This window comes from Aristolochia californica, unplaced genomic scaffold (assembly GCF_029961685.1).
Source record: "Aristolochia californica isolate CCGP_79_NKW_82.1479 unplaced genomic scaffold, dmAriCali1.0.hap1 SCAF_12, whole genome shotgun sequence".
Taxonomy (NCBI): Eukaryota; Viridiplantae; Streptophyta; class Magnoliopsida; order Piperales; family Aristolochiaceae; genus Aristolochia; species Aristolochia californica.
In genome coordinates, this window is record NW_027181793.1 from 27,654,327 (window position 1) to 27,791,689 (window position 137,363).

The window sequence follows — 137,363 nt, forward strand, 5'->3', positions numbered from 1 at the left end:
AAGGCGGGTGGTGACCATCTTGACGGATTGCTATCCGACGGATCTAGAACCTCCGGTGTTTTTTCTTTTGGTCCTCGTGGTCGTGGGCGGTAAGCCGGTAACGTCTGGACAGAGAGAGATTGGTTTAATTTATTTATTTCTCCACGCAGGCACGCAACACGTGTGCGGAGGGTCATCTCACTGTCAACTCTTGTCCAACGTCAACGGCGTAACGGTAGCTAACTCACGTTCAACCTTGTGGGATTCGGAAACTTTTGCTAAAAACAAGTTTTTTAACTCTCTGATTTTTCTGACCCAGCCAAGTAACAATTTAATTGGGCTTTAATGTTCGGCCCAGTCAAAATTGCTGTCTTTGACGTGGGTCATAATCGGCCCTAAGCTCAAAAAAATTTACTCCGCTTCATCCAATCTTGAGTTAATTTTCAATTTGGAATCAGAAAGCATGATCGTAAACAGTTCTCTGTTGTAAAGCATACATATTTATAACAGGTTTCGTAATGAAAACAAGCTGACCTTAGCTCAGTTGGTAGAGCGGAGGACTGTAGTTGACATCAGGCATCCTTAGGTCGCTGGTTCGAATCCGGCAGGTCGGATTTATTTTCAAAATTTTTGTGTTACAAAAATCCATAAATGACTTAATTCATTCTTTTTGAGACACTAATATTTGACCTAAGCCTTAAAATTTAAAACTAATTTAGAGTCTAACGAGTGAGATAGCTTGAAGCATAAAACCTAAGAACCATCTTCATTTTTTATTTCCGAAACTAAATTAAAATACATTATTAAAATCCATAGTTTTTATTGGTTCATCCCTAATTAGATTTGAACCTTTGTAGTTGGTACCTAAGAGAATGAGTAATTCTTAATCAAATTTATTAAAGAAGGAACTCATAATAGTAATTATAACACATGCATATAACCTCAATGATGGCAATTCATCTTTTTGTTGACTCATATAAATAGTAACCTAACACAAATGTTGAATTTCTTGTAAAGAGAAAAACTTCACTGACTTGATGTAATTTGAGTACAATGAGCCTCTATTTATAATAGAAGAAACATCACAAGAAACTTCTGACTTTCTCCATATCATGATGCCACCATACTAAAATTTGTCAAATACAAATTCACACAGGCCCAGACCGGGTAGCGAGAACATATGTGTAAACGTATTAACTCTACACTCAATTATTTTTTGTACATGTAAGGAGAAGAAATTTAAACTGTTCATGGAGATTAAGAATAGCTTATTTTGAAGGCACCCAAAGAAACATCAGATGCGTTTGGACTGTTGCTGAGAGAGACCGTCTTCTGCATTGGTTACCGTCTTTAGGATCCTTTTTTCTCTTTTCTGAGGTCCTTTATGGTGGTGGGCACACGTCTGTGTCTTTGTGCCAGTGCTGGTCCACCCTGAGATGCTTCTTCCATTGGAGCTGATTCCCAATTGCCTCCTCCGAATAAAGACTGTTGGTAATATTTAACGCCCACGACTAAAATAAAAACTGCAGAAGACTAGTATAATAAGAGCAGGGAAGAGAAGAAAAGACGAGTACACAAGGGGTCAAGAATGAAGATCAACTGACCAGCCCAAATTCGAGCTACGACTGAAGACAAATTCCATATTACAGTAAAAATGGCCGCCGCCGCGGCCTTCTTATGTGTGCATGAATCCCAAGCATCTTGAAAGCGTCCAACCCAGAACCTCACTGCAATTATAATTTTTTGTTGATCTTAATCCTTCGATTTAGTGGGTCTCTGGAACGATAAAAAAATTTTCAGGTTTTAAGGAGCTCGTACCGTATCCTGTCAATTGGGTCGAGTACGTGCAACACAGTTTCGGAACGGTGAAAACCCCAAAAAAGGCTGCACGGAAGGATCCAAATCGATATGTCAATAAACAGTTACTTCTACAGATGGCGCAAAAAGGTTTATTCTGCTGCAAGGAAGGAACTTCTGACAATGCTTGAAACAACTTTTTTGGTTTCGACAAAAGCTTACTCAATTTGGCCATTGTCCAGATGGTAATGGAGCTTCCGCAACGAGCCGAAACGAACAGTAGTATCGCTAGCTGCCATTTTAACTTTTCTCTCATGGTAACGTACCCAAGGTGAAACGAAAAGGAAACAGCAAGAAAGAGAAAAAGAAAAAACTAGTTACCCTCAATGTAGTAGCAGGGTCTCCTGAGAAGAGGCTTCTGAGCTTGAATAGGAGCTCATTGAAGTAAGGAAGAATCAGCTTCGCTACCCAAATCGCCTCTTCTTCACCCACTATGTATTTCTGGCACGAGTCGTCATAATCAACGGCTCCCCTGTTCAAGAAGTTTTCGAAAGGAGAAAAAAACAGAAATCAGAACGAAAGATTTGAAGAAATCTGTTTTCTCTCATATTGGTGAGGTTACCTCAACAGAATGGATTTGTAGAAGAACACTAGTGCAAGGTAGAAAAGGCCAATATAGGAAATTGCAGAAATGAAGCTGCAAATGAATTAGAGGAAGTAATCAGTTGCTCCGTTCTCGGCCAGTTCAAAACGAAGCGACAACTAAAGAGACATTCCTTTGTTATTTTTGAAGTTACTGACCTGAATTTGAGATCTTTAGCAAAGGAAGACGAAATCAAGACAAATGTTCCAAGCCCAAACACTAATGCTGATTTTGGGATGTCCTTCCACATCACCAAATCGACTGTCGGCAAGGAGATTAATTTGAAGTTCATAACAGAATATGATCGCAACGAAGTGAATTGGACCTAAACTTAAAATACCCACCCATGTTTTGCATCCTGTTATGCGTTTCAGTTACGGAAGTGCTCTGGAATATTTCCTCTGCGACTGATACTGAAAAAAAGCCAACGTAAAAAATACCAATTAGGAAGAAGATGATAAATACGAAAATCACAGAGAATTCACCATCGAAGTATCTCAGGATCTTACTCGAAGGCTTTTTTTTAAAATCTGGATCAACTGAAGGATGTTCCATCGCTGATGGTGGTAGTGATTTTCTAATCTTATTAGCACAAATAGGTAACATAGGACTCTGAGGGAGACGCTCATTCCCAAACGGAGATGGTCGTGGCTTCTTATCCTCCTTAACAGTGATAGATACCCTGGGGATCGGAGGAAGACGTTCAATCTCTGGTTGTGGCAGTGGTTTTTCATCCTCGTTTGCAGATATGGGTGATTTGGAGATCTGAGGAAGATGTTCAATCATGGGCGAGGCCACTAGCTTTTGATCTTCCTCTGCAGAAATGGGTAATTCAGAGATCTGAGGAAGCTGTTCAGGCACAGGCTGGGCAACGGGCTCTTGATCATCGTCAGCAGAAATTGGCAGTTTAGAAATTTGAGGGAGAGGTTCAACTACAGGCGGCTCTAGTTGCCGTTGATCCTCGGTTGCAGGACTGAGCAATTTAGGGATTGGAGGAAGACACACCGTCTGCTCTTCCTGTTCAATTTTTCTGGGTTTCTCTTCAGCCACATTCATTTCCTTTATTTCGAAGCTCTCTTTCTCAATCTCTTCCTTCTCTTCGTCTTGTTCCAAACCGTTCACTTCTTCATCTTTGTCATCGGCATCATCTACAACTACATTGCTCGACTTGCCCGGACTCTCATTGCTCAAACTAGGCTTGATTGTCTTGCCTCTACCAACACCGAGCTCCTTATTAGTTCCATCATTAACTCTTCGACAATCCGATCTAGTCTTTCTCAACTGCATTTGAAGTTTATCAGTTTCCGGCTTCCACCTCCTCCTCTTTTCAACAGCGGCATCACTTTTGTTCCGCTTCAACAATCTTCGACCAACTCCTTCTTCTTCCTTCGCCTCGCCTCCATGGAAGACCTTAATTCCCCCTTTCACTTCGTCGAGCTTCATCCGACTCTCCCAAACAGAACCCGTCACAACCCCATTTTTTATCCCTCCTCTTCCTCTACCTACCTGCATTTCTACCTACTCTCCACTCCCCTGAATGCTTGAAACCGAAGACAACAGGGTCGTTACCGAATCTAATGATAGCGCGATTCAGAAACAGAGAATTCCATCAGACGTTTCCCTTTACCATCTCGAAGCTGAGAGAAAAGCGATTATGGCCCATGTGTTATAATCGAAGGAATAAAAAAAGATTACAGGGAGAAGAGAGAGAGGATTGTGGTTACACTTTATCAGACTGCCCTCTTCTCATCTTACTCCTATTAAGTAGAGAATGTAAGAAAAAGAAACGAAAGGAGGCTTAATTTAGATTTCTCAGAAACGAATCACTCGCTTTAGGACGAGAAGCCGAGAAAGATCTCTGAAGAGGGCGACTTTCGTAGAGAGCATCTAGGGGGGGGGGGGGGGGTCATCACTCTGGTCACATGCAGAGAAGAGATGGTTGGTGGGATAGAAGACTGTAACAAGCTCGTTCCTGCGAGAAACTGGTCGGCGTTTTATTGTCAGAGGCGACGGACATGTCTCCGTTGCTAAAGCCAAATGGCCCGCTCCGTATTTCGAAAAGATTTAAAGCGTGGCATGGTCTGAGCCGTCCATAGACGGGCTACCGCACTTGCAAAGTGGGCCGAATGTTTGAGTTCGACGACGGCTAGCGATCAATGCCACCGATTCCGGCCCATTAATAACTACAGGATTCATGAGAAGAATTAATTTGAGCGCATAATGAATCACACGCTTCGAGTTATTAGACTGGCCCACCAACGTATCTTACGCTTGTCGTACATGGGCGTTCTCACATACGGCCACGATTTCTCCATTCTGGAACCACGTGTAGCCTCCACAGGGATCTAATTTTTTAACGATACGTCGTTTTCGGGATTTGCTTTTGTAACGGGGATTGTTGGTATCGGTGGGGGTAAAATAAATAAAAAGCCATGGCCTATAATCAGATGCTGTAGGTGCGGGCCCACGGCACATGGGCGTCAGGAAACGAGAAATTAATCTTCACCCACGCAAAAGACGAGTTTACCCACCGTTTTCTGTATTAATGATGACCATCAAAGAAAAGGATCCCCAAGTGATTAATAACTAAATTGTAAGAGAAGTTAGGTTAGCTAAATATGAAAGAAAATGATTTGTTAACATCAAATGTCAAAGATATGTCATGACTTAGGTTAGAGTAGTTTACTCGAATTCAGAAGGGGACAGATTAGTTGGGGTGGGAGTTTGGATTTGCACCAAGCAAAGAGGGTGACCAAACCATATCAGAATCTCTTTTTTTTTTTTTTTTTCAAAATTAAGATTTAATACATGTTACATATTACATAACACCAACATAACCAGCCTAGGACTGGTTAATACAAGATCAAAGTAACAACTTTTAGGTACATCTAGCTTTTTGAGATCACATTAAAAAACGGTGAACGAGACTTTTTGTCTTCCAATGTGAATGAATTTATTATGTGATCGAAAGACACTGAACTCTGGTTGAATGAGTAGTAAAGCTTAAATGCGAGCAAGAAATAAACGCGGGGGGGAGTAGGGGACTAGGATTTTGTACCGGGTTTTTTAATTCTCTTAAATGATATAAATGGTTAGACCATGTCACTTTTTAAAATTTTACCCATTCCATTGTACTTTTTTGACTGAATTTTTGGTGGTAGATTAAGCGTAATGATTTGAGTTTGCTCTTTAGTTGCATTTATTTACATGCCTTTTTCTTCCTCCAGCTTCTCTACAGAGTCTTACGATTTCCTGGCTCAGTGGAAGCTTGCTTGGTTGAATGAAGACTCGGCAAACTCACAAAGTCAACTCAAACACGCACGAGAGATCACAAACTGAGAGGATAAACTCGCATAGTACTTTTACCGATGCCATAAATTGTCAATATAGAAATTCTCAGGTATCCGATAAGGAACCCAAAATGAAAACAAATACTGATGGCAACCTACAACTGTCATTAAAGAAAAATAATTTGAAGAGAAAACTAACAAGCTGATGGATCCAGCCATTATCCGTTTTTCTTTTCGCATCCCATTTAAGATTTCTACCTTGTACAAGAACTAACATGACCCTAAATTAGTAAGCCAGTTCTCACTAACAACAACAACAACACATTTCCTAGTTCCAGAAGACCCAGACATCCCGTTTATGCATGCAAAATAGTACAATGGATTAACAAAAGATAGCTCCAGTTAATAGAAACAACAATCCATGTCCTTGATATAAGGGGTCATTATCGCTTTGATGGCCTCTCATCACCATCACCATCACTATCATTATCACCATCATCTTCTTCTCCTGACCGCTTCCGCTTTGTTAAGACATCACCCTTTCCTCCACCATCATCATCATCGTCATCATTTTCATCTTCATCATCATCAAACTCCACTTCTTCACCATTCTCTTCACCAGGTTCAAAATCACTTGCATCTTCTTCATCCTCGGCACGACCTACAGGCCGCACCAGGTATTCAGTACCCATATCCTCCTGTACAAAGAAAATATTTATGAGATAAACAGTAAAATCATATTGCAGGAAGAGTAACTGCAAAAAGATGTTCTAGATGACATCCAACAATAACATTACTTAAACATGGTACCTTTTCTTTTTTGTGTACCTATACTTAAACATGGTTCTTTTTCTTTTTTGTGTACCTATACTTAAACATGGTACTTTTTCTTTTTTGTGTACATATACTTAAACATGGTACTTTTTCTTTTTTGTGTACATATACTTAAACATGGTACTTTTTCTTTTTTGTGTACCTATACTTAAACATGGTACTCAACCACAATTAGGTTTGTACATTTATTATTATTAGATCCAGTTAAAGTCAGCCACTTGTTTAGGTGGACAGCATTGATTTGTGGACATCAGAATCCTACACTCTAGATTTCCTGGTTCTTCTTTAAAAAATTAAGATTATTAACAGAATTCTAAGATAAGTGAAGACATAAGAAAAAATATGTAAATAGTGATGCTTCATGAATCAGTAGGGAAAGTGAATTCATGGTTGGAAATTTTAAGATCAATGTCCTCAAATTCCTAGACCAAAAATTGCCAGCAAATCTTGGAATAAGGAAATTGACTACAATTTAGAGCTCCAAAATAGGTCCCACTAATTGGGAAAAACTATATTTGCAGAGGAAAATATTAGTAGGGAAAGTAAATTCATGGTTGGAAATTTTAAGATCCAATGTCATCAAATTCCTAGACCAAAAATTGCCAGCAAATCTTGGAATAAGGAAATTGATTACAATTTAGATCTCCAAAATAGGTCCCACTGATTGGGAAAAACTATATTTGAAGAGGAAAATATTGTTCAGACAGGCTTTTAAGATTGTAGGACCATAGCCATATCATAAACCATAAAAAAAATGAATAATGAATAATGCATACGAGATCAGGAAGGTAAAATATAACTATAAAATCAAGTTTAACAGTGAAAAAAAATTCAAATTAGGAAATTTTGAAAAGAAACAAAAAGGTGAGTTTGTAAAATAAAACACACTCCCATAGGTGAACCAAGTCCATCTAGAGTGAGAAGCCTGGTGAGGTCATTCAAATCAAATCAAGATCCTATGCATGGTGGCTGGTTCCATCATCAGTCAGCAGCAAGACTATTTCTTTTACTGGTAATCTAGGACTATCAGAAATGCAAAACTAAACAAGTTAGTTATACTTTCGTTTATATCAATAATATTGGTTGACCACTAACACAGCCACTCTCTACCAGGTCGATGATTGATTTAGGATCTAAAACATTAGGACACAATATAACTGCTAACCCAACATAGATACTCATACAGCAAAAGGTTACAATCACTGCTTTATTACTTTCCTAAGAAAGGACAATTTAAGGTGAAGTAAGTTGTTGATTATTCACAAAACCCATTCCCTTACATCAGAAAACAGTAACATTAAAAACTTGTTCAAAAGACGGACAAATTAGGAAGAGGACTCTTCATGAATAGAAGACTATTCACAATCTCTAAAGTACAAGAAGACAAAAACCTACAAATGATTTCTTAAAATTAAAAGAAAAAACATTTAAAAAAAATAAAAGAAAAGAAAAATACAAACAAAACAAAAGAAGAAGATGAAGAAAGAAAACCATAAATGTAACAATGGATATGTTAAAATCTGCAGAAAGACAAGCTAGAAAAAGTAATCGCCAAACCACCAATTAAGATATATACCAATTCGCTGTAAGGACATACTCACAAGCACAGTAAAAAATTCAAATAATTATATGGTCAATTTGTTTGACAGTAAACTCCAAACCATCAATTAAGATATATATACGAATTTGCTGTAAGGACTTGAATACTCACAAGCACAAAAAGAATTTAAATAATTATATGGTCTTTTGTTTGACAGTAAAACAAAGTGGTAAAAAAAATATTTAGGAAAAAATATAAATCATATCATTGGCTCTTCTAACAAAAGTAGAAACCAATGAGATACAACAAGCGTGTTGGACTTCATTGCACCACCAGACCATGGTTCCTCAAATTACAACTTGAACCATTTCTTTCTTGGGGCTTATTCCTCATATTTGCAGGACTGGCATTTAACAGTCCCTTTGTATCAAATTCAGCAACCAGGGATTATCATGTTTCACTCAAAAGAAAAAACAATGTTTGGAAACAGAAGCAATGTAAACAGAAGGGGCAAACTAGAAATAAGATGAAAGAAATTTGGATGATTGCTTACCTCTTCTTCCCCATCATCCTCATCATCATCAGTATCATCACCATCATCACCCTCATCATCATCATCTCCACCCTCACCATCTTCATCCTCCCCATCTTCATCATCCTCATCATCATCATCTACAGACTGTATCTGAGGGCCATGAGATGACTGTTCAACACCTTCAATATCATCATCATTATCCTCATCTTCATCATCATCCTCATCTTCCTCACCACTGGCTTCATCATCATCATCATCATCACCACTGCCATCCAATTCTTCTTCTTCATCACTCTTTTTGCCCTTGAAAACCTTAATTTTATGAGCCTTATCAAGAACCATCAGCCCATACCTCTCAAGAAGTGAGTCCCTGACTAACTTATTTAGAATCATACCATCTTTCAAGTACCTGCAACCGATTTTGAAGAAAAGGATACAGTAGCAAGCTAAGTGCTGGGATCATTTTAAAAAAGAAGTTAAGAAACTTTTCTGCTACCCATCGATTCCACCACAATTCTATATTATATATATATATATATATATATATATCAAAGAGAGAGAGAGAGAGAGAGAGAGAGAGAGAGAGAGAGAGAGAGAGTACTTGACAATCATTTTATTGCTGCGATCCTTAAAGCCGATGCTATCACCAAGTTCATTACTGATAGCTACATCCACCTCCTCATCAACACAAGGCAAAATAGACATAGCAGCTACTTTATGATTATGGGTACAGACAATCATCCCATGGCTAAATGCTTCCACAGCAAAATGAGATATCTGTAAAATATTTACAGCTTTCATATTAAGAAAACTCATATTCAAGGAGATGAATAAACTTGTGCATTTGCAATTTTTAAAATAGTACATAATTCACTATCCATGCAGGTGCAGGGATTATTTCTTGCTGAAATCAACAGCTCAACATTGTAAAGATGATCGGTCACATTGGAACACATCACAATCAGGAGCAGACAGAGATGTTAGAGAGTGTTTTACGTAAATAACCAACTTACAAGTTCTTGAAGATTGGCACAAGAGTTTTTGTAGAGAATTTGTAAGCCATAGAACTCCAGGCCATTTAGAATTTCAGAAATTATTTTTCTACTACTCTTAAGTTAGAAAGTTTTAAAAAAATTGTTGGTATTTACCACTTTCAAAAGGCAAAACAGGAAGTGAAAGCTTTACTTTCAAGGGGGGAAGAAGAGGAGGGAGTGGGGGGGAGTAGAAGTAGCAAAGTTAGCTGAAATTGGTCATTACATAATTTCTTTTATTGACAGCCAATCTCAAGCTTCACACTCTTTCCTCTATCAGAATCCAAAGTTCTGTAAGTTTTTTTTTTATTTAAAACCTGAGACTCAGTTGTTTTGTTTGTCAAACCTCACCCGCAAATTCATCATGCTTTTCCTCTTGAGTTGAGTTCCACCTTGTGTGCAAAAGTCATCGGTGACTTTTTTTCCGCTTTAACCCCCCATAGAAACAAAGAAAACGAAGTTGTTTTTTAGCCTTGCCAGGTCCGGAAACCCAGGTAACGTTTTTCTAGTCTCCAACTAAATTGAAATTAAGAATATCTTCCCAAAGGAGAAGGGGTAACCGAATGATAAGATCAAAAGACATCAAAAGCCAAATAGCCTTAGGCCTTCAAGTCTATACCAGTACAAAGAACGCATATTTGAAAAAAATAGCAGACAGAAAATTCTCAAAGGACTCATAATGAAACCCTTCTTATCAGAGCCTTGAGGTGTGCTCTATGTCCATCAAGAGTATTGGAACAAATAAATCCCAAGAACACAAGAATGAAAACAAGTGAATGATAGACTCAGCAAAATGCACAGAAAGCCCTCCAATGGATGCTTTAATGTTAAAAAAACCTAATGCATTTTCCAAGACATAAGTTATGCGATATAAGAATTTATTATAACTCAGAAAAGTCGTTCTGCATTCTGGAAGGGAGTGTAGCAGGGCTGCTTCAATTAAAAAACTCAAGATGATCCTGAAAGAATATTACAGTGGATAGAAGGTCTTAGATGTCCAGGCTTTCTGTTGGATCCATTTTGAAAGAACTGGCATGTCAGAATAGTAGGTGATGCACCTAGGTTGGAGATATTGTGTGCTAACAGCAAAAGATCTCTAATTGAAAGAGAGGCAACAAATTGCTTATTAACAACATTGAGAAGATTAAACTTAAAAGTGTTAGCAAATAGAAAAACCACAAAGAAATATTTTCCAGAGCACAATCCTGCATAAATACGTTGGTCACACACAAGAGTTCAGCCAAGCTTGAACAGTTGTACATACTACAAAGAACATAATGTAAGAGAAAGGAAAAACCTTAAGTATACAACCACTTACGCTAGTTTTTTTCAGTGGAGGAGTCTCCACCCGATTCTGGTCCACCACGTCGAACAAACTCACCTTCCTCTTCCTCCCCGTCAACATTCCGGTGACAGACAAACCCTAAGCAACAAGAAGAAAAAGAAAAGCTGTTGAAAACAAGCTCAGATTAGAGACCAAACCAAAATTCGAGCTCCAATAGTCGATTTGCAAATCTCAGAGACAAACCGGAGGATTCGGCAAAATTTCCTTGTCTCTCTCGAGAGAAGCCCTAGTTCCAAGGTTCATTGCGGCTGGGCTCCGTTGATGCAACTCGGAGCCGGTTTCACCTAGAGTACGGCCAAGAACGCAAGAAAAACAAATGTAGCAAATTTACCGAAATAGTCTTGTCGTGGCTTTTGGATGGATACTAGTGCCTGCACTAATAGCCAATTGCAAGGTAATGGGGTTTTATGTCCTTTCGCTTATTTATTTTGGAGTTGGATTACCAAAATTACATTTATTAGGAACTACATGGATAACTCCGCGCGTCGTCTCTGGAGCCGGCTGGAAGTGAGCTACTTTTTTAGCCGAAGTGTTTTCCGCCTCTTCGGCATTCAGCATTCCGCATTTCGTAGAATCTAACTACGATACGTGAGCCAAAATTCATTCGTGTCGCTATTTTAGTTGAGAAGATAAATAATTTGTTAGACATAAAAAATAGTTGTACCTATTATTACCAATTTTGTAGTTAAATTCAATTTTATTTGCCCTATTTTACTCTTGCTTTCGTTCCCCAATTTGATGTGTATTTTTGGTTTTTTATTTTTATTTTAACATTTAAATGGTAAAATAAGGATAAGGATATAACCAATTTTTAAATATAAATCTCTTAAATTGTGTACTTTGGAGCATAGTGACTAAATGTAGTGTTTCGAAATGCAGTCACATGATTAAATCATTGGAGATAATTATGGTATTGTCACTATTGAAGAAATAAAATTGTTTGATTTAGGTGACATAACAATATTCCCTATCTATTATTTTCAATAAAAAATAATATCTTAAATTAAATAAAGAATTTGATCCATTTCAAAAATAATTATATTTTAATTAAATTTTATTAATGTAGAGATTGTATTGTTTCCCTCAATTGCAAATACTACGTCTACATGACAAATAACATTAGGAAGATCATATATGAAAATTGTTGGAGGAGTATTAGTTCTTAGATTTCTTAAATAAATAAAGAATTTGATCCATTTCAACAAGACAACTATTTATTTCAATTTCCTATATACCTCTGACATATAACAACAGTATCTAAATCCCCTTATTTTTCCAATTCATAACTTCATATCCCCAATATTTTTTATTAAAATGTCTTACATGTATTTATTGCAAATCTTTGTCCATTTTAAGAAATAAAAAGATAAAGTTACCCTTATTAATAGAAATATCATCGAAGGGATTTGAATCCCAATTGCTTGAACATTGCAAGAGGAGCTACCTGTACGAAGTAAGAACAGCTCCTTTCTTTTCAAGCAGGGGATTCTCCACAATCGCAAGCAAAGTGCTAGCCTCGCCACTCCTGGATGGGCCACTCTGCCAAATGGAAACTTGATAGGAGTAAGGACAGCTAACAAAATTTATCTTTAAATACAAAGAGGTGGGAGAGGATAACACCTGTTCATGGCAATAAAAAAGGTAGGAATTCCAGCCCTCCCTACTATTGCACAATGGCGGGGAAAGCTAGGGACCCCCCATCCTACAAAAATGTAATAAGAGATGTCCTTCTTTTGTGGCCAGAAGGGTTAACACCTTCATCATGCAAAAGTTTCACATGGCAGATGTGAGAAGAGGGGCCAATACCCACAACAATGGTATGTAGTTAAAGCCAACTAAATTTAGCATTAAAGGCTTTGTACATAATTTTAATATAACTACATAACAAAATAAACCTAGCAACTAGTGCTTGGTGGGTATATCCTTATCAAATTTAAAGTTTCACTTTTAAAGCCTGACATATTCTATGAAACCTCGTTTAGCCCCTTAAAAGGCCTACTTTTGAGTTCAGTATTCCTTGTCATTTCAACAACACATTTTGCCACTCCAAGAGAAGTCGGTTGTGCCCTTAATTTCAGTTATTTAATCAGCTAGAGCAAGCCCAAGATGCGATTACTACAACGAGGATTGTTCTATCTTAAACTATACAGAATATTCCAAATAATGAAAAGAAATATACACACCTATCTAAGATAGACACAAGAAAAAGGAGAAATGTTCTTTAACTGGACTTTGGAGCCACCGCCACTTGCACACCCCGCCGCTCAAATATACACAAGGAGAGGACACAAGCACATATAAAATGAATAAGATCAACTTTCCTCTACCTATACCTCTACTCATAATTACCGACACAACTTACAACAATGATTAATGGTTAGAGCAAGTACACTGTACAAGGTTGGTCAACAAGATCTGTCCGAACTGCCACTGATCTGCTCAGGTGAACAAGAAAAGCCATACATAAGTAAACAGTAGAACGGGATCTTCAATGACAGAGACACAAAAGGTAGGGAAACTGACCTCATGTAGTACAAGTCCTCACTTCTTCAATATCATGAATTCCCCGAAGCATTAGTATTGGCTACTTAAGAGACGTCAAAATTATTCTCCTATTCTTGTTTCATGACTAGGAGGGATTTTTTTTTTCCTTTCTATCTCCACCAAAAACTCCTTGAGATTTCGTTGTATGCTTAAATTGGGCTTAGTAGTCAGATAATTCATTATTTGGTTTTGCCACTCCTGACGGCTGCGTTAGAGACTTGCTTTGAAGGCTTTTTGGGAGTAGCAACCTTCATTTTCTCATTCTCAGCTTCCTTTTGAGCTTTTTTCTTTTCGAGCGCTAGCTGCTTGCAGTTTTCTTCATGGGCTCGATTGAACATCCTCACAAAGTTCAGGAGTGTAGAAACGACTGCATCGAATATTCAGAAGTAGAACTTGAAATGAACAAGGTGGTAGCTAAGTTCAAATCTTGATGCAAAATAAAAGAAGCTTCTCAGCATTCACAGAAGCAAGGAGAAGAAGCAATTCAAAGATGGCATTAGACGCAGGAAAGGTGTCCAACAATAAGTTCAAGTTATATTACTCATTTAATGTCACTCAACTTTTTTTTTCTTTTTGATAATAATGAGATATGATTATATTAAGAATTTAAAGAGAGCCATAAAGGGAACGAGGATTAATACTACACATCTAATTGAGAATTTCATGCAAAACTTTCAAGGAAAGCACACAAGGACTTCTAATGTCCTCAAGTAGAACCGAACATTAAAAACAAAGAAATGTTTAGTCAAGAAAAACCTTGCTCAAATGGGCAGCGAGCTGGATCTTCTCCAAAATAAACTGCCAGGTCATCTGCATTTCTACCCTGCAGAGAAATAACTTCAAAGGTCATGCCTCAACTCTTTCCAAACAAAAGCAGTCACATAGATTAAGTTTAACTGTAGGAAAATCATGAAAAAACTAAAATAATATGAATTTTTTTATTTTTTATCTTATGTAAGCCAGTAAATAAATATTTTAAAAAATAAATAGATGCATACCACTCCATAGTAGACAGAAGTTAAGGACCTCACTTCGGCTTCAGCAGTGACAAGAAACTCTTTCAATGTCTGACCAAATACACATCAATTGGAAAGGAAAAACTCAGCTGATTAACATAAATTTAGATTTTAAACTTTAAAATGTTTGTTCAAGAATAAATATCGAAGATTCTTACATGACTCTCATGGAAATAAGTCTCATTAGAAGAAGTTGTAGTCAAGGAAGAATTTTAGTATTACTAGAGTTGTTTAATTGTTCAAGAATATTTTTTAAGAGTTGTACTTTGGGTGTTACTGAGATATATGTAATTTAATGTAACTCAAATTCTATAGATTCTCTCTATTATAAATAAAGACCCAGTGTATTCAATTGTCATTAATCAATTAATTATTTTTTTTCTCATGAAATTCAACATGGTATTAGAGCAGGTTCTATGAGTTAACTCAATCAATCCACGAAGACAATGTGTGCCTTTTCTTATCTTGCATCTCTATTAGTTTAGTTTAGTTTTCTTTTCCCATTATTTTACTTTTTTCCCAGTACCTGTTTATTTATTTGGAATTCGCACTATCATAACACATTTTTCAAATTGCAAATTATGTATTAACGGAAAGGTATTTGAGTCTAGTTTCAATGCAAAAAGAATTTTGGCAATTGGAATTTTTTCGACATCTGAAGTAGCAAAAGTCAGGCAATAGAAAAGATTCGAGTGCATTATTTTTTAGACGTTTTATACCATTAAGAACAAAAATTTATATAGAGAATTATATCTCAAAATAAAGTTTTGTGAGTCTATTTTCTAACCTAACAAACCGTTTGTCAATTCGAAGTTTCCATAGAGAGATAAATATTAGAAGAATCAAAGGTCATGCCGGTAAACTGTTGCATGAAAAAATCATAATTTTAAGCCAATATTTTTATTCTCTATTCTAAGTTGTTTATTTTATTTCGCCTAAGTTTCCTATTTGTTTTCAACTCTAGTGTAAGTCTTTACCAGCATGAGTCCCCTTTTTTTTTAATGAAAATGAGAATTTTATTAAAAAGAAGAGGAAAACAAAGAGCTAACGGGGCGCACTCTCGACAAGGAGAGCTTGGAGGGAGGCGCCATGTTTAGCCAAAGAGTCTGCCAACGAGTTAGCAGAGTGAGATACATGAGTCCAAATACAAAAAAGGGAAGAAACTCTGTCCATAATATGATGGTAGGTCAGTCGGTGCCTCCAAGGCAGTTCCACCGCAGAGGAGCACCATCTAATCACAGCCTGGGAGTCACCTTCAATGACTAGGGACCCACCGAGGTGGGCAGTGAAAAAGTTGAGCCCCTAGAGGAGAGCAGAGAGCTCCACCTCAATGGATTCAGCTAACCCCAACGGATCTGCATAGGATAACAGGATAACCCCATATGAAGGTTGAGCCCCTGGAGGAGAGCAGAGGGCTCCGCCTCAATGGATTCAGCTAACCCCAACGGATCTGCATAGGATAAAAGGATAGTCCCATATGAGAATCTCTGAAGACACCTCGTACACCAGCAATACCCGGACATCCATGAGCGCTACCATCAAAATTGAGTTTGATGTCGTAGAGTGGGGGCAGTTTCCAGGCCATGTTGGAAAGAGTGTGGGAGGGAGCAGAGAGGTTGGCTAGGAGGTGCCACTTGTGCAAGAGGGAAGTACCCATGAAGCAAGCAAATTCCTTCAGTGTGATGCCAGGTGGAGATCTGTCCAGTGAGGGAGATGCAAAGTTCTTCGGCGGTTGGGGATTTATGAGCATAGCGTCTCTGATTGTGCTCCTTCCAAATGGCCCATGGCATATGGGTAAGGCAGGATGAGAGAAGAAGTGTTCCAAGCTTAGGAAGCCGAATACCAGGAATGAATTGACTCACAGAAGGTTATTTGGAAGGCAGAATTTGATGTTGACTTTGTTTAGAATGGTGGACCAGACGGTCCAAGCATAGCGGCGATGCAGGAGAAGATGTGAGATGGTTTCATCATTGGAATTACAGAAGGTGCACTGCTGGGTGGCGTGAGAATTCCCTCGTCTTCTCAGGATGTCAGCCGTAAGGATGCTGTCTCTGAGAGCACACCAGAAGAAGAATTTTATCTTCTGGGGAGTGGAGAGGGACAAGGCCATAGTGGTCACATGCGGAGTGGCACTTGTAGACAGCCACCAAGCATGTGATAAGCTGAGGAAACCAAGAATGACCCACTACTTTCAAATGCCACAGGATTCTATCTAAAGTATGTGCCCGAATTCTGATATGTTGGAGTTGGAGAAGGCTGGCCATGAGACTGGATTCGTCATCAGAGAAACCCCTACAGAAATGCATATTCCAGCCCCCAGAATCAGTCCACATCTCAGCTATGGAGGCATTTTTCCTACGCTGATCCGAAGGAGGGGGGCAAAGTGGTGGCAGAGTGGACCCACGCCGACCCAAGAGTGATACCAGGACCGAAGAGAAGCACCATCGCCCAATGCTGGAGCAGTGGGAAGTAGGATCGCCAAAGCGGAGAGAGCCAGTTTCTTCTACAACTAGAAATTCATTAGGAGCAATCCAAAATTAGTTTGCAAGCCATCATCGGCCTCCACATGGCACCCGGATAGGAGTTGAAGAGCCAAAACCATTACAGAAGGAAGGCCACATTCATGTCTCTGGTTGTGCGAATGACCAGGCCACCGTAATGCTTTGGATGGCTGACATCCTTCCAAGATACTAAATGACACTTGAAATCTTCATTACTTCCTCATTAGAGAAAACACCATTTAATGGCATAAATTTGGTTGCAAACCGATACCGGACAGCACAAAAAAGATAAGTAATAGTTGGGGATCCCGGCAGTGCATGACTTTAAGAGAGTAATCCTTCCAGCTTTAGATAAGAGTCGACTTTCTCCAAGTGGCGAGTCTGACCTCCAATCGTTCAATAATCAGAGACCGTAGTAGTTTATTTGGTCGGCAGTTGAATAGAGGTAGGCCCAGGCATATAATGGGGAGAGACCCAATCCCGCAATCGAGAAAGGAGGCCATCTGTCTGAGCTGGTAATAACATGAGTCATTATTACTAGTCTTCTAAGTTGTTTATCCCTTGTTGGAGTCAAGATTGGTCACTCTCAATAATCTATTGGTTTGATGAACGCCTCCTTATTTGGAAGTATGAGTATTGCATTGTGCACCTCCTTCCATCTAAAGTATAAGTGCTATTATTTTGTTTACTTACATCCCTGAGTTCATGTAAAACCTCTCCTCAATTTGTCAATTTTTTTTGTTACTTCAAAACAATTCTTATAGACCCATTACTTACACGAACAAGAGCGCACCTAACATCCAGCATGAGTCAAGTCTTTTTCACCCAAGTGGTGATTTTTCCTGAGGTACCCTTAAATTGTGAGTAGTCACTTTTTCGAGCCTAAAGAATGTCCTTTTTTAGTCTTTCAAATTGAGCAGAATTTTTTTTGTAGACTTTGACATTTTTTTTACTAGTGCATGGAGTTTTTTTTTTTAGACTGACATTTCTTCTCCCATATTTATTTTGTCCAAATTGGGCCTTTATGCTTTTTTTATCCCCAACTAGAGCGGAAGAAATAGAAGAAGTAAAAGAAAAAAGTATTTTATTCCACATGTTATGGTAAATTTTATGTGACCAAAATATCTCAAGGAGAGATCAAATCAGCCAAAAAAGATCAAATACTAATTTTAAAGACCAAGAATCTTTTTCTTTGCAAGCTAAAGTACCAAACTCCAGTTTGAGGGGGAGTGTTGAAGAATAACGATGGAAGTGCTTTAAATGACTCTCATGGAAAGGAGTCTCTTGAGAAGAAGTTGCAGCCAAGGAGGAACTTTATTACTATTTGATTTTTACTTTGTTAGAGTTGCTTAATTGTTGTAGGACTTATCTTTTAAGAGTTGTACTTTGGGTGTATTTAGGATATGGTTAGTTTAATTTAACTCAAATTCTCTGTATTCTCTCTATCATAATAGAAACCCAATGTCCTCAATTGACATCAATCAATGAATTATTTTCTTTATCTAAAATTTCAACAAAGTACATTCTAAAAAAAAATCAACAAAGTTTTAAGTATATAAAAAAAGCATAAAAATATAAACTAAAATGTGCTACATGCATAGACATGAACACATAGGCAAAAGAAAAAAGAAAAATGACCAAAAATAAAAGACCAAAATTCTACGATTGGTTGAGATTAAAAGGTTTGATTCATGGAACATGGCATCTATGTGACCCACTTGCAGGAGCAACTATTGTGGGGTGTTCTTGGGGGTTATACTATCAAATATAATGTTGATGGCTCTATTGAACAGTACAAAGCTCGGTTGGTAGCGAAGGGGTGTACACAAACTTTTGGAGTTGATATCTTTGAGACATTCTCTCTTGTGACCAAACTTACTTCAGTACGTATCTTAATATTTGTGGTTGTTAATAAGGGTTGGCCTCTCTTTTAGCTCTATGTGAAGAATGCTTTTCTATATGGTGATCTACATGAGGAAGTGTATATGGAGCAACCTCCGGGGTATATTGCTTAGGGGGGATAGGAAAGGTATGTAAGCTGCAGAAGGCTATTTATGGACTTAAAAACAGTCCACGGGCCTAGTTTGAAAAGTTTAGTGATGTGGTACTACAGTTTGGGTTCTATAGAAGCCCTTGTGATCATTCTATGTTCCTACTTAAAAGGAAGACTGGTATGATGGTTTTGGTTGTCTATGCGGATGACATTGTGTTATCTGGTGATAATCCTGATGGTATTACAGAAGTTAAACAATATCTGGCCACACATTTTCGGACAAAGGATTTGGGCTCTCTCAAGTACTTCCTTGGCATTGAAGTACGTCATAGTAAGCGAGGTATTGTTCTTTCTCAAAGAAAATATATATTGGATATGTTACAGGAGTATGGTTTATTAGGTGTTAAACCCATAGACACCCCCATGGAAGTTAATCATAATCTACATGACACCCAGGGTCCTACACTCAAGGATAAAACTCAATACCGACAGTTAGTAGATAAACTGATCTATGCTACAGCTACTAGGCTATCTCATTTGTTGTGGGAGTTGTGAGCCAGTTCATGGAAAATTCTAAGAAAGTCCATTTAGAAGTTGCTAAGAGGATTTTGAAATACTTGAAGGGTGCACCTGGAAAAGGTCTTCTGTATACTCAGAATGGGAAAGTTGATGTACTTGGGTATTCTGATGCCGATTATGCTGGGTATAAGATGGATAGACGTTCTACGTTAGGCTACTGTTTTTTTGTTGGAGGCAACCTAGTATGTTGGAAAAGTAAGAAACAAACAATTGTGGCTAGGTCCAATGCAGAGGCCGAGTATCGAGCAATGACTCATACAGTTAGTGAGCTTATGTGGATTAAGTTTGTGCTTCTTGAGTTTGGTTTTACGTTACTTGATCCTATGGTTATAAATTGTGATAACCAGACAACCATTTTTATTGGCAGAAACCCTATATTCCATGAGAGAACAAAACATATAGAAGTTGACTGCCACTTTATTAGAGATGCAGTTATGCAGGGGAAGGTGGTAACTCCTTATGTAAAGTCTTCAAATCAATTAGGAGATATATTTACCAAGCCTTTGGAAAGACCGAGAATATGTATCCATTAGTGACAATATGGGATATCTACTCTCCAACTTGAGGGGGAGTGTTAAAATATAAGTCCAGGGGTATTTTGGTCATTTCCCATATTTTCCACATTACATTTTTTTCTTATAGTATGGATATTAGATAGAGAAAGTCTTATTTTATCTCTAGTTAAATTTTCATTCAATTTAGACATGTATTTTAGGATATATGTAATTTTGAGTTTGAGGGGCATTTTTGTCCTTTTGTAAAATTTTACTTAAACCTTGAATATAAAGAAGCTGGAAGGGCTTTTCTGCCTCCGAAAAAGCTACTCCTCTTCCAGAAATCTTTTTCCTCTTCTATTTTCTCCCCAAATCACATATTTTTTACAAATATTAAAGGTCAAGGAGCAGCGGAAAAAGAGGTTATCCACTTTCTCATCAGCGAACTTTGACTGCATGTAGGTTATCCAAATGTTGGCACACTTACTGAGTTGTTTTAATGTCAGTATCTTCCATTTGGTTGCCCTAAGGGATGAAGTAATTAACCAAGGTGGTGTAGAAATTGTAGAAGAGTATAGAAACCAGACGACTCAGGAGCTCTCTAAGGGAAGAGGCATAGAAAGAGGCAACTATATAGAGGTGTTCGGTACTCGATCCTTTATGCTCTAAGGTATTACTTAGAGATAGAAGTCAAACCACTCATTCTGAACAATGTACTTATCTAAAGAAAGTGTGTATTAGATATCCTGGAAGAATTAAGTTCTTTGAAGTGATTCAACTCCCTAAAAATACTAAATTTAAATTAAGAATAGAGGGTCATGATGTTATTGATGATCCATGTAGATACAAATGATTAGCTGAAAATTAGATCTATCTTACTGTTGCTAAACCTGATATGTCCCTGACCAAGCTGTTTTAAAGAATAATACGGAACCTAAAGAAACACCAAGTTAGTGTTTGTGTTTGTCACATAGACCAAATAGACATCATGAACTCTGTTAAGTTGGGTCCAAGGCCCATCCCAAAATGACTAGCCACCTAGAAAGCCTCTTTCCCAACTCATAAACTCAAGATCTTTGTACTCACTAATCCATGTGGGACTATTCCTTAACACTCCCCCTCACGTGTAGATCATTTTTTTGTGGCTCTACAAGTGGATAATTTAGGAGTAGGTAGTTTACATGTAGGCCCTCTTTTGTGGCTCTACAAGTGGATAATTTAGGCATAGGCCCTCTTTTGTGGCTCTACAAGTAGATAGTTTAGGTGCATGCCCACATATGAGTACCTGCTCTGATACCATGTTAAGTTGGGTCCAAGGCCTATGCCAAAATGACTAGCCAATTTAGGAAACCTCTTTACCAACTAATAAACTCGAGATCTTTGTACTCACTAATCTATGTGCGACTATTCCTTAACACTCCCCCTCACGTGTAGACCCTCTTTTGTGACTCTACAAGTGAATAATTTAGGAGTAGGCAGTTTAGGTGTAGGCCTTCTTTTGTAGCTCTACAAGTAGATAGTTTAGGTGCAGGCCCACATATGAGTACCCGCTCTGATATCATGTTAAGTTGGGTCCAAGGCCCATCCCAAAATGACTAGCCACCTTAGGAAGCCTCTTTCTCAACTAATAAACTCAAGATCTTTGAACTCACTACTCCATGTGGGACTATTCCTTAACAAACTAGTTTTGGAGTTGTTGCATTTTCTACTGTATACTGGGCTAGATCTCTTAAGACAAAAGATCAACTAGTAGATATCGCACCAACATGGAAAAGCAAGAGTAGAGCATTGTCAAGATGCCTACTAGTTTACCATGAGAAAGTGCTGTGGGAAAACCACCAATCTTTTCTCACTCAATTCCTTTTTCTAGTGATTTGCACATTTGCATCAGAACTTTAAACACCTTCATAAGAACTTTAAATACCATCATAAGCTAAATAATCAGGCTGTTTGTCTGTACCATGGAGAAGAAGAGACTAGGAATTTTTCTCAAAAGAAAAAAGGGACAAGGAATTATTTTTTACAGTCAAGTGCAATGTTAGCATTTCCAAACCTGAAGGATCGAGCTAGAACGATTTTCTCTAGTCTAACATAATGACTCCGGTCAAGAACTAAAACCATTCCTCATTTCTAGTAATGGATACTGTCGATCAGTGATATTATGGATCAAACTCAAAGGATGCTCCAGTGCTGATTGAGGAACCATACAAAAATCTGAGAATTTTCAATAACCAAGCGCCACATCCAGAAAATTTTATATGAACATCTGGCACATTTTATATTACCTACCTTCCCAGCTCTTATAAAGTTGGAAAAAGCTTATCAGGATTGTGCTTAATTTCAACGGGAGTCAGAAAAATAAACCAATAAAAGATTACAGAAGTGAATATAGAAAAACCGTATTGGCCAGCAGTGCATTTATTCACATAAACATCATGCATTAGCAACAGTCAGCAATGTCAATCCCAATGACTTTTTGAGGGCTTCTATTTAATGCCAATCCATGGAATTACTTATGGGACCAAGTTTTATCCTTAAGTTTTCACCTTCCTATCCACTGCTAGATTGGATAGCATGAATCAGTGCTGTCCTCTTCGGAGTAGTTGGTTCATGCTTAATTTTGATGGCCGCTCTCAAGAGAATCTATGAATTGCAAACGTGGAGGTCTGGTCAGGAATTTGTAAGGAAATATTTGTTGGGTATTGAAAAATCTGATATTTGGGTGAAAAATAAGAGAAATAAGAGAAGAAGAGCAACAGCTGCTGCCTTGGAGTGTGTGCCACAAAAAGGGTGCCCCCTTTTCTTTTAATCAGGGTTTTAAGTATTTTTTACATAAAAGATAAAAATACCCCTCAAAACATAAACTGACATATCTCCTAAAATACACCTCTAAAATGAATGAAAATTGAACCATAGGCATATGAAGACATTGCCTACCTAACAAACATCATATAAGATAAAAACGCAATATATGAAATGACTAAAATACCCCTAAATTGATATTTTAACACTCCCCCTCAAACTGGAGAGTAGATATCTGATATCCTAACAAAGGTATTTTGGTCATTTTACCACCTCCATAGTTTTCTTTCTATATGTAATCTTGTTCTATGTGTTGAGCTATGTTAGTGGTTAAATTTTCATGTACATAGGATACATAGTTAGAAGATATAAGGAGAATAAGCATTATTGAGTGTATAGAGGCAATTTTGTAATTTTGTCATGAACCTATTATTTAAGAGAGATGGGAGTCGTGTACGATCCCCAATGAACCTCTTTTTGGCTCTTCTCCCTTACTCTCTCTTCTTTTTCTCTATTCCTCTGTCTTCCTCTCAATTTTCTCCCCTTCCACTACCAAAATTCTTACTTTTTACAATATCAAAATAACCCCAGTTAGTCACAAAAAAATACAGGTTCATGTCTTCCCAATGGCTTGGTAAACACATCCCTCGACTGGTATGAAGACTTCATACATTGAGTTACCACTTTTCCTTGTATCACTATATCTCTAATAAAATGGCAATCGACATCTATATATTTACTTCTCTCGTGGAATACAAGTTGCTTGCAATAAAGATGGTCGTTTGATTATCACACTTCATGACCATAGGACCTGGTAACTGGAAACCAAATTCAAGAAGAATAAATTTAATCATATAAGCTCACTAACCTTGTGAGCCATTGTTCAATATTCAACCTCTGCACTAGATCTAGCCACAATTGTCTGTTTTTTACTTTTCCATCTAACCATGTTACCTCCAACAAAACAACAGTAGTCTGATGTAGACCGTCTATCCATCTTACCACCCAACATAATTAGCATCAAAATATCCAAGTACATAAATCTGTCCGTTCTGAATATACAACAGATCTTTTCTAGGTGCACCCATCAAAAACTAAAATCCGTTGAGCAGCTTCTAAATGTGCTTTCTGCGGATTTTCCATGAATTGGCTCACAATTCTCACAACAAATGAAATATTTGGCCTAACAACTATAGCATAAATCAATTTACCTACCAAACGTCGGTATTGAGTTTTGTTCTAAAGAGCAGGACCTTGTGTGTCATGAAGGTTATGGTTGATTTCTACGGGAGTATCTACCGGTTTGGCACCTAACAAACCATACTCCTATTGCATATCTAATATATATTTTCCCTAGGAGAGAACAATACCTTGTTTGCAGCGGGTAACTTCAATGCCAAGAAAGTACTTATGGGGACCCAAATCTTTTGTCTAGAAATATGTGGCCAAGTACTGTTTAACTTCGGTAATGCCTTCAAGATCATCACCAGAGAGTATAATATCATCTTCATAAATCACCAAAATAACTACACCAGTCTTCCTCTTAAGTATGAACATAGAATGGTCATAATGGCTCTGGTGGAACCCAAACTGCATTAGTATAATACTAAATTTCTCAAACCATGCCCTAGGATTCTGTTTAAGTCCACAAATGACCTTTTGTAGCTTACATACCTTCCCTGTGTCCCCTTGAGTAACATACTTGCTCCATATAAACTTCTCCATGTAAATCTCCATATAAAAAGGCATTTTTCACATCAAATTGAAAAAGAGGCCAACCTTTATTAACTGCTACAGAGATTAAGATACGGACCGAAGTAAGTCGGGCTACAAGAGAGAATGTCTCAAACACATCAACACCGAAGGTTGTGTATATCCCTTTGCTACCAATCGGGCCTTATGTCATTCAATAGATCCATCGACATTATATTTTATAGTATAAACCCAACGACACCCCACAATAGTAGCTCCTGCCGAAGGATCACATAGACGCCAAGTTCTCCGAGACAGCAAAGCACTCATCTCATCATCTATAACTCGTTTCCACTCTAGAGAACACAAAACTTCATGCACAAAACGGGGTATAATAGAAGTAGACAAGGGCATAGCAAAGGATTTAAAGGAAGGGGAGAAAAAGTCACGAGAAACATATTTAGAGATAGGATAAGAAGTGCAAGACTGTTTACTTTTCCGCAAACTAATAGGCAAGTCCAAATCTTATAGATCAGAACTTGCAGGCAAAGAAGAAAACGACAGGCATGAGAAGGTAGCTCCGTAGGCTTATCTGTTGGAGACACTATAGCAACATGAAAATGACAACTATAGATGCAAAGAGGTGGAGAGGAACCTGATGGAGCTAGGACATCTAGAACAACAATTGCAACTGGACTATCTAAAGAATCCTCAGAAGAAAAAGGAATCTCACTAGAGGATTCAAAATACGGGGTATGCTCAAAGAAGGTCACATTAGCTGACACATGTCTTTTGGTGAACAAGGTCATAACATATGTACCTTTTTTTGTCAACGAGAGTACCCTTTGATTAACCGAGATGACAACTTATCAATTGAAGCTCCAAATATGTGGACAAAACAAGTACAACCAAAAACACAAGGTACCACATCAAATAGTTTACACTATGGTTTTAAAACTTGGATTGGAAAGGAACTTGAACATTCAAAACAGAGGAGGGCATGTGATTAATTAAGAAACAAGAAGTTAAAACAGCATCCCCCCAAAAAGACTTAAGAACGTTCGTGTGTAGTAATAGTGTCCAAGTAACCTCAATAAGATGTTTGTTTTTTACGTTCAGTTGCCCCATTTTGTTGAGGAATATAAGGACAAGACGTTTAATGGGTAATACCATGGGAAGCACAAAAAGTTGAAAACTTATTATTAATATATTCCATCCCATTATCAGTACGAAACACATGAACACAAGCACCAAATTGATTTTTTATTTCACTAAAAATATTTAGGAATACATCAAAGACTTTGGATTTCTCCAGTAGAAGATACACCAAAATTACTTAAACTAAAATCATTAATAAATGGCATAAAATACTTAAAACCAAATGGACTAGGAATCCTACATGGACCCCAAACATCAAAATGAATTAAATCAAACAATTTGGTGTTACGACTAGAACTAACTGGGAAATTGGATCGATGATGTTTTCCCAGCTGACACGACTCGTAATCAAGTAAGATATCTGCTAGAAATGAAGAAACGACTGACGCAGCTTAACTGGTGATGGATGTCCCAAGCGTAGACGCCATAAGTAGGATGAATCTGTAGTAGGGAGTGTCACAACTCGAGAAACAAATACATCATCTAGCATATAGAGTCCTCCCTTCTCATGTCAAGAACCTATTATCTTCTTCGTCTACAAGTCCTGGAAAACACAGGTAATAGGATGAAAAGTTACCAAACAGTTTAAAAATTTAGTAATGTGACTCACAGACAAGAGATTAACGGGAAACTTGGGAAAAAATAGAATTGAGGATATCCATGGGGTAGTGTGAACAGTACCCTCCCCTTGAATGAGAGAGGTGGACCCATTAGCCAAAGTAACTCTACAATATGAAGAAGATAGATTGATAGACTAAAACAAGGAAGACATAACTGACATGTGGCTAGAGGCTCCTGAATCAATTATTTAGGAGGGAGAGTGGGACACATTCAATGCAATCATACCTATACTCGCCATTGTGGCACTTATTGAGGATGAAAAATGAGTGTCTACTGTCGAAGAAGTAGCAAATGATGCAGTCAATTGGTCTAGTCGTTGTACTAACAGCTGAATTTCTTCATAAGAGCAAGTTTGAGAAGAGTTATGTTGTTCTCTGACTATAGAGTTGGCCTAGGCAGGTTTAACAAATTTCTCCCAATATCTTTCAAAAATATAGTTTGACCTACCACAGTGAACACATTTCCGATCCCTCCCCATCAATCCGACAACAACCATGGGTAGAGAAGGAGCGACCTCTATATCTATTATTACCACCACGAAACTGACCATCATATTTGCCAATAGAGGGCTAGAGGTTACGAGCAACTAATTTGAGAGACTTCCACTTGAATCATTTTTACTCACTTTTGCACCTTCAGCCCAAAGAACCCTTTAAATGCCTGCTCTAGGGTGGTCACATCCTCACTGACCAACAACTGAACTCAAATGACATCATACTCAAAGCCTAAACCATCAAAATACCGAGCCACTTGAATCTGATTTTCTTTTGTATGAATGTCTTCAATATTCATAGTAAATAGATGGAATGTGTTGATTTCCTGTAATACCTCTCTCATCTCAGTGAAGTAATTTGTCACCAATCTACTGCCACGCTTCATGTTAAAGTATCTCACATACAACTCATAGATTCTCAACAAGTTACTTTCCTGAGACAAACCAGATGTTAAGGTAGTCCACATTACCTTAGCAGTACTACAACTCAAAATCTGGTCACTAAATCGTGACTCCATACAGTTAACCAACCGGGTCATCACTAAATCTTATTCAGCCACCTAATCCTCAGCAATAGGTATAGGGGGATCATTTGTTATGTGTTTGGCCATCCTTCTGGCCCTCAAATACATCAAAACTGATTGTGACCAGTTGACATAATTCGATCCATTCAATCGGATCGTAGTTATCTGAATAGGCTGAGAGAATTTCACATCGGAGCCCTCATTGGTCCTTTGGACAGCAACTTGCATGCTGGATTCAACTATTATACACCACAATCTACCACAGCGCAACAATGCATCAACCAATCAAATGGGAACCTTTGCCCCAAAATTCTATACATGTGCAATCAAGTGGGCCCACAATTGAACCAATTAGGACAATCCATAAGTAATCCCAATCAATTTCCAATGAATAACAATCAATTTCAGCAATCAAGACCAGGAATTGAAGAATAAACAACCCAATTGCATGAAAATTGGGTGACGCGTGCAAAATTGATGATGTCACAATCAAGGTAGAGGGAGACACAAGTAGTATTGAAGAAATTCTCAAATTGGGATCATTAAATGACTCAAAACCCCAAATCTTTCGATTAGGAGTAGTAGCCATAAACCAAGGGGCTATGGCGGGTAGAAAAAAGGGAAAAATGAAGTTTTTACCCTACCAATCCAGAAATCTGGGAAAATCTTTCAAAAGGGTTGCTGAAGATTGAGAGAAGAACCATAAAAATGAGAAAAATCTACCAAAAAAGTGTTTAACCTTGCTCTGATACCATGAAAAATCTGATATTTGGGTGAAAAAGAAGAGAAATAAGAGAAGAAGAGCTTGGAGAAGAGCGTAGCTACTGCCCTGGAGTGTGTGCCTCAAAAAGGATGCCCCATTTTCTTTTAATCAGGGTTTTAAGTGATTTTTTACATAAAATATAAAAATATCCCTCAAAACATAAACTTACATATCTCCTTAAATACACCTCTAAAATGAATGAAAATTGAACCATAGGCATATGAACACATTGCTTACCTAACAGACATCATATAAGATAAAAACATAATATATAAAATGACCAAAATACCCCTTTTGATATTTTAACAGGTATGATCTACTTTCTTTGGTCCATGCAATTCCACTGAGGCCCCTCTTGCAAAGGAACAAAGTATATGTTAGTTTTTTCCATTGACCATATCTTTGTGCAAGGAATTTGTTGGTCATCATCAGTTGGATGCAAGAGGATAAAATCACCTCCTTGGTACCTTCTATCAATTTTGAGTAGATTGTGTATAGACTTTGAAAATCCCATAAGGGCACGTTTGTCTAGTACCAACCATCTGGCTGACCCTTGGCTCAGCAGGGAGCTTCCTTATAAAATCTCGTTGTAGGATATTTCATTCCATTACAATATGTGATTTATTGTGTTTTTTGTAAACATTTGACTTTCCCACTTAATGGAGCCTTTTTTCTTTTTCTGAAGATCGTTATTTAACAGCTCAGATCAAAGAGCTTCAGATCGAAGTCTCAAGATGCAAACTAAGATTCGGCATATGAGCCACAACTTGAAAAGACAGATTTAAGAGAATGTGAGTTCGTTGAGATAGAGGACCAAGTAATATATTAAAGACTCGCTTTTCATTGTCTGTGTTTTTACTGCTTCTGAGAAACAGAGGACGTAATACATAATATATTGATACTTCTTGCTTTCCAGAGTATTTCTTCTCTTTGGTTCTAAACTTCAAAGAAACAACTCTTCTCATGTTTTTGTGTACATTAAAATTTAAAGAAAACAAAACACTTACCTTGCGAAAGGTTTCTGAAACAGGACCATCATTTTCAGAAGCCGTCAATTCCTGCTCAACTTTTTCAAGTCCTTTGCTTATGGCTTGCATTTCTTCTGCCAAAGTTTTCAGTTGTATCTGCGGGGCAACCAGTTTTCTTCACTCAGTAAATTGCACATGTAAATCTATAAAAGAATTGAGTTTACCATCTCACTACCTTTGTTGATATTTCCAAGTTAACAAGGTCCTTGTGAAAATCCAATAGTTCTGGTAGTTTTTCTCCAAGAACCTTCGGTTGTCAAAAAGAAGAAATTCGAGAGAAAAGACAAACACATTAAACATGTATATCAAACTTCTACTTGACTAAAATATGGTGACCAAATATCAAGCAACAAATCCAAACACCACAAAGATCAGAAAATACCTTGCAAAGGTAATGCATGAGAGTCATCTTATTGTTACGAGCACGGGTATCCTGAAGTTTAAGAAGGCTGTCCAGCCTAAACCCAATAGCCGAGCCTGCAAATAATAGTGTGAGTTACTATAAACAAACAAGAAAGACAACAGCTATAAGTGTGCTAGGTATCAAGCACTCAAACACACAAAGAAATATACAATCAATATCAACCCTCTTCGATAGATCTTGTGAACTCCATTCAACTATACAAAAGCTTCAAGGATGATAATAATTTGCCTGTAAATTAAGTACCAGATAATATTCTATTTAAAGAATAGGGTCAAACACATCTATATAATTGGCTAAAAAGCATTTAACTAGGGTGCAACCAAAGCCAAAAATTATGTTTTCCCTTGGACTATCACTATTAACTGCAACAAAAAAATATCTAGTCCAGTATAACGTAAATCCCTCAAAACAATTTTAAATTCTTAAAGGGTTCAGTTCCTTCTTCTTTTTCTATTTTTTAATGATTTGATGTTCAATGGACTCTACAGCAGAAAGAAAGACCAGAATAAAAAAATAGCAAGAAGTTCCTCACAAAAAGTACAATAGTAGTTTCTTTTTCCAACAAGGGACAGGTGAAAGTCCATAAATAAGATCTTGCAAAAATTTTTGTCTCAATTAATATAGATACTTCTCGTAGTATATATTTGAGAATTATCTGAACCTTTTCAATTTTGTTCAGTCAAGGGAGAAAATTAGACTCCACCCCACCAATGACCATCCCCTTGCACGACTAGGAACCTGAAAACTCACGAGTTTAAAGTGGAGACATCTTCACCTTTAAGTCAATCTTAGAAACCCAAAAGGCATGGCAAAGCAGAATTATGGCTAAACAGAAAGAATTCATATCGAACAGAATATTCAGTTGCCTACCAAAAATTATTCATTAATAGCTAGCGGTTCTGACAATATATTTAGCTAACAGAGTTGAAAATGCCTTAAGAGTGAGTTGTTATCTGCCATCCTACTTTTCCGTGACAAGAATAAATAACAGGAAGAATGAAGAATGTACAATTTGACTGACAAAATAACAAAATTGAGTTTTCTTAAGAAATACAATACAAAAACTGAAGTGAAATCTGAGCATTTGTAATATCTTCTGTGCTTGACCATGAATAACTACTGAGCAAACAAAGGCGACAGTCAACTTCTGTGCAAGGGGTTCAAGTTCAAAGAATTGCCTCTTATACAAACAAACAACAGCATCAAGTGTATCCATAAAACCAAAATTCAAACTCACCCCTTGCAGTTCCCTGGTTAATGGCATTTCCAAGCGAAAGAATTGTTTGCATGATTCTCTTTAACTTTGCAGACATCCTGATCTGGTATACAAAATGTGGATGATATGAGAGTTTCTCCCTGTTTCATAAAATGACTTAGGGGCAATTTAGGACACACTGGGCAAAAGACAAAAAACCTGCCTCTTCTGCTGCAGAGTTTACTATATTCAGACTATTCCGGAGGTCAGAAACCTGTAATAATAAACATAAAGTGATGATCAAATTGAGTTCACAAGCGAACAAGGAAGAACAAGAAGCAGAACTGGTACTAATTCAATCTCCATTTACCAGTGAACCAAATTGAATCTTAAAAGAGAAGACTCTGAGCTTCGACTCTACTCGGGGCACCTTCATAAGCACTAAAAAGAACTGTAGTAAAACAAGAATATTTAAATGTTAATTTGCAAAGAATTTCGTCAATTGTTGTGCACACGAATATCTTTGAAAGTCAAAGGGATACTCACCTGTTCACATCTACCCAAATTTTCTTTATCACCAGTGTAACCCTAAAAAAAGTACAACTAGAACAATAAGGATATGGCAATAGTAAACACGAGTAATTTCCCTACATATTTTGCTGAATATTTCATCTCCAGTTATTAAGACATTGGGTGTTTTGACGACAAGTGAGTCATGAATTAGAAGCAAGTCAGTTCCAAAAGTTTCTGCAGGCACACCCAGTTTCATTTGAGGCCAAAGATGGGAGTTAGCAAAAATACCCCGGCTCATCAAAGCAGGGCTAGAAAACATATGCTTTCTTAGCCAGGGGATCAACGTTGATAAGGAAACTAATGATCTGAGACACCTCCGTTGGTCTTATTGAATGAGCTTTTGTGCCTCAGGAGGTTAACCATGCTGTGAATTAGGATTTCAAGATAAAAATTTTGGTTTTAAGGAAAAAATACGACCTTATGCAGCACATACTAATTTTTATTGCTTTATACTTTTAATTTGCATAACTTTTCCCTTAAAAATAAACAAACATATTTTCATGTCCCCTTCATGTCCCCCAATGACATTAAGATTATATGGGTTGTCCTGCTCAGAACAACATTCTATAAAGAGACCAAGACGTTGACATCATCTGAATTGAACATCCTTTGCTGGCCAGAGAGGAATTCTCTCACACTGAATAGGGCATTTAAGGGAGGGCCAAGCAACTATAAAAATCATCAAATGAATGTCAATATCTTGGTTCTTTCACATGGGGAATCTCTTCCCCTTGCTGTTGTTGGCTGATGCTTGGTGTATTATTCATTATTTTTATATGAAATTTCCATAGCTTCAAAAAAAAATAAAAAATGCCCAAACCTTTTCCATAGCTAGGGATGGTAGAGGGGCAGGTTTTAGGGATTTTAAAAAACTGAACAGACCCTAAAATGCCACCTCATCCCCACCCTGTCCAGTTCCCACCACCAACCTCAATCCACAGTGGAAGGAAAGAGTGGAGATCCTCCCTCCATTCTATCCACTATACTCATGGAGCTGGGAGGAGATAGAATGGAAGGGATCATGTAGAGAAGCAAGCTGACACTTACTTGGGTCAACTTCACAGGTCCAAGCACAAGAAGAAAACTAGGAATGAACCTCGAAGCACAAAGCATTTAGCGTAACTAATTTTTTGTGGTTATTTGTAACAAAGGGTCAGGACATTTAATACCCTTCATACGTTATTAGGATTAAGGATATTTGGGTCTTTTAGGGTTTCAGAGGAATGTTGGAGAGAGAAGCCATGGGACAATGGGAAAAACCCGGGGGGAAGGGTTCCTCCCTTTGGAACATCCCCAATGGAAGGGTTGGTGCCCATCCCTCCGTGAACCCAGGTAGAATTTTTCAGCTGACCCTGTCCCCTTCCTGCAGCCTTCCTTGGTCAGAGTAGGTGGAAATTTAATGGACTCATCTTTCAAACTGATAACTAAATGAACCTATCTCTGCAAAGGGTATCCTCTCTCCTGCAACACTGGGCTATCTTTAACACCATCTCATCTGAATTCTCTATATTCTACTGAAGATCTCTAATATACTTTCATGGGATCCAATCTTAACATACAATACTTATACATAAATATAAATATACAAAAAGATTTTTTGGCAAAGTGACCTCTTTCTTTTGACTTACTGATTATGCTCAATTCAAGCATAACTAAGGTTTGACCCCTTTTTGAGTGTTAGTCCTCAGTATAGACCTTGGGTGGTTATGATTAAAAAATGTCGTGGATTGGTCCTTTGGCTCAATGGCCACATGAGGGGTTTCTAATGTGAGGTTTTGGATTCAAGTATCAAGGGGAAAATGGATGTAGTTAGTGTGTGTAATCAACACTAAAAAAAAAAAACTTTTTTATAGAGTTTTTTATTGATTATTTATCTAATCTCCATGTTCTAATGCATCATAATGCTTCCAACTCACAATGGCAACCCTTAATATACGACTCTAGGCAGAAATATTTCAAATATGTAACAATTTCACAATTACATATTTCAAAGAAAAAAAATCACAATTACATAACACATCTTTCTGCATTGTGTACTGAAGTTCTATTTATACATCTTCAACATATATTGTGACACCACTTTTACTAAGAGCCATATGCACTTCTGCCAATATCATATATAACCACAGAGTGAACCAAAAAGTTTCCTTGAAGCTGCAAAGCTTGCGAGGATTTCTTTAATTTATGAGAATTTCAATTATATTCATAATGGACAATATAGTTATACATATGTGTACCTTAAGCAGTTCAATCTCCTCTTTGGTTGGACAAAACTTTATAAGGTTATCTACCTGGTCCACATCTAAAACTGCCTCATCCAACGCAAGCACTGAGCTCTGGGAAATGTCCATAAAATGGTGACATCAGAAAATCAAGGTCAACATTCAAAAGGATATTGAAAGAGTAAGAATATGAAGAAAATAACAGGTTTTAAACTATGATTAAGAATTTTTTTGGAATACAACAGTTATTCCATTTCTAAAAAGAATAGAGCCATGATGAAAATGTCAACTGCTATCACGATCATGAAAAAGAAAAAGAGAAATTGGTGAAGAAATGGTAAATTACCATCAGATCAGGCAGTGGCATCTTAACCTTTGTTAGCATGATTTCACAGTTATAAGCACGTCTCAATTCAATCTGCAGATCAAGCAGAGGTAAACTGCACTGAGCACCTTATAAGTTAGTAATTTCACCAACAAGACAGGAAAAGATATATTATTCTAAAGATTAGATACCTCAGTCCCAAAAATTAAATACTCAGTTATGAGGAAAAATCAACTTTAATTCTAGGGCAACTCTTAGGTGCCAGCAATCATAAACATACACATGATGATCACTTAGAAAATCAGGAGGTTTACAAATACCTGTGCTTCTATCTTTTTACATAGCAAGTTGCAGCAAAAAGATAGAGACATCTTGATCCACGTAACATGATAAAAATGGTCTAAATGTTAACTTTTTGAAGGACAAACAAATGTAAGTTACCAGATGGACTTTTTCAGGTTTTCCCCCAACTGAGGCACGCCGACTTGATTTATCACCTTTCCCATGATCAGAGGATGGAACAACAGCTGAGAAAAGATTCTCAAGCTCCTTCATGTCAAACTCAGGAGCCCTGGAAAAGAGCAGTAAGAAAGATAAAAGGTAAATTTTCTACTCCCGAACTCAATTGGACATCATTGCAGACTTCACAGATAAATAAGTTATTATACTTGGACGCTTCATCCTGTTTTTGTGCTTCAGCCCACAAGCTTCCTTGCATAGCTCTTGTCACTTTTACCCAATGCAATGCCTTTAGTGATGACCTCTTTGAAGTTGTTTGTGCCTTTGGACTCGTAAAATTCAAACCCCGTCCCTTTGCACCAAAGTTTGGCGCAAGTGCAGGAGGGGGAGGTCCTGCACTGCTTCCGGCTGCTTTACTCCCAAATGGAGCACCCGGTCCCTTAGAGAATGGTAAAGATCCACTAGGAGCAGGTGGAGGTGGAATTGGTGGTCCACTTGGAGGCCCTTGACTAGGTGGAGCTGGTGGGGCTGGTACAGCAGGCATGGCAGATATACCAGAAGAAGGGACAGATGGTGGTGGGGGGGGAGGTGGAGGAGCTGGACAGGAAAAGGGTGCTGAGGAAACAACCATGGGTGGAGGAAGAGGAGGGGGTGCAGCAATCATTGAAGCAGATGAAGACACCGGGACAATCATCGGGGGAGGAGGAGGAGGTGGAGGAGGGCCAGCCATCTTCTTTGATTTTGAAGCGCATGAAGACAATGAGAACATAATCATAGGAGGAGGTGGTGGCGGAGGAGGGGCAGCCATGTTTGTAGTTGAAGTAGTTGAAGTAGTTGAAGTAGTTGAAGATACTGAGGATATGAACATGGGGGGAGGAGGTGGTGGTGGAGGAGGGGCAGCCATGTTTTTAGTTGAAGTAGTTGAAGATACTGAGGATATGAACATGAGGGGAGGAGGTGGGGGAGCGGGAGGGGGAGGGGGAGGGGGAAGAGAAGAGCCAGCCATCGGTGTGATTGAAGGGGATGAAAACAAGGTAGACATTGTCACAAGGAGGGGTGGTGGTGGTGGAGGGGGAGGGCCTGACATATTTTCTGTAACTGAAGAGGAAGAAGACACTGACGAAACAGTCATGGCAGGAGGAGGGGGAGGAGGGGAAGCAAGAGATGAAGGTGGTGGAATGGAGGTCAAATGTGAGCTGGTTGTTGAAGAAGGAACTGAAGCTAAAACTGGAATTAGAGGAGATGGAGGTAATGGAGGAGGTCCAGCATCTCCTGGTTTTAAAAGTGATTTAGGTTCAGATGAAGATGAGTCCAGTGGAGAATGTTTTACATTTTTTGATGACGGAGAAAGATGTTTGGAATCACTCTCCATGGGATCAATTGAGGAAGGAGCTACTGGTGGTGGGGATGGTGGCATGGATGGAATAAGCATAATAGAGTCTGAAAATTTTGACAGAGCAGCAGATGATTTTGATTGAGGTAATCGCTTATTTGCCAGGTGAGAGACTTCATTAGTTCCAAATGAAACAACGTGGTCTTGAAGTAAAGCTGTAATTCCAAGAGCAGAAGGTGCACTAGGATACCGAGACATGGGCAGAGGTGAACCTTGCAAAGAATTACAATAGGAAGCTGGGTTTGATGAAGATGCTTGTCCAACATGTTGAGCCAATATTTTGGACAGGACAGGAAGTTGAACAGCACCCATCAGTTCTTGATGTTGGACGTCATCAGTTGTTACATCCGATTTTGGGGATGGTTTCACCAAGGAAGAAGGCCACAGAGGAGGTGATGAACTCTTCTTGAAACTAACTCCAGAAGAAAGGGATTTCGGACTTTTTTCAAGTCGATAAGGCGAAGGGGGTGGGCTCCTTCTGCAATTATCTCTCGGTGAATTCTCACAAAGTATATCTTGTTCAAGCAGATCCAAATGCATCCTCTCACGGACGATATTTGCAATTAATTTCTTAGTTTCTTCGAGAGAAACAGCATCCAGCTTATCTTGCAAAGCATTTGATGAAGCCATACGCTGAATTACTGAGAGTGCAGCATCAGCCTTTTGGTCCAGCCAATCTTCAGTGCTGAAGATCTCCTGCACCTTGGAAAATGCTTCCATTGGAAGTCCTTCCTTCTCCTCTCGACCACTCAAATTGACAGTGATCAAAGAGTTAGTGGCATCCATTTCTGATAGAAGGATCTGCATCCAAAGAATAATCGGGAAAAAAAAGTATAAGATAAATGTAGACAAATAAATGAATATAAATATACAATTTTAGAAAGAAAAACGTATATAAAAGTAGCACATACCTCTGCCCTGAAGTCCTTTGGAAATCGATCCTTGGCATTCCAGAGAATGTCAATTTCGTCACGATTAAGTATCAAAATATTGGACCTGATGAAGGCAGTGTTGAACATAACTCGAAAAATCATTTCTCCGTGTTCAAAATCCTCATCCAGATTAATGCACTCTAGAACAACATCACCTTGGATGTGGCAGTGAATATCAAACTTAACTAGTTCACAGTCTGACTGCAACCAAAAACATATCAATTAGGAAGACAAAAAAAATCCACAAGTACACTTAAGATGGATGATATGTGTGTGTGTGTGTGTGTGTGTGTTTCCCTGCAAAAGAAAACATTGAACCCCACCTTTCCACCACCTAAAAAACTCCCCATCTCTGTTGAGTATAATTGAAGGTGTATGCGCCAGATGGTCATTTGACATTCAATTATTACAACTTGGAATGAAGTCATGCAATATGGGTTCAGTATGAGACTTCATAAACAAGCTATTATTTGTCCCAAAACAGTTAACTACTTCAGTATTTTCTTGTCTGCACCAAACTATGAAGTTAGGAAGCCCAAGATGCCTACTATGCACCAACATGAGCAGGAATTAACTAAGTGCGGCTTTTACTTGAGATCTTTATTGTAGGCTGCCAACCATCCCTTCTCCCCAACAAATAAAGTAAAAAAAAAACATTCATGTTTCATTCTTTTCTTCCTTTTTTTTTGGAGAAAAAAGAAGCCCCTAAATCATGCAAGGTGTTCAAATTTCAAAAAGTGGAAACGTGTGAATTACATTCACCTGCTTATAGAGTCGGACACTTTTACTCCCTTTTTCTGTGGAAGAAAGAAGGTTAGGAGTACGATCACTAAGAAAGGGATCCTGTCCATAAATCCTAAAGATTGGTCTGCAGCCTCCTTTGCTATCAAAATTAGGGATCATCCTAAGAATAACACAATCCAAAGTAAGTGCCCGATCCAATGGAGGCCATTCTGAACCCACATTTCTTCTTGAAATATATTGGAGGTATCTCAACTGCGAAGGCAAGGGATTCCATGCAAAGTAAAGCTGCAAAAGCTCCCGTGGGGCCTGCTTGTATATCATGTCTAAAGTTTTCTGTTCTCCTGTATACTGTTTCCTGTAAATCAAAAGCCCAGCCAGCATGAAAGCCAGAACTGACCAACCACCTCGTTCACAATGCATTAGTAGAAGGTTCTGCTGACCTAGAGAGAGCCAGCTCTCGCTTGACCTCAAAAAATGGTGGATCATTTCCATGGTGAGTAATGGGCAATGTTCATAATTCTGAGGATAGTCCATTACAAGCATGTCATACTCAGATAGAATGCTGGAAATCTGGCTTTGCCCTTCCCCCTCTCTGAAATTGAACACCATGAAGGAAGAATCTGGAAACTGCTCACGGAGTTGAGATACAATACTTTCCACATAGATCTTATACTCCTCTTCCAAGACATCGGTAGAAAAGCAGCAATCAAACACTGCACATAAAGAGAGACATTATGTTTTTCCCTTTCCACACTTTTCTTATTAAAAGTCTGAACCAATAAACTGAAGTTAAATCATAAAGATGAAAAGTAAGAAATCACCAAATTGAATGATATGGATCATCCAGTTACCAGAGTCTGGAGAAGCTATAGCAGTTAACTCTTTCTTCTTTTCTTTATTCAGAGAGAAGCAAGAGAGGATACAAAGGACCCTTTTTTCAAAGGACCTATTAAGAAGGAAAATACAAGAAAGAGAAGAAATTCATTTACTAGAGCATGTTTGTAAGAAGTGATATTAAGGATTAACTAAGCTAAGAGCTCTTATTTGAAGAAAGCTGTACACCCGTGTAAGGAAGTAATAGTTGTCTTATTTCCTCATGGTCTTGTGACAACAAAGTGAACTTGTTTACTTTTGCATCCGGTGCTCTGACAAGAAGATAAGACCGTTCAAATTTTCCAGAGAATGTTGCGAAGCTATTACAAACTGCCTTTACAATATAAGTTTATTTTGCACTTATTGTTTCTTCTTTGGTATATGTACTTTTTTCCCGTCCAATACGTCATCCCAACAGCTTAAATAACACATAGATGGTGCGAAAAGAACATAAGCAGGAAACATTAATATGAAAGAAAACCCCAAAGTATCTTTCAAGTTCAGAACAAGAGAACTTCGTTCTATACGAGAATGCCAAGTGAAACGATGCCCTCATTATCTTACTTTTGCCAAAAAAAAAAAAAGGTATCAATTAGTTTCTCAGTTATAAAATTCAGCGCGAAGTGCATGCTAATCTTCACACGTGAATCAATATAACGTAAACAACAGTATTTAAAAAAAAGGCATGAAACAGACGGGAAAAAACGAGGGAAAACAACATTTCTAGCTCTCCTAATAAGAGCAAATTCGGCATTTACAACGGAAAGGCACACCCAAATTTTGAACATTCAACACACTGTAACATACCGTAAACTCTCTCGGAGATTTCAAGAAGTCCATCGGGCGGTTTCCTGTAGAAGAACTTCCGAAACAGAGCCATTTTTCAAGATCTAATCCGGTCCGCCAGGGAACCCTAACACATTGCACGACTCCCGGACAGCTCAGGCTCTTGCCACATTTGGAGCTGAAATAACTTATCCTGGGCGTCGAGAAACGCAAGATCGCATGGAGAAATCGTGAAAACTCATCATTCTGTTCCGTGGAGCAGAGAGTGTAAATTCAGGAACAGAAAAAAGGATTTTGCTGCAACTTTAAGGATCGTTCTTATTTTATTCGTCTTATCTTACTGAAACTTCGCTTTCGATACGAGACAACGTCAACAGGATTCCAACGATCTCAGAAGGTCGAAGATCTTCGGAATCTTAGCTAAATTCCCACGCTGGTCGCCTCCTTTCTCTCTATATAAAACTAGATTCCAATCATTACACACACCCTTTCTCTCTCTTCAGATGACGCGACCTTTGTCTCTCTCTTTTGGTGAAACGACGATGATGTCTGATTTTGAAAATTCCAGAATCCAGATCGCTGCTGTTTGTTTTTGTTTTGTTCTGTTTTAATCAAGTCCCTGATTTGATTATGATGGGTTCCTCCAATCGGCACGTGTGCATGCTTTCGACAAGGAAGACAAAAGGGTGATTTCTTCCCTCAGGGTTACTTCCGTCATTCTGCACTCATCATCTTAATCACCTCAAGGCCGAACCGACATGCCTGTTATACACCTATTTACGTTGTCCGCAGCTAGAGAGAGAGAGCAAACGCGTTCTGGTGCGGGCCGTGCGCGGCCGTGTTGCCGTGTTTAGCAGTTAGCACACGAAAATGCGCACTCGCGTCACTGTTGGAACATGATGGTAGTGATGCGGGTCAAGTGGAACGCAATTTAACTCTGCATTATCATCTCTGATTTAAGATCCGAAAAAGAACAACCTGAACAAAGGCGCAAAATCCTCTAAAGAGGAAAATAAAAAAGACAAGCGAAGCAACGTGACACTTTATTATTGTCTCTTTCTCGTCTTTGTACATAGCGTTATATATTATTGGCTTAGATGGACCACAGTGTTGTGGTCAATGGACCTGGATGAATTTGTTATAGCGAGAGCACGTTCCAGCAAGTAATTTGTTGGAAAAAGGCCGTTCGACATGTATCAAATATCGAACCAAAAACATGTCTGGTCACTAATTTGTTGTCTACATCATAAGCCATAACATGAGCACGAGTACCACCTCTTACTCTATTACCTGAGGGATCCTTGTTCCTAAATTGATCAGAATCACACGTTGGCTACTATTTATACTAATAATCTATTTTTTTAACCCGAAAATTTTTATATAGTGACTCAAATTTGTGATTAAATTTCATTTTTTTAATTATTTCTAGTCCTTTTTTTAGCTTTTGTAGGCGTATTAATTTTATAATAACTATATTTTATAATTGAATAATATAATCTTTTGGGTAGGAGGCATTTCACAACAAACGACCATTAATTTAGGAATAGAGGCTTGAAAATTCTAGAAATGTTTTTTATTTTTTAATAAACTCATAGTTAATTAACTTCATGTTGCTCTAACGCTAATAAATAAATTAATTAATTTAATCAATATTCGAATAATAGTTTATATTAATATACCAAATATAAATAAAATAATATATTATATACCATTTACAACTCCACCGAATTTCTAAAGTGAACTTAGGCGGGAGACAGGTTCCTTAAACTTGCGAGACGAAAATGGCCCACTAGTCTCTCCTAATACTAAAACAACTAATATAAATAATTAGGATCATTATCCTTATCACTCTTGATGTCTCAAACTTTCATTCTCGTGAGTGGGTCAAGTTCCTCTCTGCAACGATCTCTGACCTTGAAGCTGAAATGGTGGAAGCAAGCGGGGCTTTTCTGATGGATTAAGCACAAGGTAATCTTGACTGAGAAGTTCTCAACCCTCTCATGGGGCTGTTTCTCCTTTCTTCTGCCACTTTCTTTCGCATTCTTGTTGACCTATCTAAATCTTGTTCCATCTTTTTTGGCCTGATTAACGCCTTGAAAACCTCTTGTCTTACACGTTCAAAGATGGGTTTTATATATCTATGTATTGATTTTGCTTATCGAATCGATAAGAGGAAAACAAACATTTAATCTTCCTTTTTTCCTCTTTTCCTCCTTTTAGTAACGAATTGAAGCTGAGCCAACTTCAGCCGACGCAGCATTCCACCTCGGAGGAGCCATTTATTAGTAAGATCAAGTTCAAGGCCTGTTACTCTAGGATTTTGCATTTTAATCTATTACTTGCATATACTGGCTAGTTACCTATCACGTTCTGAACTGGTTATATTTTTTGCATAATTAGAAAAAAAATTCTTATTACTGGCTTGGGTTAGTCCGAATGAATTGGTATTGACGCATTCTAACATTGGGAGAGAGAAAATTTTAACGTCTTCAATCAACAATATCCATGGTGACAATCAATATCTACAACGAATACCGATGTCTAAGATAATCTAATTCTGTAGGTGTACGATCAAATTTTATTTTATTTTATTTTAATTATAAAATGGCCAAGTTTTACATTAATGGAATTTGTTATGGAAATTTTGTGTACTAATGACAAACTATCCTAGTTTTGTCTGTACACTAAAGTTTTATGTAAATTTATGTTTTCGTCAAATCAAAGGTTCAAAAATAGATTCTTTTACAATTTTTCTAAAATTTATTTGATTTCTCTTTTTTCAACTTTCTACGTGTAACTTAACTCGATAAATTGCATTTATCTTGTATTTTCCCAACCGATTTCTTTGCTTAAACAAACAAGAAATAAAAATACTCTGCTTTTTCCTCTCTTTCTCTCTCATCTCTATCTCTCACTCTCTCTTCCTAAGAGAGGCTTAGAGACATGGTCAGTATGCTTGGTTCATAATCCTCATGTTCTGTATCGGCCACTGGTGCATATAACAGATAGTTCACTCTTGTTATGACAGTGGGGGTGGGTATATTTTTTTTTACAAAGGGGAATGAATGTCGAGAGGGAATGGATCCTGTTACTCCATTAGAGCATTTGCTCCCAATGGACTCAAATTAGGTACCTTAGACACACATATATTTCAAAATTGTATCATTGAATCTGTTTGACTACCCATCTTGCCTAATTTTAGTAGGCTGCCAAGAGACAAACATAGGTGACACACTGACCTAAGTGTCAATTTTTGTTACCAAACTAATGCTGAGTCCAGTGACATATCAATTATTGGGGTTGAGTGATACCTTATCCAGAATATCTTTTATGTCGTCTATGATGTGTTGAATAATCTCCACTTAAGAATTTTTTATGTTTTTCTATTGTCAAGTTTTCTGCGTTTTGGTTGCCAACAGTTTTAGTTCTTTCAGCATTAATGTGATTTTCATCGTTGGGGTATTGGATTAGTGTTCAATCATTATAGTTATTCTTTAGCATGGAGTGAACTACTACTTTTGTGCGACTTGAAATGGAATACATCAATGAGCGAAATCCAGTTCTACTTTTAGCTTGACCTCACTAATGCATTGTGCTCTGAAGTCCAGTTCTCGTATAAGGAAAATATAATAGGTGATTTAGAATGCTGGAGCAATTTTCACTACACTCTATAAGGTTGAAGTTTGTCCGTGCATGATTTGAGGTCTCTATCATGTCAACTTTTCATACTTCCTGAATAATTTGAGATTTCCTGTTTTGGTTACGTTTCTAATGTTATCTACAATTATACATACCATACATTATATATATATTTCCACTAGTACTCTCAGTTGTTGGCCTCGAAAGTTTCATTGTATTTTTGTTGTTATCTTTGACTTATTTTAGTTCAACTCCAGAAAATTGACACATCTTTAATTTACCTGGCAATACATTTTGTCCATCTTCACAAGTAGCATGTATGGTTGGTTTATAAATTGTGGTCATGGATTAGATATTTAAAAGGATATGTTTGGTTTCTTATTTTCTTTGTCAAAGGCACAGAACTGTGGTGCATCAAGGAAATCTTTAACATTTTTTACTCTGGAGCTCCAGTTACTGATGCTAGATGGAATCCTCTATGAGGTGGCATTAACTGAGTACATGCACAGTTTCTTAGTCAATGGCAATGGGCTTCTGGAGCATCAAGGTAAGCTCTAGTTGGGTCAAGTAAAAACATTGATATGTGGATTAACCTTTCATTGAATGTCCACCTTAGGTGCTTCTGTGGGCTCTGGGTTTCAAGTCTCATTAGTGTCCATGTAATCAGTTCTCTGGATAAAGATAAGTACGTTAAGCCTCACTGGTGTATTGGGTATTGAGTGTGTGTGTGCATGTGTAGGGGCTTCTGTGGGCTCTGGGTTTCAAGTCTCATTAGTGTCCATGTAATCAGTTCTCTAGATAAAGATAAGTACGTTAAGCCTCACTGGTGTATGGGGTATTGAGTGTGTGCATGCATGTGTAGTCAATATTAAAAACAGATTAAATACATTAATATTCTGAAATTGAAGTTTTACATGCTGCTCCCAGTTGGAGCCCTTTGGAAAGTATATTGGAAAGTATAGTTAAGCGACTTCTGTTAACCTCGACAGACATGCTTAGCAGTACAATTAGAATACCATTTGACAGAGCTCATCAATTTGGTTTTGGCAACAATCCCTCCATCAAAAGTGGAACCATCAAAGTGTTCTACTATTTGCTTTTGCAGAAGCACGCTTGAGATAACCTATTCGTAAGACAAGGTTAATTATATTTGCTCACTGAAATGGCTTAGCTACGTCAAACGAGCTTAATTATCAAAATTTCACGAAAATGCAGTTAATTGGTGTGAGGCAATGCTATCCAAACTAAGAGATCTGAAATTTTTTTGTGAATAAACAAAATTTCTACTATTTGGAAATTGATTGTCACTGATCTTTACTAGTGTGCTTTAAATAATGTATGGAAGGGGTTGATTGAAGTCTAGCTCCATCATAATGTTGGAGTCAAAATAGCTGGCTGATTACAAGGACTCTTTTGTGACAATATCTTAGGTTTCTAAGAGCATTCAGGAAAACTGTAAGAGTTTTGTCAGATCAGATTGCAGAAACGCTATAGTTCTTGAGGAGGTGAATGGTCAAATGGGAGGGTCTCTTGTGTGAGGTTTTGTTTTCAATTGTCACTGGGGGTATGAGGTGTAATGTGTGTGTAATTAACATTCGAAAAACAAAAAAGAAGAATAAGTGAAGAATGGAGATGAATTTGTTTATTCCTGATTGAATGAAGGTAGAAGGGGCTGATTCTGCATCCTCCATCCGAGGTTAAGTGTAGCTTTTAAACTTGTGATTGTTATGTTGGTATAAGGGATAACCATTATTGTGCTTGCATGTTCTTGTGGTATATTTCTATTGCTCTGCATGTCTTTTTCTGATCATTTTGTTAAATGCATAGAGTGGCTCCAATAATGAGCTACCATAGTATAGATCAATTATGGCATTTAGATGCAAGGGTGCTTTTTTACATGTTTACTGCTGTCAGAACATTTTTGCTTCAGATCCTGATGGCATGACATATCGAGTGATTCTCATTGATATATTTTTCTGATGTGAGCTATGCATTTATTGTTCGTCAAGATTACTTCTCTTGTTTTACTTGTTACGCCTACTACACTTCATAACTATGAACGTGGTTTCCCTCTTTACCTTTCAAAAGGTCCTCTGGACAACCTCCTCATTACTTGAGTAACGATCATTTATTTTGTTCAGATTCGATGATGAAAGGTGCTGCAGAACCATGCTGCACCTTAAAGACGCGAACATTGACATCTTAGAACCAATTTTTTGTTTTCTCCTACAGTTTGTACATGTTTTTACAAAGGACTAATTGCTATGTTGTATGTAACAGTGGGCCACCAGCAAAGATAAAACTTAAACTTGCAAACTGAGATAGCGAATAGCTAATCTTCCAATGGATAACACTGTGGATGCATTGAGTAATGCATATCAAGAGTTCGTGTCAGCTGCAGCAGGTGTATTAGAAGCTAAGGAGCAGTCTAGGGGGCAGAAAACAACGGTCACTGATGCTGCTCTTGAAAACTTCAAGCAACGTTGGGAGTTGTTTAGGGTTGTTTGTGATCAAGCGGAAGAGTTTGTGGAATCTGTGAAACAACGGATTGGATCAGAATGCCTGGTGGATGAGGCAACTGGTTCTGCTTCAGCAAAGCGAGGACAGACTAATCCTGGGCTTCCTCCAATAAGTGCGGTTAAACTGGAGCAGATGAGTAAAGCAGTCCGTTGGCTTGTCATAGAACTCCAACAAGGGAGTGGAACAGCCAATGCAACTGCACACTCCCAATCGTTTGCTCCTTTTGACGCCAGATTCTCTGAAGATGGGGCGCAGTAAGTATCTGATGTCTATCTTGTAACTCAGTCGTTACGAATAGTTTGTTCTATGTCTATTTGGTAAGAAGTTACAGCTTTTATTAGCCAGCAAATAACAAGAAAGTGCTGACCACATCTGTTGGTCTGAGCAAAAGTTTGTACATTTGGAGTGCCTCTTCTATGTATATAAATTGTTCTGTCGATAGTGCGCCTTAGTTAAAAAAAAAAGTAAAACTGGTTTATTAGAAGATTAACTGTGAGTTTTTCTTTAGTACATCCGTCGTCGCTGCTCAATAAATTGGCCACCGACATTCGAACCGACTCATTTTGGTCAGTCAACAAATGCAAGCTCACTCATTTTTATATTGTTTTCTATAAGACTATAAACTACTATTCCCGGAGACAGCAGCAGCTACCCACTTTGGCACTTTGCGAAGGTCATCAACCGAATGGTCTCTTTTAAGGGAATTGAGTTGTCTGCTTTGAATTCAACTCGAGAGCTTAATTTCACAAGCTAACTCGTTCAGACTTTCGAGAGTTGAAATCTTGTCTGGTCCCTCTATAATCATAAAAGAATAATGAATTAAACCGATTTAAGGGCCTCAGTCACTGTTGTTGATTGGTGCAAAATATAGACCATAGTGTGTGTAACTTTCAAATTGGAATTTATATCTTTCGCGTTATAGAACCTAGTTAATGTCTTGTTTAAGTTGTTATTAAACTAGTACAGTGTTCTTGGATAATATGAAACGTGATATTGGGCTAGCTAGTTCAAGTGTCTCATACTCCTCAACACTACAATGCGTATGCGCATTGAGCTCCAGGCTCACAAGTCATAACAGTGCTACATCAAGCTAAATCCGGGAAAAAAGGGTAAAAAAACAAAGAGATCCAAGGAACGCATTTCTGCGTTCGTAATCATGTAATCGAATAAGTGGAGAGAATCCCAGTTCAGTTCCCTTCGTTCCACCTCAACGTATCGTCTCGGGGACAACAGAGGACGAGTACCAGAAGCACGCGCCGCCAATTCACCGTGCAGCTACCATCGCCTGAATATCTTTCGATCCGAGATGAAGGATGAAGAGCTACCCACGACGACGAAGAAGGATTCGAGCGATGGTGGAGCTCTCTCCGGAAAAGGAGGCTACAAATTCTGGGCTTTCGGGGCCATTCTTCTTCTCGCCTTCTGGTCTATGTTCGCTAGCACAGTCTCTCTTAAGTGGTCGGCCGGAAACCTAAATCAGCTAACCGATGACATTGATGCTCATTTACATGACGATCTGGACGTCCTTGTAAGCGCTGCCTGTTTCTTATTTACATTCCTGGTGTCGATTGGTTGTTGTGACCGGATCTTTTTAAGCCGGTTTGTTTGTGTTCGGGGTGGCAGGAAATTGAGGAGAGGGAAAAGGTGGTGAAGCAGATGTGGGAAGTGTATACTCACAGTCATCGGATCAGGCTGCCGAGGTTCTGGCAGGAGGCTTTCGAGGCTGCGTATGAGCAGCTGGAGAGCGATGCTCTTGGGGTTCGAGCGGCAGCCATCTCAGAGATCGCCAAGATGTCAATGCGGACGATAGATCTCGAGCCGCCGCCAAGACAACAAGTGGTATGTCGCCTCTAATTACTTCTTTTAGTCTTTTGCTCTTCATCATTTCGCATCCTGGCGCTTTTATGAGGTTTTTCCGTTGTCATTGCTGAATTAACTTTCCCACACAGAGTGCCTAACAAGGAACAACCTCAATTATGCAGCTATATTTGTACACGTTTCATTGTTGATTTGCTCCAGTTGCCAGCATCTTAGTAGCTTTGATTTTCATCACATAAGGGAGATAATTCTTGGGCTTAGTTAACTCACTCACATCTGTTTTGAAGGCAATATGAGTCCCCTATATTTCTTTACTTATTTAAACTTCCAAGACTAATTTGTCAGTCTTCTAGGAACACACTTCAAATGCAAATCTGGCCACCAGACTTTTGCTTCACAGACTACCGTTTCGATTTTAGTGATTGCTACATGGCGGTAGAAACGCATCCAGGAGAATTCACAAGATGCTCTGTTGCATATGTATCTATCATATCTTGAAAAATGATTGTGCACAAGACACTGATTTGATAATTGAGTAACTTTTATAGAATTTAGAGGCGATTTTCTCATCTTTCTCTCTTTTTGATTTTTCGTTTATCTTTCCTTTTATTTTTTGCTATATTCTAAGAGCACTTTTTTTATAGTCTACGTATTGGTTAGTACGATTTTGAAGCCTTTTGTGTTTACACAAATATAATATAACTTAAAAGAGTTCCGTCTTTAACTTGTAGAACTTTGTGTTTGAATTACAAATCCTGTCTACCTGCTTTGAGCTAACTGCTTCAGGTTGATAGGCATGTCCCTTATGTATTGACATTGATCATCAATTTCACTAAAACTGCTTCAGGCGACCCGCCGGAGTAGTAAACTTACTGACAGCTTATTTGGTTTCTCATTAGTAACAAATGAGAGAGTTCTCAGTTAAACCCATGCAATCAGTGTTGGGCTTTTTGGTTTCAGGAAAACTTCTTTACTTGATCCATACTGGTTAAGACTTTAATGTATAGACCTACTATCTGGAAGACCTTCTGATCATGCAGTTAATAAGCTCTTGTTGAAATTTCTGCTTTGTTCTAGAAAGTAGGTAGTCCTAATTCATTGGTAAATGCCACTGTTTGTTGGCCTCAAAACATCTCAAATTTTTTTACTTCTTGGTGATTGTTTCATTAGATGTCATGTTTTCTTCACTATATTGATGCAAGTTAAAAATACACTTCTGATGCATTGGACCGAGAGTAACAGAATTTTTCTTGTTCCTTCATCTCTTCTGTCCCTTCTTTTGAAAATTGCCCAAAAGATTACTCTGCACTTGACAAAATCTAAAGATCAAGAGACCCAATTTTGGAACAGCTCCATGGAACCTGCAAAATTTGATGACTGCAAGTGAAATCTCACTAATCTGCAAGGGTCCGTGTTTTGAACAGCTCTCCAAAGCCTGCTTGGTTCTGATTGAACCTTAGCATGCAACATGCTTGTGGTTTACTCTTGTTTTGTGTGGTTTATGCCCATAGTATATAATTATATATTGTATAAATAGACTTTTATTAGATATTACTTATTGTAGCTGTTCTAGTTGGTTTGCTCGATTAAATGTTGCCTTGTCACCTATTTCCAGAACACAAAGGGCAACGGAGATGGAAGGCAAGAAGGTACCCTCAGCTGAGCAGCAATGAACAGCAATGCCAGGCCTCAGTCATGTATATCTTGTACTGCTAATGGTGTGCTCATCAAATTTCGTGTGCTAAGCTTGCAAGTCTTTTCACTGGATGTATTTTTTTGTATTACCTCGAAAACACACCATTCCACTGGTTCTTCTTTCTGAGCTCAACGTGTTTAGCCATGGCAATATATAAGCTTGCATTTGCTATTGCTGTTTGTCTGAGTTTAACCATTTATTAACTCTTACCTTTGAGGTTAACGGGAGAAGAGAAGAACAATCTATTGGAGGGAGGTTCTCTTGGACCTCTTATAATCAGTTTATTTGAAATTAGAAGAGAAAATACGGTTCTAAATGCTAGTTAAGTGCATAAAAATATGAAAAAGTGATGAGTCTACTTTTCTCTAAGGAGAGGGGAAGCGAGGGGCGGGATGTTGGGTTAAGTCTTTCAAGTTGAAAGGGGTTTAGTTTACAAGTGCAATCAACATTCAGAAGAAAAAAATATGTTTATAACAAAAAAGGGGAACGAGCTCAAGTGATTTTGTAGCACCCGGGACCAAGCCTCATTAAAAACAATTCACCAAGTTTCAGTGAACACGAACGAAACCATCAACAAGCCAATAGGTCCAACCCACCTCACCAGTACATCAGGGACTACGTACAAATGCACAACTATGTACAAGAACTTACCTTATTTCCTTTCCTCCATGGTCTATCAGCTTGTACTTCAATTCACTCTGTAGAAGCTTATTTCTAGAAGTCTTATAAATACATTTCGTTTAAGCTGTGTTTTTCTTCTTCTTCTTTTGGTATTTAAAAATACACCTGGTTCAAAAAGTAAAGCTTGTAGGTCTCTCATCCTCTTCTAAAGGTAAACCTTTTTTTTAAATGGTTTCTCTGCGTCTATTTAACATTCCCTTCTCTCCTTCCTGATACAATGATATCAAAGATGACTTGGTTTTGGGGTGGGATTTGCGGACCAGGTAAATCTTCATGTCTTAGAAGACCATCTTTATGAATGATCCACAGACATTCACAGGACCATTCATAGAGGTGGGTCTTAGGGGGATGAAGAATTGCTATTTCAGCAACAGCAAATCCTTGCTTCTTGGTTTTTCTCTTGGATATACCCATTCTCCAGAACAAAGTCAAGGGGATAAGAAAGTTGCAATGCTTGTTCTCTCATTTTTTTTCTCCACTCATGCTCTGTTTCAGGCCAAGCCAGCTTTTTTCCAAGCTAAGAGAGAGAACACTTTCAACATTCATCTCCACATAGAGTTCTCAGTAACCAAGCACAATAAGACAAAGAGAATATCGATACAAAAGAAACGCTGAACATAAGGAAAAAAATTGATAAATAGGAGAACTTAGGATTGAAAGAAAAAACCCTACATACATCAGATCTCAAAAGGGAAAAAAAGTGGACAGGGAATGAACGAAGAGAAGCCATGTGAAATGAAAGTCGATTACCTTTTAGGACAAAATTGTTTCTGCTATTATTTCAATCCACAATGAACGGTTGGACATGTCAACTACCTTCACAATCTATTCCGATTTCATCTTCTGCTGGGTCCTGTTGATCTATCTCCAAGACCTTCAAGGATTTATCAGTTTCCGAAATTCTGCATTCCCCAGCTTGAACACTAGAAGAAGAACTACTGATCGTTTCAGCTTTAGGAAATGCAACACGACATGATGAGACCACAGCTGCAGGAAAAGCCTTCTCCGGAGGGATAGCTGGAGTGTAATTAGGTGATAGAAGATCGTCCCAGTTCTCCAAATGCTCCTTGTATACTTTACGAAGAGTAACCTCAGTCAAGCCCGTTACTTTGCAAATCTCAGCCTGGGTTTTGTGTTTGTCTTCTAATTGACAGGCCAAATATATTGCAGCTGCAGAAATACTTATTGGGTTGCTTCGCGTGCAGAAGCACTTGTTGATTACAACTTCTCCAATGTGTGCCGCAAGATCCTGAGAAATCAAGCCATTTAGGAAATGAAAAAGTCGTTTTTTTCATCTATGGGCTTCTTCAGTTTTTAAGAAGCGAGAAATTAATGCAAAACATACCCGAGCAGATTCATTGAGTTGTAGTAGATTGCAGAACCGGGGCATGTAAACTGATATTGAATTTCTATTGACGGGCTGGCTTAGTTTCAGAGCTTCGCCAAGAATCTTGATGTACTTCCCGATTTCCTTCTGGGGAAGGTTGGCAGCAGTGGAGATTTCCTAGTGCATAATAGTTGGTTAATTAACAATTCGAGTGAAGATAATGAATGCTGAGGAAGGATGTATCACCAATTGGAGACATGCAGCAGATCATCCTAAAAAAATAGTAATCCAACTTCGAAATTTCGGAAGAAAAATGAGTTTTAAAAAAAGAACACTTCAATGGTACAAGTAAGAGAAATTCCATGAGCTCTTTTCGCAAGAATAAGGTGTAGAGCACAACAAATTATAGCTCCAGTTCAGGTAAGCCCTACCTGTAGCGTCCTGGGTTCCTGTGCTTCCCTTATCGCGTGCAAGAGCGCGGCCGTGGCAAGTGCCTCCACATTGCGACTCCTCAAACTGGTGGTGGTCGAGCAGTCACGGAATAGCTGGAAGGCGTGATCCAAAATGTCGCGATCCAACCTGAGAATGGAACCCACCTCGAGAATCAGGATGTAGGCTCGGAGGCTATCGACGACAACAGGAGGAGATGAAGTATCGGTGGGGGGGATAGAAGAAGAGAAGGAAGAAGAATCAAGCAGGACTCGCTCCAGTTCGGCAAGGTGTCCGGAGAAGGAGAAAGCAGAGCGAGCGGCGACAGGGGGGGCTCCAGGGACCAGGTGGAGAAGGCGGTGATGAAACCGGTGGGGTAGAATGGGTCCTCATCGTCGACGTCGTGGCTCTGTGGGCTCACTGCGGAGGCGGAGAGGTCAGGGGTGACGAGACAGAGAGGGGGTCTTGGGCTCGGATGTAGAAGAGATCATGGGTTAGGGTCTGACGCTCTTCAACTACACGGCCGCATGAGCAGCATTCCGTCACCGACCTTCCCGACGCCGTCGTCGCACATCGACCCCGACCCTCCGGGCAGTACGGACAGTGCAGCGGACACATCAGTGCCCCGTCGGCCGGCGGCATCCTTGCTGGTGTCAACTGTTTGCAATGAGACATTCCTTTTGATCCTGAACTCCAACATGGGGCTCATGCCCATCTCTACAAGCAAACGAAAACCACCTTTGTGATTAGACATTCCTTTGATCCTGAACTCCAAAATGGGGCTGAGGCCCATCTTTACATCCAGATTTCTCTATTCTAACTAGTAACTTCATTAGCTTTAGCTACGATTATAATTTACAACTCACATGTAGAAAAACAAGATACAGTTGATGCCGCATATCCGATTCTGTTATCTGTATCAATGAAATGAATGTGAAGAGTAAGAGCTCGGAGATGCTTCTGCAATTCACACAATTGCAAAGCAAGGTGGCTCAGTCGGCAATTTAAAATTTTAGGTTCGAGGCTCAGGCAATTTAAAATTTTAGGTTCGACGCTGAGTTCGAACCAAATAGAGCCCTTCTAACTGAGTTTGAACTCGAGCCAGATTCGAGTTCTAACTTACATTTAAAATTAAAAAAATAAAAATAAAATAATATTGTGATAAACTTAATACTATCGAACTACAAACTATCACAAATGAGTCTAAGATTTTACAATAGAGTATACTCATAATATTATTAGAAGATGAGAAACCCAAAGAGTTAAATGATAAATCGTTTTTGAGGTTTAAAGTAAATAAGATTAACTATCAACCAAAGGGAACTGACGAGAGCAATAAGAGTAAAATCTATTTTCTTCAAAAAATTTATGTTAACGAGTCAATTCACGAGCTAACAAGCTGAATTTGAAAAATCTCGAGTTTGACTTGTTATACTTACGAATCTTATTTCAAGTTTGAGCTTAAGTAAAAATTGAACTGAGCCAAACTTTTTTCAAGCCGATCTCGAACAATTTGCAAACTGATTTACCTTGGTGCCACCCTTAAGTGTGAGTAGGTAGCTTCGAAGACTCCAATCGAGCTCACAGAGTCGATCACATTATGGTAGCAGCTTCTAGGCTTACTTAGACTTCTCATGCTAAAATCCACAAATGTTGGGGTTCTTTACGGGCTCAACAAATTTTACAACTGATTTTAGTTGATCTAACTTTAACCGCTAATTGGAATTTATTTAGTTGTCACGCCTACTTATGGTTTGCAGTATGAAAAAATATATTTCATTCACATTATTGGTTAAAATATTTTATTTTCTAAATTAAGATTAATAAGTGCAAACATCTTCACATCTATAGATTCTAATCAACCTGCTCTGTAATTCTCTCTCAATTTTTTTTCAAAAAAACTTTTAAAAATTAATTTCTATTTACAATTTTATACCATTAAAAAAATTCTTTTGACCCGAACCCTCTTAAGAACAAGAGAGCAAGGGTCCTCATCCTCTTCCACTATAAATAAATAAGCAAGAATACCCTCCGACCCACACCCTCTTCCAAAAAAGAGTGTACAAGGGTGCCTTTCTTAACATTTCACTTCAAGTCTTTTTGCCACTATGTTTCCTCTATTTGGGAGAGAAAGAGAGACACCGGTCTATTAGTGGCATTGAGCTGAGTCAAGTTTGAACCTGTTTATGTTTGAGTTTAGTTTGATCTAAATACTTTGTGCTCGGGCTCAACTTCGAGCTTAAAATTGAAATTAAACTCGAACCCAAAAAATTTAAACCTCAAGCCGAGTTCGATCTCCAACGCCAACCTACATTTAAAATTATAAAAATAAAATAAATAATAAAAAAATAAAAAAAATATTGTGATGAAACTAGTACAATTGAACTGCAAACTATCAAAAAGGAATTTAAGACTTTTCAATGAAGCATACTAATGTTCAATAATCAGTTTAATAGACCTAAAAGAAAAATCAAACACCTCCATCAATAGTGTTTATCTATTGGCAAATAACATTATTAGATTTTGAGGGACTCAAAAGGGTTAAACAATCGATCATTTTTAAAGTTTGAGGTAAATAAGAGTAACTATCAACCAACTAAAGAGAGAATTGACGAGAGCAACAAGTCGACTCATGAGCTAACAAGTCGAACTTGGTTTATTATATTTAATGAGTCTTGTTTTAAGTTTGAATTCGAACCGAGCTCAAGTAAAAACTGAATTGAGTTGAACTTTTTTCGAGCGAGTTGGACGAGTTTATGATCTAGTTTGGCTTGGTGCTATCCCTTCACCTGTCCTTTTAAAAAAACAATAAATTCGATGAAGTTTATTCATGAGGAAAAAAATATTTCGGGGGATTAAACATTTTTGTTTCAAAATGTGGCGATGAAGAACAAATTCTTTATTTCAGTTTTATGTTTTTTATTCATAAATGTTAAAAAAGGAGATAGCTTTTTGTAGATTAAGTGAATTCCCTACCAACTTTCCATAAGAACCGATACATGTTATAGACTTTTATAAAGAAGTGAAGTAGTCCCACAACTTTTCTTATATTAGAACCCAAGCATCATGGAGCTACACCTAACCACTAAACCCAAGTACCACATGTAACAAAAATATGGTTCCATACGCTTCATTTCTCTCTTTTCATATGTTACACATTTATCACAAACATTTTATGTGGCACAAAAGAAAGCCGTGTAGTGGTTAGGTCGAGGAAGATTGGATTTAAGCTCTCCATGTCTATCAGTGGCTCACAAACGCACCCATCAAAATCATGGTTAGATTTTAAAGAATATTCCGATGTGAACCTCAGTTTTCGCTTTCCGACGTGAACAGGACAAAGTTCCATGGCGGCAATTTAATCCTAGCCCAACCATTGATCATTTATCTCAATTACTGAATCTGTTTCCCTCCTATGATGTTACGCTTTAGACGTGTGTTGAATATTTACGGTCCGCTTCCCGCTGTCGCGAAACTCGCCACCGGCTGAGGGCCGAGGCAGAGGCAGCGAGAAAGGCATACGGACGGACGGACGGACGGGTGTGGAGTGTGGACCTGTGGTCACTCTATCCACTAGCACGCGGCTGCCTCAGCACAGCTTGCATGGATTATTGTTAATTGAAGGGTATATATTGGTCACAAGCAGGAAGGCTTGCCCACTTGCTTCAGGGTGGGGGAATTTTGAACTGGAACCTGTGGGATTTCTGCTCTTCGAAAATGGCCTGCAGGATTGCAGATTCCAGTCTCCTTTTCTTGGTAATTTTATCTTATTGCGGTGCCTGGCACCGTTCTCTGGTGGATTCTTATTGTTTTTTTTTTCTTTTCTTAATCATCTTTTCTCCTCTTCAGCTTCCCCGCCAAAGGGGAGTACGTAGCAGTAGTTCTTCGGTCAGTAACTCTACAGGTATGTTTAAAGATGGTTTCTATAGTCTGCAAAAGTTCGGCTTGAATTGCATTTTAAGTGGGGAATCATGGATAGACTTGTGAATTCATGGAGTTCTGGCTGTAAACTTTTTGTAATTAATAACAGTAAATGCATGTAGTTCCTTGTAGCTGAGCACAGTGAACCCGTGGAAGTTGGATTGTTGAGGCTTTCTTCTCCGTTTGAGATAATGTTACTCGCTGTGGATAGAAATCAGTAAATTTTTTTATTGAACTCTAGCGAGGTGGAAGTTTTACCTACTTGAGAACAATCAACACAGTACAAAAAATGAGGATTTGTGGCTTTCTGTTTCCGCTTTTCTTTTTCTTTTCTGGCTCTGTCTTTTAACAGTGATTCTCAATTCATGACAATTCTACCTTTGCGGACAGGCATATGCTATCTAACATGTCAAAGTCGTCAACACTTTGAAGGGAAAAGAATTAGGACGAGTACTCATCAATGCATATCTCGCAAGAGGATCAGTCTAAGAGCAAAGGCTGTACCAATCCCAGCTGAACATGCTTTGCAAGATAGTGAAGATGGAAGAAAACGAATGTGTGAAAATTATGGCTTTACTCAAATTGGAGAGCCAGTTCCAGAAAATGTTACACTAAGGGATATCATTGATACACTACCTAGAGAGGTGTGCTAAAGTAATTTTAGAAAAGACAAGAAAAAAGATTCATCAGAATTTATGTGGCTCGATATCTTATCTCTGTTATCTAATGCATTTTTTTCCCACCTTTATAAGGTGCTTGAAATAAACGACCACAAGGCTTGGAAATCAGTTTTGATTTCTGTTTCTTCATATGCATTGGGAATCTTTATGATTTCAAAAGCCCCTTGGTACTTGCTCCCTCTGGCTTGGGTATGGACTGGCACTGCAATCACGGGGGTTAGTGTTAAACTGTTTATTTGGCAATTTATTTTTTCTGGATTAACTGACAAAATTGCCTGTGTCCTGTTTGGCTTGCCTGACTTTCTTTTGGCTAGTTTTTTGTGATAGGCCATGATTGTGCCCACAAATCATTTTCAAAGAACAAACTAGTTGAAGATATCGTTGGAACTCTAGCTTTTTTGCCACTTATATACCCTTACGAGCCTTGGCGCTTTAAGCATGACAGACATCATGCAAAGACAAACATGTAAGTAGATTCATCCTTTTCCTATTATTAGCTTACGTTTGCAAGAGTATATATATTTGTTAGTTTCAAACATGTGCAGTTATTAATTCCATACAGATTATGGTAATATTGGTGTAATCTAGACTATTTTTGTACTTTTTGCTGCTTGTCCATTTTGAAAATTTGTATAACAGTTCTGATTGTTACCCTTTCACATTCATTTTGCCTCATGCTTCCATTAGCTTCCTGCTACTGGGCATTTGTGACACAAATGTCTCTTACTGTTTTGTCTGTTAGTATTCTTTTGGGGTCTTTAGTGTTTTTTATGCTCTAAACATTTGTCTGGCCATTCTGATTAGGAAAGTTCCCTAACTAGGCATGATAGAGTAACTGGTCCAACTGGTTTCATTTGTTGGGTCTTTTGGTTGTTGGGAAATGATGCATTATCATTGACATTAAAATTTCCTGAGTTCTGGGTAGGCAGGATGAACTTGTGTTCTTTTTGTAACTTAAATTGTCAGATAGAAGCTTCAAACAATGCTCTGCTTGAGTTTGGAGGCAATCATCGTTTGGAAAGTGTGGAGAAGGAAGGCGAATGAGAAGTTTTTTTAAGATCGGAAAGCTTTAAGGAGAAAAAAATTTATGGTCTTAAGTCTAGAATTTTTTTCCATAATTAAATTAATCAATTAGAGTTTTTCAATTTTAAGTTCTTTTTTTTTATCCTGAAGTTTCTTGAGGATTTGTTGCACAATAAGTACCACACGGATAAGTTAAAATAAGTTAACTTGTAAGTTAATAACTTAAAAGAATATTTTTAGATAAAAAAAAGTGCCATATGGATATTTACCTAAATAGTGCTCTCTCTTTGTATTAGGTTGTCTGAAGACACTGCTTGGCATCCAGTCTGGAAAGATGAATTTGAGTCAATCCCTGCTCTGCGCAAGGCAATCATATTGGGATATGGGCTATTTCGTCCTTGGATGTCTATAGCTCATTGGTATGATATTGCTCTCTCTCTCTCTCTCTCGTATATGCAATTTTTCAAGGCTGCTGATAATTTTTGTTTCTGGAACTTGTAATTTTCTCTACTTCCATGGCCTAGTCATTAAGCGCTTACTATTATCTAATCCCCGATAGGTTAATGTGGCATTTTGATCTGAAAAAGTTCAGACCAAATGAGATTAAAAGGGTGAAGATTAGCTTGGCATGTGTCTTTGCATTCATGGCAATTGGATGGCCATTGATTATCTATAAGACGGGGATAATTGGATGGTTAAAGTATTGGCTAATGCCATGGCTGGGCTATCACTTTTGGGTAAAAATCTCTTTAATTTATGTTTTTCAGATGAAATTATTTGGCTGCCTGATTAAAATATGTTATTTCTTTATATTTCCACACCAATTTTATTTTGATATTTTTTTATCTTTGTAAATTTTGACTTATATATGCATTTTAGATGAGCACATTCACAATGGTTCACCATACCGCACCTCATATTCCTTTTAAAACTTCAGAAGAATGGAATGCAGCTCAGGCCCAGCTAGGTGGCACTGTTCACTGCAGTTATCCTCGTTGGTAATCTATTTCTTCTAGTATTTTCCAATTTCTTTACACAGGATTGTGTTGCCAATTCCTTTTAGAGAGTTATCTGGAGATAACTCGATGTAACTAATATAGCTAGTTAATTTTTACTTAGGCTGCTCAAAGTTCACCAGCTAGTGCCCTGTTAATCCTCTTATGTCCTTTAAAGTTTGGGCTTGAGTGGAAAAAAAGCCTAAATTTTAGACTTAATTAAAAGTTATCCCATGAAATTGCAAGACTTCTTCTTCTGATACTCAATTTGTTTACTTAGGAACACTGACCTTCTGCCTGTCTCTTACCTAACAAATTTCTTGAAAAGTTCTCTACCATTCTGAAATAATAAGACTATTCTCCTGCTTAGCTACATGTTTTTTCTTTTTCCTTATTTACAGGATAGAGATACTCTGTCATGATATCAATGTGCATATACCTCACCATATATCTTCTCGAATACCAAGCTACAACCTTCCTGCGGCCCATAAGTCACTTCAACAGCATTGGGGCAAGGTAAGTCCTCATTAGCCTTATTATAGATGTGTTGAATGTGATTTTCAGAGAGAACTCCTCTATGATGGAGTTTTTTCAGCCCGCTTAGACTTTGGGCTGGCCTGGTGAAGTCAGACAGTCATGGGTCACTAACGCTATTTTCGAGCAAGTGTAGCTCAATTTTCTTGTCCACGATGAGATCACTTCATCTCCAGAAAGCCAGATCTCAACTGAAAGCAATAAGCCTATCAAGTTGTGTTGTTACCTAGCCTGGCTTTGCTCAAAAGCACTGAACAAGCCCTGCCAATTTCTAGAGTTATTAAAGTGTACTTTATCTGTCCTAAAGATCTGATGCTTAAGTACCTTTGTTTTCTAATGGGTTTTGAAAACCAACAGTACCTTAATGAAGCCAACTGGAATTGGCGACTGATGAAGATGATTATGACGACTTGCCACATTTACAACAAGGAGCAGAACTTTGTTGCCTTTGATGAAATTGCTCCGGAGGAATCTCAATCTATTGCGTTTCTGAAGAAAGTTATGCCTGATTATGCATGATCTCGTTGCCTTATTTCATAGAGTGTGTCATTTAAAAAGTCTTTTTTTTTTTAAATAGTGCTATTTAGAAAGTCATTTGATTCTCAATATTTTTTATTTTATTCTCATAGTTTTGCTCAGGGACATTCTCATCGAATGGGTAAAAGACAAATCACTACATAACAGTTCCAAGGTTAAAAAATGATTTTAATGTACTGTTATATATTTCCTGCAAGAATGTTACCCTTTACCATAATATGAATCAATGGAAGCCTCAATGATGGGGCATCCACATCTTACTTCAATTGTTATTGACGCCATCAACTGCACCAACCAGATAGTTGCCATTGAATCTTCTATCTATTTCCTTCACTTGTGTATCACCTTTTTGTTTTCCTTGGTGTGATCGCCAAAAGGACAACATTGATCAATAGAAACTAACCATCAGGATGCAGTTTTAGCCCAGATGCCTTGATGCGGTGCTGAACCTGAACACCGTTGGTGCAGTTGATGGCGGATTTGGTGATTCTGTGGGGGTGGGTGTCTTGGTTAGAGGTTAAATTATGCTTTGCATATGTGACCACTCTACTCGTTCCTCTGAGCTTATACAGTACTATAATGAAGTATTTGCAGGAATGTGGCGTAGATTATGGAGACTGGATAGTCTAAATTCATTAGAAAATTCACCTGCTGAATAATGAATCCCTGTCGCCACCAGGTTCACCACAGGAATCTTTCTCATAAACGATTTATTTATCCTGGAAACAGCTTCTTTCATGTTCTAGACCTCAACAACCATGAACTCAAGTTGACGAGACAAGATAACGTAACTGGTAATAAGCGTTAATTATTATTTGGCCACATGAGGTCTTCCTCCGTAGGAGAAAATATAATGAGAGAACAAACCCTTGACACCGAGTTTTATGACTCTTCAACGTCTGCTCGTCATTACAGCAATAAAGTAACTTTGACTTTCGACTCAGGGATCCATTAATGGCAGCTTAACATTCACGTTTCATCGATTGCAGGGAGCAGGGTTCCACCTAAAGTTCGAAAGCGAACCTGGACCTGATTATGGGAAAGCTTGTCTTTGAATGTTAGCCATCGTGGGCTCGAGTATCTTTGCTTTAGAAAGAAAAAGTGAAAGTTAAACTGCTCAATTCTGAGAGGAGGAAAAAGAAGTAAAGAACAGCTCATATTTTCAGTCTAATCCCCTGACAAAAAAGAAAAAAAAGAAAAGAAAGGGTGTTTTAGAAAGCGATTGTTTCTCTCGGTTCTCAAATACCATTAACTTGAATTAGTCTTCTTTTAAACTATACTTTCTGGCACAAGTTAAGTGAAGCAGGAGGCAGATCATGAAACACTGATCAGTCCTCATTTCTCTTTCTTTTAGAGGTGAGAAGTTTACACTCGATGGGATACAAAAAACAATCCTTTTACACACCAAAAATATTGGAGAATCTGCTGAAGGACTAACTGATAGGACCAGGAGGTGTCTCCCATACATCAAAGACATTCTCTTCACTGTGAAGAGCGAAAAGCCTGTCTCCCCCGATTGAGAAATCACAAATTGAACCTCCGTAGCTTCTCTTCAACCTTGATGTCAGTACCCAATCTGGACAGCAGAACACAGAGATACTATCGTTCATTGATGAGAATAGCTGTCCTCTGTGCATTGCCAGTTTGGGGTTGCACATTTCATCTGGTAATCTCCCTTTCATCAGCAGACTCCTTGAGCTCCATCTGACACTTCCGCCATTGCTTCTCCAGTCCATGAAACCCAAGTCATAATACTGACTCACCACGCAAATTGAACTCGATTCCTCCATGGCAATAGCGTCGAGGACGCGCTTCTCATCCAGAGTGTGAGGGATCCCATAATCGGACCAACACCAGGCCATACTTTTGTCTCTGAAGTCTAGTAAACTAATGTAACAGTGGTCCTTCTTCGGAAACAGTGTAGCAACCATCAAACAGTTGGACCCATGAAGCCATTGAAGCTTGTCAGCTTCACCCAGAGACCAACCGGGAGACTCGTAGAAGAAATCAATCTGTTTACCAGTGATCTGGTCCCAGACGCCGATCCCGTATTCATTACTCCTTCCTTTACAACTAGCAAATATCTTGTAATCTGAACTAAAACTCAAAGCTCCGGCAGTGAAACTCTTGGATTGGTCATCATGGGTTACCTGAAATTTGTGTCTAAGCTCCCCTGTAGATGAGTTGAACACGGCCATCCCACCATCTCCACGGCCCAACCTTTCACAGGCGGTAACCACAATGTTATCCGAATCGATGTAGCCAACATCGTTAATTCTCTGATAATTCAGATTAATTGGAGGATGTTCCTCGAGCAACCAGTCGTAAACATGAACCATACTGCCATGAGCAACGCAACACCCACCATCAGGTCCCGCTCGAATTGCGGTGCCGTCGCCTGGGGCGCGCCCGTTCACGCACCCAGATGACGCGAGGCGGTTTCCGTCGAACGAACCCCATTTTGACGCCCGGACATGGTCAAGCAGGCCGTAGAAGGAGGCCTCCATGTAGAGTTGTTTCTCGGGTACGTGTGGGGGAATGTGGAGATCGCCTGTGCGGAGGAGATCGAGAAGAATGGCGAAGCACGAAGGATTTCGATCAATGAAGTACTCTTCAGGTCCGTCGGACTTTATGTTCCAGTCGTCGTCTAACAGGGCGCCTAACATAGAATGGCGACCAGCATTGGCGAGGGTCGTCGAAGTGGTTTCGAAGATCTTGCCACCAACATTGAATCGGACACGGTCTCTGGGGATTTGCATTCCCGGATCAAGGAAGAAACCCAAAATTGAACAAGACGTGTTAGAACAGCAGAAGTGAGAATCACGACGAACTACACGAACAGTACCGATCCCAGACTCCGATTCCTAACTGTGACAAAATTGAATGGGCGGCTGAAGCATAATTCGAAGATGTGGAATTTAAATTTGGTGAGGCTCAATTCAAACGCAAAGAGGAATGAAATAAAAAATCAAACCAAGGAGGAAGAGCGACCGCAGAAAGATCGCACAATCGATTGAAACGCTAAAAAATGGTTTGCCATACGCTGGAAAAGACCCAAAGCGATTTTCACGCGGGGAATCAGAAACAGAGATATTTATTCAAGAGGCAGGAAACAATAGGAAATTCCAAGCAATCTCAAAGAACCAAATTACAAGAATTGCTGGAGAACCTAACCGAAATGAAAGAAACCTTGACCTGGATGTCGACAAAGAACAAAAACGAGAGATGGGTTTTTCATTAGAAGAAGAGATTTATACTGGAAACAATTGTCGGACGCCGGCTGGATTCTCTATTTTATCTTCCCTGTTTTGATGTCTCTGTTTCTCCTTCGCTTCCCCGGTCGTATCTTTTTTGTCGTCTCACATTGAAGTTTGAAACCACTTTATTTATTGGCTCCAAGAGGCAGTTGAAAGAGTCTCTCCAACGTCAGCTCCTGCTGGAGACTCTTTCTCTTTGGATTTGGGCAAGGTTATACAATAATAACTGTCAATTATTATACTTGCCCGGAGGATTAGTTAAGACCAAATTCATTAACAAAGTCGTTGGTGCAGATAAATCATATAATTATCTCTAGTTTAGTTAGTCGCCCTTAGTGGAACGATTCATCTTACTGCTTTCATGGAAATTTTGATCTGACCCGGCAACCCAGAAAATTACTTTTGAACATCTTACATGAATTACGTAACCGTTATCTATTATATTATCAAGAGTCTGGAAGCTTTCTTATCCAAAGATCTGACTCAACCTCCCTCCTTCAGTCCTTTTCTGGGCAGTGTTCAGAAGGGGTGTCTTAGATGGAAGGGAGTGGGGATCGACATCATGTGCTCTGGGACCTCTTTAAATCCTTGTCGAAAGCGCTCAGATGTTTCTCTTTTCGCTTTTCAGAAAGACCGAGGCAGCCCGCCGGTTCGCGCAGCTCGCGATCAAGGAGGAATTCAGTTTTCTACTATTGGAGCTTCTTTCCATCCCCAAATTGACTGGGAAGACGAGCTACCTTAGTCCATGAAAAATATATGAATCTTCTTACATTAATTTATGTGGGAAAAGCTCATCCGTTGGGCTCGATAAGCGAGCGGATTGATTGCTCAACGTGTCTCCTCCCATAGAAAAGAGTGGCTAATGAAATTAATTCAGAGTGGAAGTTACAAGGATTGTGAACCAGAGGTGGATGGAAAGGATAAATACGACCCCTTTAAGACGTGTTAAATTAATAGGACTATTCGGACGAAAACAGAGAGAGAGAGAGAGACAGAGAGAGAGAGAGAGAGAGTACTGGGTGCCTTCGGTTCTGAACAGGAGCATCTCGGAGGACGACAAAAGCAAGAAACTGTGAGACACTGCAGGCTCGCAGCGGCCGATCCAGTTTAAACGCGCAAAGTTCAATTTAATTTACTCTCGTTTATTTTATTTATTTTGATTTTTAATTAATTTAATCATCTGGGAGTGGCCCAGGGCCCTGGGTACCTCTCTGTTCATCCGACACGTTTTAGAGGATGAAAGGCCTATTTGGTGGGCTTTAAGTAGTCCAACCAGCGGGCTTCCTCTCCCAGTTGGGAATTTTTAAAATCCAAGAACAGAAAAAACAAACGCCCAAACCACTCCTAGATAGACTGGACCCAGATTGGACACGAGCTCCGACTTTGGCGTTTTAAATGAGTATACGGATTAAATATTAAATAATATTAAATCTATAATTATTTATCACAATTCAAAGTATTTGATTTGATTTTTAATCTATAATTATCTCATAACAAAGTATTGTAACACTGCTATAAAATAATATACTAATTATTTTTTATAGTGGGATATTCAATTATATACTGTTATAATCTTATATTATGCACTATTTTATTAGAATTTATATTAAAATAATTGAGTCGCATTATCAGTAATTTTATCTATCATTGGTGTCGCGGTTCCCGGCCGCCGTTGAATCTTGACTGAATTTTGAAGGCCTTCCCTCCCATCATACTGGTACTTGATAACTAATTGTCGCGTTTCAGTATCCTCTTTACTTCAAATATGGCCGGGGCGGCTCCATGCCCGTCACGGCGTTGACTCCTACAATTACCTGAACGCCCTCACCTGACAATAAACCTCGGATCAAGTTGATTCTACTCGTCCAGTTTTTTCTTCACCAATTCTGTTCCTACTTAGTGAAGTAAATAGAAAATCTTATTCCCGTCAAAACGGGTCGAGTAGGGTCCAAATTCACCGGAAACCCAACCCATGCCGACCCCGTGTTCCTTACCAACCACATAAACTGTCAAGCAACTCCAGGTTCCTACGGCAATAGTGCAGGGGTAGTTTCGACAAATCCAACTTCATATCTAATGAATGACGTCCGGACGAAGGCAACGAAAAACGCATGGCTGACTTGGGAACCGAGAGTGGCACAGCTGATATTTCTGCTCAAAATTGGAGTCGCATTGACAACCACCGCTCTTTAAATGGAATGCATGGCTGGCTGTCTCCTGTACTCGCTTGATTGACTCTTCACTGCAACATTTCATCTTCTTTCTTCGGAAGCGAAAATTTGAATGGATATCGAGCTCTCTGTTCAGCAAGAAGCTGCCACTAATGGTTAGTAGTCGTCTACTCTTACCTCGCTCCTACTTTGAACCCGTCTTTTAACTCACCCTGATTTTAGTGGTGGTTGCTGTAGTTGTAGTCGTTTCTCCGCATTGCTGTCGAAATTTCGTGGTCTTTGTTAATCTTCGTTCTTTTGTGTCTTTCGGAGGTTTGTTTCTGATATTGCTCGGGTCACTCCGCTGCATCCTCGTGGAGTTTTAGACAGAAGAACTGTTTATGCGGTTATATTTCGACAATTGTGCGTTCTTCTCTGTCGACATGTTTCTCTTTGGGATCCGACCTTGCATGAGATCACAAATTCGGAACCTGAGATCGGCAAGGCCGTTCAGAGAATTTCAGCTTTTAATTTCGTCCCTTTGATAAAAAATTCGGTTTTCCTCGCAAATTACAAGAAAGATGGATTGGGCCTTTGCGTAATGTCAAACTGCTGAACTTTTGAACAATCTTACCACTAGATCCCTCTTCTTTTTTCCATTTTTAAGTTTGCTGGTTGATGGAGGATCGTTTCTTAGAATATTGATTACCCAGAGGACGATTCTTCCACTCCAGGGAATGAATATAAGTTTTCATCATCGTTTGGTACTCTTTGAGAAATTTGCAAAACTTTGTAGTGGTTATGCTATCATTCACGAAATCTTTCTAGTTTCGAATCATTTTTACCCTTACTTATGTAAGGGCCTTGTCATCTGAACCAGTTGCTTTAACAATTACTCTATTTTCGTAACAGTCAAAACTCAGTTTTCGATTCTGCTAGATAAGCCTATGTCTTCAGGATTCAGGAATTTATCTTTATTTTTTCCCTTCTTGACATACATAGCTTTTCATGAAACTGCTAATATAGATGTTATAAAATTTTCTATATGGCTTTCCATTTTCTTACAACTTTCCTATATATTTTTTTGCAGATAAAATTTTTAGGTCACTCGAGTCCCCTAAATTTTCAACTTGTTATGTTTCTCACTGTTAAAGATAATTTTAGTTTTTCATGAAACTGCTAATATAGATGTTATAAAATTTTCTATATGGCTTTCCATTTTGTTACAACTTTCCTATTGTTGCAGATAAAAATTTTAGGCCACTCAGAGTCGCCTTTTGCATTTCCGTGACTGCAAATTTCCAACTTGTTATGTTTCTCACTGTTAAAGATAATTTTTTTTATTTCGTATTTCAGTTGTTTATTCAATTGACTTGCTAGATATCATTAGGTTCGTTCTTCTTCCTTATGTTATAGTTTTCTTTAGGTTATTCTTTAGTACTAGATATGGGAAAGTGTCTGTGGATTATCCTCTCTGTGAATCAGTAAGTTCTTGGCTTCTACTCATTGTCGTCTTGTTTCATTTGCTTGGACGTGACCCTCAACTATATACTTGCACACTATGTTGTGCTTTTGTTGTGCTGAAGGAAATTAAAAGCATTTGTTCATGCATTATTTATTCTGCTTCTGTTTTCTTCATGTCTTTTATTTAACTGCATATTCTCTTCAATGTTAACTACAGAACAAATTCCTCTGTTTCTCCAGTCTTCTGAAGTTTATTACTGCTTCCTTGCAATTGCCCCTTCCATCTGATTTTGGCAGGTGTTTGTTTGTTTTCTACAGATTCCTCTATTCTCTAGGTCTTCTTAATTTCTGAGCTTTATGTCTTGAGACCTAGATGAAAATAAACTATGTTGTAATTGTTTTGTTTTCTTTTTCTTTTTCTTTTTCTGAAGAGAATCTGCAAAGATATACTCTAAAGTAACTGAAATTAGCTGATATGAAAGAAATCCCCTTTAAGACCTCAATGGTCATGTGATTTTTCTCCATCCTTTATCAGACTTGTAACATTTGGCTGAAGGGTTGTGTGCGAGAGAATTACTACAAATTTATCCCCATCCCTCCTCTTTGAGAATGATTTTGTTTTCTGTACACTTCAAGTAGCAATTTTTAAAACAATGATGTCAAATGCCGCTACTTCAAGTAGAAATTTATAACATAGAACTAACTCACTTTGGGCTTCAACTCTTTAGTTACAATGCTTTTATAGTTCTAGCACAGAAGTAATTGGACAAAATTTGCACCTTGAAAATGAAATACTTAGTAATGTTATAACGTCACTCTTGATGGCATTTATTCTTCCAGGGCCAGTGTCAGGGATGCCAAGACCTCAGCGTTCATTGAGGAACCTCATTTCCAAAATAAAATCAAAAGCACGGGAAATATACAGAAGCAAGCCATTGTCCTACCAGGTGCTGCTCTTTGTAAGTGCTGTCTCCATGCTAGTAGGATCTTCTGCCTCAAGCCTCCTATCCCGTCTCTATTTTTCTAACGGAGGCACTAGCAAATGGATCATTTCATGGGTTGCAGTTGCAGGCTGGCCTCTTTCTGCCGTAATTTTGCTTCCTTTTTATTTTACCAGACAAATCTCGCCAAAACCTCTAACCTTCAAACTCCTCCTTTCCTACATAGTACTTGGTTTCCTTACTGCTGCCGATAATCTCTTGTTCGCATGGGCATATGCATATCTTTCCGCCTCCACTGCTTCATTAATTTCTTCCTCTTCCCTTATTTTTTCATCCTTGTTTGGATACATCATTGTCAAAAACAAAATTTTCACCTCCACTCTAAATGCCATTGTGGTCATCACAGCTGCTGTTGTTATAATTGCACTAGATTCAAATTCTGATCGTTATGGAAACATCAGTCATAGCCAGTACATACTGGGATTCGTCTTGGACATACTGGGTTCTGCACTACATGGCCTAATCTTTGCGCTCTCTGAACTAGTTTTCATAAAGTTGTTAGGGAAGAGATCCTTTCACGTTGTATTGGAGCAGCAAGTGGCAGTTTCTTTTATTGCTTTTCTTTTTACTACTATTGGGGTCATAATACAAAAAGATTTCCAGGCAATGAAATCAGAAGCTAGTAGGTTCAAGCATGGAGAAGGTTCATATTACATGGTCATAGTATGGGGTGCAATTACCTTTCAATTGGGTATGTTAGGAGGCACAGCTATTCTTTTCTTGGCTTCAACTATGTTGGCCGGCGTTCTCAATGCAGTCCGAGTGCCTCTTACTAGTATCGCTGCTGTGATCTTATTTCATGACCCAATCAATGGCTTCAAGATCCTCTCCTTACTTCTTACTGTTTGGGGATTTGGATCTTATATCTATGGACATTCTTATGTCAGAAAACCCACTGACAATGTATCAGGTATTCCTGTTTCATTGCAAGATAAGTAATTAGAATTCTATGAGAGTTAGCACTTCACCCTATGTGATCTCAATAATTTGTACACCCAGAAATGAATGAAAGCAGGCTTTAGGACGTATCTTCAAAAACTATTACATGTGCAAGTTTTGCATCTTACTTGATCCCTATATCTCTTGGGCAAATTGTTTCCTCGACTCCTTCAAGCCTATATTACTCCGGTTTGCTTAGCTGAGGTGTTTATGCTGATCGAGTTAAGACAAATGGTTGTGAACAACTCGCAAGGAAATCAATGAAAGACTCCAAACAGCTTATTATGTAGAGACAAACGCAGTCTGCAAAATGTTGTACTTGTCTCTGTTGCCCAATATGGAAAACTCAGTATGTATTTCTCCCGATCAAAATATATCCACTCTCAAATAGAACCAAATGTAATAACAAATTTATAACAAGAACTGAATTTGTAGAATGAATCTTCTTTGTCAACATTTCATTTATTACGAAATAAAAATATAAGGGACTGCAAATTCTGCTAAAAGCAATAATCAAACTCGTACCCAAATCTAAAACTGGTTCAGTCAAGGCGACAAAGGAGGTAATCGACCTCAACTATCTTTGTAAATGGAATAACCCAATCTTCATAAAGTCGAGAAACCACTGAAGGATTAACCTTGCACTTTCCCACATTCATCTTCATATTAAGGGTCACATCTTGCCCAAACACCATGGCTTTCTCTGCCACCCTTCTTTTCACCATTTCCTCAACCTCCTTGAACGTTAGTAGTTTCATCAAAGCCTTTCTATCCTAAACAAGTAAATAAATAATCAATAATCAAACGAGAAAATTGAAATCACCTCCCCATTCAGTATACAATCCGAAATAAACATGAAATGAGAAAATACGAGACCTCAGCACGAATGGCAGCCCCATACTCTTCGGAGGCCTCTCTGTATTTAACTTCTGCAACATACATTCCGTAGTGGATTCTTCTGGAGAGAGCCTGTTCATAGAAAATATTTTCTCCTGACAGGTGAGAGAAGAGAGACATCAAATGACAAGATTAACATATTTTATGGGTTCCCAAATTTTCACCTGCAAACATGCGAGATCACAGGCTGCTGCTGATGCATAATTTCCATCTTCTCCCATGCCAGCAAACAATGGAAGCAGCTCATTGATATACATTTCCAAAATGGTCTTGTTCATGTTAATGGTGGCAGCTGCAGGATGCAACACCTACGAGTTGAACTTGTAAAGAAATAATGTGACATTCAAGTGAAAATAGAGATGGAACAGTCTGAATATTCACCTGTGGGTAGTTTTCTGGAGGTACGAGTGGCAATGGTAAGCCATCTGGGAAGAAAGGGTGCTCCTCTGGATTTTCATATCGTCCAATCTGCAGAATGTTTCTCTTGTTAATTTGTATTAATCTTTTGTATTAAATAATAACGCCAGGCTAAGATCAAGAAGACAAGAAAGTCGAAGTCGAGACTGCAATATAATCACACCTTCATCAGACCGAAAAAGACTTCAACCTTGATGAACAAAAACAGAGCAAAACAAACACATCGAGAAGACATAATCCCAAAACAGAATCATTCTAATAAGAAGCATATAAGGTCACCGGTGTCAAAACGACGGAAAGATGAAACGCAAGTAGCAGAACCGATTTTTAGCGATAAAAAATAAAAAATAAAGCAACATAAATGGCTCCCAAGCCGAGACTTGGAGAACATAATAAGATTTAAATTGGTATATACGAAAGAAAGACGAAGCACCTGTTAAGAGAAATGACATACACGAGTTGAATAGAGGTCCCAAAACACACCTCAAGATTTTTTAATGACTGCACTACAAGATCCATTTTCATTTCAATTGATCACGTCGGTATGGATTGTGTTGACGATATTAAAGAGAAGAAGAAACTAATAACCACTCTGTATTTCATTGATGAAGAGACAAGTACTTATAGTTTTACAACAAGTTCCGTAGCATGTATAACTCTTCAGCTACGTGATGTAGCTGGACACAAATTACAGGTTGCATTTATCTTTATCTAGTATCTTGATCATCTCCGTTATCCTTTATCTCTATCATGCCCCCTCAAGATGGAGCTCCGAAAGGAGAGTCCAATTTTGGTCACCAAGAAGAGGAAGCGTGGTCGTGGAAGCGATTTGGTGAGAGCATAAACCAATTGATCACTAGAGGAGACACGAGTAACCCGAAGAATGCCACTCTGAACTTGTTCGCGAATGAAGTGGTAATCCAAAACAATATGTTTCATGCAAGAGTGAAATAATGGATTGGAACACAGATTTATAGTACCGATATTGTGACAATAAAGCACCGGTTGTTGAGGAAGAAAAACACCCAATTTAGTGAGAAGAGAGCAGATCCACCGGATTTCAGCTGCATTGGTTGCAACATATCGATATTCAACCTTTGTAAATGAGCGAGCCACAATCCGTTGCTTCTTAAAATTCCAAGAGATAGGATTACGACCTAGGTAAACAAGATAGGCACCTGTGAAAGTGAAATCATCTTTGTTTCTTACCCAATCAACATTAGAGAATGCATGGAGAGACAAAAGAGATTGTCGGTATAGTATAATACCATGCTCCAGAGTCCCACAAAGATAGCACAACAATCGTTTGCGGCATCCTAATAGTCAGTAGTAGGGCAATGCATAAACTAAGATAACTTATTCACCACATAAGCAATATCAAGACAAGTAAGAGACAAGTATTGCAAACAACCAACAACAGTCCGATATTCAGATGGATCAAATAGTGTCATGTCAGACTGATGTGTGAGTATAGATGACGTGGCAAGAAGGGTCGGTACAAGTTTTGCATTTGTCATGTATGTGCGAGCAAATAGATCAAAGATATACGGGCATTGGGATAGATTTAATCCTTGAGAACGAGGAACAACTTTAATGCCAAGAATGTAAGTCAAGGAGTCAAGATCCTTGAGTGAAAATCTCTTAGCAAAAAGGTGGATGAATGTTGTCAGAGTTTGATCATTGTCTCCTGTAATAATTGTTAAGGAATAGTCCCACATAGTGAGTACAAAGATTTTGAGTTTATTAGTTGGGAAAGAGGTTTCTTAAGTTGACAGTCATTTTGGGATAGGCCTTGGACCCAACTTCACATGGTATCAGAGCGGGTACTCATATGTGGGCCTACACCTAAACTATCCACTTGTAGAGCCACAAAAGAGGGCTTACACCTAAACTATCTACTTGTAGAGCCACAAAAAAAAGGCATATACCTAAACTACCCACATGTAGAGCTACAAAAGAGGGCCTACACCTAAATTATCAACTTGTAGAGCCATAAAAGAGGGCCTACACCTAAAATTATCCACTTGTAGAACCACAAAAAGAGGGCCTACATCTAAATTATCCACTTATAGAGCAACAAAAGAGGGCCTACAAGTGAGGGGGAGTGTTAAGAAATAGTTCCACATGGATTAGTGAGTATAAAGATCTTGAGTTTATTAGTTGGGAAAGAGGTTTCCTAAGTTGGCTAGTCATTTTGGGATGGGCCTTGGACCCAACTTCACAATAATAATGTCATCCACATAGACGAGAATATACAGCACAACAATACTTATGTGAGAGATAAATAGAGAGGAGTTTGCATGAGAGTTGGTGAAGCCAGAGGCGATGAGAAACTGGTGCGACTCATGATACCAAGCACGAGGAGCTTGCTTGAGACCGTAGATAGCCTTGCGAAGTTTGCAGACATGATGGGGATGATCACGATCAATAAAGCCTGGTGGTTGTGCCATAAAAACATCTTCAGATAGGGTACCTGGGAGAAACGCATTATTGACATCAAGTTGTTGATGCGACCAACCACAATTTACTGCAAGACACAAAACAAAGTGAATAGTGGTAGGATTGACAACAGACTAAAGGTTTCATGATAATCAACCCTAGGGTGTTGGTGAAACCCTTTGGCAACTAGGCTAGCCTTCTACCTGTCAATAGAGCCATCAGAGAGATATTTAGTATGAAAAATCCATTTGCAGTTAACCCGATTCTGCGAGGGATCCGAGGGATCTAATTTTCATGTCCTATTCCGAACAAGAGCATCATACTCATTAGATATATCCTGAGGTCATTTGGGATCGGTGAGAGTTTGAGTCCTGGTTGTTGGTTCACGATTGGCAGACGAACGAAGCTTTGCTTTGAGGTTTAATTTTTGGATGGGTTTGTAAATATTGTTCTTGGATCTAGTAACAATAACACAGGAAGGGGAGGAAGTAGATAGGGATGATGGTTGTGGGTCAGTCAATGAGGGAGGTGAGTGAGTGGTGAGGTGATGGAGTGGAGTTTGGTGTTTGTATGGGGTTAGTGCGAGGTCTTGAATGGAACTTGCAAAGGGTGCAAGGATCGAAGCAATGGTTGATGTGCCAATAGCCAAAGTAAGGACACAGAGGAACATCAGTGGAAAGTGTGTCAGAGGAAGGACGGTCAAGGGGAGACTGAAGCGTATTGAAGGGGAAATACTCTCAACGAATTTAACATGACGTGAAGCATAAAGACGAGAGATAGTGGGTAAGACATAGATAGGCACTTTGAGTGGTAAAGTACCCAAGAAAGATAAAAGGAGAAGAATGTAGAGTGAGTTTGTGGGAAGAGTATGGCTTGAGGAACGGATAACAGAGACAACCAAAACTTCAGAGTTTAAAATAGTTAGGAGGAGTGCCAAAGAGTTTGGCATATGGTGAAAGAAGATTAAACGTGGGAATAGGTAGACGGTTGATGAGATAGACAGTAGTGGAGAAAGCATATGACCAATAAAATAGTGGTATGGATACAAGAGAAAGAAGAGACAAACCTGTTTCGACAATGTGACGATGTCGTCGTTCGGAATACCCAATTCAAGTGTAAATGGAGGAGACGTGAGATGAGAAATACCATTGGTAGCCAAAAAAGAGGACATTGCCTTATATTCCCCTCCACTATAAGAATAGACTGTTTTAATCTGTTTACCAAAGAAGTTTTCAACAAGAAATTTAAACCAAAAAAATGTATCAAAACGTGATTTTTGTTTGAGAGGATAAAACCAGACATACTTTGTAAAGTGATCGACAAAAATAACATAGTATTTGAAACATCAATAGAATAAATAGGAGAGGTCCAAACATCTGAGAAAATAATGTCAAGAGGGGAAGAAGAGACAAGAGTGGAGTGGGAAAATGTAATTTGTGACTCTTATTGCATTGACAAAGGTTGCAATTGAAAGTAAAATTCAAAGGATGCCATAAATTTAACCAAAAAAGTAGAGACAATGTGCCTTAGAATTGGAAAGGATATATGACCTAAACGATGATGTCATGCAGACGAAGTAGTCTTGATACTGGAAAAGACTATTAACGGTGAAGACTGGGCGGAGGATGACGGCCACTCGAACATTCAACCCTGCAAAAGTGTTGTCCCCGTGCAAAGATCCTTCACAAGAAAAGAAATATGTCAAAATTCAATGGAAGTATGATCAGATTGATAGAACTGAGAGATAAAAATGAAATTCTTTAGCATGGTAGAAACACGAAGAATATTATTTAAGGAAAAAGTGTGAGAGGGTGTAGAGAGAAATTTGGAACCGATATGTGTAAAAAGGGAACCCGTGCCATCACCAATCACAATGTCATTAGTGTCGTCATAAGGAGTGTGATCAAAGAGATTACTCAAGTCGGATATACCATGGTGCGATGCATCACTATCTAGGAGCCAGGTAGAATCAATAGAAGAGGTGGCGGTTGTAGGATATGATTGCAATTGGCATTGTGCCGAAGGGTGTGGTTGCAATTGATTTGGGCAAGGAGCTGGCGGTGGTGACAATTGTGGATACATCTGACGAAAAAAAGGGCATTGTGGAACAGTGTCCTTGTGCATGATACCACTGGAAATGTCCAAAGTAGGTCTGGGGTTGGGGTTGACCATCAACCATGAGTACAAACTTGGATGACAAAAAAAGAATAAGTTCCGGTTGAAGAGTTGGAAGACTGTCGAAGTATTTTTTTTCTTCACACGTGTGGCTCACACGAATGGCGTGCTTTAGCTTCTTCTTTGAGTCCTCGAACTCTAATTAATCGAATCTCAGACCAAGGTCTACGACAGGGAGGAAGGAGGCAGCGGCGACGGCTGTTGCGTTGGACGGCCCCTCAGGGTCCGACGACAGTGGTGGCGAGCCTGCAGTAGCGGTTGTGGTGGCTTTCCTCTGCTCGGTAACGACAGAGAGGATGTTGATTGTCGGCAACGACTCGTAAGTGGCACGTACACCGGATCGGTGGTGAAGGAGTGGTCGCTAGAGACTTTAGTTGACATTGGTGATGAGTAATAGAGAAGCGAAAGAAACAATCGGCTCGGTGTTACCTGGTTTATGTCGACAAAGACGTCAATGAAGAGAGAATTTTCCAGAGAGGTTCCAGCAAGTAGCAACGGCTGCAGCTTTCGGATGTGCCGCCAAAATTGAGAGAGGAACTGTGAAGAGCCGATATTGGTCGAGGGGCTGCGGTCATCATCGGCGATTTCCACTTCTAGAGCCTCATTACAACGAGAGGGAGAGAAACGACGATAGAGAGGATCGTCTAGCTCCATTCTGATACCATGTTGACGATATTAAAGAGAAGAAGAAACTAATAATCACTATGTATTTCATTGATGAAGAGACAAGTATTTATAGCTTTACAACAAGTTCCATCTCTTCAGTTGAGTGACGTAGCTGGATACAAAGTACAGGTTGAGTTTATCTTTATCTGGTATCTGGATCATCTCAGTCATCCTTTATCTCTATCAAATGGGACAAACCCCCAAAAACTCATCCAAAAAAACGACCTGGAAAAAAAAAATCTAAAACATTCACTCATTCTAAAAAAAAATTCATACTCACCTTTGCTTGGAGGACCTCAGTTTCCTTGACAAAATATTCCAGCATGGATCCCGAGAAGCCCGGGACTTTCAAGGACTCGTCGTACATCGCAAAATTAAGTGGAAATTTCGACCGCTCGATAAGAGTAAACACGATGGTATCTTCCATGCGAATCAAAGCCTCCCTAACGGAAACAATAGAAATGGGACTTGCGTTCGAAGAATCAGTGGATTCCATATTGAACCTGCTATCACAAGCAAGGAAATTGAAAACCCATATAATCAAAGATATATATCCAGAAAACCCATAAACTGAAGAAAGAGATAAAAGCTTCAAAAAGAGAGGAACGAGAAAGACCGTGCGGAAGAGGTCTTTCTCGGGGCCAGAAACCAAAACAGAAACCAGAAGGAAGCTTGCTTCGTAGCTTTAGATAGATTAAAGTATCAAAAAATTTTACAGGAAGGAAAGCATTAAGCAAAAGCATGCTTATCCTGAACTTACTTTCGTGCTGAATAGGCTTGCGAATCGCGAAACGTGAAGAGAAGACAAACAGAAGTTGAGTGGAAGCCGGAAGGAAGACCAGGGAAATAGAATGGGGAAGAGTAAGCCGCAAGTATGTATTTCAAGTTGCCCGAGCGAGATCGTTCCCCAATGGCGCGTCTTGAACTTTACCTGATGGACGGCATGGCATGACACCGCATGACATGATTGGCTAAAAATTACATGAGTCGTGACTGAAAAGGGCTCTTGTCGACCATTTCGGCTTAAATGTGCTTTCTCACTCCCCGTTCCTCCCGCGTTGACAAAAGCGCTAACTTTGCTCTCTCCCGTCTGGCTTTTTCATATGTGACCTGATGTTAAATACTCTGTTATCCCTTCTCAATAGCAAAGTTGTTCAAAGAAGATTTTCAAATTTACAGACTTAAAATTTGGAGAACAAAATATAAAATCATTAATCAGACTGGTTCCAGTCCGGATCAGAACAGAAGAGATATGGAAATGAGTCAAAACCCAACTGAACCATTGTTGATTTGGTAGATTCAAACTATTAAAGAGCCGACTAACTTCATCAATACTCGATTCAATCTATTACTTCCATTAATGTAAGACTTGTAATATGTATCTACTAGATTCATAGAACAAATCATACGCCAACCTTACGTGTTGCAATAAAACTTTTTATAAAGTAATTTTATATGCTACAAAGCAAGGCAACTAGCAGAATATAAATACATTATGAGTTACATTTATTGCCCAAAACTAGATAATCGACTTGGATCAACTGATAACCACGATCTGAAATGTGCAAACTATGTTTCCCTGGCAGTTGGTCCTGTCCAATTGATTATCAATTATTACACAGAAAATGTGTTGGAAGGCAAGAGACTGGAAACGGTATTTTCACATAAAGGCAAACATATCTCCCAAAGCATTCGTCAATATAAGTGAGAGCCTTAGAAAGAATACATATTTGACGATCATCCTGATGAGTGTGACACACCTGATTAACTCAACACCTTGGGCTACAAACCACCCAATTTACCACGGATCAACAGTTTTCTTCTTTCCCACTCGAAACCTACTTTTAGATAGACAAGATTGGATAAAGTATTTCCATTAACAATGACATCAATTTTTGGGGCCAATGTCCTTCAGAGCACAGATCTGCTCTTCACCCATAGCAGACATCACAGTCACAACAAGATCTTTCCCTTCCTCAAAACCAGATTTAATCTGCAAAAGATGAAAACCAAACAATCCAGATTATTCTACTCTCATCAAATGAGACTTTCCTACCCCAAGTTCTACATGGCAGATAATCCTTATATCCAGTCCGGTCAAGGGGTCAATGGCTACAGATTTATTAAGTTATTCTAGGCCTTAGCCCACGTACGTTGTCTTGAGTCTTAACCTCGCTACTATGCATAATACCAGAGCAATAGCTGCAAGTCTCCATTAAATTCTTAATGACCCTTCCCCTCTTCACCTCTCCTCCCCCAGGCAAAAAAAATACACAAATAAAAAAAGACCCAGTCGACTCAAAAATTCAACAAAGGGCCACAGGGTTCAGCGCTAACCTGAGTCAGCAGACTCTCATCAGTAGGAAGCCTCAGATCATCCTTGGTGTTGCCATTTTCAGTCAAAAGACTAACCTGCAATAAAATGCAACTTAGCTTCGTCAGCTCTAAAGCAAAACTAGGTACATATTTTCACTTGCTACAATTTTTTTTTAAATGACAATTACTACAGTTGCAACTTACAAAACCATCCTCAGAGATATCAATAAGCTGATAATCAGTACGGTTAACATGAGGAACCTGGAATCAAACATGCAAAGTTATTTAGTTAGGGCATATCCACAACAATTAAGGATGGAGTGCGTGCAAACTAGAACACATTTAATAGTAGATCTTGAACAACTCACATCACAGTTGTGGGATGAGGGCACAATATCTTCGAGCTTCTTGCCATTGAAAATGTCAATAGCCACAAAGTGACATTTGGCATGACCATGTTTCCCAGTTTTCGAGGTGGAGACTTCAACAACCTACTTTTCAAAAAGAGTAAACAAGAGGAAAGTTGTTAGATATATATTAACTACAAAAGAGAGATCAGCGATGATGTGTAAGGCATTTAATGCCATTCAGACCATAAGAAAAGATATAAGAACACTAGTATATTGGTCCCTATACACCATTCAGGAGCAAGGGGGGAATTTCAATGGTCATGAAAATTTTGAAGCAAAAACTATAGTGGAAAAGGAAAGAAATGGAGAAAAAAATTCAAATTTATGCTTCCTAACGAAATATTCCTACTCTACAATAATGAAATAAAACTACCAAACAGTTTGATCAGTTGATACAGAAGGGAAGCTACAGTGGTTGGATCCAAAGAACAGAGAAAGCAACCAAGAGCAACAAACACAAGAAGTAAGTTCCAGCATAAAGCAATGAGTATCTCGAAAACTAAGGATTACTAAACACAGAGAATTTAGAGATTCTATGGTATCCTATTTGCATTTTTTTATTGGCAACTCTCTTTGTAAAATCTATTTTGTGAAAGCAACTTTAACCCACAAAATACCAAGTAATCAAGCAATATGAAGACCAACAATCATTTCTAACATAATTAACACATCAGGATTATATGAAATAAGTATAGACAACTTTATTTGACAGTGAAGCCTGCTTGGGATAGTGCAGACAATTTTTATTTTTCTTTACCTAGGATAGTGTGGACAGATGTTGATTTAAGTTTGTGTAAATATCATCACGTGCATGTTTGAAACCATGACAAGTAAAAGATCACTTTCTGAGAGTAAGTTCTTATTACCGTGGGCAAGAGATTCAACTAAGAAAAGCAAAACTCAATTGCAGAAACAAGCTCAAAATACACAAGAAACTGCTGTGTATGGTTAATATTTTTATTCATTATCTTAAATACCATAATATAATGGAGCTCACAAATGAAAGATCAGAATGGACATGGCCTCCTATATCCAGCCCCAACATAGGTGGAAGAAAGAACTTGCCATTATGATAAGATTTACCCTAGTCCATCACGTGTTTAAAACATCTGTACAGGGAAAAGGGAACCATCATTTACAAGCTGGCTTTTAAACTGAACAATTTTAGTTAAATTTCAAATCATCAAGCTAGTAAGATGCTCGAAATTTATCGCTCACTAGAATAATTTTCCAGCTCTGGATGACATCATTAGTTGATATCCCTTTAATATGATAAAGGAGTTGATACTTAATATTTGATTATTTTAATGATGTCATCCAGAGCTGGAAAATTATTCTAGTGAGCGATAAATTTGCCTCTAAATTCTCCTGTAATCGTATGTATGTTCCAAGATCAGCCAACTTTTCAGCTGACTCTCTTGCTAAACAGGGGGTGTTCCTCCAATCCATCGTTCTAAGGGAAATCCTCCTCCTAAATTTTGTTTCTCTTGTCCCAACCTTCAAATAAAATTTCACCTTCTCAAAAAAGAAAAAACCTAAAACATTTGCAAAAGTACAATGAAAACTCAGCATAAAGTTTCATTAATATAAACTTCATATAGACCCCCAAGTTTCATTAATTAAAACTTCATATACATCCCGAAGGACTATTTAGTACTGTCAATAAATTAGAAAAGGAGAGACATAACAAAATAAAAGAGAAAACCACAGCTGTATTTTTCCGAATGTTGATTACACATATACAATACACCTTATTTCCTAGTGAGACTTGAACTCAATACCTCATATGAAAAACCCTACTGGGCAACATTGAGCTGAAAACCCAATCCACAAATACCATTATATTTTACAACTATTTATAATGCTTTTGGTGGTTATATTGATTATCAAGATATAAATCTTAACCAAAATATTAGGAAAGAGATTTCCACTTTGGATAACAGAAGATGAATATATAGGACAAGGAGAGTACAGTCTTCAATCTTTCAGAAGTGGAGAAAAAAAAGTAAGCCACTGAGATCACAAATTTTGTCCATTTATTCCAGTCAGATTTCTAGTTTCTTATCTCTCCCTTCCATGCATCTTTATTTTCCTATTTCCTGCATGATCTTAGTCCACCGATAGTATCAAATAGTGTTATCCTAATGACTGCATTAAGCAATATTAACAAGGCCAGTGAGGTGCCAAGAATAGAAAAAAGCACCTTAAGAATAAAGACCATATTTATTCATAAAGAACAAAGGTTGTGCAGGTATGGTTTCATTAATCATTATAGTAAGATATTACTCTATGCAAATATAGGTCAAGCAATATAGAGATGGCCAATCAAAAGAAATTTATCAACACTAAAATGCATACTTAAGAAGCTGTTTGTGCCACTGTAGGAAAATAAAATGACAGGAAAATTATTTTTTCCTATACCAATTTTTCATTGGAAAATGATCCTACTAGAAAAAATTCTGTTTAACCAGTTTTTTTTATTTTATGCTGCCATGGGAAACGACGTGAAAATTAACAGTAGTGCTTACACTAAAAATACAGAGAAACGTATTATAAATAACAAAAGAAAAGGTGGAAGTAAGAAAGCTTAGAAATCAAAGACTAGTTTAATACTTATTTTCCCTATTGAACAATAGAAAACTTATTTTTCTATCCACTTCGACTTTTTGATGGTCAAGAGGAACTGGAGCGTAAATTTTTCCATCTCCTCAAAGGAGCACAAAAGACAAAAAAAATTCAATCAAACTAAAATCTTTCACTTATACTTCTCTTCCCATGGCACAAAGACACCTTGGGAGAACAGCACTCCTAATTAAGACTTCCAAGTATCAAACCAGGCGCATCAATTGCACTTAGTTTACATGATAAAGCTACTTAGACAGGTAATCATTATGTTGTTTGCAGGGTTAGTTGTTTAAGGTACTCTTATGTTCTTGAAGCCTCTCACACATATATCGTATCATGTGTTGTATGGTAGCACATTTCTTTTGAAATAAACTTCTAACATGCGGTAATACATACACTAAAAGTAAAGTTGGGACAGGACATTACATAATGAACTATCGCAAGCTCAATCGTTCTTTTCCTTTTAAGATTCTATTGTTCGTTAGATACACTAATATCAGTTAAACTCATGGGTTCGAGTATAACAGATTCCAAAGACGTATCTCTACGACAGAGGGATATACGAATCTAACGTTGAAGCAACGTTAAATTTTCCGTAAGGTAGGAATAGAACCCGTTCTTACCACGTTGAAATATAGATACCAAGCAACGTGAGCAGAAAACGTCAGAAAATTTCACGAGAATGAAGATCTTGACGGAACGATGACCGTAAAGAGAAACAAGCCAAATGAATCGCACATCAACGAACAAACGACACAAGGAAATGTCAATGAAAACTACTACTAAATCAAGCAGGCAAAAAATGGACGCCAATTAACTCCAATCAGCCACTCGGAAAGAAAAAAATATAATCGCTGCCCGGTCATATCACAAATTAAACCTGTAAAATAGCGTATTAGGTACAAAGTTATAAATAGCGTATTAGATTTACATCCATCGGAACCTATAAATGAATGGTAGGAAAAGCAAAAGAAAAAAAATCGAAAGCTTGGCATGAAAATCATATATTAAGAGTCACCTTGCAGGGCCTCGCTTTGATGACGATATAGCCGTTCTTCCTTATAGCGCCAGCCTGCTGGGGATAAGTCTTCGAGGCTCCGGCATCAGCCTTGGACTCGAAGTGGTGCTCCTCATCGGACATTTTCTCCCCCAAATAACAAAAATGACAACAGTAACTAGGTCGAGTACCCCCTCGATGCCAGAAGGTCTACCAGAGCCACTTTATCGCACCAGGGCATCTATATAGGTATCTCCGATTGCAGTAGGACAAATCTCGCTAGGGTTTCCCTGCTTTCGACTAACATAAGATTAATGCCATGGAGCAAGGACCATCGGATGACCGATTCGGCGGGCCTGCCTGGACGGTTATGATCTCGCTTGGAGAAACAGTGAGAGAGAAGGAAATGAGCATCGGATGCCCAAGGCCCCTAATCCCTGTCTGTTTTGTTTTTAGATGGATTCTATTAGCTCTATAGTTACATGGGGTTAGGTGTAATCTATATTCATAAAAAAAAATTATGGAATACATGAAATTAAAAAATAATATTGATAATCCTGAAAAAATTATTATTATTATTATTATTATTTTTTAATACCCTCAAAAGCATGTGATTACACAGACTAAATTGAATATACAGTGAAGGCAATTTTATGCACCGACGCTATTGGAGTTTCGGAGGTTGGGGTGAGACCCTATATCAAAGCATCCGATTCATTTCCTTATCTATAACAACTTTGCAGCAAAAGATCCAAACCGTGCTGGTTGACTCTGCGCTGCCGCCATCCGAGGGTCCTCGCGTCATGACATTGACTGGAGGATCGGAGGGAAACTACACAAAAATTCACTCGTCAGTCTCACATAGAGCTTCCGTAGTCTTTTCTGGTAACTGACGGGCATTGTTGGAAATTTTCGTTAGAAGCAAATGTCGGATGAGGAGCACCACTTCGAGTCTAAGGCTGACGCTGGAGCCTCGAAGACTTATCCCCAGCAGGGAGGCACCATAAGGAAGAATGGATACATCGTTACCAAAGGAAGGCCTTGCAAGGTGATATAAATTATAAACACTACATATGAAAATGGTTCACTTCGTTAGATGATTCTGTCGGTTGGTACTTTTTCGTTCAATTGATGTAAATTATTGCGTTTCTCATTATTTTCCAAAACACAGACTCCGGTCTATTTTCGTTTTCGTATTTTTCCTAGTTTTGGTGCTACTGCTGATCAGCTGATTGATTTTGTCTCAGTGGGTGGAGGGGCCAAATTTTATGTGTAGATTGATTGTAGCTGTCGTTGTTCTATTCTCTGCTTAGTCATCAATGTTAATGCTCTAAGTTTACTATTTCCATTTTGCTATGTAGTCTTCAATTATTTCGTGTCTAATTTTTAGTGATCAGGTTCTTATTCTTCTTTTTGAAAAACCAAAATAGTCAATAAATAGATGTGTAAATTCCAAAGATGATGAAGAAGACGGTGGAATTACAGAGAGAAGAAGAGGGAGAGCGAGGACTGTTTTTTTTGTTGTTGTTGCTCTGATGACTGTGCTTATAGGTGTATGTATCTATAGGTACATGTGTCTGTCTCTACATAAAATTTGTTTTTATGTTCACAGATTTCGATTGATTGAGAGAAAGAGAGAGAGAGAGAGAGAGAGAGAGAGAATCCAACCTGTACTGTTCACCTGCAAGGTTGTAACAACTTTATGTCCTAAAAGATGACTATCATCCCAGATCTGGTTGGTAGATGTTGTGGTGCTTGTTTCAGACATTCTTGGTGCATTTTGATTGCTTTTGCAAATAGAATGCGGGCAACTACAACGAAACATGACTGGCTGAAAGGTGACCATGACCATGATAAAGGTATGCCTTAGGGAGAAAATCAATTAAAAGGATAAGCACCTGAAAGTGGTACACTGGAAAAGGATTTGGCGTGTCAGTTTATTTTGACCGTGCTGATTTAGTACTGATATTGTTACTCTAGAGACTGCCTGGACTGGAAGTAGTTTTGAATGTTTTTTCGAGCATGTGAAGGTTCTCGTTGGTGAAGCTAAAATTTAAGAGTTCTGCTGAAGTGGCAAAAAGTAGCCTGTTTTAGCAGAACGATCAGCTTCAGAATTAGGCTTCTGCAGGATACGTGACCAAGAAACATGAAGAGAACTGGTTGTCACCCTTTTTGGGCTAAGGGTAAATTAGTGATCCCCAAGGGGCACAATGAGAGAGGTGGATGCATTCCAAATGGACTCTTAACCACTCCACCATAACTGGAAGACCAGGGTTTGCCAAGAGAGCTTCTATCAAAGTTGATCTTGAGAGTGGCATCCAGCGAAGGAGACCAAGAGGTCAGACTGTGGACAGAATTTGAGCCATACTCCAGTTTTCTTGAACAATGGCTGCTGTCAGTTTGTTGAACTCCATTGTTCACTTAATTCATTGTAGAACCGCATGCACCATCCTTTCAGTAACGCCACCAATCAAGCTGCACTTATATGAGAAGGTTCACCAAGGAACAGCTGCAATAGTCATTCAGCAAAGAAGAATGCCCAACTTAGGGAGGGGGAGAGAATGAGAACTTGATATGAAACTGGAGAGAGTTTCTTGAAAGCATACTGAAATGTCTAAGGAAGGAATGCTATACCACCACGGGCAAACCAGCAAGGGTGGAATATTCAATCAATTCCAGCCCAGCATTAAAGAACTTACAACTTGGATTTGAGGGGTTCATATGTCTATGCTGCAGTTGGCCGCAAGTCAGGATGCACTCTTTCAGCTACTGCCATAAGAGGGCTTGAACATCTGCTAAACAGATTTAAGGTTGTCAAGGTCTAACCTGTGAATCATTGGGAATTCAGCCAATAGAAGCTGGCTGCCAAGCTATCTATCACACGAAAAGTTTAGTCCAGAACCAGACTTGATTGCAAACATCACCTAACCCGAGAATTTCTCAATCTTTGAGTTAATTGCCTTCCAACAGCGGGACAAACTGGAAGCTCTAACAACCGAGGCAGCAGGTTGGTAGAATGGATCTGATATTTAGAACAAACAATTTACTGCCACAAACTATGACCCTCCAAGCTAAATCTCCAGATCCATTTCATGTGGACAGCTTCATTCAAAACATGGACCCTTTGCAGCCCCAAACCCCTTTGCCCATTGGCCATACTGATAGGAACCCTAAAATTCTCAAAAAAATCAAGGAAGATGGAAGAAGAAGCAAGAGGAGAGGTGGCACACATGTGGACCCATGCACATGCATGGGGGCATAGGAGTTCAAGGGCAAAAGTGAAAATGAGGTTCGAAGTCAATAGTAGAAATGAGAGTTTTACCTTCCTTTTTTTTTATGGATTCCTAGAATTTCTACTTTCTTTTGTTAAAAAATCTCTAGAAGATAAGATTGTAATTGATTTGAAGTTTCCTAGATTCTCTCCTTATGATTTTGTAATTTTCCCTTAATTGATATAATTAGTGAGCCTAATTAATTGAGGATTTTTCCTAAATATGTAATGGAAAAAGTATAAATAAGGGTCTTGGTTGAAGGAAATAGGCAAATGTGCCACTTTACATCCCATAATATTAACCATATGTTTGGTTGCCAATGTGGAGATATTAATACCAATTAAGGTGGGTTTCTGCCAATTAACCCTTTGACCAGAATGAAGCTCATGAATCACTAAAAGGGCTGTCACAGAAGCAGATCGTGTCATCTGTCAACGAGAAGAAAGGGCAGTGAAGAGGAGTTCCGTGGGATGCCTTAGAGAGCCAGGTACTACTTGCAGAATTCACAAAAATTTATTGAGAGCTACAACCTAAATTGAAGAGCAAGGGAGAGCTAGAGCCAAACACCATCCATTCGTTTCATGATGCTCCTCATTTTTCTGATGTTATTTAATAGCCAACGAATTTTTTATGCTTTGACTTTATTCATCACTATGAGATTTCGAGTTACCTTGTAGGTAAGTTTGCTCCATGCAAATGGCAAACTGGAGTATCTACTTCCAAGTGATGTCCTTATGATGCACAATATGACTGACGCTTAGCAGATGTTCCTTTCCCTAGGGCTGACTTTCTTCGCAGTCTTATGGTTAAGGTGTGCTGGGCATAATAACATGGAAGCTGAGAGTGTGAATTGAGAAAGACTATGACTGCTAGCTGGTTATGTTCTTTGCTTAAGAGTGTTAAGAAATAAAGGGAGAGAAGACTCTTACCTATTTTTATGATTGCCCTGAAGTGGACCACTATGTGGACTACCTTGTCTCAAGTGAGTGACAGTGGTGTAGCTTTTGCTTACTATGTTCACAGATTAATGAGGAAGTGCTGGAACCTATCACTACATATTCTCTTTCTAAATCCTTGGGCTCAAATTCTTTGTTATTTTTGTTCGCTTGAACTTTCTTTTCATTTTCCCCATCAGCTTTGAGTTCAATTTGTTTATGCAAGCTTCCTCTGAACCATTATGAGCTGTTTGGAATGGTCTGCATTCTGTGGTTTTTAGCCTACTTGGACTGAAGTAGTTAGTCTTGTTTTGGATAGAGATGGCGTCTACAGTGCATGAGTGCGAAGCTTTCGAAATTTGCTCTTTCCTAATCTTTTACTTTTTGTTTTTAAGAATAGAATCTGGGCTGTTTGTTTGAGTTTTTTTGGATGCAATGTGGGAGCAATGGAAAAAATGTTACTGTATTGCAATCCTTCAAGATTCATCAATTCTACTAGTACTAACATTGAAATACCCCTTGTTGTACTACTACCATCAAAGCCTGAAGTATCCCTTGTTGTAGAACTTATAAGAACCAGGGCCAGATTTTGACTAAGCTGAGTTGGGTCGGGAGTTGGACTTTCCCGTTCTGTTTTGGGCAGTCCCCTCCCGCCTCTATTTTGGCTCTGGACTCAGGTTTTGAAGAACCTGGGTCGGATCCTAATTCTGGGCTGGAAAACCTTGCCAAGAACTGTGCCAATGTTCTGACTATTAAACTTGTGACATTCATTTCTTTTTCTTTCAATTTTTAAAGCACTTTTTTGTCAGTGAAGTTCTATTCACCAGACTTATTGCCCTGAACATCAGGTTGTTGAGGTTTCCACTTCAAAAACTGGGAAGCATGGTCATGCCAAGTGTCACTTTGTGGGGATTGATATTTTTAATGGCAAGAAGCTTGAAGATATTGTGCCTTCGTCTCACAACTTTGATGTAAGCTGTTTTACAGTCCCTTATTGAACTTTTAATACGTTTTCTCTCTCAAATTAAGCTTATTGATGGCTTTTGACTAATTGCAACCTGCATTGTTGGATACCGGTTCCTCATGTAAATCGTACTGACTATCAGCTTAGTGATATATGCGAAGATGGTTTTGTAAGTTCATGTTCTTGTATTAAAAATAACTCAGCATGGATTTCTAGGGAGTGAGCAAAACTGAGTTGTAGGTGAGTCTTTTGACTGAAAATGGTAACACTAAGGATGATCTGAAGCTTCTCACTGATGAGAATCTGCTGAGCCAGGTTAGTGCCCATCTCTGAATTTTCATCTTTGCAGACCAGTCACTGGCTTGGCTTTGAAATCACTACTTGAGTGCTATTTACTTGATTATTTGCAAAGCTGTCTGAGATAGAAAGCTGCTCCTGTTGACTTTTTCTCTGTGCAGATTAAATCCAGTTTCGAGGAAGGAAAAGATCTTGTGGTGTCGGTCATGTTGCTTTGCAGTGACAAGGTTGCATTCCCCCACTAACAGAGTAAATAGCCGATGTGAAAGGGTGCCATTCACTGCAAACCGTGACGGGATCAAGTTGTCTCAAGATATCCGAGACCAAAGAATCCCGTCTTAAGATGTGGCTCTTTTTCCTAAACCTAACTCTCTTGAGGAATGAGAAAAACTTTTGTTTTTTCAATCTGATTGACAGTATGACGACATCTCCCTTTCGAGGAATATTTTGAAGTTGAATCTTGCATTTGAAGAAGATAAGTGAACAAAGATTGGTTTTGCCAGTAAGTTTTGTTTAGACCAGCTTTGTATAGCTCCAGCAGTTTTTGATTGATAATGATAGTTCTCTTAAAAAGAAAAAAGTCTATTTAATTGCTTGTTTTACCTGTTCGCTTACCTTTGCGATGTACGTTAATAACAATCTGGGAAAACCATACCCCAAATGACTTTCTCAGAAGTCGTTATTTGAATCTCCTGAGATGAAAATGTCTTGCAAAGTTAACCCCTTCAACCTGTACCAGCAATTGTAGAATTTAAGTGGTATCATGTTCTTTTTTAGAACGTTGAAGAACCAATTACCAAGCCCCGTTTGTAGTCCTATAAACAGGACTGACATACTGATATTTTGGATCTAAACACATATAAGAATCTGAAAATAAAAGGATTTGGATCTACAATTGGAATAATGAGGTGCAGATCCAATAAATATCTGGATCTGGAACTTCACAATAAGCTCTCCCAAAACTTTCCCTTTTATTTTCACTCACTCTTGCCATCCGTTTAAACCATGGTTTCTGGAATATGTTTTCTCTGCCAACCATCACCATCTTTCTCTGTTCTTTTCTATTCTTCATCCAATCTTTCTCCCTATGTTATTTTCCCTTCATCAAATGTCAGTTCGTACACTGAACGTAAACATGCTCCAGCAGCAACTAATTGTCTACATTGTTATTTAGGCTTAAGTCTTATAGCTGGAAAGTGGAAACCGACCCGCAATGAGACATTAGGGATTGGTTTTCGGAGTAAACAGTAATTGTTGAAGGTTTTTTTCTTTTTATCTTCCTATCAGTATTTAGAATTTCCTTCTTCCTCCTTGTTGGCTCTCCCTCTGATACCATTCTGGAGATCGGACAACCGACTCCGGATAATTCCTCAGATATCAGGATTCGGGACCATATTTAATCCATTTAAATATCCTAACCACTTATCAATCTTAGTTTGAATAGATTTACTCACGAAATACGTTCGAAAAACACAAGATTCGTAGAATTAGTAGTTCGATTCTAGACACCTGCAAATCAGGACCGCATTTAATCCTTGAAATCCTGTCGCCACGCCGGACGTGATGTTGCAAACAGCTCAGATGAATGCAATTTGGGGTGGAAGAAATCCAAATAGAAGAACTAAAGGCCGATGTATGCCCGTCCAGCATTTTCTTTTACTTTCAAGACGTGTATAAAGATAGAATTAAGGCCAGTCTTTATACCAAAAATAAATAACGGGGCTGGAAGCCAAACATGTTACTAGAGAAGAAATTCCGCATTTTTTTCTGGGGTGAAGCTGACAGTATCTCAACCAGAGAGACGCAGTCAGAGCTTTGAAAAGAATACACATAGTCTCTATAGTGACCATTGATTAACTTGGTCAACTCCAAGCTTTGGGCCACAAATACGCCCAATTCTTTCACGGTCGACAGCTTTTTCTTCCTCACTTCATAACAGATCCACTCGAAACTACCAATCGTCTTCAAAGGTTCGTATATAGTAGCAGTGGCAACAAGAAACTAAAACCCAGGTAAGGCTAGCAGAAAGAAGAATATGATTTTATAGCTAGACAGGTCGTCTCTGTTGATACCAACTTTAGTTTTTGGGCCCGATGTCCTTCAGAGCACAGATCTGCTCTTCACCCATAGCAGACATGACCGTCACCACAAGATCTTTCCCTTCCTCAAAACCGGCTTTAATCTGCATCAGACAAAAAAAAATCAATTCTATCTCAGCCTAGAGTTTGTATAGCAAGTATTCCAGATAATAGCATTGAAACAGTGACCTTAAAGCCAAGCCAGTGGGCACATAATTATTTTCAGGTCTGCATACTTGAAAATCCACATATGGGGCACTAACCTGGCTCAGCAGATTATCGTCAGTGGGGAGTCTCAGATCATCCTTAGTGTTACCATTTTCAGTCAAAAGACTCACCTGCACAAAATGCAACTCAGCTTCACTCACCCCAAAGAAAATCATGTTCAGTTTTTCAAGTTAAAAAAGTATAAACTTACGAAACCATCTTCGGAGATATCAATAAGCTGATAGTCAGTACGATTAACATGTGGAACCTGACACCAAATAATGCAGGTTGCAATTATTCAAAAGCCCATCATAAATTTACAAAACTTGAGAAACAGTACGTACTATAACAGTCAATATGACCATCTGTAAACAGCTTACATCGCAATTGTGAGATGAAGGCACAATATCTTCAAGCTTCTTGTTATTAAAAATATCAATCGCCACAAAGTGGCATTTGGCATGGCCATGTTTCCCAGTTTTTGAGGTGGACACTTCAACCACCTATTTCCACACAGTTATACAATGTTAATAAAAAATCAAAGCAAGTGAAACTTTACAATCAATGAAGAACATGCCAGAATGAACACCTTGCAAATAAAAAGTAAATATGCAATAGTCACAGTTTGAAAGTGCCTTGTGGCAAAAATACACGCAGCGAGTACTGGAAGTAAGCACTTAAAACAAGTTTTTTTTTTTTTTTACTATTATTCTTTTTTAACCTAACAAAACTGATCATGCAATCAGGGTGTATCAACTACCAACAAATGCTACTTGCTTCCCTAAAAAAGGACTGATGATAAAAAGAGAAAACGTGTAGGCTACTTAGAAGAACAGTTCCATTCAGGAGAAGTAGAAAGACAATAATAACCTCAAGAATTAATACAAATAAACAGTAAAATTCATCGCACGTAAGGGACATGACTTGTTATATAAATGCTCACATTGTAAACACACTCTCATTCAACAAGACACTCTTAAACTATGGGTTAACTTTCACAATCAGCTCATACAAGAAAATAAATAAATAAAAAATGAAGCTTAGATATGATGCCAATATGGATAACTCACACAATTAAAACAATTCATGCATAATTTTATGCAATATATGGTGTTTCTTATCCCCAATATCAGCACACTAAAACAGTATCGACACACCAAACAATGAGAATGAGGACTACTAGTAGAGACAGTGGATAAAAACTAGGAGTTCACACTGCATTAGGCCAGTATTCATTCAGCACCAGAGTGAATTCCACGGCAGACTTTTGCTTCAAGAAAATAACATGATGAAAATTCAGTATTTTTAATATATGGTATGTGGAACTATCCTAGGTTCTCTTAAATTCTTCAGTGAGAATGGGAGATTTCAAGCAAAGCCCATGACTACAGAAGGATCAATATCTTGCCAATGACTACATATATTTGACAGTGGACATCCAAATATCTGGAACTCTGGAACTTCAAAATTATCTGACTTTGCAAAAAATGTCCATAGGAAACTAGGGGAATTCATCAAATTTCACTAATATAAAGCCATTCTTAATTATTAAATGCCTTTGATTAGTGATTTCTAAGTTATTTAAAACACCATGTTACTGTCCTTAATGCAATAATTTTCGGTTAATATGCTCATTTAATAACAAGCTAACAGTCAAAGGAAGGACCACTGAAAGAGCAGGGTCAGATTGGCATGCTTAGGTCCATCTGGTAGACATATGCAGGAAGTCTTCTTCCAATGGAAAAGGAGAAAAATAGTTACTGAATGAAGTAAAGAGTGAAGTTCGAATTTTCTTTGTCATGTGCAGAGGAAGGAGCAAAGATCTAAACAAGTCTACAGTAATAAATTTCTGTACTCGGGAATTAAATTTGAGACAATTACAATGAAGTGTGAGAAGGGTGAGGAAAAGGACATGCACATGAAAGTTGCATGACACCTTGCTCCCTCTATATATAGTTAGAGCCCTTCTGGAAACACAAGTATCATCCTTTGAGATACCAAAAAACCAGACAAACAAATACCAGATACCTACATAACAAACTTTGATCAGGAAGTATTTGAAATAGGACAGATATCAGCTAAGTCGAACCATCAAAACAGTATATGAAAATATCTAGCTTAGACGTCGTAATATTTCCAGAAACTATAACACCTGCTATCTTTAGTCACGGATAAAAATTTGAGAACCGCGGGACACCTCTCTCTAGGCACGTGAGCTGAAAAGTAAGCTCTCTGTCTCTATTCAGAAGCAATACATTTCTGCCCACCATCATCTTCGAAATTGCTATATCGTCCAGAAAACATAAGATAGTTTACATTACACCAAAGTAGACCACATTTTCTTTATTACTTAGGAGCAATTTCTAGATGCATACAGCGAGATTGATATGAATCATATGACGGCAACCTTTTCCAACAGATCCATACTCAATAATGTAAAAAATCAAAAGAAGGCAATGCAAATCATCCACAGGTTAAGATGTATGAAGGAGCTCTAGGATCCAGGCATAAATAATAAAAACCACCTTGCAGGGCCTCGCTTTGATGACGATATAACCGTTCTTCCTTATGGCTCCGGCCTGCTGCGGATAAGTCTTCGAGGCTCCGGCATCGGCCTTAGACTCAAAGTGATGCTCCTCATCCGACATTTTCGCCCTCAAACGAAAATCACGACAGTTTCACCTTTCTTACCAGAAGGCCTACGACTCTTTTAACTCCACATTCTCTACCGAGACACTATTATATATCCCCGGTGGGTTTCTTTGACGAGCATCTCCCACTAGGGTTTTTCGTTCTTCAACTAACCCTGGTTAATGCCCGTGATCGGGACCGTCAGATGAGCGATGCGTAGAGTTTACCCGACCGTGAGGATCTTCTGCTTAAAAGTCGCTGAGAGATCGAAACGTGGGCTTCGGATGCTTCGACATGTTTGACTTAAAGTGGGGCTCACAACATTTCTGAAATGATTTGCGCGTGCGGTTTTCCTGAAAAGTTTCAGTACAATGCACCTGAACAAATATCTTGTGAGAGAGGAATGGAGTGGAGTGGAGTGTGCGGGAGAGGCGAAACTAAAACCAGAGAATGACGGGCTCTAAGCGGGCTCCACCGTGAATATTTTCTTATTTCTCTAGAAATTCGAAGCGTTCTTTGGGCTGGTGGTTTATTTCCCCTAAAACAGAACAATGCAACAAGCCCATTAACCTCCCAAGTTATAATTATATTTATTAATAAAAAAAATTTTATTTTTTTATTGTATTTATTATTATTATATTACTAATTTAATAATGATAATTAAGATTTTGTTAAAATAAGAATTTGATTAAGTACCTAGACATTATAAAAGTTAATATTTTTGTTTTAGTATTTTATATATTATAATTAATTAAATTAATAATTTAATTGTAACTCGTAATTATTGTATTAGTTTAGACTTAAACTATAGTCTATCTTAATTTATTAATAAAATACCCTACTTAATATTTATTATGTTAATATATTTTAATATTATATTAATTTACTTATTATAAAAGTAACCATATTTATAAAAAATATTATTTATAGATATATTATAAAAATAACAATTCTATTGTTTCCACTACATTTTCCATTTTGGGTATTAACACAAGAAAATACATCGACCACACTAACAGACAATGTAATTCACTTTCAATTTCACTTTTCTGGGGGTCGTCCTAAAGCGAGAAGTAGTTTAGAAAGAAATTTGATCAAAAGAATTTTTTTGCTGAAACTCAATAATTATGTAAATATGAATGTGATGGATGTTTAGGATTCAAATTAGATTCCCACCATGATATTAGTTAATAAAAATGAAACATGCCCCCAAGTCCAAAGACAAAGGAACGTGGGAACCATGAAAAGCCGCACCTTACCCAACTCTGACTAGAACAAAATCCAGCCTCGGTAGGCTTTGCCTGTTTAAAATTTTGCGATGTCCTAATCGAAGTTGAAAGATGCTGGAGCATCTGCTGCATTTAATTTATGATCAATTTTCTATTAAAACAAAGCAGAATCGGCCGAGGTTTACGTCCGTTCAGAGCACTCCGCGCATGTCAGAACATACAAGTCCCCAAGTCACCTAAGCGGAGGAGATTTCAGTTCAGGTAAGTTGTGCTAAATAAATTAACGTGACTCAGGGAAACAATGGGGGGAAGTTCAGAATGCAAGGCTGTCTTCTTCAGTCAATCAAAGATAATGAAAGCCTGAAACTGCCCCACTTTGTCAATTAAAGTCAAGGTTGTTGAGCGGTTTTTTCAATAGAAAAGCTGAACGGAATCATCTTTTTGCCGAGATCTTGGAATATTAGGAGTGGAATTGACCCATATTTGATTTAGAGAGGTTTCCTCTCCACTATGCTTTTTTGGGTCTTTCTCGTAATGAGATGTGTGAACATAAGACTGTCAGTCTCTGTACAAACGAAAAAAGAAATCTTCTTCCCTGCAATCATACGAATGAAGCATTTTAATTTGTTTTTTCTTGCTAAAATTCAGTGGAAGAACCCCACTTGGTTGGATACGACAAAAGTTCAACGTTAACAGGAGAAGCATAAGGGTTTCAGAGTGGGGGTTGGCCGCTGTCATGTTTCCCATCAACTGTTTGCTAAATTGACTAAACCAATTCAAAAATGCGAGTAGTTATCCACTCTGCATGATGCAAGGTCCAACCAAACACACCTTGGCCTAGTTTTCTTCTGCATCCGGTGTATAGTTTGAACACGAAAGGGAAATCAAAGAAAGAAGAAATGAAAAACAATCAACCCACGCTGCTCAATTAAGAAAACTCTTGCCTTTCATAAACTGCCGCATTGTAGTCACCATATCCACTAGGAAAGAAACAGGAAGCAACCCAAAGCAACACCGGAAGGAGAGTAGCTCCACATGTCAAGCCATATTAGTTGTCTCCAGCGACAGGTAGGTGAGACCAATACACTTGAGCAAGACTAATGAAGGCTATAGTGAAATTTCTTCTTCTGTTGAAAGACAGTCAATCAAAACAATATGGAATAACCCTGAGGCTCCTATCCCAATTTGGCGTTAAAATTAAGGAACAATGAAAAAACAAACACAGATGGGCGAAAGTTGAACAATTCATGAGAGCTAGAAATTTTGCTTACATGACAAAAATGGGATGAATATCCCATAGACTTATTCGCACCTGGAGTGAGGGATGTGGGGAATGGCTAAACTAAAACAGAGAATGCTCAAGGATGATTCCAATGACTTTGGAACATTTTAATGGTTCTTAGGAGCATGAGTTGTGATTACATCTCCATTCACCATGTTCTCCAGTCAGGAAGAAAATAAATAAAAAAAAGAGAAGGCAAAATTTCAATCAAGAACTTGCGCCAGACAAAAACGAGCTTTTAAAATTCTAACAGCAGCAGACCTGAGTATAAAAGCATGTCATCAGAATTTCTTCCACTGATATGCGGATTCCCAGTAAAATGAAGACATCAACCTGATATAGATGCTCACTTCCACTGTACACTTTTCAACTTCAGTGATGAGGGCGCTCACTGGTGCAAAATGAATTGAAAGACCAAAGAGACCTCAGTCTCATGTTTATTAGCTATCTTCAGTGACTAGGTCCTGGCTCCATATCTTTCAACAACCCCACTATTTGCTGCATGTCAGGCCTTTTGGAAGGTAAATCAGCTGTACACAAGTAGCCAATTCTTAACGCTTCCACCATTTGTGTTTCTGACCCAATGTCACGAATCTTGGGGTCAATAGCTCTTGAAGCTTGGTTCTTTCTTACTAGTCCTCTAACCCAACTTACCAAATTTGATTCACTTTCACCCGGGTATTCGTCTTCTAATGGTTTCTTCCCAGTAAGTAGTTCAAACAAGACAACCCCAAAGCCATACACATCAGATTTTGATGTTGCTACTGCTGCTTCGTTTGCTTGAGATAACTCGGGAGGAGTATAACCTGGTGACCCTCTAGTGAGCTCATCAGCTAGACTACTTCCAAATATCTTTGCCAAACCAAAATCAGATAACCTAGGCTCCATTGCAGGACCCAGATAAACACTACTAGCCTTAACATCACGATGGATTATCTGAGGAAAGCATCCATGGTGCAGAAAAGCCAAAGAACGAGCTGTTCCCAGTGCTACTTTGTGTCTGAATGCCCATGTTGTTAGGCTTTCGGCTGACAAGATATTCTGAACTTTACTTTCACCTTCTTCCCATGTATCAGTGCTCCAATCTTCAGTTCGTGGAACCCCCAGTGGTAAGTCATGAAGCAAGTTTTGCAAGTTCCCATTCTCCATATACTCGTAGATGGCAATTCGTTGATCCCCTGCTAAACAATAACCAATAAGAGGAACAAGGTTTGGGTGCTTGATTCGACCCAGATATTCAAGTTCTTTAGCAGCTCCTTGATCACTCATGGTGGAACCATGAACCAAAACTTTAACAGCTATATGAGTTCCACCAGGTAGAAAGCCTCTATAAACAGGTCCAAACCTCCCTTCAGCCAAAAGGGTCCCTCGATCAAAATTCGACGTCACTGATAGGAGATCCGCAAATGTGAAATTCAGTAGCGGCTTATCAAATATTACCACATGGACTGAGGTTGCAGTTCTGACATCTGCAACCCAAGTCGTAGAATCAGTTTGAAATGAGAAAGGGCCCGAAACATTTGGGTCTTCTTTAAAGGAGAGCCGCTTAACTGTCCATGGTCTACTTTTTCTTCGACAAGCAAATACTAAACCAATCAAACCCAGTGTAACACAGAAAAGAGAAAGCGTTATAGCCAATGCAAGCTCGAGTCTTTTACTTCTGTGTTTCTTTTTCTTGAAGAGATCAACATCTGCGGCAATTGGGCAATTATCTTGTGACCCAAAAAATGTGGACTTGAGGATTTCCGGTGAGAAATTTGAAGCACAAAGGCTGAGATTATTGTAAGAAAAGTTGAATTTCTCCATTCCAGATAATCTTTGAAGCAGAAGAGAAGGGATTTCACCAGTGAGATTGTTTTGTGAGAGATCAATAATTTGAAGATTACTGATACCTGCTCCATCGGAAATATGACCAGACAGGTGATTTTGTGACAGGTCTAGTGTTTTTAAGTTTCCAAGTTGTAAAAATAGGTCACTAGGAATTGGTCCAATGAGACTGGTCGTTGAAAGGTTGAGGTATTCGAGATGCAAAAGCTTCTCCAACTGTGGGAATTTCTGGCGGGAGAATCGGTTGTGAGCAAGATTTAGATGTTTAAGAGATTGAGCTTGCATCAGGTCATCAAATAACTTCCCACTGAGTTGATTTTGCGATAAATCAAGGAAAACCAAACTAGACCAGTCTAAGCTTGAACTGAAATGTACCTGAGAGACGTGCCCTTGAAATTGGTTCTGACTCAAATCTATAATTTCCAGTGGCTTTTGAAACAGGCTATTCACAGCACCCTCGAACAGATTGCCTGAGAGATTTAAATAAGTTAAAGACTTGAGACCGGGTAAATCAGATACACCTCCGTGAAACTCGTTCCTCGCCAGATTTAAAAATCTCAACTCTGGAAAAGCAGCTCCAAGATTCTTTGGAACATTTCCATTAAGCTGATTTGATGAAACATCAAGAGAGACAAGAGAATTGCAATTCAGAATTCCATCCGGCAGATTTCCGTTAAAATCGTTTCTACTGAGATTGACGAATTGCAAGGCCGACAGGGTGCTGATGGATTCGGGTATTCTGCCAGAGAAAAGATTGCTGGACAGGTCTAAGTGTTCCAACTTCCCAAAATTGCCTATATTGCTGAGAAGGGACCCATTAATCAGATTGCGGGAGAGATTTAGGCTCATAAGACTGGGACCAAGACTCCAAAAATCTGATGACAGACCAGTTATTCTGTTGTGGCTAAGGTCCAAAGACTGGAGCTTGGTTAGCTTCCCAATGGTGTTATCAGGTATCGAACCAGAGAGTCCCAAACCAGAGAGGACCAGAGCGTTAACATTTTGCCGACTCCTATCACAAAAAACTCCCTTCCACGAACAGATTGGAGATGTGAAGTTGTAGTCTGAAGAACTGAAGCCCATTTGCAGTAAAAAGTCTGAGACAAAGAACTCGTCTGTATTGGGCTCTTGAGAAACAAAAGTTCTGAAGCACAGAGAGAGGATGAGAAAATAACCAAACAAACCGATGCCCATTTGAGAAGAAATCCTGAAAAGCTACGAAAAAAATGAAATCTGTTAGGGAAATTTGCAAACCCATACACTACTGTACTTGTAAAATCTTTCGTTGTCTGCAGTCTCATGAGGTCGACGGCCACCACCGAACAAAATAGTGCGGGGTCGTCAACATAGGAGTCTTTTTGGCCGGTACGCACCTGAAAAAGCAGTCTTTCTGCAACTCCTGCGAGTCCAACACACAGATTACTGTTTCTGAATCTTTCGCTGAAGCCTTCTGTGCTCTCCTGGCGTCGATGAATCAAATTTCCATGCAACTGGTATTAAACTTAAAACCACGATTCATGGATAAGTGGTTTTAGCTAAGCCCGGAAAAGCAGTTCCTCGGTTTTGAAACAGAAGATGTACCTCAGGACTGCCTTCCCAGGTACAAATATGAACAAGGACAGCCCGAATGGAGTCCTTTTGTCTCTTTGAAGCAGAGAAGCACCATTTATTCTTCAGCATAAACAAGCTACTTCCTTCGCCACGAGAGGGGGGGTTGGAACAAGGTTCAGACGGCAAAATCTCTCGTTTGGTGAATCGATCAGACGATTTGGTGGAATTTAATGGTTGTTTTTTACCATTTTACTACAGATGGGACATGTCTGAATCCATCCATGGATGGATGCCGAAAACACCCACCACTTCTGAGTAAGTCACCAAAAAAAGTCAAATCTGAGGACCTGTAGAAAGCTATATTTGCCAAAACATCTAATTATTAAATAAATTGCCAAAAAAAAACAGAGAGATCCAGACTTGTTTCCTTCCATTTCTCGGCCAAAAGGCCAAATAAAGCAGTTCTTAAATTTCCAAGCCGTTGCGGAGTCTTCAAAAAGAAACCCAGACACTGCAAAACGATTAAACGACTGCTGACAGACGAAAATCAGCGCATATTGTGTAATGAAATTAAAATTTCATTAGTCTTTTATAAGAACTTGACCCGATCAGGGGATGCTTGCCCCTCTGGCTCGAATCGAACCGAAATTGGACGTGCAATTCGACCAATATTTTAAAAAATTCTCACAACTTAATTATGAGTATCTTAAAAGTAGACAAAAAAAAAAAAAAAACTGTTCACTGTTAGGTGTCGAGAACAGAAGTGTATTGCATTGAATGAAAGATGGTGGTGGAAGCAATGAGAGAGGGTGGGAAACAGAGTGAAACTTTTAATGATTTTCATTGATTGAGGAGAGGTGGAGTGAAGAGGACTCAAACCCACTTTAATTTATCTTTAATTTATCACAAGTGTGTGGAAACATGATTTGTTTTCATGATCACACCGCTTCAGGAAGGATAATGCCGCAAGCAATCTTTAAATCCTCAAAACAAATTGAAAGAAAAGTAATTTTGTGTTTAAGCATCCTTGATCAGGAAAGTGTTCTATTTTCGTAGAATCGATCATGAAACGTTTTCTTTTTCAGTTATAGTAAATCTGGCCTCACCTGCAAGAACATCTTTGGCCTCTTTACAAACTAAAGCTCTGGTATTATATTGCCTTACAGTTGCAGGTGAAGTAGCCATGAGAATCCACTGAGGAAAGAGAGAGTCTTGCCGTACAATATCTGAGTTAAAAAAAAAACTGGGTTGAGAAATAAATAAGTTAATTGCAAGCTGAGATTGTTTGAATTGGATGAGAGCCAGCCATGAAGATTACGTGGTTGGTTCACATGATCTGAATCTCCTGAATGACATTCGCCTTCTGTGTTTGCACATACGATCCTTTGTCCTTGGCAGTAGACTTTCACTGTTATTCTTCACTGTTGGCCGCATTGAAGGGATTCTACTGGAAAGCTGTTCACCTTAAATCCAGCTAGTCCACATGGAGGATTCTTTTTTTTAAAAAAAAAAAAAAACCTTACCGCGCTCTCTGTATCCTTTCCTCTCGTCTTCCCTTCTCGCTGAAATAATTCTTGTTCTACAGTTTAATGGATGCTCTGTTTAAAATTTAAACAATTTTTTTTTTAAGAAGTTCATGTGCTTATGGTTCTTCAGTTGTTATTTACTTATTTTTTGGCTGTTATTTCGTGTTTCTCGTTCAGTTACCCTCCTCGAGCAGGGAAAGAAACCAACTCATTCAGCACCGATGCACCAGCCGCCATTGTTGAATGCTTCCAGCGGGGATACAGAATGAGGATTGCGATTTAAGGTTTGAACTGTCGGCAATTTCTTAAAGATGTGATCCACATTTATGAGTTTAGTTTTCCAATTCTGTTAGATTTACCAGATATTCTTTCTCATTTGCTCTCTTTTCGTCTCGCGATCCTTTTTTCGGCCATCGGAGTGGCATTGGTTTCTGGAATTCATAAAGATTAACATTAAATAGCGCTTAGCGCGAAGGAGCGCGTCCCTCCCGAGGGGAAACCGTTGTACTTTAGACGAACCACTTTCCAAATCTTTGCTCTTGCTTGTTTAGTATCCGACAATCTACTCCTCATGCGCGCGTTCAAGTAAAAGCCTTTACGGATCTTTCTTTTCGGAAGTGACAGCCATTAACTACTTTTATTAAATACGTAAGTTATTACAGCCAAATATGACCAGAAAGATAATTCCAACTCTCCTCAATCGCATTTACAGAAGCTCCCACTTTTTCTTTTTCTTTTTTGGCTGGAAATTTTTCCCAGTTTGCTCCAGAAGATAAAATTTTGTTTATAATTTTAACAACCCATTTAACAATCTTCAGTTCAGAATCTATGAAATCTTCGTGAGTTTATTTAACTAAAATTATTACGTTAAGACCAGAGAAGCCACTTAGGGGGGTTAGTCCACAATGAAGTGGGAATGAAGTGAAAAATTGAATTGAAGTGAGATGAATTGCTTCCACTTCAATTCATGTTTGGGTGTTAGTACATACGAGTTCAAGTGGCTGAAAAACATATTCCAGTGTTAGTGCCCCTAAATGAAAAATATGATATAAAAAAGAGAATAAATAACATTTTATAATATACTTAAATAGAATATATACCTAAACATATAATTAACAAAAATAAACGTGATTACTACACTTATAAGTGATTTAACGTGTAGTATTAGAATATATTAATATCCTAATTAATGAAAAATTATATTATATTACTTAATGATTATAATTTATTATAAATTATAACAATAATTATGGTTTAATTAATTATAACAATTGGATAATTAAACTAATTAATGATTACAGTTCATTATAAATTAATATACTAATTACGTGTAACTAGAATAAATTATTTTTAAAAAAAAAAATTAATAACATAAGTGAATATAATAAATAAATAAATTATTCTGTAATAACATAAGATATAGTTTAACATTAAAACTCATTATTTTAATAAAAATAAATAAATGCATAATAAATAAATAAATATATTAATTTATCAATAACATAATATATATTTTAAATATTATTATTTAATAATATATTAACAAAAAATAAAAATTAATAGTTTAATTAATTGGATAATTAAACCGACGATGTTTAATTTTTCCTAACTTAGGAAAAATTAAATATCGTCTTCGTCTTCCTCTGCGGCGATCTTGGCAACGGTGACGGCAGTGGGCAACAGCGACGGAGGCGACACTCCGACGGTAGGCCGAGAGGGAGAAAATAGGGAGGCCGAGAGAGAAGAGAAGCCAGGAGGCTGAGGGGCTCTGCGACGGAGGTCGAGAGAGGGAGGAAGGAAGGCCGACGGGGGGGGGGGGGGTGGTGGGCGCGGAAAGAGAGGGAGGCCGAGGGGCTTTGCGACAGAGCCTCCCGTGCTCTGCGACGGAGGTGGGGGCAGAGGGAGGACGGCCGACGGGGGTGGGGGTAGAGGGAAGAAAAAAATCGCGGAGGAGGGGGGGGGGAGAGAGGGAGGCCAAGGGGGCTCTGCGTCTGGAGAGGCTGACGAGAAGGGGGAGGGGAAGAAGCAACGCGCGTAGCGCGTGGATAGTAGATGATTTACAAAATAGGTAAGAAACAGTTTTTCCCCGTTTTTGCCTGAGCGAATGAAATGGTGTTATCTCACTTCAATTAAAGTCATTCTAGACTAATGCCATAAATGGGATGAACTAAGTAATACGGGGGTAATTCATTCCACTTCATTGTGGACTAACCCCCCCTTATGAGCAGAATCCTCCCTTTCATTGCATCCGCAGTGGGCTGTCCGGCTGTTGTGGCCTCCAGAAACTGAAATTTCCAGTCTCCGAGCAGTATTATTGCATATTTAATCCAAGTAGCATTACCGATGCTGGGCGTTTGTGGATTCTTTAAGCGCAGGGCTCGAATGCTGAGGTATGGAAAACGGTTCTCTGGTTCAACCTTGGTTGAGGTTTATGAGACCACTTTCAGTTTCAAAATCTCAATCGTTCTCGTGTTCTGTACCCGTGAGCTCATGGGTCCGTCTTGTACTCTGACGAAGAGTTCGGAGCCATTTACAGATCACTACTGAAAACAACCGAGAAGCAAATAATTTCTTTTTGGTTTTTTCCAGGGAAATGATTCTGCAGCTCTGTGCAACGACCACTCCCATTTGACAAGCGTCCAGAGAGATGAGGTAATGGCCATTTGAATCAGGGAAGTGGGTAGAAAAGGCCAACGGAGGTCAGAAACAACTCGCAGACACGGAGGAATAGAACTAGTTCGTTTGACTGGAGTTAACTGAGTCGGTAAAATATTCTAAGTGGTTCTCAACGTTTCACTCAGATATGACAGTCCGTTGAGCTATAAAAAACCGAAATCGTTTGGAACAGAGAAGAGTCACAACACCGGTATGGGTGGACGGAATCGGAAAGAATACCTTTTTATGGAAGAGCAAAGACGCTGGTAGCTATTAGGATCCGATAAATGAAGAGATTGTATTTTATCTGTTATCTAATGCCCATTATGTATTTGGTCCAACAAGTGAGGGTAGGGCCCAAGGCCCAAAGGAGTTGGGCCCTGAGACCTCCTTCATTGTCCCTAAATGGTAACTTGCGCCCGTGAGCTGGAGAAAGATTTTTCTCTAGCATACATGCTCTTAAAGAGGTATCACTATCAGGTAAACTATTTAAGAATATTCTTAAAAGATACTGAAAAGCAAAGGATACGTGTCTCACGTGAAGCACTGACATTTGGAAAATAAATCGGTAAAGATTGGAGTGTCGTGTCATCTTCTGGTCAATCCACGCCATCGCCCTATAAATTATACTTTTTACAAATTCTATATCTTAAAAAACTAATTATTTTAGTGTTATTTATTCTCCAAGTGGCCGTCTTCATTGATGACTCAACTCTTCGGCCGTACACTCAACGTAAATCCTCACCCAGGTCAACTTTTTTCTTGGTTTTCCATCTTCGGCCTGTATTTTGAATATCACAGAGATTCACAATGCCAAATACTTTCTAAATATATTCTTGAAAATATTTTCCATCGAAATCATTTACTCAGGAAAAAAATGCCGAGAATGTGGGTCCTACCGCGAATGTGATCCGGATGCTTGTCTGCTATGTCGTCTTATTCGAAGATTCCTGGAATTAATAAAAATACTAAACTACCCATAATTTGTTCAAAAAATTGCTCCAACCGCTGCACATACTCCTTTGAGAACGATATTAAGAGCTTAAATAGGTCAATTTCTTGAAAAAAGAGGTATCATTTGGTAAAATCGCATCTCTTTGGAAGCTCTGATGCTGACGGAACCACAACGGGTCGCAACCGGGCGTCAGTTCTTCTGGTGAAGAACTCTTCGAGCGATACCAGCTTATAATTATTCTCCATTCTCTTCCTTCTTCTTCCTCTTTCCTCTAATTTGTTTTCTCTTCCGCATTCTGAATCTCGTAAAACCGCGATTCTATAATGGGATCCAGCGCAGGTACGTCGATCGTGTTTTCTTATTTCGCAGGTTTTCTTTTTCCCTTGCGCCGACCAGTAGTACTTGCACTTTGTTAAGTCGGTTTACACTTTGCGGTGACCCTGTGTGTCCAGATCATTTACTGGTGGACGTCAATGAGATTGAGTCGATTTCAGGGCCGAAATTTCGGGTGCGAGATCTGTCGAAGCAGGCAGATTCGGGGACGCTGATACTGTCGGCGGTGAGAGTGGATATACCGAAAGGGCGGGTGGTGGGGGTGATCGGACCCAGCGGCAGCGGAAAATCGACGTTCCTGAGAGCGTTGAACCGGCTGTGGGAGCCTGCTCCCGGTTCGGTTTACATGGACGGTGTGGATATCTGTGAGATGGACGTGGTGAGCTTACGCCGAAAAGTGGGCATGCTCTTTCAGCTCCCGGCGCTTTTCGAAGGTACGGCTTTCGGTCCTGCGGTTGTCCCTTTGTCATTTCTTAAGCTTAATTACTCAAGTTCACTAACACGTTTTGTGAAATCTTTACTATTCAGAAAATTTCTTACAATCATGCATGTTTATTTAATTCTTAAATAATTTATAAAATAATTTTAATAGAAGAAAAAATCTTTTTTCGCAAGCATAAAAGGGTTAATTTTGAAGGATTTAAAAAAATATCATCTTACATAAAAAATTATATAATTTTTTTGTAAAAAATTTTTTGTAAAACTTTTCAGAAAATAGGAAGCCATTAACAGTCCTGAAAATATATTTATATTAGAAATGACTTTTCAACAATTTTTCGAAAAATTCAAACTGGCTCAGAATATTTTAAGAGTTGCCGATCATGGAAGATTGCCTGACTGCAGCCAACAAAGTTAAGTGTCCGTATACAGCCTCCAAGCTGCCGATCAACGATGATATTTTTTTACACGAATCATTCCCTGCCGGGACCTTTCTATGCCTACAATTAGGAAAAGCTATAGAAAAAAACGAAATCGACCACGATGTTGACTTTGTTTTTAAGTGGATTCTTATAATCTGAAGGGGTGATCGACGCCGTCGTTTCTGATACGCAGTTGCAATTATATGATTATTATTTTGTTGAATCATGTTCTGGATGCGTTTCTAGGCACGGTTGCAGATAACGTGAGGTACGGTCCGCTGCTGAGGGGAACAAAGCTTACAGACGCAGAGGTTGCGAAGCTGCTCGCCATGGCCGACCTTGACGCTTCTTTGGCTGCCAAGAAAGGCAACGAACTCTCTGTAGGTCAGGCGCAGAGAGTAGCCCTCGCCAGAACGCTGGCCAACGAACCCGAGGTAAGAAAAGAGAACAAGAGAAAATGGTTGATTAGTATATGTTTGAAAGAGTGAACGAGCGAGACTTTATTGGTTTCATTTGTAGGTGTTGCTGCTGGATGAACCAACGAGCGCCTTGGATCCGATCTCCACGCAAAACATAGAGGATGCAATCATTAAGCTGAAGAACACGCACGGGCTGACGACTATTATGGTGTCTCATAGTGTTAAGCAGATTCAGAGGATTGCCGACATTGTGTGCCTTCTCGTCGATGGTAAGATCGTCGAGATTCGGAAACCGAATGAGCTCTCAGAAGCTAAGCATCCCATGGCGTTAAGGTTTCTTGAGCTTAGTTCTTAACTGTATTCTTACTTGTAAGTTGCCGGGTGGTGGTTTCCTGATTCCCTTTTGAGTGGATTACTACAAAACGAAACCATACTTGTCCATCGCCCTAATGTCTGAACAGTCAAACGACCAAACAGGAGCACCGGACCCGTAACCTAACTCTGTTGAACCAGACTTCGTTTGACCTAACTCCCTCATCGGTTTGAGTTTAGATCTGCTGGACGTGTTTGGGCCGGTGCCTAAGATGATTGATGTGACTGATCTACCTTGAGAGATGGGTTTTATTTATATATACTCTTCAAATGATTAGAGGAGACCAGCCTAGTTAATATACACAATCTCTATGGTTCAGTTATGGGATTTTTTGTGGTGTTATTCAAAAGAGTAAGAACCGAATCAAATCAATTGATATACTTGAAACTAAGACTAAACTAGATCATACATTTGGTTCTTATAGTTTTTACTATACCTAAAGATACTCACCTACCAATATGTTTTATAAAGTTTGCATCTTCTTTTCTTTCTTTATACATTTCTATCTTCTTTTTATGTATTGTATTTTTTTAGGATTTTTACCTTTTATATATTATTTTTAAATAAATTATATTTCTTATATTCACTTTACCATTTAACCTTTTCTTATGCTCTTTTTTAATGACTAAAATATCTCCTCTTTAGCCTCAACCTCTTCTTATTTGTCGGTAACATAGTACAAGGTTAACCCTAATACAACAACACTTAGAAATTTTAACTTATTATCTTACTGATCTTTAACATAGTATTATCACATCTAGGGGTGGTATTGATCCGAGCCAATCTACATGTTTTTGAGTTTTACTTGATCTGAATACTTTGAACTCGAGTTTGAGTCGAAATTAAAATTGGAATTGAGTTCGAGTCCAAAATTTTTAATTGAGTTTGAGCACGAGGTCGAGCCGGGTTTGAGATCCAAGCTAGATTTAAAATTTTGTATACAATATATATCAAATAAATTATAAATAAAATTATATATAAATTATACACAAAATTATGCATGACCTATGCATAAAATTGTACATAAATATTGTACACAAAATATGTTTAAAATTGTCCATCACTCTTCTTTGTGAGTTGGAAGGACAGGTGATAGTCCGGGTCTAGTTACCCCGGCATCCCTTGCGGCCCGTCCACACACACGTCTGCGACAAATCGGTGAACACTAGCAACCTCGACAGGCCGAAGTCTCAACAAAACGGCTCTCTAGGATAATCTCGAAGACCCACATATCTCTCATTTGCATATTTCAAAAGAAATCAGAACTTTGGATAAGGAAACGACTTAGCTCACGAACTGAACTGTCGCTTATTCGAGTTTGATTAGTTTACTTAAATGAATCCAAAACCGATATCAAACTCAATTCATGATAGGATTTATTCAAACCAAACTGAATCGACTCTAAGCCAAGCCTTGACCTATTCACGAACCGGATCGGTTCGATGCCTCCCCTAGTCATATGAATTTATATGTAGTATTAGGTTAGTCCTTAACATAGTTTTATGTTACATTACTTTAACTTAATTTAACACTAGTCTTTAACATACTAAAATGTTAGTTTATTTGTTAGGGTTAGCTAGATTGAAATGGGGGTATTCTAATCATTCTAGAAAATGGATAAATAAATTATCAAAAACCGTTATATAATCATTAAAAAATCCTTTTTTTAAGTGGTTTGAAAGGTCTGAAATTGGCTTTACATTATTGACCCCTTTTACTAACTAGGTCAATTCAGGCTGATCGAATTAACAACCGGGGAGGGTTAATCTGACCACAACCTACCCCTGTAACCCTGATCGTAGATTTCAACAATGGTTTTATTATAATCTTCTTTTGTCCCATCCAGAATTCGATCTTAAATACAGAAAGAAAGTGGATCGAAGCATTTCCACGAAGTTCAAAGTTAACTGAAAACAACTTCTAAAATTAATTTTGAAATATTTGTTTAGGAATTCCAATTTCTAAATTTGGGTAATAGTAAACAAATATAAAGAGATTCGTGAGGGGAATCACTTGCTCCTTATTATAAGATCTAGCACATCGATGATACCACCAAATTCGTACTTAACTCAGTCCTTCAGATGCTTAATACGACAAGTGAAATCGAATCTTCGCCTCTTTGTCGCATTAAGAATGTTTAGCCCTTCGCCTCTTTGTCTTATCTGCTTTAAGTTTAAACAATTGTGAAATTAAAGAATTAAGTCATGGTGCTCCTTTTCATTTTCTCTCAGTATCCTGGCTCGACTTTGGCTTATCTGCTGTTGTAGTTATCGTCACTCTTCTTTAACCCCTAAAAAAATTGAGTCCTTTAAGCAGTATTTTAAGAATAATAGTAGAGCAAGGTTGATGAAGATTGAAGAATCCACCACCTGGTTTTAGTCAATCCATCCAATATAGAGGCACATAACAAAAAGATATAGTAATTTTTTACATTTATTACTTATAGTAATATAATCCATTAAATATGGCTAGTATGATCATTGTTAATTTTAATAAATACAAATTAAAAAAATAAACATAAATTTAGGGGCTACATATGAGCTTAATTTTTTAGAGAGTGAAGAAATGAGAAAAGGGATCTCCTTTTTGTTCAACTTGAGCTATCTTTTTGCACCTAAAGAAAACAATCATATTGTGGTTTTGAGTCATATGATATTGTTACAATTTTTTTTTTACATATTTATTTACCTATTTAACCAATCAGTAGCAAATAAGTAATCGTTTTAGGTCTTTTGAAGTATAAGATCACACATATTCACTTCTAACAAACTGAAACAGTTTAGGCATGGAACGTTAAAAGCATATGAAGCAACAAAAGAACTCACAAAACTGCCTTGAGTCCACTTGATTCTAGAGCGAAAACTAAGGCAACTACCTATCTGAGGATGAAACTCTAAACAGTCCAACTAATCATGTTAGTCCTCTGCACAAGAAAGAATCACTATCGTTTGCAAGTCCAAATGTGATCAGGAACGAGGAGAAAAGGGAGGAAGGAGAGAATGATATGTCTTCTTTTGAGGCGTGTGATTAACTGAAATGAAGGATGAAATGGATACTAGTGGGATTTCCTTGCATCGAAACCAGATGGTGACCAGCAGTCCTGTAGCTGAGTGCCCTGGCTTCAAATCCATTTCAACCTGGTGAATTGTCCACTGCGTGCTCTCTAGTTCCTGCAGACTAGATTTAGTAGATTGGCCTTAACAGTTTTTTGTTTATAGCATTTAGGAGGAGGCGTGTAAATGAAGGGACCTTTACACTGTCCTGATCAACTCCTTGGTACTCATGTAGACGTGTAGCCTATTCCAAGGTGAAAACAGCATTTTATTGGTATACCATATTTGTAGAAAATGCCTAAGCCTCCAAAACTGAAAGTTGACAACTAAGTCACCACGAAAAAGCAGATGGGGCCTTTAGCTTAATGGCCACATGTAGCAGTTTCCAGTGTGAGGCTTCAGGTTCAAGTCTCACAGGGGTATGGAGATCAACATTTAAAATTAAACCACATTAAGAGAAGCTAATCTCGCAGTCAAAGTTATCCAGCATACCGAGTTCTCTAATGATTAATTAAATTTATTTGATAGTTGCTTGAACAGTAACAAATATAAAGAAAAAATGGAATATAGGAACTAAGACAGGAAGAGACCTGAAACATGTAAACTAAAAGAAAAAAGAAAAAGGTCAGGAGGTAGCCACTCCCTAATCCTTAATAAGACTTCAGTCAGTAATACAGAAATTATGTTAGTACTTCCGATCTTGAAAACCGAAGGAAGTATATATTTTGTTTTCCATCAATCTCAAGGTTCATGGTCATCTCCCACCTTATAAAGGCACAACAGACAAGAAAACTTCACCTAGCTGACCATGACATTCTTGAGACAAGAATCTGATGATGATAAATAACTTAGTACCATAAAGTTTGTCAAAAATTACATGCATAATATACAAGTGAGCAGAACAAACCTCAACTTCGCATTCATTGTTCCACATATTTTGCACAGTCAGGTCTTCCTCAATTCATCCTATTCATCAACAAAGAAACGGAAATCAAGAATGGTACAAAAGAGAGAATTTAAAATTTCTTTTATTTATATCAATCTTGAAAATTTACACAATTAAACTGGATGGACAAGTGGCAAGCATATATATTGATGCTGGTGTTGCAGGTTAAAATCCCTGACAAGCATAATGAGCACGCCTAATATTTGCTCCTAACAAGAGGAAAATAGAACACAGTACCGTAAAAAATTATGCTGAATATTGATCCTCCCAGATTGCTGCCTCTTCCCTTCCAATCTCCACAATAATTAATTTGACTCAAGAAAAGAAGGCATACCGTGAGGAGCTACTTCTACATATAACCGGAAGTGACTGGTGATTAGAGTGACTTTCTTTATTGACCAAAAAAGGAACAGATCAAAGAAAAATAGCGCTTAAGTATGATAGCTATTAAATAATCATAAAAAACCATTTGATTAAGAATCTCAAGTGATATAGTAACAAAATTAGATTAATTATACAGTTCATCCACAGAATCACAAATGGAACAGAATCATTCCATCACATATTAGAGGAGGCACCATCAAAACAGTAAAAGGCGTTCAAAGTGAAACAGCAAAAGTGGGAACATAATGAAGGGCCGCTAAAATGCATATGGTAGTTACAATTTCTGCTCTTTCCTTACTTTTAACTACAGAGTCCTTTAAGGAATTATATACACATGTAAAGTGATACAATCCTAAAGCATTCTTACAAACATGTAGTCTGTTGAGCTCCTCTTTTAACATGGTCGTGCTAATTCCATTCCAATTCATTAATTTACATGTAGTGCTTATTCTAGACTTAAATCTGAAATAAAGATCATTTTTTTTATGTTTCTTAGTGAATGAGTATATCCTGAAAATAATAAATCAAACCTTTCTGGAAGTCGAGCACCTGTAGATTGAGTTAGGGAATAAGTTTCACAGGGAAAAAAAAAGGAAGAAAATACTGGTATCAGTTATACAGTTCATGTTGTGGAAAGGCACAACCAACTTGCTTCTTAGAACTACCCATTTCATCCATAGAAAATGCATCAGCCAGCAATCAGGTGAGCATCAAACAGAGCACTGACCAACAACCTACAACTATAAAATCAAACGAGCTACAAGACTGGTGCAGCCAGTAGCTTTTGAAACTGTCACCAAGAACTTACATTTTAAGCAGTAATGACCACCAACCTACAACTATAAAATCAAATGAAATCAGACTGGTGCAAAAACACAAACAGCACAAACAATGAACAAGGCTTTATAAAATTATGTACTGCAGTAAAGGTTATTTCTATATCACTTAATTAAGAAGTTGTAAGTATAGAAACATACCACAGATGAGATCTGCTGAAACCGAATTCGCCATAAATAACTGGCTGTGATCCCAAGGAATGCGTTTGGAACACCACAGACTCCTGGATCGGCAACACCAGAAGTGTAGACATTGTTGATTAAACCTACCAGGCCATTACTACAACTCATGGAATTAGAGCTCAAAGCAAAGCTAGCACTAGTGCTTGTACTATCAAAAGAGTTCCTTAATAGACTGCCCATTTTCTCTATGTTCTCCTCATTAATTTCTCCATCTTTAAAAATGAGAGGCAGTCTCAACTTTTGAACAGCCTTGGCAACTACTAATCGTTGTTCAAGAGATTCAAAACCTGAGATTATCAAAATGATCAATGCACTAATTACAAAAATTAGATTGCTCTGTAGACACTTCTGCATGAACTTGAAACATGAATAAGATGCACTCTAACAAAGAACAAGCAAGACAATCCACAAGCAATGAATATGTAAAAGGCAGGGAGACCATAACAAACAAATAGAAAATATTGATAATAGTTGCCAGGAGTGGTCCAGACAGACTTTCATAAAGGTTATTGACATTAAAACTAACGAAAAGAAAATGCCTTCAATTTACAGCATTTGGAAGCTGATAATTGCAAAACTGTGGAGATACTTTTAAGCCAAACAGTGGGTAAAGGCCCTGAAAGTTTGCATCTCCAACAGACATTGATTGTTGGTACTCTTCTACCATTGCAATTGATTCGGCATAAGTAGTCTGAAAGGCAAGATGAACATTTAAGAGGAGAAAGCAGAAAAAACATTTCAAAAAAAATCTTTGTGAATATACATGTTCCAAATCAATATAATGAAACTCAATGCCAGAAGTAATCTTACCATGCCTTCTAAATAGCGCAATCTCTCTGTTGACATCTCCTCTCTGGCCTGCAAGACAAGTCAATATAACCTTAAAATCTTTACAAAATTCAGAAAGGAATTGTAAAAAAGACAATCCACGTACTGCTTGAAAAGGTCATAGTATGTGGATTTGGAGACCATGGAATCATCTGGAGCAACCCAATGACGTTCAAGTTGTTCAATCAGCTGTACTATGTCAGGAGAAAGATTTTGTGCTTGATTTCCCTTTGCCATTAGACTTTCAATTGAGAAGAACGAGGAACGTCTTAGGCTTCAGAAAAATAATAGGAATCAACATGCAAGTCTAAGATTTTTGAAATAGTAGGAAATAGAGGAACATAGCCTCTTGGAACATTTTTGCCATCAGATTTGGGCTTTTTATTCATAAAAAAAATTGCAGGAAATGACGGGCATTTTTTCTCTAACTCAGTTCTTCATAACTTAGATGCTTTAGCTTGATATAAATGATTTTTTGTTCATTAGGTCATCATCCGTGATTCCTTGTCTGCAGGTGATGGAGGACGCCTAGCAGATAAAAGATCTTTTAATTGTCACAACTACAAGGAAGTCACCGGTTTATGCAGCAGTTTCAGAAACAGGAAAAAAGAAAAAATCTCTACTGCACTTACTTAGTAGTTCCAGTTGAAGCTCGATCAGCTTATCTAAACCACGATAGCAGTATTCACAGTAGCGAGTTCATTGTCCGGAGAGCGACATTACCTAAAGCGAAAGGGATCGCCAACTATTCCTCGAAACCTCGAGAGTTCATTGCCTTAATTGAACAATATATAACTTTCAAGAGACATGAAAAATAGATGTAGCTGCTTCAGCCTTAACTTTAGTGAGATGATAGCCAGATATCAAAAGCAGTACTACCTGGCAACAGAAAAGACGTTGACGCAGACTAATAGCATGGTTGATGGACGTGCAACCGAAGAAGAACAGGAGGTTGTTCGTGCGATTATACCAGAGAAGTTCTTTGAGAGAATTCAAATATCAAAATGCCACCTCTTTCTGGCGGGGTCGAACAATGTTTCGTAGCTTCTAACATCATTCTCAATCGGATTGGTCAATTCCCAAAGATCGCATTACCGAACCCGGTTCAATTGGGTAATTAGAGTTGAACCTGTATCATATGCATTGTATTTAAAATAGATAGATTTATTTTTTATCTTTTTTACTAACCAACTACTCATGGGTAAGTGCTAGCCAAGTCAATGGCTAAATAAATAGGTAACTAATGTTAAAAAAATATAAAATCATAATAGAATTATAAATAAACATGTAAATAACCAAGTATTTATTATTTAATTAAATCAATTTAACTATACTTTTATAAGTTAAGATAATTATATAATAATTTTTATACTAGAGTTTTCAGACTAATCGAATCAATTCGTGACTTGATTGAATTGACTTGAATCGGGGGAGAGTGGATTGTATTAGGGTCCAACTTGGCCATTTTTGCTAATGTGCTTGCAAATCATGATCCTGTTAGACATGATGTCTAATAGTAATAAAATAAACATAATAAAAATAGATATAAATTCATCCATAATTCTCCTTATCATGAGAGCCATACATATATTATAGAATTGAAATAACAAGAATAAAGAAAGCATATCTTTCATCTTGAAGAATATAAATGAAATTTAAAGTACACAAGATAACCTTTGATAATTCGTTTACAAGTGATAAACTTGCTCCTGTTCAGCCAAACTAGGTGTGCAAATAGCCTTAGCCTCACTTGTAAGACCATAAAGGAATTTATAAAATTTCAAAGGGTGTGACACTAATGACTATTCAGAAAGAAACATCCCCTTAGGAAAGATACATCTCCTCGTGCCCAAGGGATGTGTCCAGTCAATGTACCCAATGAATCTACCTCTATAGAGGGATGTGCTGGCTATTATTCCCTATACTGAACATCCAATGACAAAACATCTAGAAATAGGCCCTATGCCACTAAAATTATGATAATTTTATTTTATAAATAATATATTTGAAACTATAATTCCAACGTATCCAACTCAAGCAACCTAACTTAGGTTTTTATTTGCTAAAACATTTCTTAAGCCGATTGAAAAAAAATCCTAGTTTTACATTTACATGGGCATGGGTTTTTGGAAAATAAGACGTCCATGGCTCCTCTTAAGGTTTGTTTGCAATCCTCTTGGAAACAGATTGTTATTTGCTTTTCAATGGGATTCCAAAGACACTCAGGAGTTGACTGAAGTGAATATGAATTTGTAACGGTTCATGGAAGTGATTGTAATTACACAAAAACTAATCTAGCTTAATCAAGCATTGTCGAATAACCTGGAGAATTCATTCAGTACGTTGTTTGATCCATTTAGCACCGCAGTAATCCACAAGATCTAAGACCCATCGGATCTTGTCTACAGACTGTGATTGAAACAGATATTTCAAATACAAAATGCTTTCCTTCAGTTTATCCTTGTTCTACGGATAATTTCCCCTGTTTCACTATCGTACATGCCTAAATAATATAATGGAAATTAATTAATTAAAGAAATACTTAGTCTTATAATAGTACCATCAAGAATGAGACAGCGTGTTCCAAGCTCAAATATTCTAATAAAATAAACCAAGGCATCGGAATATGCTCATATATTCCAGGATCAATGAAGGTTTAACGCGACAAAGCTGATGTGAATGAAAAGCTGATGTGGGCCCCTTATCACGTGTCAAACAAAAGCTAGCACTAAACGTGGTTGTGGCAAGGAACTCTGGCTGCTTTTCGTGTCCCAGGAGACGCTGCCGGCCCCTCCAGGCCTGTCACAGTTTTAGCGACGTTAGGTCATTATTTGTCTGTAGTTTGGTTTTGATAACAAAGACTTAGCTTTCAAGGAGACAGTAAGGGCGAATTAGAATCATTTGTGTGAAGGATAAATTTTTATTCACCTTATATGATTAGATAGGGCCCACCCCTTCTTGCTTTATGAATTAAGAGACCCACGAATTCTAACCCAGTAATGCTTAAGTAGTAAATGACGTTATTTATTTCAATTACTTCAGTTTTTTTTATGGAAGGGGTGCACAAGAAATACTAACCGAAGACTATGAGGGGACTGTTACATGTAATTTTGGATATCTCTAAATAAGGGTAGCACAAAGCCAAACCCGCTCGTAAACGGTTCGAGCTTGGCTCATTTAGTTTTTATTTGAGTTTAGCTCGAGCTCAAACTTAAAATAATGTTCCTTAAGTATAACAAGCCAAACTCGAGATTTTTCAAGTTTGGTTTGTTAGTTGGTGAGTTGATTTATTAGCATAATTTTTTTTTACATAAATACCCTTTACTCTAGTTTCTCTCATTAATTTCCTCTTTAGTTTATTGATAGTTACTCTTATTTACTTCAAACCTCAAAGACGATCGATAGTTCGGTTATTTTGAGTCCTTCAACATCTAATGTTATTGTTTGTTAATGGAATAAACACTACTGATTGAGATATTTGTTTTTTTTTCTAAGTCCACTAAGCTGGTAATATATTAGTATGCACCATTACAAAATCTTAGACTTTTTTGTGATAGCTTTCAGCTAAATGGTACTAAATTCATTAAAATATTTTTTATAATTTTATATGTTGGTTGGAGCTCGAGCCTAACTCAAGCTCAAACTCAAACTCGATTAAAATTTTTGGGTTCAAACTCGAGCTCAAATTGTTCAGATCAAGTCAAACTCGAACATATACAAATTCAAGTTTGGCTCAGCTCGATGCCACCCCTTTACCTCCATATAGCTTTTTTTGGTCCATCTGCAACCTTTTTCAGTCTTTTGGAATGATGGTGATACATTTGGGCAGACTAATTTTGTTTTAGTAAATCAGATATATCTACTTTGATACTATTGTTGAATTGAACCTAATTTAGAAATATGTTTTATTTATTAAAAAATTATTTTATTAAAAATTATTTCAATTTAATAAAATTATATAAAGTCGTACTACCAAACAAATAACCAACAAAATTAAAATTTTAATATTATTTTGATTTTCAACATTCATCAAATTCTTGTTTGTCTTCACTGCCATTTATTTGTTGCTACCAAGGCTTCTTTTCAATAATTTCATTTAAAATGATGTTCTTCCTAACTTTTCTATGCATCCCTATCAACATTCAAAAACATAAAAGAAAATAAATTAACTCAAAGTGTTGTAGGCCGGGTTTAAATTTTCCCTAATTAATTCGTTTTATGTAAAAAAGTGAATTAACAATTCAAAAAAGAGGAGGTGCAGAAATTAATAGCCAAAAAAGTTGGCGAAATTTCATCTAAAGAATAAAAAAAAAAACGCTAATCACCACCTCCACCCGTTAAGCCGCCGCCCTTCTAGAAGACATAAAATAGATGGATTAGTGTTTTTCCCCTGAATATAGCTATTAATTATGCTAATTGGTGGTAATTAAAATTAGCCTTATTTTTTCATTGGATCTACTCGTTGGTGCACCATACCAACTTGACCATGGTGAAAGTGCGATTTATGAATCTAAATAAAAGAGGAAGATTCTTCAATTATAATTAGGATAAGACTTTAATGGAATTAGCTTTTTATATTTTAATTTCATATTTTCTTTGTGCATTTGACATTATTTTGAAAAATAAAATAAAAATTAAAATCTACCCATTAGAAGGCTCCGACTCATGTTTGAACTTTTTATTAATTAGAAAAGTAAGTCAATTTTCTGTAATAATATTATATTATGTTTACTATAATACATTATCTCTATTTTATTATAATTATAAAATATAAATAAAAATTATATTATTATTAGAATTTTAAACTATAAAATATTAAATAAATATTAAAATTACTCTAAATAATTTAGTAAAAAATAATAATTAAAATAAAAATAGATGAACAAGTCTGTCTATTTTAAATCATCTGGCTTACCTAATTGTTTAATAGTCCAGATCTTCACCAGCTGGTCCATTTCCTACCAGACAACATACTAGTTGCGGCTAAGCGAACCAGATTGGCTTCAGTGAAGCTAAGAAGCGGAATTCCGGGTCGATCCAAGAGGAAAATGTGAAAAGCCCACTAACCGTGACCGTTAATATTGGTCAGAGTCTGCTTGTAACAACCGTAGTCTGTCAAAGTGCCAGCGGCAGTTGTTCTGAAATAAGAGAAAAAACAACAACACGAGACACTGTCCATTTGGACCACCATTCGACGCGTCCCGCTTACCAAAAAAGGGTCCCAGTACCCCTACGTCTTGGAAGGACAGTTTCGTCAGTTCACTATCTAATTATGCTGCGAACAATAGTCAGTCTTATATCAAGTACTCCCTGTCTAATCATGAAATGACGGTTCTATCCGCGTAACTTCCGGAAAGACATTAGGGTGTCGTTTCCGCAAAACCCAAGAAGGTAAGGACCAAATCCCAATTTTGAACCATATCCTTGCTTCGTGCTTCCCACTTCCCGACAAATTATTAATTTATAAATAACCTTTTATCAGAGTTAAAATAATTAATTTTACTAAAAAAGAAATTACTGACTTTAAACCTTAAATTACTCACTGCGTCGAACCCGATTTTACGGCTTTTTAATTTTACCGCAACCCCCCTCACTCATTCTGTCTTTCTGTTATGTAGCATGCGTTTTGCAGTCTCTCTTCGCTGGCCACGTGACCTTTTCCCTCACCGAATCTCGCCGGAGATCGTATACACCAACCTAGAATATATACACGCATTACTTATATTTTTCGAGAAAATAAAGACGAAATTAAGGAAAACCCTTTATTTAGACAATGAACAACTGAATCGGAAAATAGGCCGTTAATTCTCGCCGCGAATTGGTCGCGTTCTGTTCGCGACGCCAAAAAAAGGAAAATCAACGCTTATTTGTCGGGGGACAAAAGTTTGTCCGTGTGGGGCAACGTTTGCCTACCCGAAGTGGGGTCCATTGCCACCCCACCTCAACTTTCTTCTCCGCTACTTTTATTCTCGGCATGGCCGGTGGCCGCCCTCCTTTCTCAGAAGGAAATTAAGGGAAGCCATTCGACAACAAAATTGTCTTAGATTAAAAAAGAAAAAAAACTAATTACCATAACTTGTATGTGTGTAATTAGTTGCGGAATTTTGGTTTTCACCTGAAGCAGTGAAGATGCAGTGACGGAGGCGTCGAGCGTGAGAGGTTGAAAGTAAAACTTTTTTCCCTGGTTTTGTAATTCTTTTCATTTATTTTGTAATTTTGTTGGCGCTTTGGAGATTGTGGATTCATTTAAAGGAATGGGGAAAAAACAATGAAGGTACAGTTTTGATCTGGCTCTGGGGCCTTTCCTTGCGGTAGTGATAAGCACGCCTGGCGCTCGTCATCGTCATCATTCCCCCACCATCTGCTTTTTTCTTTTTCTTTTTTAACTATCTTTCTCTCTCCTCTTCTCGTTCACTCTCTTCCTCTGGAATAGAAGGTCCTTTTTTTCTGTTTTTAAGTTTTTCTAACCTTTTGGCACCTTTTCTTGCTCCTCGCCTCAAGTGTCGATTCATCTTAGGGTTTTTTTTTTTTTCGTTATTGGCTCCTTTCTTTGAGTAGATTCCAGCCTCCGATGGTCGGCGCCGCCTGATTCAGGTAAACTCAATTGTTAATGAGTTATTCGTCATGACGTGTTTCCCATTTGGTTTTTGAAATATAGTTGAATTCTTCAGTTTGGGTTGATGGTAGAAGAAGCTCTTGCCTTCAAGGAACAGGTTGGAAGCAAGTGCTTGATTCGAAGTCTGAGAGGGGATTTAGAGAAACCGAAACTCTTTTTTTGTGCTTATTTCTCTTTTTTTTTTTTTTTTGTGTTTTCTTTGTGCTTTACCCAATTTTGGTTGAGTTAAGATGAAGCAGCCAGTGTTCGTACGCAAGGTGGAGGAAGAATTTAGTTAGCAACATGAAACTCTTTGGAAATATTAGTTTTGATTTGTCCCGGACAATTTTTTTGTTGTTTGATTTGGAATGATGTATCGGGATTTCTTTTTATTACGATATATTTTATAGATTTAGTTCTAAAGTCCTTGAAAATTAACTTTAATTTATTAATTCTTGTTTGATCTTATATGTGTTGTTTTGTATTAATTGCTTGTGTTCTAATTCTGACGTTAACTTGTAACAGGCTTTCAATCCGTCTCTTTGATTATGGGATTTTTCTTTTTTCTTTTACTCAAATGACATCTTTCTGTATTTGCTACTTGTTTCAATCATTTTTGCGTATTTGATCAACTTCTGATGTGTAATGTAGGAAAAGTTTCTCCCTTTCTCCTCCTCTTTGTTTCTTTTCTTTTTATCTAATAATATTACAATCATTTGACAAAAGATCTGAATGTAGCTCTTTCTCCAGCATGGGTGAGATTGTTGTCATTCTTGGTTGGGAGACCGTGAATGCAGTTGTTTGCTTTATGTAAGACATCCAGCAGTTTTTGTGCATGTTTTTGGATTAACATATTATTAAGATGAGATTGAACGGGCCATACCTATTTTAATGTCTCATGTTATTTGCTTTGATGGCAAACTTGTTTTCATCATGCATTGGAGAACACTCAAAGAAAAAATAAATTATGATGATGCCCTGAATTAGCTACATTAACAATAACAGGTTTTCATCTGTCTATTTTGGTGCTTGGCACATTGAAACCTGCTCATCCTTACTCTACTGCCACTTTCAGATCTGCCTGACACATTGATCCTCTTTGAAAACTGTTTAGATTGGGTGAAATGGGTAGAATGTCGCTTAAAAACTGTTTTCTTGTTCTTCTTGCTGTTTCCGTATGAAGGCACCATTGTAGTTGCAAGTCAGTTCTTGGTGTCTTGTGATTGTGTCAGCTTGTATTTTGTCCAAGAAGTTCTGTACTTTCATTCATTTAATCTGGTTTCTGTGATGTCTAGTATCTCATTTAGATTGTCTGATAAGTTCCCTATCAGTACAATCAGAGAATGCATAATCAATTTTCTTCCATTTGCATTTGAAAGGTTCTGATCCTTTATGCAGATTCTAGAATTTGAGCTCTTAGTCTACTGGTTTGATGATGTGTAAAGGTTGGATTGCAGGACATCTTTGCTTCTACATTCAAGCCACAGAAAGCAGAAAGAACTACAAAGTCTCAGAGCACTATGGCTGTTTCTATGAGGGATTTGGATCCTGCTTTTCAGGGTGCTGGACAGAAAGGGTATCCATTATGTCTTGAATTCATTTAGTATATATCAATCATGGGAGATTTCCTTTTGCTGCAGTTTCAGGATTATAAGTTACTGCATCTGCTTCAAGGAGGCTGTACTATCAGAAGCCAATATTTGCAATCTTCTGTTGGCTTCTAGTAGTTGCTCAGATTACTTCTCTTCAGTTTTTATATGTATATACTGAACTGGAAACTGGTGGTGGGCTTCTAAATTGTATTTCATATATTTTGCATAGCCTATTCCAACCAATTTTAGGTATTCATGCAAGGTTGTTCAAATGCAATTTGAAATAATTATATTTAAAAACTTGGTGTCAAGTTGCCGTGTCTGGCATCTTAGTTCTATGAAGGGTAAAGTTGAACAAATCCTTGTCTTTTTAGGTGTTTTGGAGTTTTTGACATGTAGGCAATACTATCTAAGTGCTCATTTTATTTTCCTTGTTTTCCTCATCAATTGAATTAAAACTCTTGATCTATAACAATTTGACAGTGGCATGGAGATATGGCGCATTGAAAACTTTCGTCCTGTGCCTGTCCCAAAGTCTTCTTATGGGAAGTTCTTCACAGGAGATTCCTACATCATCTTAAAGGTACATAGAACAAATTGATACGTGGAAAATTTCCCCTTGTAACAACATTGCTTAGTTTACAAGTTTCATGGTTTGATCTTTTATAACCTATAACGTGGAACTTTCCAGCTGAGTAAGAATTGTCCTCTGGTGTGCTATGTGACTCATTCGTGCTTTTGAAGTAAAGTGGGATGAGAAACAAACTCTTTGTTACATGGTTTAATTTGGTGGAAAAATTATGTCTTGAGGTCCTTATATTGTTTTATTAGGAGTTTGACTTCATATGTTTGCTCCTATTAACAATTCACTTCCCTTTTTCCCTTCTTTATTAATTATTTTATCTTTTCTTTTAGTTTGATGAGATTATCTCCATCTGAAAGAGTATTTTCATCTGTAAGGAAGGCCCACACATGTGAAGTTGGGTCCAAGGCCCATCCCAAAATGACTAGCCAACTTAGGAAGCCTTTTTCCCAACTAATAAACTCAAGGTCTTTGTACTCACTTATCCATGTGGGACTATTCCTTTTTTTTTAAATGAATGTGAGACTATTCCTTAACTCACCCCCTCACGTGTAAGCACTTTTTTGTGGCTCTACAAGTGGATAATTTGGGTGGAGGCCCACATATGTGTATCTACTCTGATACTATATGAAGTTGGGTCCAAGGTCCATCCCAAAATGACTAGCCAACTTAGGAAGCCTCTTTCCCAACTAATAAACTCAAGATCTTTGTACTCGCTAATACATGTGGGACTATTCTTTAACACTCCCCTTCACATGTAGACCCTCTTTTTGTGGCTCTACATGTGGATAATTTGGGTAGAGGCCCACCTATGAGTACCTGCTTTGATATCATGTTGATTTTCAGGACTCCATGGATTTAGCTCATGGAGAACAGGAGAGATGACATGTTGGGAGAAAACAGGAGGAAGAGAAGGGTTATGGACTTGTGTCTTAACCCTCCCCCGAGGTTCAATTTATAGATGAATAAGATTACAATATTACAATAATACCCTTAAAACGTAAAACTAATTGCATCAACACCATCTTTATGAGATGATTCTTTATTTACTATCATGCCATCACTTGTGGGTCTGTGGGTTTGAGCCCTTCTTCCACCTCTCTTGGATGTGTGGGCCTTCCTTGGTCTTATGGGCTTGAGCCCATCTTCCACACACTTAGACATGTGAGCTTTCCTTGGTCGTGTGGGCTTGGGCCCATCTTCCAACACATTTCATTAGATACAATTTGGTTTATCACTGTTTTCTGTGATGCAGACAACTGCCTTGAAGAGTGGTGCCTTTCGTCATGATATACACTATTGGCTTGGTAAGGATACAAGTCAGGTGAGTCAGACCTTTCCTCATTCATTCAGCTTCATTTTTTTTCTGGGCATACTCTTGTTTTCCAGTTCCCTGGCCTCTTTTGTTGGTAATCTGTATTTGTTACTGTTACTTGGTCCTTTTTCATTGCTGACATCTGTTTATTGGTTGAAATAAATAGGATGAAGCTGGTACAGCAGCCATCAAGACTGTTGAACTGGATGCAGCACTTGGAGGTCGTGCCGTTCAATACAGGGAGGTACAGGGCCATGAAATGGAAAAGTTTCTTTCTTATTTCAAACCATGTATCATACCCCTGGAAGGAGGTGCTGCCTCTGGGTTCAAGCATCCTGATATCGAGGAGTATCAAAACCGCTTATATGTGTGTAAAGGAAAACATGTTGTTCATGTAAAGGAGGCAAGTCAAGAGCTCATTTAATTATGTTTATGCATTCTTTTTCTGTTGGATTTTTTGTATCTAAATCTCTTTGATGCCATTTGCTTGTTCAAATAGGTATCATTTGCTCGATCATCCTTAAATCATGACGACATATTCATCTTGGATACAAAGTCTAAAATTTTTCAGTTCAATGGATCCAACTCATCCGTTCAAGAGAGGGCTAAAGCTCTAGAAGTTGTCCAATACATTAAGGATACTTACCATGATGGCAAATGTGAGATAGCTGTAATTGGTAAGTTTGCTTTTATGTCTTCTGTGACTAATAAAGTAACTGAACAAGCTCCCAGGATTTAGTTCTCCTTATCTGTAATTCCTACAGAGGATGGAAGATTGATGGCTGACGCTGAGACTGGAGAATTCTGGAGTTTCTTTGGTGGCTTTGCTCCCCTTCCTAGAAAGGCAGCCACAGAGGATGATAGGAGCTCTGATTCCTTATCTGCAAAACTTCTCAGGTAGATTTCCATATATTTTTATTCTTTTCTGTATGTTTGTTTCTTCAAGATCTTAGAATGATGTTAACATTTTTTTTTAATTTCTTATTTTATCATTTAAGTGTTGAGAAAGGGCAGGCAGTGCCAGTCCTTGCAGATTCCTTGACAAGAGAGTTACTACAGACAAACAAATGCTACTTGCTGGACTGTGGGATTGAAGTGTTTGTGTGGATGGGTAGAAATACATCTCTTGATGAGAGAAAGAGTGCAAGCGCAGCTGCAGAAGTAATACTCCTTGTACTGGCTTAGTTTTTTATGCTAATCATATAAATTGGAACTTATTTTTCATATCATGTACAATCCTGACTTGGCTGCAGGACTTAGTTCGTGGGTCTGACCGACCAAAAGCTCACATAATTAGAGTTATTGAAGGATTTGAAACAGTGATGTTCCGATCCAAATTTGAAGCATGGCCTCAAACTACTGAGGTAACTGTCTCAGAAGATGGTAGGGGCAAAGTTGCAGGTCAGTAGTGGAACTTCGACGGGCACTCTTATTTTCTCTTTTTTTTTTTTTCAAATAAATGCAAAAATATGTCTAGTCCTTTAATGTTAAAACTGGTTTACCTTGCTTTTTAGCACTTCTAAAACGTCAAGGAATCAATGTCAAAGGCCTCCTAAAAGCTGCTCCACCAAAAGAAGAGCCTCAACCATATATTGATTGCACCGGCAACTTGCAGGTGGTTTGGTGATTCTTCTTGGCCCCTCTTTCTAACTACGAATGTCTCATAGATTCTTAGACCAATTTTGAGTTCAAATTGATCAAGTTTTTTCACTATATGTGCTACTAGGTTAATTAGATCCATATAATTGACTAAGCAAACGATCCATAAGTTTTCTTTTCTGAATAGTGGTATTTAAGGATGTCAATGGACTTCCTTACAGATTGTATGGCCGCACACCCTTGTGCTGTTATAATTATTACTGATAGAATTGCTGATGAGAGGATCTTTTGTCCCTCCTTAATGTTTGAGGAGTCTCTCCACTCCCCCAATCTCTTAGGCTTGTGGTTCTGCCTTTGCCTCCTTTTATGTTAATTATTCATTACTTCATTAATGGAAAGCTATAACCAAAAAAAGAAAGAGAAAAAGAAAAATGATAGCCATAGCCATCATTTGGTGTGGGAGTTCTTTATGGTGATTTTCTCTCTTTTGTGTATAATTTCAACTCTTATATTATCAAATGTTCATATGTTTTATGTTAATCCTCTTTCTTACCACAATTTCAAAACTGAATCACAGGTCTGGCGAGTAAATGGCAAAGAAAAGACACTGATTCCATCTTCTGAGCAGACAAAGTTCTACAGTGGGGATTGTTATATTTTCGAGTACACATATCCTGGAGAGGATAAGGAGGAATACCTGGTTGGAACTTGGTTTGGGAAGCATAGTGTTGAGGTGAAAGACGTATTTTCAGTTCCTAATCATTATTTTACAAATTTGGTAGTTTGGGTCTGTAAAATTGTCAATCTGTGATTGCCTGTAGAAAATTGATCTTAATCTACATGATTTGAAGTTTAATTTGTTACACCTCCTACCTATTATGGATTTTGTTGCTCAAGATTAACTACCTGAACATCTGTGACTTAATACAGACTGAAAGGAATGCGGCAATCTCATTGGCAAGCCAGATGGTTGAATCCTTAAAATCGCAGCCAGTTCAGGTGATTCATATACTTGTGTTAGCCTTCCTTTAAATTGACGATCATACTCTCAGATCTTTGTTTTTTATTTTACTGTCTCATATGATACATTGACAGGCTCGTATCTTTGAAGGCAAGGAGCCAATTCAGTTCTTCTCAATCTTTCAAAGCTTTATAGTATTTAGGGTATGTCCTCATCTATCTTTTTTCCTGTTTTATTTATTTTTTCTGTACTCAGAAAAATCAAAATCATACTTTTTTTCCTTGAAAATAATGAAAATCAAAGCATAAGTACAATGTACGAAATATGAAAGAGTTTATGCAAGAGTAGGAGGCTGTATCTATGAAAGATACAAGCGTCTTTAGAAAACTTGGTGTTCTGATGCCCATGCCAAGGAAGTCTTTTTTAGGCTAGATGTTAATGTAGATCTTTTACTTGGTTCTTTTTCGTGGATGCTTGAACCTGACTGGTCTGAAACTACAATAGGGTGGTGTTAGTTCTGGTTATAAGAATTACATTGCAGAGAAGGAAATTCCAGACGACACATATACTGAAGATGCTCTTGCACTGTTTAGAGTACAAGGGTCGGGGCCTGATAATATGCAAGCTATTCAAGTTGAGCCGGTATGTTATATATGCTAACTAATGTTTTGGTTTCATTGTAAATGATCTTTTCTTTGTATGAAACACCAGTACATCCTCAAACTTTATGTTTTTTGTTCTGTTGTCGTAGGTGTCGTCATCTTTGAACTCTTCATATTGCTACATATTTCATAATGGGTCAACAGTTTTTACATGGTCTGGAGGTCTTACTACCCCTGAAGATCAAGAACTTGTTGAAAGACAATTAGATCTCATAAAGGTTTGCACTTTTCAGTTATAACCTGTTTCAGTCTCATGAGGTTCCAGGTTCCACTTGTCAACATGCTTACAGCTGAATCCATATTAAAACTTTCCTCTTTTTCTGGGTTGTTTCCTTCTTTCAGCCAAATGTACAACCAAAACCTCAAAAGGAGGGTGCAGAATCTGAACAGTTTTGGGATTTACTTGGAGGCAAACGTGAATACCCAAGCCAGAAGCTTGGGAAAGATGGAGAGAGTGATCCTCACCTTTTCTCTTGCACATTCCTAGGTTTGAAGCAGTCTTCAAAATTTCTTCATTTTTCATGTTTATTTATTGTACTCTGGATTTATTTATGGGTCTCTGATGTAATTGTTTTTCTGTGTTATGTTTACCGATTTGCAGGCAATGATTTGAAGGTACTTCGGAAAATACCAAACTCTTTCTCCATATTATCTTTATTAGCCTTTTATCTGATGTGATTGAAATACATTTTGATGTTATCATCCACTTTCTTTTTTATGTTTGCTTTGGCAGGTGACTGAGATATTTAACTTCAGCCAGGATGATTTGATGACTGAAGATATCTTTCTTTTGGATACCCACTCCGAGATATTTGTTTGGATTGGCCAGCAGGTGGGACCCAAGGGAAGAATGCAAGCTTTAACCATTGGGGAGGTGTGTATAGAGTTTTGTCTTAATTCTTGAGGAATAGTTTTTTCTCTCTAATTCCTTGGTTAGGCTCATTTATTCTTGGTTTTATTCAATAGAAATTTTTGCAACGTGATTTTCTTCTGGAAAAGTTATCCCAAGAAACTCCAATATTCGTTGTCATGGAAGGCAGTGAGCCACAGTTCTTTACACGCTTTTTCACATGGGACTCTGTGAAATCAACAGTAAGTGGTGATCATATAAATTTTGACACCTGGTTGTGTTTGTTTTAGTTTTCTCCTGTATGTATTTAAATGAGGATAATGAGAACAATTAATTTCAGTGTAGACATTCAGACTGCAGTTTGCATGCAAAATGCTTGTCCATACCACCCAAGACTACAACTAGGAATACTTCTCATGTTCTTTATATGTGTCACAGATGCATGGGAACTCGTTTCAGAGGAAGCTTGCTATTGTAAAAAATGGAGTAACGCCAAAGATGGATGTATGTGAATCAACTGCTTTGATTCTTCTCTTCGACTTTTATTTTTATTTTTTATGTCTGTTCACATTTTTAAAAATAAAGTGAATCCATTATAGTTCAGTGACAAGCAAGATAAACTGTCTTATGATTTCAGAAACCCAAACGACGAACACCTGTGTCATATGGGGGCAGATCTTCTGTGCCGGACAAATCTCAAAGGTCCCGTAGCATGTCCATTAGTCCTGATCGAGTTCGTGTGCGAGGGAGGTCTCCTGCTTTCAATGCTCTTGCTGCAACTTTTGAGAGTCCAAACAGAAACCTTTCTACTCCACCTCCAGTTGTCCGGAAGCTGTACCCCAAATCTGTCACTCCTGATTCTGAAAAACTGGCCCAACGTTCTGCAGCCATAGCAGCCCTTACTGCTAATTTTGAAGGGTCACAGGGAAATAATATACCACGTTATAGTAAAGGTATTTACACTGGCTGTAACTTAAAGGCTAAAACATGATGTTTCTTTCAATGATAATTGAAGTTCACTGTTTATTACTGAAGGGAGCCTTGAAATCCCAAAGTCAAAGCCAGAGGTAGTCCCCCAACAGAACAACTCTAATTCTATGAGCAGTAGAATTGAAGCTCTCACCATACAAGAAGATGTGAAAGAGGGTGAGGCTGAAGATGAAGAAGGGCTCCCAATATTTCCATATGAACGTCTCAAAGTAACATCGAGCGACCCTGTTACGGAGATTGATGTGACCAAGCGAGAGGTATATGTACTCAATATACAGTTTTCTGTAGAATGAACAGTAGGATGGTATTTATTCTCTTGTGCGCCTTTGTATAAATTTGTCTCTATTTCGGTGTAACGATTGGCTTTCACCTGCTTCATGCAGACTTATCTATCTTTGCAAGAATTTCGAGAGAAATTTGGCATGACAAAGGATGCTTTTTACAAGCAGCCAAAATGGAAGCAGAATAAGCTTAAAATGGCTCTCGAGTTGTTCTGAGTCTATCATATGTTTCTAGTTCCTCCGCGGGTCCCTACTAGACGGATGCTTGCAGTTAACGAAACAGGCTTGCATTCTGTATGTATTTCTGCATTTGCCTTTACTCGCTATATTTTCTTCAAATAATGTGCTGTTAGTTCAATGTTTCCTGTAGAAAATATTTAATGTTCTTTCATGCAGAGGGACCCAACAAACAGAGACGTGAAGAGGGACAGCATCAGTGCCTTTTTAGCTGCTTCTGCTCCCAAAGAATGCCACTGGACCATTGAGGACTTCTGTGCCACTAGGCTCTCCTTTTTTCTCTCCCTCCCCTTTCCATGTTTGTTATGTTCAGGTTTTCTAGTTTGGCATTTATTTACAGTCGCAGGTTGGTTGTGAGCTTGCATTTTTATTTTTTTTCTTAATTTTTTCATTTAACAATTGTTTTTGTCAGAGAGATTGAAAGGGTTTTGCTGCAGACGGTAGATTGTTTCATGTATGTGAGGGATGCAAAGTGTGTACAGCAAGAATGTAAAAGCGTTGGTGCGAAAACCAGCCAACTCCTTATTGTTTCAGTAATAAATCTGATTCTTTTTTTCCCCTTCTCTTGTTTACGTTCTCTGGGGTTTTAAAGGATTTTCAGGTAAAGGTAAAAGTGGGATGGATCCACTATTTTAAGGTTAGCATGTTCTATTCGAGGTTCTATGAGAAAACTATCCAGGGTTTTTCCAGAACCTCGAGGGTCCGACTTTGACCTGCTTTATATGTATGTGATATATACTAACACATCAGCTTTTAATTTATTATTTTCCAGATAGGAAGTTCATTCTTCTCTCTTCCTTTACAATCAACATATAGCATGATATATCTCTTCTACTTGCTTTAACGTGCTTTTTGAGATTTCCAGAGCTGACGGACGGACAGTATGGTCTATCTATTGTTAGGTTAATGTTTCACTCTACTCGAACAATGATATTTGAAGATTAGTCTTATCAAATTATAAAAGCAAAGTAACTTAAAAAGGTTAACATGTAAAGAATCCTACGAACAAGATAGGCCAAATACAAGCTGTGCCCATGTGAACGGGTCACACAATTTCATGTTGTTCCATACGTGATACGACTAATCGTATTCTAGATAGCTCCATAAAATAAGAAATTTAAATATATTTTTCATCAGCTGCGAACGGTGCAAAAGGAGCGATTGCTTTACTGGCCGTCGAAAGCTAAGATGTATGGGGATGGCATGTGGTGCAAAACCCAGCAAACTAGAGTTATGTTGTGTGGATTCGGAATAAGATTTAAGGAAAAAATGCATCCATCAACAAAGTCATCAGTCAAGCATCCGGGGGTCTTCCTAGGCATGGATAAATAGTCCCTCCAAAACTGAATAGCAAGCTGTCTCTCGTGTTTGGTTTTTCAATCATCCATATTTTTCATGTATTCCTTGGAAAGTTTAGTCTCCATGATCAACTCCTGCTCTCTAATGAGAGAGTAACCCGACTCAAGTAATGCCTCCACAGTTTGCTATAAACACATCAGTCACCTAGTAAGTCCTTCCAAAAACAACTTTGTTTTATGAAACAAATGAAGATCGATCTAGTGCATTTAGACTTCGGTACCTCTGTTTCTTACCTTCGGTGGAATGAAAGTTGGAAGTTCGTTATTTTTCCTTCGTTTGAGAAGAGTGTTCCCAAGATTTTCATAACCACCAATGTCGCTTATCCACTACCAGATTACAATAAAGCAGAATTAGTAACTGCATTAAACGGTCAGGACCAACTTTCCACCAAACATAGTGAGTCAAAAATGGAAGAGACCTTCTAAATTCATGATGGAGATTTTATGGAAGACAAACTTCATGGGAACACTAATACAAAAAAAGGAAGAAGCATTTCAGAGCTCTTACTTTCAATTATACCTGTTGTTGGAAAGTCGAACAATGGAAACTATGAAGTTAAAGCCTTTTCCTATTTCGTTCTTTCTTAACAGGCTTCTGAAATTCTTTGATAAATTTACGAAAAGGTTCATTTTTAATAAGATAGTTTAGTCCTAGAAACAAATCAATTCAATAAGTAGGTGTCATTTTATTTTATTTTCATTTTTTTTTGTTTTCTTTACATAATAGAAAGAAAGAGGCACTATAAAACACATTGTCTGACTCTTCCCAATACCCAACCCCTCGCTACCTGGAAGCACAAGAAGCAACCATTGGCACAATGTATGACCTCTCATAAGCAAATTATATATGGTAAAATATTATTAGCTATCAATTTCTGCAGATTGGCAGAAAATCTGTCTCAGAAAGAACAGAAGCAATAGAATTTCAGACATCCAATGTTGGAATACCTCTGAAATAGATCGATCATAAGTCCGGGACCGAAGAGCTCCATAAAAATCCAAGGCTACAAGAATAGATTCCCACTCATAAATGCAGAACTTTAAAATAAAAGATAAAAAAAAAGAGCTAAGAATAAAGAGTAAATTGTAAAGAAATCTAACTGAATTAAAACAAACCTTGGTTGGGAAATGAGTCCACAATGGTCTCAACTTGTTCTTTTGTTATCCCATCTTTCTCATACATCCTCTGAACAATGTTAACAATATCCTCTCGATTGGGTTGCCTGTTTCATATCGTAATGTCTCAAAAAATGAGAAAATGAATCTCTTCTCCAGCTAATAGAAACATGAAAAATATAAAGTCTTTAATCAATTCTGAAACCAGTGCAATCAGCTCGTAGCTTTATGGCCCAAGTACAGAATCGTAATAAAAATTAAATAACAAAAGGAAGGTGGGAAAGAGAGAGAGAGAGATGTGCTGTGCTATAACAAAAATTTTAATGGTTTTTATAAAATAAATGAGTATACAACCTAAAATTTCCACATACCAATAGAATTTTTCCATCCTTCCATCACGAATCAAGGGAGCATAGAGTGTTGAAAAATCATTTCCAGTAAAAATGATTGGTATTCGATGTGTAATATCTGATTCTCTCCAATTCTGACCAATGCTCACTCGTGTTGGATTATCTGCTAAGTTCATCAGAGTTCCAACAACAATCTGATTGTTGACTGTCATTTGAGTATTCCCTAAAAGAGCAATAGAGAAATGTTTAGAGAAATAACTTATTGTATACAACCATGAACTTTGGAAACTCACCAAATCTCCCCAATCCCGCATCAATATCATTAATCATTAAGCAACTCATCTTTCCCTGCCAAAACACATTGCCGCAGCATTGAATCATAATGAAAAATCAATAATAAAATTCATATAATTTGTAATTCCTGATGAATACTCAACAGTGTAACATCTGATTAGGAAAAGCAGCTCAGAAAAAAGTTAGAACTTACATAGAAGAACAATAAGGTGGATATATGGATTTATTTATTGCAGTAAAAAAAATAAACCTTTACACATACAGATAAAGCAATAGAAGATAAAAAATTTGATTTATTATCTTTGTCATTGACTCCAGTAAAAAACACAGCAACTCATTTCAATAGCTTTCTCCAAATCATTGCAACCAACAGGAAAGCATAAGCATGTAAAAAAATTATCAATTTTACAACAGTACTCAAAGTTTCACGACTAAAAATCAAACTATAGATCTAGAACCGTCATTATGTATGCAAGACTGATAGCACACTCACTCAAACTGTAGATACCAGGTTCCTAACAAAGACAAGCAAAGATCGCATATATGAAAGTTACACCGGACAGACAGTTTCACGGACAAGATACAGTGGAAAAATCTAACCTGAACCAAGGAGGGAAATTTTATAGACCTTTCGAAGTACAAACTCAATCACTAAAGCACAACAAGCCTAGACATACGTATTTCAACAGTGAGAGTGAGGAGGCTTCTAACTTGGTTCTGGACCACTTGTGAGGCTGTTCTATATCGTTCACGTATGAGTTTTCCAGGTTCTCCTGAAAAATATAAAACAGTAGCAATCCAAGAGGATGAGCGGAATGATAATAAGATTTAATCAGGTTCATATATGAACAAGCCCAAGCAGTCAAGCTTCAATCAAATCATATATTACAAATACTACATAAGTTTGAGATGGAGTGAAGCATGGAATTGAATACAAAAGAAAATGCCAAAGGCATAAAGGATATCTGTGTACAGTTTCAATAAGCAACTCATGGACAGAAAATTTGCAGATTTACCTGCTCTCTCTGATTCCAACTCCCCGGCAGACAAAATAATTGGCTCAATTCCCATGGCTCGAAAAATAAGTTCAGTCTGAAATGTTTTTCCTTGTCCTTTGCCTCCCCAAATGCCTGAAAGACCAAACAATAGTTCACAAAAGAAAGATTCAGAATCTTATAACATTAGCATTAATGCAAAGAACGCAGAGCCTATGCCATTCACAAGATGGCTTGGGGGTCTTACTGCCAATTTTGGCTTTTGATAGAAATTAATACGAAGAAAATAGTTTATCAGAGTAACACTCCATGTCCTGTTCAAGTGAGGGCTCAGAAAAGGCAAAGGAAAATGATTCGCAACCTTTTCAGGAATTTACACCTGAGCTTCTCTTTTTTTTTTTTTTTGTGAATGGTGGGGAAACATTTTTAAATGCAAACCGTATAAAAAGAAGCCAGAAATCCCCACATAAGCACTCACACTTTCAAGCACAAGGGAAAGAAAGGAACAGAAAGTCGATTTGGTAACCAAGCAAATGACTGAAGGAAATTAATAAAACTAGAAATATCCATAAAGCAGGTTTACCTAGAATTAAAGGAACTTTGGTGTTGAGAAGGTGAACAATATAGTTCTTTACGATGTGGCATACTGAAAATACAAAATCACAATCAAGTGAGAGAATATCAAAAGGTCACAAATTTAACCTGCATATTTAGATATCTCTCTGTCGTTTATGATCCGTCAGGACAAGGTATGCATATAGTTCAAATGCTACTGTTTTTGTCAAGACGGATGATAATGTATTTTGAGAAAAACATACACTTTTGGGCAACCTGATAGAACAGAAAAAATAAAAGGTTAGAGAGAAAGAAGAAGGCCATTCTTAGAGTCCATCACTTCCCTTGCTGTACCTCACTGAATATTTACTCTATGCTTCAACATTTTTCAGAACTTACCAATTTTATCCTGCAAAATAAATGAAAACCGCATTTCAAGAATAGACAGTAACAAAAGTAAAACTTGGTCGCAGCTTATCATCTGTAGTACTTCAGATGCATTTGAAAAAGAAAGGGGGAACTAATAGACCACATGACATGGTTATAAAAGCAATCTTCATAAAAAAAAAGAACAAATAAAGAAATTATATTCGAAAAAGGTAACAACCGAAAAATATGAACATGATTAAACAACACAACCTGGACAAAATCGAGAATGAGATAAAACATGGAAAGAAAAGCGTTGAAGCTATTCACCATAAAAAGCGGAGCTATGTAATAATCTCCCTGGAGGTACTCGAATGTCCTGGTCACCTTCTGCCGGTAATCAAAGACGAAATCCGCTACGGAAAAGAAGAAAAACAAAAAGGAAAAAGACAAACTCTGAATTCTCAATTCAATCTCCGTCTTCTAACTGTCCAAACACATAATAGTGAACGGATCTCATACTTACCATCCTTCCCAAGGAAGTTTCCGACAAAGAGGTCATCGATCACACCTTGCTTCGCTCCAACCGCGATGTTCATATTATCAGCCTCTGCTCCCAACCTGTACAGATAATCCTTCCCTTCGGAGTCTTTCGACTCCCAAGAAGACTGCTCGGAAATTCTCTTTGATGACGTCTGATTGTCCTTACCATCCTCGAGTCCAGGATCCTGCGGAACCTGACGAGAGGACAGACCAATCCGAGTCGAAATTCTTTGATTAGGCACGGGAGAAAACCTTTGCCTGCAATTGAGAAAGGATCGACGGCGCAAGAGGAGATCACTGCTGCAATTGCAGAGAGCCATCCGGGAGGAAGTGTGGGAATGATTTGGCGCCACAAGCTGGTGCGAGGCTTTAACCAGCATATCCGTTTGAATGAAAAGTAGAGTTCGCTTCGCCTAGTCTAGTCCACTTGTCGTAACAAGTAGACGTGGCAAAACAATTACTTCGGTGCCATGGTCAGTTGCACAAACGTTTAAACGCTTGCTTGAGTCGTGCCGGCCTTTAGAACCTGCCTCCCAGAATCCTTCCTCACATTTTTTTTATTATTTTCAAAAGAATAAGATTAAAATATTGAAATAATAAATAAAAACTTAGGTAAATGTCCCAGTTTTATGTACCTTCTAGTGCTCGGCAGTTTTATATACCCAAAGGCTAATCCCAATAGAAAATATTAAACTAATCCTAAAGGCTTAGAGCTGTAGCACCTCTTTGAGTTGTGGTTTATATTATCCATAAGACCCTAAGATCAAGAGGAGGAGACAGCATTTAGACACACCGGGTGATCTGAGCTCGGCCTACACCGGGTCCGAGTTGGATTCTGTGCCTGAGTGGCTAAACCCTGAAATGAGTAAAGTTCCCCTGACTGGATTGAAGGAAAGAAAATGAGAATTTACTAAAAATAGTTAATAAATTAATATAATTATCGAATTCTTGTTTTCACTAATTATTTTCGGAAATAATAATAATAATAAAATTCTTTTTTTTATTTTTTTTCTTTTCATTGGGTTCCAAAATAGAGGGAAACATTTCTCGCCTTCTACCCGTCTTCTCCGTTGACTACGTCAACCTTAATTCAAGTTTTGAATTCTTTGGTTCGATTTGAAGTTCTCCCACAAGACGTCGGTACCATTCCTGTAGCTTGCGTTCATCTCTCCTTCTTTCTTTACCATTGGTTTTCTCCTAATTTCATTCTCCTTTCAACTGCCATCAAGAGGGATTTTCTCTGTCCTCCTATACATTCTCCCCTGTGTCTCCTGTCCCTGTCGATTTCTCATTGCTGAAGGTTGAGATGCAGGGACGAGAGATTCATTGATTCTGTCAGGTTATACTTCAATTTCAAGTTTCAGTTGTGTTCATTTTGAGATTCTTGTGGTTCATTGTTTCAATTTTTTTATTTGAGAGCAACGATCTTAGGTACTTTGATTGTCATTTTTCTGGATTAGTTATTATCTGTCTGATTTCAAGAATGAAATTTTTGCACTGGATAATCATTGTCAAAGGTCAAGTAATTGATTTCCTCACAAAAACTAGAAGCAGCTGGTTTTTTTCTTCATTGTACAGAAGGAATTAATGAATAGATTCTTGTGGGTTCTCCATTAGAATTATACCCAACTGAAACCTGGATTGTCTGAAAAGAGAAGGACCTTGAAATTACAGTAGAATGTTTTCTAACTAGCAGGAGGTTTTGACATCGATGCACCTGTAGAAAACTCCCTCGCTGAATCGATTAAATAGGTTACTCTTCATTTTGCTATTAGTTCCAATGTAATTTTTCTGTTGTCCATAGAAGATTATGATGAGCATTTTCTCAAATACCAGAATTCTCATTATCGAATTTTACAATAAATTTTGATCCCTGATCATCCTTAAATTTTTTGCTTCCATTTAAGATACTTATATTTGGTACTAAAACTACTAGTAGGGCATGGCTGCGAGGACAAAGGACAGTGCTCATGGAAAGGAGAAGGCCGCCAGTTTATCCCATTCACAAGTTGTGGATATATCCCATGGGAAGAGAACTCCCAAACCATCAATTGCAGTCTCTCCAGACAAAGGCAGTTCTTTACTAGCAGAGAAACCAAAGCCAAACTATCTCAAACCCACAATAAGCTCAGGTCATGAAGCTTGTAAGTATGTCAAGAAACAAACTTCAGAATCTCAAGCCCCAAAGCGGCTGGTCCACAAATCATCCCTCGATAAACCACATTCTTCAACGTCACAACCTCAAAAAACTCAGGTTTTGGTAGGCTTCAGGGAGAAGCCTACCAAAATTTCATCTCCAACAACTAAAACTGCCACTTACGTAAGAGCCTTCTTGGATAAAGAGACCTCTTCTTCAAAAACGGTCTCAGATAAGGCAACAAAAACAGTTAGAAATGGAAAAACTCAGCCATCTACAAAGCCAAAGATCATTAAAAGGGAATCATGTTTCCCGAGGAAAAGAGAAAATAAGACACCTTCAACAGTAACAACTGCCCATCAGGAGACTGAAAAACCACCTAGCATATGTGATGAGCAGGAAGAAAAAGAAACAGAGAATGTGGAAGTACAAGGCTTCAAAGTGGAGGATGAATCAGTAGAATATGAGCCAGAAACTCCAGAAAATGAAAATGCTGGAGCACTTGAGTTTGTAACCACATTGGAAGAACATTCAGAACACAGCAAAACAGAAGTTGAAGGCCTAAAAGATAACGAAATCGATGAAGATAACCGGGATAAACAGAATGGTGAACAACGTACCACTGATCAACATGACGACGGCCACAACACCAGAAATTCTGAAGAAAATGGCATTGTAGATGAGGAACAACCACAAAAGAATGAAGATGAGGAACCAAAATCTAGTGAAGAAAATAAGGTAACCATGGACACTCAAGAGGAACAGACCGTTCACAATTCTGAAAAAGCTAAAGAGGTCACCGATAAGGAATACGAGAACGAAGGAATTGAGAAAATCACTTTCAAGGAAAGAGAAGTGGGAGAAATGGCCGAGGTCACTAATCCAATGCCGGACAGTACCTCGCCGAAGAAAAATGAAGAAAAAGTGAAGAAAGACTCTCCCGATTATAATGACGTGATCGAAGAAACAGCGAGTAAACCCGTGGAAAAGAGGAAAAACAGGGTTTTGGCCCTGGCTGGTGCCTTTGAAACTGCTATTAATTTGCATGAATCAACTGTTAAGGGCTCTAAGGGAAGAGAGTGAGTACATCATCGACGTAGTGATTTTAGCATAGATTTCTAGATTTATTTCTTCCTCTGTGACAATGAGTGAATTGTGTATAAGTTTCAATTTCTTTCTTGTTCTGAAATAAATACCAGTTGAAAGTTACGACATTAATTATGTATCTTGAATAAACAGTTCACCACCCAAGAAAAAACTTCTACTGCTTATGCAAGTAGATAGTTGGGATAAGACCAGATCAGGAACCTAATAGAATGAGAGAAACAGATCTCCTGATAAGAGAAAAAAGAATAGACAAATTAAAAGGGGAAAGATAGCCGCTTCAAAATTAGATTGCATTTAGCTTTCCTGTATTGGTAGCAATGAATCCTGCCTTGAAAATTATGAATTGTATATAGATGTCAAGTTCTCTATTGTTCTTCTGCTAAAAAGAAAAATCAGTATTCATCAAGGAATCACAGCAGATGATGAGCCGTTTGTTCAAGAGAGAATGAAATTTAAATGTCAATTTTCAGCCATAGTCTAGTCACCTGTTAGATCAGCATCTCGAAAAAACAGGGAAGAGTCCCTGGCTATATGATTCGGTTAATTTCGAAAGACCTTTGAGAAGGAAAAAAAAAATCAATCCGAAGCAGAAATAAAAAAGTGAGAAAATAAAATATGGCTGCTTCAAATTTGAAGGGAGCTCTGAGGAAAATCACTCCCACCAATCGTGTAGCAGCTTGCTCTTGGCACTGTGCAAAAGGTGGCTTGCCATTAAATAACAAAACCCCTGTTCGTAAGAAGAGCCGTCGCAACATCAAACATTTACCTAAAATAAAAAAACATGACTTCAAATCTGAAAAATGATGTCTTCTGAGAGAAATACTCCCGGTTAAGAAAATGAGAAAAAAAAAAATCAAAAGATTAAATATGAAATGTATCCAGGGATTGTGGCATGAACCAACAGATGAAATTCAAGCAATCTTCGACTGGATAATGAATCTTGGCTCCAAGCGGCAGACATGGTTGCCAACGAAAGGCAAATGCTGTTGACTCGAATATGGAGCCTTGTACAGATCGAACACATCTCCATAGCAGAGAATCAACATAAAATGAGAAAGGGAAAGGCTAAGAAGAAAGAAAACCGAGACAGAGAGACCCAAATCACTGCGATTCCAACCCTAATGAGGGTTCCTTTCGGCGCGGATGAGTGCAGAGCCAGAGATAGATCTAGGGTTTGCTTAAAAAGACAGCGTAGAGGAAGCGAGGAAGAGTTCCGGAGCGTCGATCTACTCATAAAGCTTACGTGGAGTTTTTTCATTGGGCAGTTTCTGGGTCGCAGCAACCCCGATGATACTGAGTATATATATTTTTTTTACTAGAGACAAAAAAATTCATTTTTGTTGCTACGTTATTCAATTTATGATTAGGACTTGACGTCCTCCAAATCAATTTGAATTTGGAGAGGGGCATTAAAGGTTGTGGGATGAACTTTGATTAAGCTTTGAGGGCATGAATTAATTCGGCATTATCTTATTTTGAGTTAAAAGATATTAATTTGATTTGATCGAGACAACTTATCTTAACCTAAATCCCTCTGATTTTGAGTATCCAAATATAGTGATGGGAAGAGTTGGGTCAAGTTTTGCATAATACAAATCTACCCTACCACTCTCATTTAAACCCATGACACTTGACAGGTTCAATTGTCAAACTTGTCCAGCCATGCCAACTCATTTCTAAATTATGTCCCCACCTTGGTTTTCATCTTTCCAACTTTATAGTTATAAAATTTAAAAATAAGATTTATGTAATATTGTTATAATCCTATAATTTTATGACATGAAAAAAGTTATAATACAATTTAATATGAATTTTTATTAAATGAAGAATTATTTATAATAAAATAATGTATATTATATATTTTAAAATATATATATTAATTCATAGTACCATTATTTGTTAGCTAAAATAATGATATTTGTAAGAGTTCACACTAATTATTTCAATAGTTTTATTTTATTCCAAAAATAAATAAAATAAGTATGACTTTTATTTAAAAATATGTATAGATAATTATGTAGTAGATAACATGATTATCTAAAATAATATATAATATAATAAAAATATACATTATTAAATAAAAAAAATAAAAAACATTTGGGTTGTGTTATGAAAAAGCAAGAACATGAGGAAGTTCAAACTCTTTCAATTCAAATGTGCCAAGATGCTCTCCCCATCTCCCTCCTCCCCCCGGTTGTTGTCACGGGCTAAAGACAAAAAAAAATTCTTAGACAGTGGTTTCCAACCTCTTAGGGGTCTTTTAGTGTCTTTTTTTTTAAGAAATATTGGAAAGACATATCTAGTAAAAATACGTTTATAAGGACTATTAGTGCCTTATGATTCTTGAAAATATTTTTTTAGCTGAAAAATTATTTCTAAGAAAATCATATAAATTTATAGGTAAGATTTTCTAGCCAAGATGACACAAAAAACTATATAAAAATTATTTAATAAGTATTTTGACGATTGATGTTGTAGTATTTTTAGCACAAGGTAATTTGTCATCGTAATTTTGTATTTGATATTTTATTTTATTACAAAATTATCAAATGGTAATGTGTGAGATTGATTA

General features: G+C 38.0%; 19 protein-coding genes, 1 long non-coding RNA gene and 1 other non-coding gene across 29 annotated transcripts; 9 read left to right on the forward strand and 12 right to left on the reverse strand.

The window, feature by feature from the left end:
• The first annotated feature begins 508 nt into the window (after positions 1–508).
• TRNAY-GUA (transfer RNA tyrosine (anticodon GUA)) lies at positions 509–593 on the forward strand. Its single transcript is given in 2 exon segments — positions 509–545; positions 558–593. It is a non-coding gene; the product is annotated as a tRNA-Tyr (tRNA).
• A 397-nt stretch (positions 594–990) lies between these two features.
• LOC137945921 (reticulon-like protein B21) lies at positions 991–4,320 on the reverse strand. Its single transcript, XM_068792022.1, has 9 exons — positions 2,929–4,320; positions 2,764–2,832; positions 2,578–2,680; positions 2,399–2,473; positions 2,158–2,308; positions 1,999–2,068; positions 1,798–1,863; positions 1,584–1,706; positions 991–1,502 (listed from the first exon to the last, which is right to left on the reverse strand). Exons 1-9 carry the CDS (start codon positions 3,929–3,931, stop codon positions 1,330–1,332), a joined length of 1,833 nt encoding a protein of 610 aa, XP_068648123.1. The 5' UTR covers positions 3,932–4,320; the 3' UTR covers positions 991–1,329.
• Positions 4,321–5,857: 1,537 nt separating this feature from the next.
• LOC137945775 (acidic leucine-rich nuclear phosphoprotein 32-related protein 1-like) lies at positions 5,858–11,302 on the reverse strand. Of its 2 annotated transcripts, none has more exons than XM_068791794.1 (5): positions 11,178–11,302; positions 10,968–11,072; positions 9,220–9,395; positions 8,637–9,027; positions 5,858–6,407 (listed from the first exon to the last, which is right to left on the reverse strand). In XM_068791794.1, exons 1-5 carry the CDS (start codon positions 11,235–11,237, stop codon positions 6,153–6,155), a joined length of 987 nt encoding a protein of 328 aa, XP_068647895.1. In that variant the 5' UTR covers positions 11,238–11,302; the 3' UTR covers positions 5,858–6,152. The 2 variants fall into 2 exon arrangements, with proteins under 2 accessions (XP_068647895.1, XP_068647896.1); XM_068791795.1 differs by having other exon boundaries at positions 10,968–11,098; positions 11,178–11,254.
• Positions 11,303–13,022: 1,720 nt separating this feature from the next.
• Positions 13,023–39,222, reverse strand: LOC137946821 (formin-like protein 18). The gene is made up of 18 exons (XM_068793116.1): positions 39,150–39,222; positions 37,488–38,182; positions 36,705–36,926; positions 34,610–36,594; positions 34,383–34,512; positions 33,963–34,034; positions 33,632–33,730; positions 31,368–31,409; positions 31,192–31,272; positions 31,045–31,095; positions 30,864–30,945; positions 29,585–29,679; positions 29,378–29,449; positions 29,182–29,298; positions 14,537–14,605; positions 14,295–14,361; positions 13,518–13,905; positions 13,023–13,429 (listed from the first exon to the last, which is right to left on the reverse strand). Exons 1-17 carry the CDS (start codon positions 39,220–39,222, stop codon positions 13,718–13,720), a joined length of 4,140 nt encoding a protein of 1,379 aa, XP_068649217.1. The 3' UTR covers positions 13,023–13,429; positions 13,518–13,717.
• Positions 39,223–41,006: 1,784 nt separating this feature from the next.
• On the forward strand, positions 41,007–45,728 carry LOC137946531 (mediator of RNA polymerase II transcription subunit 32-like). Of its 3 annotated transcripts, XM_068792868.1 has the most exons (4): positions 41,007–41,096; positions 41,349–41,413; positions 43,221–43,314; positions 45,048–45,728. In XM_068792868.1, exon 4 carries the CDS (start codon positions 45,111–45,113, stop codon positions 45,543–45,545), a length of 435 nt encoding a protein of 144 aa, XP_068648969.1. In that variant the 5' UTR covers positions 41,007–41,096; positions 41,349–41,413; positions 43,221–43,314; positions 45,048–45,110; the 3' UTR covers positions 45,546–45,728. The 3 variants fall into 3 exon arrangements, 2 of the variants coding, with proteins under 2 accessions (XP_068648969.1, XP_068648968.1); XR_011111083.1 differs by lacking the exons at positions 43,221–43,314; positions 45,048–45,728 and adding an exon at positions 43,164–43,214; XM_068792867.1 differs by lacking the exon at positions 43,221–43,314.
• A 623-nt stretch (positions 45,729–46,351) lies between these two features.
• On the forward strand, positions 46,352–48,972 carry LOC137946487 (uncharacterized). The gene is made up of 3 exons (XM_068792800.1): positions 46,352–46,815; positions 46,911–47,126; positions 48,721–48,972. Exons 1-3 carry the CDS (start codon positions 46,594–46,596, stop codon positions 48,766–48,768), a joined length of 486 nt encoding a protein of 161 aa, XP_068648901.1. The 5' UTR covers positions 46,352–46,593; the 3' UTR covers positions 48,769–48,972.
• A 1,063-nt stretch (positions 48,973–50,035) lies between these two features.
• On the reverse strand, positions 50,036–52,001 carry LOC137946525 (plant-specific TFIIB-related protein 1). The gene is given in 5 exon segments (XM_068792859.1): positions 50,036–50,731; positions 50,828–50,986; positions 51,241–51,569; positions 51,572–51,700; positions 51,703–52,001. Coding segments are annotated over 5 exon segments (1,269 nt in total). The 5' UTR covers positions 51,914–52,001; the 3' UTR covers positions 50,036–50,290.
• A 2,526-nt stretch (positions 52,002–54,527) lies between these two features.
• LOC137945998 (omega-6 fatty acid desaturase, chloroplastic-like) lies at positions 54,528–59,113 on the forward strand. Its single transcript, XM_068792131.1, has 10 exons — positions 54,528–54,994; positions 55,088–55,142; positions 55,550–55,803; positions 55,912–56,055; positions 56,154–56,305; positions 57,159–57,281; positions 57,422–57,599; positions 57,742–57,860; positions 58,259–58,373; positions 58,749–59,113. Exons 1-10 carry the CDS (start codon positions 54,956–54,958, stop codon positions 58,908–58,910), a joined length of 1,341 nt encoding a protein of 446 aa, XP_068648232.1. The 5' UTR covers positions 54,528–54,955; the 3' UTR covers positions 58,911–59,113.
• Positions 59,114–60,174: 1,061 nt separating this feature from the next.
• LOC137946213 (BTB/POZ domain-containing protein At2g24240-like) lies at positions 60,175–62,262 on the reverse strand. The gene has a single exon (XM_068792430.1). The coding sequence runs from the start codon at positions 61,685–61,687 to the stop codon at positions 60,362–60,364; it is 1,326 nt and encodes a 441-aa protein (XP_068648531.1). The 5' UTR covers positions 61,688–62,262; the 3' UTR covers positions 60,175–60,361.
• A 2,158-nt stretch (positions 62,263–64,420) lies between these two features.
• On the forward strand, positions 64,421–67,937 carry LOC137946300 (probable purine permease 5). The gene is made up of 2 exons (XM_068792539.1): positions 64,421–64,511; positions 66,640–67,937. Exons 1-2 carry the CDS (start codon positions 64,469–64,471, stop codon positions 67,737–67,739), a joined length of 1,143 nt encoding a protein of 380 aa, XP_068648640.1. The 5' UTR covers positions 64,421–64,468; the 3' UTR covers positions 67,740–67,937.
• A 190-nt stretch (positions 67,938–68,127) lies between these two features.
• Positions 68,128–75,230, reverse strand: LOC137946202 (chorismate mutase 2-like). The gene is made up of 6 exons (XM_068792415.1): positions 75,094–75,230; positions 74,614–74,836; positions 69,018–69,104; positions 68,801–68,944; positions 68,616–68,708; positions 68,128–68,512 (listed from the first exon to the last, which is right to left on the reverse strand). Exons 2-6 carry the CDS (start codon positions 74,827–74,829, stop codon positions 68,282–68,284), a joined length of 771 nt encoding a protein of 256 aa, XP_068648516.1. The 5' UTR covers positions 74,830–74,836; positions 75,094–75,230; the 3' UTR covers positions 68,128–68,281.
• A 677-nt stretch (positions 75,231–75,907) lies between these two features.
• Positions 75,908–80,937, reverse strand: LOC137945716 (eukaryotic translation initiation factor 5A-2). The gene is made up of 5 exons (XM_068791704.1): positions 80,703–80,937; positions 77,018–77,140; positions 76,854–76,910; positions 76,671–76,745; positions 75,908–76,326 (listed from the first exon to the last, which is right to left on the reverse strand). The coding sequence occupies exons 1-5, from the start codon at positions 80,823–80,825 to the stop codon at positions 76,222–76,224; spliced, it is 483 nt and encodes a 160-aa protein (XP_068647805.1). The 5' UTR covers positions 80,826–80,937; the 3' UTR covers positions 75,908–76,221.
• A 493-nt stretch (positions 80,938–81,430) lies between these two features.
• Positions 81,431–86,655, forward strand: LOC137945493 (eukaryotic translation initiation factor 5A-3-like). Of its 3 annotated transcripts, XR_011111003.1 has the most exons (4): positions 81,431–81,729; positions 85,737–85,859; positions 86,069–86,167; positions 86,311–86,655. XR_011111003.1 is itself a non-coding variant. In XM_068791404.1 (3 exons), the coding sequence occupies exons 1-3, from the start codon at positions 81,607–81,609 to the stop codon at positions 86,392–86,394; spliced, it is 330 nt and encodes a 109-aa protein (XP_068647505.1). In that variant the 5' UTR covers positions 81,431–81,606; the 3' UTR covers positions 86,395–86,655. The 3 variants fall into 3 exon arrangements, 1 of the variants encoding a protein (XP_068647505.1); XR_011111002.1 differs by having other exon boundaries at positions 86,069–86,655; XM_068791404.1 differs by lacking the exon at positions 86,069–86,167.
• Positions 86,656–87,823: 1,168 nt separating this feature from the next.
• On the reverse strand, positions 87,824–91,174 carry LOC137945818 (eukaryotic translation initiation factor 5A-2-like). The gene is made up of 5 exons (XM_068791863.1): positions 90,960–91,174; positions 88,815–88,937; positions 88,646–88,702; positions 88,491–88,565; positions 87,824–88,331 (listed from the first exon to the last, which is right to left on the reverse strand). Exons 1-5 carry the CDS (start codon positions 91,080–91,082, stop codon positions 88,227–88,229), a joined length of 483 nt encoding a protein of 160 aa, XP_068647964.1. The 5' UTR covers positions 91,083–91,174; the 3' UTR covers positions 87,824–88,226.
• A 2,039-nt stretch (positions 91,175–93,213) lies between these two features.
• LOC137946524 (probable LRR receptor-like serine/threonine-protein kinase At2g24230) lies at positions 93,214–97,128 on the reverse strand. Of its 2 annotated transcripts, none has more exons than XM_068792858.1 (2): positions 96,777–97,128; positions 93,214–96,610 (listed from the first exon to the last, which is right to left on the reverse strand). In XM_068792858.1, exon 2 carries the CDS (start codon positions 96,595–96,597, stop codon positions 94,027–94,029), a length of 2,571 nt encoding a protein of 856 aa, XP_068648959.1. In that variant the 5' UTR covers positions 96,598–96,610; positions 96,777–97,128; the 3' UTR covers positions 93,214–94,026. The 2 variants fall into 2 exon arrangements, with proteins under 2 accessions (XP_068648959.1, XP_068648958.1); XM_068792857.1 differs by having other exon boundaries at positions 93,214–96,618.
• Positions 97,129–102,294: 5,166 nt separating this feature from the next.
• LOC137946259 (ABC transporter I family member 17) lies at positions 102,295–104,394 on the forward strand. Its single transcript, XM_068792484.1, has 4 exons — positions 102,295–102,429; positions 102,543–102,857; positions 103,530–103,717; positions 103,803–104,394. Exons 1-4 carry the CDS (start codon positions 102,414–102,416, stop codon positions 104,055–104,057), a joined length of 774 nt encoding a protein of 257 aa, XP_068648585.1. The 5' UTR covers positions 102,295–102,413; the 3' UTR covers positions 104,058–104,394.
• A 3,492-nt stretch (positions 104,395–107,886) lies between these two features.
• Positions 107,887–108,382, reverse strand: LOC137947052 (uncharacterized). The gene is made up of 3 exons (XR_011111109.1): positions 108,312–108,382; positions 108,036–108,094; positions 107,887–107,958 (listed from the first exon to the last, which is right to left on the reverse strand). It is a non-coding gene; the product is annotated as an uncharacterized lncRNA (long non-coding RNA).
• LOC137947051 (AUGMIN subunit 4-like) lies at positions 108,374–110,954 on the reverse strand. Its single transcript, XM_068793343.1, has 6 exons — positions 110,938–110,954; positions 110,408–110,579; positions 110,288–110,335; positions 110,051–110,168; positions 109,436–109,764; positions 108,374–108,423 (listed from the first exon to the last, which is right to left on the reverse strand). The coding sequence occupies exons 2-6, from the start codon at positions 110,540–110,542 to the stop codon at positions 108,418–108,420; spliced, it is 636 nt and encodes a 211-aa protein (XP_068649444.1). The 5' UTR covers positions 110,543–110,579; positions 110,938–110,954; the 3' UTR covers positions 108,374–108,417.
• Positions 110,955–116,689: 5,735 nt separating this feature from the next.
• On the forward strand, positions 116,690–126,528 carry LOC137945204 (villin-4-like). 3 transcript variants are annotated; one of them, XM_068790981.1, is made up of 24 exons: positions 116,690–116,899; positions 118,358–118,476; positions 118,976–119,075; positions 120,331–120,399; positions 120,557–120,793; positions 120,890–121,067; positions 121,155–121,287; positions 121,389–121,551; positions 121,644–121,791; positions 121,905–122,005; positions 122,567–122,722; positions 122,920–122,988; positions 123,085–123,153; positions 123,455–123,592; positions 123,702–123,830; positions 123,955–124,099; positions 124,214–124,227; positions 124,346–124,486; positions 124,579–124,704; positions 124,901–124,966; positions 125,100–125,415; positions 125,498–125,709; positions 125,836–126,027; positions 126,130–126,528. In XM_068790981.1, the coding sequence occupies exons 2-23, from the start codon at positions 118,421–118,423 to the stop codon at positions 125,947–125,949; spliced, it is 2,880 nt and encodes a 959-aa protein (XP_068647082.1). In that variant the 5' UTR covers positions 116,690–116,899; positions 118,358–118,420; the 3' UTR covers positions 125,950–126,027; positions 126,130–126,528. The 3 variants fall into 3 exon arrangements, with proteins under 3 accessions (XP_068647082.1, XP_068647081.1, XP_068647083.1); XM_068790980.1 differs by lacking the exon at positions 116,690–116,899 and adding an exon at positions 117,001–117,018; XM_068790982.1 differs by lacking the exon at positions 116,690–116,899 and adding an exon at positions 117,692–117,710.
• A 411-nt stretch (positions 126,529–126,939) lies between these two features.
• LOC137945205 (ribulose bisphosphate carboxylase/oxygenase activase, chloroplastic) lies at positions 126,940–131,919 on the reverse strand. The gene is made up of 12 exons (XM_068790984.1): positions 131,531–131,919; positions 131,335–131,420; positions 131,038–131,047; positions 130,667–130,729; positions 130,105–130,218; positions 129,800–129,861; positions 129,088–129,142; positions 128,816–129,017; positions 128,445–128,551; positions 128,277–128,332; positions 127,563–127,655; positions 126,940–127,454 (listed from the first exon to the last, which is right to left on the reverse strand). Exons 1-12 carry the CDS (start codon positions 131,865–131,867, stop codon positions 127,347–127,349), a joined length of 1,293 nt encoding a protein of 430 aa, XP_068647085.1. The 5' UTR covers positions 131,868–131,919; the 3' UTR covers positions 126,940–127,346.
• A 1,570-nt stretch (positions 131,920–133,489) lies between these two features.
• LOC137946822 (uncharacterized) lies at positions 133,490–134,767 on the forward strand. The gene has a single exon (XM_068793117.1). The coding sequence runs from the start codon at positions 133,490–133,492 to the stop codon at positions 134,765–134,767; it is 1,278 nt and encodes a 425-aa protein (XP_068649218.1).
• Positions 134,768–137,363: the final 2,596 nt, after the last annotated feature.

Excerpts from the sequence above, each read along its gene's own strand:
- LOC137945921 (XM_068792022.1), bottom strand. The coding sequence starts at position 3,931 with ATGCAGGTAGGTAGAGGAAGAGGAGGGATAAAAAATGGGGTTGTGACG. Across the intron at positions 2,069-2,157 it reads ACCCTGCTACTACATTGAGG|CTAGCGATACTACTGTTCGT; the intron begins GTAACTAGTTTT and ends TTAAAATGGCAG. Across the intron at positions 1,707-1,797 it reads GACCCAATTGACAGGATACG|TGAGGTTCTGGGTTGGACGC; the intron begins GTACGAGCTCCT and ends TTATAATTGCAG.
- LOC137945775 (XM_068791794.1), bottom strand. The coding sequence starts at position 11,237 with ATGAACCTTGGAACTAGGGCTTCTCTCGAGAGAGACAAGGAAATTTTG. Across the intron at positions 9,396-10,967 it reads CTCCACTGAAAAAAACTAGC|ATATCTCATTTTGCTGTGGA; the intron begins GTAAGTGGTTGT and ends AATATTTTACAG. Across the intron at positions 6,408-8,636 it reads AGGATGATGGGGAAGAAGAG|GAGGATATGGGTACTGAATA; the intron begins GTAAGCAATCAT and ends TTCTTTGTACAG.
- LOC137946821 (XM_068793116.1), bottom strand. The coding sequence starts at position 39,222 with ATGGCTCTGTTTCGGAAGTTCTTCTACAGGAAACCGCCCGATGGACTT. Across the intron at positions 36,927-37,487 it reads GTGTCCGACTCTATAAGCAG|TCAGACTGTGAACTAGTTAA; the intron begins GTGAATGTAATT and ends TTTTGGTTGCAG. Across the intron at positions 29,680-30,863 it reads TAACCAGGGAACTGCAAGGG|GCTCGGCTATTGGGTTTAGG; the intron begins GTGAGTTTGAAT and ends TATTATTTGCAG.
- LOC137946531 (XM_068792868.1), top strand. The coding sequence starts at position 45,111 with ATGGATAACACTGTGGATGCATTGAGTAATGCATATCAAGAGTTCGTG.
- LOC137946487 (XM_068792800.1), top strand. The coding sequence starts at position 46,594 with ATGAAGGATGAAGAGCTACCCACGACGACGAAGAAGGATTCGAGCGAT. Across the intron at positions 46,816-46,910 it reads ATGACGATCTGGACGTCCTT|GAAATTGAGGAGAGGGAAAA; the intron begins GTAAGCGCTGCC and ends TCGGGGTGGCAG. Across the intron at positions 47,127-48,720 it reads CGCCGCCAAGACAACAAGTG|AACACAAAGGGCAACGGAGA; the intron begins GTATGTCGCCTC and ends ACCTATTTCCAG.
- LOC137945998 (XM_068792131.1), top strand. The coding sequence starts at position 54,956 with ATGGCCTGCAGGATTGCAGATTCCAGTCTCCTTTTCTTG. Across the intron at positions 55,143-55,549 it reads TTCGGTCAGTAACTCTACAG|GCATATGCTATCTAACATGT; the intron begins GTATGTTTAAAG and ends CTTTGCGGACAG. Across the intron at positions 56,056-56,153 it reads CTGGCACTGCAATCACGGGG|TTTTTTGTGATAGGCCATGA; the intron begins GTTAGTGTTAAA and ends TCTTTTGGCTAG.
- LOC137946213 (XM_068792430.1), bottom strand. The coding sequence starts at position 61,687 with ATGCAAATCCCCAGAGACCGTGTCCGATTCAATGTTGGTGGCAAGATC.
- LOC137946300 (XM_068792539.1), top strand. The coding sequence starts at position 64,469 with ATGGATATCGAGCTCTCTGTTCAGCAAGAAGCTGCCACTAATG. Across the intron at positions 64,512-66,639 it reads GCAAGAAGCTGCCACTAATG|GGCCAGTGTCAGGGATGCCA; the intron begins GTTAGTAGTCGT and ends TTATTCTTCCAG.
- LOC137946202 (XM_068792415.1), bottom strand. The coding sequence starts at position 74,829 with ATGGAATCCACTGATTCTTCGAACGCAAGTCCCATTTCTATTGTTTCC. Across the intron at positions 68,709-68,800 it reads GTGATCTCGCATGTTTGCAG|GCTCTCTCCAGAAGAATCCA; the intron begins GTGAAAATTTGG and ends TTCTATGAACAG. Across the intron at positions 68,513-68,615 it reads GGGCTGCCATTCGTGCTGAG|GATAGAAAGGCTTTGATGAA; the intron begins GTCTCGTATTTT and ends TTACTTGTTTAG.
- LOC137945716 (XM_068791704.1), bottom strand. The coding sequence starts at position 80,825 with ATGTCCGATGAGGAGCACCACTTCGAGTCCAAGGCTGATGCCGGAGCC. Across the intron at positions 77,141-80,702 it reads TCAAAGCGAGGCCCTGCAAG|GTTGTTGAAGTCTCCACCTC; the intron begins GTGACTCTTAAT and ends TTTGAAAAGTAG. Across the intron at positions 76,911-77,017 it reads CCTCATCCCACAACTGTGAT|GTTCCTCATGTTAACCGTAC; the intron begins GTGAGTTGTTCA and ends GTTTGATTCCAG.
- LOC137945493 (XM_068791404.1), top strand. The coding sequence starts at position 81,607 with ATGTCGGATGAGGAGCACCACTTCGAGTCTAAGGCTGACGCTGGAGCC. Across the intron at positions 81,730-85,736 it reads CCAAAGGAAGGCCTTGCAAG|GTTGTTGAGGTTTCCACTTC; the intron begins GTGATATAAATT and ends CCTGAACATCAG. Across the intron at positions 85,860-86,310 it reads CTTCGTCTCACAACTTTGAT|ATTAAATCCAGTTTCGAGGA; the intron begins GTAAGCTGTTTT and ends TTCTCTGTGCAG.
- LOC137945818 (XM_068791863.1), bottom strand. The coding sequence starts at position 91,082 with ATGTCGGATGAGGAGCATCACTTTGAGTCTAAGGCCGATGCCGGAGCC. Across the intron at positions 88,703-88,814 it reads CTTCATCTCACAATTGCGAT|GTTCCACATGTTAATCGTAC; the intron begins GTAAGCTGTTTA and ends ATTTGGTGTCAG. Across the intron at positions 88,332-88,490 it reads ACGATAATCTGCTGAGCCAG|ATTAAAGCCGGTTTTGAGGA; the intron begins GTTAGTGCCCCA and ends TGTCTGATGCAG.
- LOC137946524 (XM_068792858.1), bottom strand. The coding sequence starts at position 96,597 with ATGGGCATCGGTTTGTTTGGTTATTTTCTCATCCTCTCTCTGTGCTTC.
- LOC137946259 (XM_068792484.1), top strand. Across the intron at positions 102,858-103,529 it reads GCTCCCGGCGCTTTTCGAAG|GCACGGTTGCAGATAACGTG; the intron begins GTACGGCTTTCG and ends ATGCGTTTCTAG. Across the intron at positions 103,718-103,802 it reads CGCTGGCCAACGAACCCGAG|GTGTTGCTGCTGGATGAACC; the intron begins GTAAGAAAAGAG and ends TTTCATTTGTAG.
- LOC137947051 (XM_068793343.1), bottom strand. The coding sequence starts at position 110,542 with ATGGCAAAGGGAAATCAAGCACAAAATCTTTCTCCTGACATAGTACAG. Across the intron at positions 110,169-110,287 it reads TGCGCTATTTAGAAGGCATG|ACTACTTATGCCGAATCAAT; the intron begins GTAAGATTACTT and ends CTTGCCTTTCAG. Across the intron at positions 109,765-110,050 it reads AAAAGTATCTCCACAGTTTT|GTTTTGAATCTCTTGAACAA; the intron begins GCAATTATCAGC and ends TGATAATCTCAG.
- LOC137945204 (XM_068790981.1), top strand. The coding sequence starts at position 118,421 with ATGGCTGTTTCTATGAGGGATTTGGATCCTGCTTTTCAGGGTGCTGGA. Across the intron at positions 122,723-122,919 it reads TTGGGAAGCATAGTGTTGAG|ACTGAAAGGAATGCGGCAAT; the intron begins GTGAAAGACGTA and ends GACTTAATACAG. Across the intron at positions 123,154-123,454 it reads AAAGCTTTATAGTATTTAGG|GGTGGTGTTAGTTCTGGTTA; the intron begins GTATGTCCTCAT and ends AAACTACAATAG.
- LOC137945205 (XM_068790984.1), bottom strand. The coding sequence starts at position 131,867 with ATGGCTCTCTGCAATTGCAGCAGTGATCTCCTCTTGCGCCGTCGATCC. Across the intron at positions 129,018-129,087 it reads TGCGGGATTGGGGAGATTTG|GGAATACTCAAATGACAGTC; the intron begins GTGAGTTTCCAA and ends TTGCTCTTTTAG. Across the intron at positions 127,455-127,562 it reads CAACTTTCATTCCACCGAAG|CAAACTGTGGAGGCATTACT; the intron begins GTAAGAAACAGA and ends ATGTGTTTATAG.
- LOC137946822 (XM_068793117.1), top strand. The coding sequence starts at position 133,490 with ATGGCTGCGAGGACAAAGGACAGTGCTCATGGAAAGGAGAAGGCCGCC.